The following is a 144,179-nucleotide window of genomic DNA, read 5'->3' as shown; positions in this document are numbered from 1 at the left end:
GAGCTGGAGGGGCGTTCCCAAACATCGTGTTCAGGGGGTTGTCCAATACTAATATTAAACGGCTGCTGATCTAAGTGTTTATTATGGGCCAGGCACTGTGCCTGGGGCTTCAAAGACATTCTCTCCTCTAATCTTCACAACCACCGGAAAAGATGGGGACTGTTATTGCCCCATTGTAGTGATGAAGAAACTAAGACTTAGATTAAGAATTCTTCAGAAGGTCCTGCAGTAAGTTAGTGGTGGAACTAGAGCTCGAACCCCAACTGTCTGGCTCTCAGACATCAATTTACCTCTACCATGTGCTGTCCTCCCCAGCACCTCTGCAGGGCTTGTGGGCAAGGGTCTTGGAGCAAAGTGGATTTTAGGCCCCAAAAGAGTGGAAGGAAAACATGCACATTGGGTTGTATTTGTTTTTAAATACTTTCAACTCAAAACACATCTCTTTTAATTGTTTAAGGCAGTTCGAATTGTGTGTTCTAACTGAATGAATCCTTATTGAAGTAGAATTTACATAACAAAAACTATTTGACCTTTTTAAAGTATGCAGTTCAGTTTTTAGTATATTCACAATGTTGTGCAGCCATTACCAGAACATTTTCATCACCCCCAAAAGAAACCCCTTACCCCTTAAGCAGACACTCCTCATCTCCCTCTCTCCCTTCCCCCAGGCAACCACTAATCTACTTTCTGTCTCTATGGATTTGCCTATTCTGGACATTTCATATAAATGGAATCATACAATATGTGACCTTTTGTGTCGGACACCTTTCACTTAGGGTTATGTTTGCAAGGTTTATCCATGTTGTAGCAGGTATCAATACTTCTTTCCTTTTTATGGCTGAATAATATTCCACTATATGGATATACCGCATTTTACTTATCCATTCATCAGCTGATGGACATTTGGGTTGTTTCCATGTTTTGGCTATTGTGAGTAGTACTGAACTATTCCTGTACAAGTTTTTGTTTGAACACCTCTTTTTAATTCTCTGGAATTGGAGTGGAATTGCTGGGTCATATGGTAACTCTCTGTTTAACTTTTTAAAGTTAATGACTCATCATTTTATGTTCAGTCAGCAGTGTATGAGTGTTCCAATCAAAATAATGTACATAGTTTTAAAAAAATAGTGCTACAAGGCTTATGGCAAAATAAAACTGTCCTTTACCCATACCTCTGTCCCATTCCCAAGAGGCAACTACTTTCAACTCTTTTAACTGTTTTTTCACTTGCTTTTCTCCATACTTCTAAGTAATATGCATTTGCTACAATTTCATAGTTTATCAATTTTAGGCATTCTTCTGACTTCCAGTACTCTAATTATGTTTTCTTTCTTGTACAAATTTTTGGTTTTCCTGAAATTATCAGTTGTCATATTTTCATTGGCTTAGTATTCCATGGCCTGTCTCTATTTCACTACCTTTTCCCATATGCTCCAAAAGATCTGTCACATGACTTTCAATAGTTTTTCCATACACTCAAACACAGTTTGAACCCTTTGTTGGTTCCATTTGCATTTTTGAATCTGGAGGCATCCCCCTCCTCCTGCCCCAGTTTGAACTAGCTGCACCCACCTGGGGCCTGTGCACACATGGGTTCTGCTGGGCCTGCCCTCACAAGTGCCCTGGATTGATCTCCTGTTTCCAGTATCTATGAGTTCCTCTTTAATGTTGCACGTCTTCAACTTGCTAAAATACATCCTTCAGGAGTATTCTAAGATTGAGTGCTTGGAAAATTAAATATTTGGAGCATTTGTATGTCTCAGTCCATTTCCATTCTACCATCACACATAAAATAATTTTAGATATACAAATCATTTTTCCTCATTATTTTGAAAGCAAAGCTTCATGGTCTTCTAATATCCAATGACTCTTGTAGGAACCCAAATGTCACCTGATTCTTAAGGCTTTGTCTTTGACCTGTTTTTCCTTTTTTCTCTTTGGAAGCTCTTTAGGATCTTCTCTTTATTCTTGGAGTTCTGAAATATGATGACAAATATCTGCATTTCTTGTTTGTTTGTTTGTTGTGCTAGCCTTTTGGTGATGTCTTTCAATCTGGAACACTCAGGCCCTTCAGATCTGGGAAGTTTTCCTGTAGTATTTCCTTTGATCATTTAAAGAGATTTTTGTTTTCAGGGCTGGTAGAATAACCTAAACCAGCTCCTTTAAAAATAGTCAGCAAACACTTCTGGATGTTTCTGTCTTTTATTGTGTTTTTCTGATCATAAAGATAATGCTCACTTATGTAGAAAACTCAAACAAAACTGGAAACTGTAAAATTGAACATGCTTTTTAAAGATTCCGTGAAAGTGGAGATGCAATAATAAAGACATAAAGTCATTTTTAATAGTTGTATAGCATTCCATTGGAAAGATGTACCATAATGAATTTGACCAGGTCTCTACCAGCAGGCAGCCATTTTCAGTTTCTCTTTACTGTAAACAGTAGTGGGATGCACATCTGGTACACACAGATGCTACCATTTAAGTGGTCTTATCCCTGCTGCCCTGGGGTACAATGGAAGTAGGGGAAGGGTCATGAGAAGATGGGATTCAACTCATTCTTCATGGAGGAGCTGTTGGGAGAGTATCTGAACTTGCCTGGAGATGACCTTGGCTTAACCTCCCTGATGGTGGTGCTTAGAGCAACAGCTCTCAAACCTCAATGTGCACATCGAGCACCAGGTGAACTTGTTAAACAGTAGGTTCCTGAGCTGAACCCCAGAAAGTCTGCTTCAGTATGAGGAAGGGTCTGAGGATCTGCTTTTTTTTTCATTTTTTAAAAATTTTATTTTAATTTTTAAATTTTTATTGGGGTATAAAATACCCCAAGGTTGTAAATCGTAGTTGATTTACAATGTTGTGTTAGTTTCAGGTGTACAACAATGTGAATCAGTCATACATATATCCACTCTTTTTTAGATTCTGAGAATCTGCATTTTTAACAAGCACCCCAGCTGATTCTGATGTAGGTGGCTGGTGGACCACTAGGAGAAATACTGACTTGAAGAATTACTGACTTCGAGAGTGGAGGAGAAAGTGGAGGGAGGTAAATAGTGTTCACTTGAGAAACAGGAGAGGCTGTGGGGGGCAGATAGAGAAGGAAATTAATTAGGCATCTTTTGTCACCCCAGGGGACCAGGCTCCAGTGTGCTTGGGTTCGGATAGAACTAACAAATCTACCTGCTGACCTTCATTCTCCAAAAGGATCCAGTGATTCTGATGTTCACACAGACTCCCCTAAGACGTCTAGTCTATCCCTAAACTGTTATTTCCTCTCTTGTACTCGATGTTACTCAGTTAGGAATATAGGGATACATAGAAACATCTCACCACATTCATTAAGGCATTAAAAGACCATGGGCTTGGGCTGGGAAAGATGGGAGCCGCCCCAGGGTTACCAGCAGAGATAACCGAGGTTAGGGATGGTGCTGGAATGTGGGAGAACAACACCAAGTCTTGGTGAGGATGTAGTGCAACAGGAGCTCTAGTGAGTGAAATGTAAATTGTTCTAACCACTCAGAAAAAATATTTGACCCAATAATTCCACTCCAGGGTGTATGCTCCAGAGAAAGTTGTATACTTGTATACAACTGTTGTATACTGGGCTCCAGGAAACATAAACATCCAGGATGTTCTTAGCATTTTCAAAACAGCAAAAAATAGAAAGAATCCAAATGCCCTTGGACAAAAGATTGGATGAATTAATTGTGGTATATTCACACAATGGAACACTATGCATATTACAAATGAGTGAACTATACACACATCAGCATGGATGAATCTTAGAAACATAATGAGTGAAAAAAGTAATCCTAGAAAAAATACATTCTTGTTAAATTAAAAAATAAGCAAAACTAAACAATTTATTGTTTGCACATTTATATGTAGGAAAATATAAAGAAAAACAAAAGATTGTGGGACAAGTTCAGAATAGTGGTCCCCTCTGGGTAAGGCAGGGGATGAGAGCTTTGAGCAATGGTAGTGTTTTCTAGTTCTTAAGTTGGGCCATGAGTTCATAGGTGTTTGTTTTATTATTATGCATATGACCATATATACATAACATATATTCTTTTGGTTATATCAAACATCTCAAAATTTAAAAAATAAGAGAGAAAGATGAAATCCTCTAGCCACTACTGTGTTCTCTCAAGGTTATTTAATCCTTGGGTACCCCATCTCTCCTCCAACAGGCACTATGGACCAGGAAGCAAGACATCAGGCCTAAAGAGACCAATGGAAGCTTGTTAAAATCCACCTCCATCTCACCATTCAGAGACTGGGTTCTTCCCAATCTGTTTCTCATAGACTGTATCTGTCACTAAGTAATGGCCTCTTTTAGACCTAGCCAAGCTGATTGCATGTTTAGCTAATATGGCATTTTTCTCTGCTGACAACAAGACTATACTTGGGACATTGTTTTCTGAACAAGCAAGCCATCCTACCACCTACTTTTTCTTATCCGATAGCCCCCCTAGCACCCACTCTATTCTGTCTGCTGGTCTCACATCTGACTGGGTCTCCAGGCTTCCTTTCGAATCCCTGATGATGAGCTTTTTCTGCTCCCTTCCTCACTGCCCATGAACTCAGCAGGTCTGGAGTTCTGGGCCTTGAATGTTCTCCCTCTGCCATATTTCCTAATTCAAAGACCACCCAACCTTTGGAAGAGGGCAGAGCTCCTGAGGTGAGGTTTTGCCTTGACCAATAGAGTTGAATGGGTTAGGTGGGTTTCAATGCCCCCTCTTTCTCCTACCTGACTGTGTGGCTTGGGGTAGGCCCCTTATCTTCACAGACCCTATTGGCTTGCCTGTAAGATAGAGAGTATTGTCTTTGGGGATGTTAATAATGTGTAAGGACATTAAAAGATGGAAAGGATATTAAAGTTCATCTAGTTTCACCCACTTGTCTTAAAGATGGAAAAACTAAGACGAGGATGAGGTGGAGACTTGGATGGACCAGGGATGCTTTATTAGCAGATATTGGGCTAGAACTCAGGTCTCCTGTTTCTCCATCATCTTGCCTCCCTGATGCTGCTGAGGCATAGAGGTGTGGGAGGAGGAACCTGCAGCCACTCAGCCCTGCCGAGCTCCATCCAAGGCCAAGGCATTCAACCTTAGAAGATGTTGTTTTTCAAACTGCTGACATTACCTGGGGGCGGGAAGAGGCTGCCTCACCTTTCAGCTGGTCCATTGCACAATCTGGCAAGCTGAGGCCTGAGACTCTTCTTCCCATACCAGGCTCGGCTATAGAAGGGAAGGGTCAGGGTGTAGGGAATAACAAAAAAGTTGGACACTAGCTCTACCTTTCCCTCAGACCCTACTCCCCCTCCCCGCAGGGGTTGGGGTGCATTGAGGGTAAGAGAGGCCTGAGGAGAGGAAACAGGGGTGGAAAAACAAGCTTTCTGCACGAGCTGAAGGGGCAGGGCTGGTCCTCCTCACCCCTAAAGGAGTCTTCTATTTGGGGGAGGGAATTTGTGGACAAGGTAGAAAGAAACAGGAAGAAGCTTTTGGCCTGGTCCTGCTTTCAGTCCATGAGTTGATAATTTATTTTTGAAATGGAGAAATGGGAAGAGGTAAGAGAGAGAGAGCTGAGTTGGTCCGTGAGGCTGCCAGTGTAGACTCTGATGGAGGCAGTGGAGACTGGGCTCAGTGCAAAGATGTCCGGGGTCCCAGTTTGATCCCCTGACCTGTGAGGCAGCAAACAGAGAGGCCAGGGCTATACACGGCTTCTCCCAGCTCTGGACTCATGCATGCTGCCATACTTCAGCTCCTATCTGAAACAGAGCCCCTATTCAGGAATTCCATCAAAGGCCCTCAGCAATCCAATTAGAGGTTGTTTTTTCTTTCTTTCTTTCTTCCTTCCTTCCTTCCTTCTTTCCTTCCTTTCTTTCTTTCTTTCTTTCTTTCTTTCTTCCTTTTTTAAAAAATTATTCAACTGTCATATATGAGACCAAATGACTATAACACAAAAGGGAGTTCTTTTTTCATTTAACATTACAATATACACAGCAAACCTGGGCTAGATCTTACAATCTGAATGCAGGCATTTAACCTTTTCCGGGCTGTTTGTGTTTACAGTGCATAGAAGTCTTGTAATTGAAGCCATGCCTTTCAGTCACTAGAGAAACCTTTGTAGCTGTCACATACTTCAGCTCCCAAACTCAGTTTTATAAGAACTAGAGTTTGGTTTTTTGGGGGTCCCCCATTCCCACAGGTTATGTACAGTTTGGGGGGGGTTTTTTGGGGGGGTCCATCAGGCCCTCAGGCATTGGTCCCCGCAGGTTGCAGTGGCTCTGTCAACTGTTTGCATTCCAATCTGGCGACCTGGGATTCTGTCCCTAGATGCAGTGAGTGGCTGTACCCTCCCCAAGGACCCAGCCTTCCTGCTCTCAGTATCACAGCCCTCTCTGCTCTTTCCTTCTTTCCTTCCACCAGCCTGAGGGGAAATACTGATGCACGATTGTTAAAATATTTTAAAAACCAGACATATGATAAAGTAACGCATGGGTTTTCTAAAAAAGCACATTAAATACCGAGATCTAATACCGATGGTCTAATAACTTCATACTTTTGAGGTAGTGATATATGTAAACAATATTTCAACATATTGCAACAACCATAAAAGGATATGAAAATAGCTAATTTCTGCTGATGACAAAGGCACAGATACTGTTCATAAACAACAATTTGTTGCCTACACTCAAAATTGAAGGAAATGTTATTTTTCAGATACAGGTTAGAGAAAAGAAAAAAAAAATGTAATTTTTTCCCATCCAAGTTCAAGGGCCCCAGGTCATAAGAAACCCTGATCAGAAGAAATTCATCTCTTCTCAATCCCTATTTCTTCAGCAGGAGCCACAAATTCTTCCTGAGACTAGTAGCACAAGATCTATTATCTGCTTGAATGAAGGGGGAGGAAGTACGTGCATAGGTTAATATCTCAGTAAAACTTTTCCATCTTAGTTTCATCGGGGTTTATTTACTCCTAGTTTACACACAATCCTAACATACCTGATAGTCTCTTTTCTTAGCTCACAGAAAAATAGGAGCACATTTGAAAAAGGGAAATGTTCCTGCTAAGAAAACACATATATAATTCCCAAGGTGACTGCAAACAGCCTGAAATGTAGGAAGAAGATTTTTTTTTAAGGCAGACAAGAATTCAAAAATCACAGAAGATTGGAAAGATTTAGTTGGTATAGAATCAAATAACTATATGTATTTTAATTTACCTGATTGCTTCTCTGAGATTACAATATCTAATATTCATCACTATGACCCTATATTCTGAAGAAAAAGCTAAAGAATGTATACTTGTTCATCTATACTTAGGAAAGAAAGGATGGATAAAATATATTTAGCATAATGTCCAATCAAGATGGTTAAAATAGAGTTTTAATGCTTAAAGGGTGTATATGAAGATTCTGGCTAACTGAGGTTTTGAAATTAATATTACACCCACGACCTTCTGCCCGCTTCATCCTGTGGTTCTTCTTACAGGACACTATTCATCTTCCTATGCTTCCCTGGGAGTAAAGGACAGTGGTGGGGATTATGGGACCACTGGAGGGGAACCTATCTCAGTTCAGATGGCAACATCCATACCACATTATAGAGCATGGAGAACAGGGCCCAGGTGACTTCCATTCACCCAATGCTGGTCAGCGCGTACTATAAAGCAGAATTCTGAAATCTTTTCCCACCAAAGACAAATGTCCTCAACTTCACCTTTGGACGGGGGTCTCCCAGAAGGGGCACCAAGAGAGATATCAAGGGCAGACACTGGAAGACACTTTTTTTTTTTTTTTTTTGGAAGACACTTTTGAGCTTGGCTAGTCCAACCTGCTTTTTACTGGTGAGGAAACTGAGGCTCATGTGGGCTTCCCTGGTGGCGCAGTGGTTGCGAGTCCGCCTGCCGATGCAGGGGACACGGCTTCGTGCCCCGGTCCAGGAGGATCCCACATGCCGCAGAGTGGCTGGGCCCGTGAGCCATGGCTGCTGGGCCTGCGCGCCCGGATCCTGTGCTCCGCTAACGGGAGAGGCCACAACGGTGAGAGGCCCGCGTACCGCAAAAAAAAAAAAAAAAAAAAAGAAATGAAGTTAATGTAAAATTATCATGATTTCTTCCTTTAATATTTTGGCAGGATTCAATGACAAAGCCACCTGGGCCTGGAATGATTTTGTGGAATGTTTTTAAGTATTGATTTAATTTTATTCATAAGTATAGAACTATTCAGATTTTTCCATTTCTTCTTGTGTTCTTCTTGTTGTTTAATTTTTCTCTTAATTTGCCCATTTCACCAAAGTGTAGAAATTATTGGAATAAAACTGTTTGTAATATCATTTTTTAAATATTGGTAGACTCTCTAGTGATATATTTTTTTCATTCCTGATAATAGTTATTTAAACCTTTTCTCCTCTTTTTTTTATCAGTTTTGCCAAGGTTTTAACAATTAGTCTTTTAAAAATATCAACATTTGTCTTTATTAATAGTCTCCACTTTATGTTTGCATTCTACTTCATTGAAGTATGTTCTTATCTTAATTATTTCTTCTTTCATTATCTTTGGGTTTAATCTGTCATTTAAAAATATTTCTTGACATGGATCCTTTGAACGTTCTCAGTCTTTCTTCCTTTCTAATATATGCATTTAAGGCTGTAAACTTTCCTTTAGCCCAGGTACATTCCATAAGCTTTGATATGTCATATTTGTATTATCATTTAATTCCAGATACTTTCTTATGTCCATTGGGAGTTCTTCTTTGACCTGTAGATCATACAGAAGTATATCAAAAATGTTGCAAGCGGGCTTCCCTGGTGGCGCAGTGGTTGAGAGTCCGCCTGATGATGCAGGGGACGCGGGTTCGTGCCCCGGTCTGGGAAGATCCCACATGCCGCGGAGTGGCTGGGCCCGTGAGCCATGGCCGCTGAGCCTGCGCGTCCGGAGCCTGTGCTCTGCAGCGGGAGAGGCCACAACAGTGAGAGACCCGCTTACCACAAAAAAAAAAAAAAAAAAAAAAATGTTGCAAGCATACAGAGATTTTCTAGCTAACCTTTCTGTTGTTCATTTTGAGTTCAATTCCATCGTGGTCAGTGAAAATACTCTATGATTTAAACACTCTAAGATTCATGAAGACTCACAAATATTGTCACTATACTCAATTTTGGTAAATGTTTCATCTGCCTAATAAATGCTAGTTTGTATTCTGCAATTGTTGAGTGTTCTATACATGTTAAATAAATCAGGTTTCTTAGTTGGTTGCTGAAATCTTTTATATCATTACTGATTTTTTTGTTAAAATCTTTTATATCTTTACTAATTTTTTTGTTTGCTTTAATATTTTTTTCATTTTTGTTGAAATCTTTTATATTTTTATCACAACGGGAGGGTATTAAGACCTCCCATTGTGAGTGTAGATTTGGCTATTTTCACTTTCAGTTGCATTAATTTTTGCTTGCTCAATTTTGAGACTGTGTTATTAAGAGCATAGAAATTTAGAATTTTTACATTGTTCAGATTGTTGAATATTTTATTATTATGAAATGTCCTTATTTATTTCTAGTGATGCGTTTTCCTTAAAGTCTACCTTGTATGATATTAAGAGAGCTACGCCAGGGCTTCCCTGGTGGCACAGTGGTTGAGAGTCCACCTGCAGATGCAGGGGATGTGGGTTCGTGCTCCAGTCCGGGAAGATCCCACATGCCGCGGAGCGGCTGGGCCCATGAGCCATGGCCGCTGAGCCTGCGCGTCTGGAGCCTGTGCTCCGCAACGGGAGAGGCCCCAACAGTGAGAGGCCCGCGTACCGCAAAAAAAAAAAAAAAGAGATAGCTACGCCAGGTTTTTTGTTGTTATTGTTAGCATATGCATGGTGAAGCCCTCCTTTTTATTGGAAAATCAGTCAACTCTCACAATACACCAATACTTATTTTCTGTTTGTTGTTGTTGCTTGTTTTTTTTTTTTTTTTTTAAGTAGTAACCATCCTAATGAGAGTGAGAGGGTATCTCCCTGTGGTTGTGATTTGCATTTCACTAGTGATTATGATGTTGAGCATATTTTCAATGAGCTTGTTGGTCATTTGTATATTTTATTCGGAAAAATGTCTATTCAAGTCATTTGCCCATTTTTAATTGGGTTGTTTGGGGGTTTTATTGTTGTTTTTGAGTGCATGGTATACCTTTTCGGATTATTTTACAACCATCCTTTCTGCATCCTTATATTTAATATGTGCCTATTATAGGAAGCATATGCTTCCTTTTTAATCCAGTTTGAGAATCTCTCTTTTAATTGAAGTATTTAGTCTTATTGTAACTACTGATTGTTACCTATTGCTGCACAAAAAATTACCCCAAATCTTAACAGCTTAAACTACAACAAACATTTATTGTCTCACACAGCTTCTGTAGGTTAGGAATTTGGGAGGAGCTTAGCTGGGTGGCCCCCTTAAAGGAAGTCTCAGGGATATTTCATGACATTGAAAGCTCAAAGGATAAAATGTGGGAAGCTGCTCCGAACTTAGAAAGGGATATAACAATTGGCCAAGTCATAGAAAAGGTGCTTGCTCTGTATCATAAATTATATGAGAAGGTAAGCACTAATAACTTTTACAAAGAAATAAAATATTTTAATTTTCAATGTTTCTAGTGTTTTAAATAACAGTGTACTAAGTAAATGTTAACTTTCTTTTCTTTTTTTCATTTTCCTAAACACGTATAACTGACAGTAGAGCTTTTAATGTTTTGACCAAACTATTTAAAAGTCACAGAACAATCATACTTTTTCTCATTGATTTTTTTTCTCATTGATTATTAAGATTGCTATGCATGGGTTTCAGCTTGCACAGTATTTTTCTTTAATTTTTAATTTTTTAAATTTATTTTTGGCTGCGTTGGGTCTTTGTTGTTGCATGGGCTTTCTCTAGCTGCGGTGAGCGGGGGCTACTCTTCCTTGCAGTGCACAGGCTTCTCACTGCAGTGGCTTCTCTTGTTGCAGAGCACAGGTTCTAGGCGCGCAGGCTTCAGTAGTTGTGGCTTGAGGGCTCTACAGCACAGACTCAGCAGTTGTGGCGCACGGGCTTAGTTGCTCCACAACATGTGGGATCTTCCTGGACCAGGGCTCGAACCCATGTCCCCTGCATTGGCAGGTGGATTCTTAACCACTGCTCGACCAGGGAAGTCCCAGGATATACATTTTTATACCCTACTTTTTCACTTAACATCATATCATAAACATCTTTTTTTTTCATAAACACCTTTATATTATTGTACAGTATTTGTCAACATTAAATGATTGCATAACACTGCAATTGTTCCCTTTTTATTGGATACTCCAGGTTTTGCAATTTTTCACTATTGTAAAAAAAGGAGGTTCAAATTTCACAGTTGCATGACCTCAAGTGCAGAAAAATATAACTTTTTATTTTCCTATAATTGAACTAAATTTCTTTCTTAATCCCCAGGTTTCTAGAACAAAAAACATAATCAGTAATCACTTCTAGGTAAACTCACTCATAATTAGAATCTTTCTGCTCTTTCTAGCTCTTCACCTCTCTGTTTCTGAGGGAGTTATACAAATGTCACCAAGGAATAAATGGGGAAGGGACAACCTCTCCTTGACCTTCATCTGCTTTGTCCCATGGTGGCCTCCTATTCCAGTGTAACAGGTGAGCCATCCCTGTCTAGCTCATAGAAAGGGGGCAGAGGTGGTGGTGTGTCAGTGGGAGTTGGGAAGGGTTCCCCCTCTATCCTGACAACCTGTTGATGTGTAGCCACATCCTATCTTTCCATGTGGCCTCTCCGAACCCAGACAGGAGTCCCCATCCACTACCCCTACCAGGAGTAGGGTGTAGAAGCTGGGAGAAACTGTTTCTGGTCCCAAGCCTAGATATGCAAAGCTGTCATTTCTACTCCATAGTGTCTTCACATAATGATGGGAGATTTGCCTATAAAGCTTATTTGTTGCCTGCCTAAGCCTTGCCTAGGAATCAATAAAGGGGGTTTACTGAACTTCAGATGGGGTCAGATACACAGTTCCTGCTGTTTTGTTTCCTCTTCAAACTCTCCACCTGTCCTCCCTCTCTAATAAGGTCTTTTTTAAAATAATAAATTTATTTATTTATCTATTTATTTTTGGCTGTGTTGGGTCTTCATTGCTGCGTGCGGGCTTTCTCTAGTTGTGGCCAGTGGGGGCTACCCTTCCTTGTGGTGTGTGGGCTTCTTATTGTGGTGGCTTCTCTTGTTGTGGAGCACAGGCTCTAGGCATACAGCCTTCAGTAGTTGTGGCACACGGGCTCTGTAGTTGTGGCTCACAGGCTCTGTAGTTGTGGTGCACAGGCTTAGTTGCTCTGTGGCATGTGGGACCAGGGCTCGAACCTGTGTCCCCTGCATGGGCAGGTGGATTCTTAATCTCTGTGCCACCAGAGAAGTCCCTAAAAGCCTAATTTTTTTTTTTTTTTTTGCTGCACCACATGGCATGAAGGATCTTAGTTCCCGGACCAGGGATTGAACCTGGGCCCATGGCAGTGAAAGTGCTGAGTCCTAACCACTGGACAGCCAGGGAATTCCCAAAAGCCGACATTTTGTTGACTCTTTTTCTCTAGGTGCACTCAAGTCTCACAACCCCAAAGGAGGGATGGTGGTCTTAGACTAAACGGGATTTTGAGGAAGGGAAAGAACATACCAGTTATCATCTTAGATTATCATCCTGCCTCATGATAATGCTGCAAAAATACTTGGGTACATATCACTGGTGACCTTTGACAGACGGGGTGGGGCAGGTGTGTATAAACCAAGGCCTGATGTCATTAAGGAAGGTGAGGGGAGGTTCTGGAGGCTGAGGGTAGAGAGAGCGGTATAAGCAGGTGGTCCACCCTTGGCACAGTGGTGGCACCATCAGAGGAACGAGGAGTAATTGCCTGCCCCTCCTCCCTCAGTGAGCAAAGATGGGGAGAAGGCTTTGACACACTTCAGGTTGCCCTTTCCAGTACACAGGGACAGTGATGATTGCCCCAAACAACGACTTTATTCAGACAGCCCCTGCTCAGAAGTGAAATTTTCTCAGAAGTGAAATCATGGGGTCAAAGGATAAAACTTGTATAATTCTGATGTTAAAGAATTCATGGTCTTAATACAAAAAGTGCAAAGCTGTTAACTCAAAGGTGATCAAGCATGGGGACTTCCCTGGTGGTCCAGTGGTTAAGACTCCGTGCTCCCAAAGCAGGGGGCCCAGGTTCGATCCCTGGTCGGGGACCTAGATCCCACATGCCACAACTAAAAGAGCCTACATGCCGCAACTAAAAGAGCCCGCGTGCCGCAACTAAAGATCCCGCACGAGGCAACGAAGATTCCGAGTGCCACAGCGGGTCGTGCAGCCAAATAAATAAATAAATCCTGGCCCTCCCAAAAAAAGGTGATCAAGCAACGGACACTGGTGGTAAAGAAATTTGTCAACATGTCAATATGTGTAGCACACTTTGACCTAGCACCTCCACTTTTGGGAATTTACCTGAAGGAAATAATTGGACAGATATGCAAGGATGTATGTGCCAGGAGGTTCAAAGAAGTATGTGTATAATAGTTAAAAATAGACATGATTTAGGGGCCTCCCTGGTGGCGCAGTGGTTGAGAGTCCGCCTGCCGATGCAGGGGATACGGGTTCGTGCCCCGGTCTGGGAGGATCCCATATGCCGCGGAGCGGCTGGGCCCGTGAGCCATGGCTGCTGAGCCTGCGCATCCGGAGCCTGTGCTCCGCAACGGGAGAGGCCACAACAGTGAGAGGCCCGCATACCACAAAAAAAAAAAAAAAAAAAAAAAAAAAAAAATAGACATGATTTAAATATCTAATGATAAAGGATTGTTAAGTAAAAAGTAGTACATCTGTATGATCAAGCGTCATGCAGTCATTAAAAATGATGGTAAGAATCAGTATTGACTGAGAAGAAATAAATTCATGATATGGTGCCCAGTGAAAAAAGCAGATTAGAAAAAATCTTATATAGTATCATCCCTTTAAAATTTATATTGTGTACATACACATAAAAGACCAGAAGGAAACACACCAACATATTAATAGTGGTTATCACTAGGTGGTGAGATTATTTTCTTTTCTTGGTTACTCTTTTCTGTATTTTTTACCTTTAATTACATTACTTTTAAAATCAGGGGAAACAAACAGTGAAAGGTAGTGTATGTAATTAGGCTACTTGGAATGCTATTTTACACATTTTAATCTGTTATTCACATAAAGATCTACCTGCACTGGAATCGATTTCTGGGACTTCTTTTCACTTCACTTAGCCCAAGCCCTGCTCTTCCTCTGGCGTTAAATCCAGAATTCCCCACCCTTGTTCCCCCTCCCTTGTAGCCTCTGCTTCCTCCCCCAGGCCTCTGTTCTGTTCCCACCAGGCTTCCTTACTCCATGTTCTTTTCAGAAGTGGTCCTTGCCCCTGTGATACCTCCCTGAAGTGGCTCAGCCTGGAAAATCTCCAAGGATGGTTGCCCTTTACTGACCTTCACTGCAGCCAGACTTGGAGGTCACAAATCCCCTGTGGTGTGGGGCCTGGCAGGTGCCAGCCAAAGTGGCATTTCTGGGGCACTTAATAGATCAACCAAAGTTCACTGCCAAGTAGCCACTTGGGCTGGGCCACTAATGGGCCCTGATAAGTGGCTGAGAAAGTCTGGTCTTCAACCCTTGGACTCGAGCCATGGGACGACTCAGCAGAACTCAAGGTCCTGCTCATTTAGCTGGCTTCAGGACTCAGATGTGCCAGATCCGCCCTTAAATCTGGACATTGGGAGTGAGGCAGGGACAAACAGCAGGGAAGCCTCCCATGTATGCAGGAGGCTGTCAGGCCTCTTCCCCCAGCTGAGGGCATTCACTTTCCCTTCTGATTTACTTCTCAGTGAAACATTAAAGCCGATACCTTCTTGATGACTTTTGGATCGTGGGCTCATATAGGACCTCAGAGCTATAAAGGCCATTAGATACCACCTGCTCCAAGCCTCTCCCTTTACAGCACAGAGGAGCCCGGCGACTTGCCCAGTGATACTCAGTTTATGATGCAGCCCAGGTTTCCTGACTCCTAACTCAGAGCTCTTGCTTTTCTCTAATACTATTTGTCTTCTTTACAAATGGGGTATTTCTAAAGCAAACTGTCATGGCTTGTGTGATCTTACCCTCAAATCAAACACTGACTCAATATGTGACTGTAAACCATCAAAATGAGAAAATAAATGCGTCCAACCTATTCATTTTATAAGTGAGAAACAGAGACCCACAGAGATTACCCAGGGTCCCTTGGCTGTGCAGGTTTGGAGCCAGACCTCTGGTGTCATTCACAGCTGTTTCCACTACAGACTGCCCAGGCCCTCAGCCAAACAGGACTGGACCCCATGGAAAGCAGGTTTGTGTCTCCAGGTACACATAGTGACCAGGAACTTCTTAAACAGATCACTCTTCTCTGCCTCTCCTTCCTCCTTTTAGTTTCATGTCCTTGTGTTTAATTCCTGGAAAGATAAGTGACCCAGCTTGTGTGGATGTTGGTGCTGAGGAATGCAGATCCCAACCTAGGAAGAATGAAGTAAGAGAAAGTGAGAGGTAGAGCTAGAATAAGTGTGTGTGTGTGTGTGTGTGTGTGTGTGTTTGTGTTGGGGGGAAAATTAGGCTGAGTCTGAAGGTGTTATGGGGGCAACATTTTTCAAATATTATTGAGGTTGTGATCTAATGCTTCATTTAATTAAAGGGCAGAATATTTGAAATCAGGATTGTTTTCTTTGTAGATAGTTTGAAACTCTGAAAGATATCTGTGAAGCATTTGCTCATCTATATCACCCAGATCAGACAATTGCCAGATCGTACAGCAGAAAGTGACAGTGAGTCAATATTCTGCTCCCAGCTTCTAGGCTGGTAAATGTCTCAACAGTCCAACATAAATGACTGTCCTTTCTCTTTCTGATGTCTCCAGGGATATGATATCACACCCCTTCAAATATTCTCTGAGTGATTACGTGCTGAACAAGAGCAGGAGATGGAGTACACTAGTTGCCCAGGGCTAGTACATGTACCTCTCCTGGGACTGGGGTCTGGGATCAGCCTCACCCAGCCACAGGGATTGCAAGTGGGAGAGGTGATTCTCCCAAGGAAATCTGAAGTACTATTATTAGAATGGGACATGGACCCCAGGGAGGGCAAAAATAGCTCGGCCCATAACAGAGACGATGATTTCTTGAGGTGACATACTGGAATCTCTATGCTGGATGTGGTTGATGGGCCCGCAGCATTTACACCAGTGGTCCTTCCTCTGCTACAGACGCTGAGAAAATAGAGCTACACTTACTTCCCAGATTGCACGCAGCTAGGATTCTGGGTACAAATTAGGTCCTGCCACTTACATGCATTTCTACGAGATTTGAAAAGTGGAAGTGAGGTGGAGGACATGCCATATTCTTGTTGCTTTGGGCTGTTTGCTTCTGGCAAACAAAGCCATGAGATGCCAACATCCAGTCTCCAGGTTCAAGGATGTTGAGAGGAAATTGTAGAGGCAACAATGGCAGAATTCTGCATTCCAGTGTCCAGGTTAGTGTGGTGGCAGCCGCCCTGTGGTCCCAGCTTTCTGGCCCCTTGCTACCTGGATTGTAGCAAGACAAGTATGTCCTAGAACTCAGCCTTCTTAAGGGTGGCAGAGGGAATGGCCCCCCTTGAGCCTGCTCCTCCCACCCACCCAGGGATTTGGTTATCGCTCGCAAATTTTTGTACTGAATCCGTTCTGATCTAAACACTGGAAGTGGTTGTGTTTCCTCACCCAATCCCTGACTGATACACCTGTGTGGCTTGAAGAAGCACCTGTTTGGTTTGATTCTGATATGACCTCTCCCCTCGTTGAGAATTACTGAGATAAAAGAATAATGACATGGTTCAGGATACACTGAGATAAAAGGAAATTACAAAGTTGCCAATACTATAGTCTGATTTTCTGCTCTCCTTCCTTAATGTGCATGAGTCTATAACCCAAAAGTCTGCCTCAAGAGATGGCCACTATTTCCAGCCTTAGAGAGTCATGCTTTCCTGATTATTCGAATAGAATGACTCTAGCCTCTATTCCACATTCTCTGGTGACCACCCTCAAAAAAGCTCCTAAGATTTTTCAAGGGGCTCATCGGTCCTCTGGACACTTAAAAAAATTTCTGTGTTCACTCTGTTTTCACCACTTTTTTTTTTTTTTTTTTTTTTTTTGCGGAACGCAGGCCTCTCACTGTTGTGGCCTCTCCTGTTGCGGAGCACAGGTTCCGGACGTGCAGGCTCAGCGGCCATGGCTCACGGGGCCCAGCCGCTCCGCGGCATGTGGGATCTTCCCGGACCGGGGCACGAACCCGTGTCCCCTGCATCGGCAGGCGGACTCTCAACCACTGCGCCACCAGGGAAGCCCCCTCACCACTATTTTTGTTCCTTGCTGGACCACCTCATTCCTTCATTTCTCAAAAAATGCTGCACCGTTAACCTCAAACTCTGTGTGCAGCAGATTTTACTAAAGATGTGAGGCTCAGAATCACCACACTCTACAGTCTGGGCTATAGCTCCAAATTGAACATGACATATCAGTGTCCCAGATAACCACTTGCATTCTCCCTCCTAAAGACATTTCTTGATGCCCATGTGTTTGCTACCTCCCCCAGGGTGGCCCACTAGCCTACCCCATCTCTTTGTGCAAATAAGAGGAAAATGCCTGCTCTGAGTGCAGCTGATGTAAAATATGCCCCAAAAGAACACGTGGGCACCTGGAGATTTGTGCTCCACCTTAACTGGGCAACTGCTACTCCATTCCAGCCAACTGCAGCATTGCAAGAATTCCAGCCAGGGTTACTAGGCATTACAAAAGAAAAAACAAAAACAAAAACAAAAACCAGAGACCTAGATTTTTACTTAGAAATCCTCAACTTCATTTGTTAGTAACTAACAGGCAAATCAAAGTATTTATTAAGTATGTACTATATGTCAGGTACTTTCCTAAGCATATTATAGATATTAAGTATTTGGTCTTTATAACAACCTATTAGGTAGTTACTATTATCTCCACTTTACAGATGAGTAAACTGAGGCACAGAGATTAAGTTATCCGAAGTCATATGGATAGTAAATTGCAGAGCAGGATTTGAACTCAGGCATCTGACTCTAGAAACTGCCTTCTTAACTATCATGCTTTACTTCTATGAACTAAATTTGGCCCATGCATTGCAAGTTTTTGATCTTTGTTAGAGACCAGGGCAATCCAACAGAGTTTTCTTTCTTCTTTTTTTAAGAGATGGAGGGAAGGATGAGGGCTCTTTTTTTTTTTTTTAATGAATTTATTTATTTATTTATTTATGGCTGCGTTGGGTCTTCGTTGCTGCGCGCGGGCTTTCTCTAGTTACGGTGAGCGGGGGCTACTCTTCGTTGCGGTGTGTGGGTTTCTCATTGTGGTGGCTTCTCTTGTTGAGGAGCACGGGCTCTAGGCACGCGGGCTTCAGTAGTTGTAGCACGCGTGGCTCGGGGGCTCTAGAGCACAGGCTCAGTAGTTGTGGCACGTGGGCCTAGTTGCTCTGTGGCATGTGGGATCTTCCCAGACCAGGGACTGAACCTGTGTCCCCTGCATTGGCAGGCGGATTCTTAACCACTGTGCCACCAGGGAAGTCCCCCCGATAGTTTTCTGCAATGATGGAAATATTCTACTCTGTGCTGTCCAATATGGTAGCCACTAGCCATGTGTCTGTTGAGTACCTGAAATGCGGCCGGTGCAACTGAGGAACTGAATTTTTAATTTTATTAAATTTAAATAGCCTTGTGTGACTGGTTCCTACTGTATTGGACAATGTGGCTCTTAACCCTTTTCCTCTCTCAAGCTGTCAGCTTTTTCAATACATTAATTTTTTCAATTTAATTTTTCAGTGTCTTACTTCCTACCATTTCCTCCTGGCAGAGCACTTTATTGCTCTCGCTTTTTTTTCAATTAACTTTTATTGGAGTATAGTTGATTTAGAACGTTGTGTTAGTTTCTGCTGTACAGCAAAGTGACTCAGTTATACATATACATATATCCACTCTTTTAGATTTCCTGCCCATTTAGGTCATCACAAATCGGTGAATAGGGTTCCCTGGGCTAAGCAGTAGGTTCTCATTAGTTATCTATTTTATACATAGTAGTGTAGATATGTCAATCCCAATCTCCCAATTCGTTCTCTTTGTTTTTGGTTTTTTTTCTTTTTTGGGGGGTGAAGTTGAAAAAAATAGTTCTACTGCTTTGCCAAGCAAAGGGGGCCACAGAGGCTAATGCTCTCAAAACTGAGTGTCCTGGGGCTTCCCTGGTGGCGCAGTGGTTGAGAGTCCACCTGCCGATGCAGCGGACACGGGTTCGTGCCCCGGTCTGGGAAAATCCCACATGCCGTGGAGCGGCTGGGCCCGTGAGCCATGGCCGCTGAGCCTGCGCGTCCGGAGCCTGTGCCCCGCAACGGGAGAGGCCACAACAGTGAGAGGCCCGCGTACCGGAAAAACAAAACAAAACAAAACACTGTCCCGACCTGGAGGGGATAGTGAGGAGTTTTATAGTAATGGTTCAAAGAGGAGGGCGTGGTCAGCTCATGGGCCTTCTTCTGATTGGTTGGTGGTGAGGAAAGTAGGAATCAGCATCATCAACCTTCTGGTTCCAATCAGTCCGTGGTCTACGTGCTTGCGGCAGCAGACAGTTAACTTCTCCCACCTGGTGGGGGTTTCAGGACTTAATGAAGCTCAAGTTCGTGATGTCTCATCGCAGAAAGAATTCAGTGAGAGACAAAGTGATAGGTAAGAAGTGGATTTATTTAGAGAGAAACACACTCCACAGACAGAGTGTGGGCCATCTCAGAAGGTGAGAGTGGCCTCTTTGGTTTTTTAAAAAGATTTTGTCCTCTTCCTTTTTTTAACCATGCTCTGGTGGGGCTGGGGGAGGTGATACTTAAAAAAATATATTTATCTGTCTATTTGGCTGCGCCGGGTCTTAGTTGCAGTGTGTGGGATCTTAGTTGTGGCATGTGGGATCTAGTTCCCTGACCAGGGGTCAAACCCGGGCCCCCTGCACTGGGAGCGCAGACCCTTAGCCACTGGACCACCAGGGAAGTCCCAAGGTGGCATTTTTTATGTTCGTAGATTCATGGGATCCAACGAGCTATTTTCCTCTGTGGAAAAATTACTGCTCAGATAGGAATCATGCTACTCTCCCAGGGGTAGACATGCAGCAGCCGTGGGTTTTATTTTCTAGACAGCATTTTCCCCTCTTTGATGTATACTGATAAATATAAAAAAGATTATAAAGACATACACCAAAATGTTAATGGTTATGTTTAGGTAGAAGAATATATTATCTATATTTTCTTTCTTGTGCCTTCAAAAAGTTTCTACAACAAACAAGTAGGCCTTTTGAAATAACTTAAAAATAGTTATAAAACAATTGTCTTTGGAATTCCCAGGTGGTCAGCAAAGGAAAGCCTCAGGAAGGGAGCCTCACAGAGGCCCAGAGAGCAACCAGTCCAGGTGGGGGAGGGGCTGCAAGATGTGGGGGAGGGGTGGGGAGAGGGGATTGGAATTTAATCATCAAGACATGAGGTATGGCTTTAACCAAAATTAGGTTAAAAGACATTGAGGAGGGAGAGGAAGAGGAGAAGTAAAAGTTAAATCCTCCAAGTCCATAACAGGAAGCCCATGGGTAATACCTGCAAATGAAATTTCAAGAAACACCAGTATAAGCTTGTTATTACATATATGGGGGTAAATACTAGAAGAAACAGCTAAAAATGAGTTAAAAGTGGTGAATCTGAGGAGCTAGACTTGGGGTGGGAGTGTGGGAGCAGAGGGCTGCTGTTTTACCTTTAGGCCTTTTTCTTTCATTTGACTTTTTAGCTTTTTAGCTCTTATTTTATCAAAGATAAAAATGTTATTTTATTTTATTTTTTAAATCTTTTTTTTTTTTTTTTTTTTTGCGGTATGCGGGCCTTTCATTGTTGTGGCCTCTCCCGTTGCGGAGCACAGGCTCCGGACGCGCAGGCTCAGCGGCCATGGCTCACGGAGCCCAGCCGCTCCGCGGCATGTGGGATTTTCCCAGACCGGGGCACGAACCCGTGTCCGCTGCATCGGCAGGTGGACTCTCAACCACTGCGCCACCAGGGAAGCCCTAAAATCTTTTTTAAACTTATTTTTTGGCCATGCCCTGCAGCATATGGGATCTTAGTTTCCCCAGCCAGGGATCAAACCTGCACCCTCTGCGGTGGAAGCACGGAGTCTTAACCACTGGACTGCCAGGGAAGTCCCTCAAAGATAAAAATTTTAATGGAATTAAAAAAAAATTCCCTTCAATGATCAGAAAACAGGTGTGGCACTGCCTTGGCTCTCTCTCCTCCCAGTGATGTCAGGTGGATCCCTGCTTCCTCCTCTCATCCTGGTTGGGCCACATTTTTGTTGGGCACAGTGACCAAGATGGGACATCTCACCCACGCAGGCTGAATGACTAAGAGGTTGGGAAAGGACTCCCCCGCACATCCCTGTGGCTCTGACAGCCACATGGCAAAGGCCTTTTCCACAAAAAAAATCAAAGGGCTGAGGCTGACACAGCAGCAAGACAGTCACTCTTGAGAGGAACCATAAGGCCAGAGGACAGTGCCAGGAGAGGAGAGGAGGGAAAGAGCCCAGGGTGTGGTTCTGTCAATTAATTACTTTGACCCTGCACGTCCCACTGGGGCCCAGTGGTGAGCGAGCTGCAGCTGGAGGTGGGAGAGCTTCAGGTGTTCAGATAGGACTTAGTGTTCGCTGGGCTTTCCGCTAAAGAACCCAGGGACCAGGACAAATTAACCACATCCATCCAGCCCTTCTCCCCCGCCCCCTGCCCCACCCCCACTGGAAGCAGACCACCTAAGGAAGACAGGACCAGGTGCTTAGGCAAAGCTCCCCTTCTGCTTCTCCAGTTTCTTCCCTCTAGAAGCCCAGCCCAGGAGTTCTACTGGGAAACACTGATTTTGTGTGTGTGTATTAAAATATACATAACATAAAGTTTACCATTTTAACCATTTTTAAGTGTGCAGTTCAATGGCATTAAGTACATTGATAGTGTTGTACAACTATCACACAATCTATATCCAGAGCTTCTTCATCTTCCCCAACTGAAGTTCTGTGTCCATTAAACACTAACTCCCATTCTCTGGTAACCATCATTCTACTTTCTGTCTCTATGAATTTGACTATTCTAGGAGCCTCATATAAGTGGACTCATACAATATTTGTCCTTTTGTGACTGGCTTCTTTCATTTAGCATAATGTCCTCAATGTTCATCCATGTTTTAGCATATTGCATAATTTCCTTCCTTTTTAATACTGAATGATATTCCATTGTACATATATACCACATTCAGTTTATCCATTCATCTGTCAACAGACCCTTGGGTTGCTTCCACCTTTTAGCTACTGTGAATACTGCTGCTATGAACATTGATGTGCAAATATCTGTTCCAGTTCCACTTTCACTTTTTTTGAGTATACACCAGAAATGGAATTGCTAGATGATATGGTAATTCTATGTTTAATTTTTTGAGGAATTGCCACACCATTTTCCATACCAGGTACATCATTTTCCATTCCTACCAGCAATAACAAAAGAGTCCCAATTTCTCCACACCTATCCAATGCATGTTATTTCTTATTTCTCTCTCTCTTTTATTTTTTTTTTTAACTAATAGCCATTCCAATGGGTGTGAGCACTGACTTTTCCCCCTCTTCTCTCCTAGTCTTTCTCCATATGGCAGTGGATTAGTTATAATGGAATACTATGTGTTGAATTAGGCTGAGCTGGCCAGAGATGCCAAGGCTGCAATGGGAGATACTGAGCTAGCCTGTGACTGGTAGGCAGGACTAAGGGAGACGGGGTTTACTACCTTGCAGCCTGAAACAGACTTGAGGGATAGTTAATGGCACTGACATCAGAGCCAGAGCCTGGTTCAAGTCCTCACCCTGATTCTTCCCAGCCATGTGACCTTGAGCAAAACATTAGCCTCTCTAAATCACAGCTTCTTCCTCCAAACAAATGGAATAACACTGAAACCTCCCTTCTAGGGCAGTTCTGAGGATTAAGTGACAATGTCCAGAATATAGTAGGTACTCAATAAATGTTATCTATTTTTATTTACTCTTGCCAGGAAATTTTATAGCTTTTAGGCCCACCCTAATGGCACCAGGGCCTCTGCTATGGACTTAGGGATGGTGTCCCCCCACCCCAAATTCATATGTTGAATCCTAACGGCCCCAATGTGATGGTATTAGGAGGTGGGGCCTTTGGGCCTTTGGGAGGTGACTGGATCATGAGGGTGGAGCCCTCATGAATGAAACTAGTGCCCTGATAAGAATAGACTCCAGAGAGATACCTCACCGTGTGGTTAAAGTGAGAAGATGGCTATCTCTGAACCAGGAAGCATGTTCTCACCAGACACTGGATCTGCTGGTGACTTGATCTTGGATTTCTCAGCCTCCAGAACTGTGAGAAATAAATTTCTGTTGTTTATAAGCCACCCAGTTTATGATATTTTGTTATAGCAGCCCAGGCTAAGACAGCCTCCTTTCCACATTTGGTTTACAAATATTTATGGAATGACTGCTGTGCACCAAGCACCATGCTAGGCACAGAGAATACAATGATAAACAAGAGCAGACAAGGCCCAGCTGTTATGGAGTTTATAATCTAGTGAAGGAGAAAGACTTTAGTTAAATAATCACCTTATTGCTAAATAAATTTATTATAAATAAATAAGCGAATGTATGGTTACAAAATAAGATAAGTGCTGTTGTGGCAGAGTCTAGTGGTCCCTCAATGCCCATTCTCTCCTCCTTTATGAGTAACAGAATCCTCCACTTCCAAGTGAATATACACTTACCTAGAATAAACATTATATTTACCATTCTTGCAACTAGAAGTTGTCATGTGGCTAAATTCTGCCCAATGGGATGTAAGCAGAAGTGGTATGCACAACTTCCAGGAAATGTCTTTAAAGGGAGGAGAATTGCCTGTTCCTCCTCTTTCTTCTTTCCACTTGAGGGACTGTGGACAAGATGGCTGGAGCTCCAGCTGCTCTTTTGGACCATGAGGTAACTTTGGGAATGAAAGTGGAACAATAAGATAAGCCTGTATCCCTGGTACCATGGACCCAGGACTTCAGAACACAAGAGAGAAATGAGCTTTGATTTTGTTTAAGTCACTGTTATTTGGAGTTTTCCTGTGATCTGCAGCTATAACAGGAAGATATGTAGTTCTGGAAACATATATAACATGGAATCTGACCCATACTGGGGGGCTTCCTTGAGGAAGAGATGCTTGGATTGCGTTAGCCAAGAATAGAGTGGGATGGAAAAGATTTTCAATCAAAGGTAAAATCCCATGCAAAGGCCCTAAAGTGGAAACGAACTTGGTATGTTGAAAAGAAGAGAAGGAAGGTCAGGGTGGCTGGGACAGAAAAAGCAAGGAGGGAAGTGGCACAAAATGAGGTCAGAAAGATGACCACCAAGTGCCTCATAAGCCTGTTAAGGCTTTTGGTCTTTATCTCAAGAGTAATAAGGAGCCATTGAAGGGGTTTCAGTGAGAGGTTATCAGATTAGATTTGCTCTCCCCATGGCTGGTAGTTCCATCCACTTGGAACATAGTTACCATCCCCGCAACCCTAGAATATCCTTGAGGCCGGAACCGAATATTGTTTACTTGTAGATAAGCTTAGGGTTTTTTGTTTTATTTTGTTTTGTTTTACTATTTTATTGTTGTGGGAAAATATATAACATAAAATTTGCCATTTTAACTATTTTTAGGTATGCAATTCAGTAACTTTACTTACATTCACAAAGTTGTGCAACCATTACCACTATATAATTCCTTTTTTTTTTTGAGGATGAACTTTTGCACTTATTAATCATTTAACAACCGAGTGTTGGATTGCACTGCATCATTGCAGCAGTCACTGTGGGTGAATTCCTAGAAAGTGGGCTGTGGTCTGTGAGGAGGGGTTGACCAAGTCTGAGACAGCTGGGGCCAGCCTGAGGAATCTCACATCTAGGCCAGCAGGTTTGCCAATCTGTCAGCTGTCACCAGACAGGTCATCTGGTGTGTCTTTACTTATGAGGAAGAATTTATGCCCTGAACTAGGTAGAGTCCAGAGTTAACTGATGTTTGATCACTTCCAGGATTTTAGGAAAACATTCTGCTCTCATTGATCTACCAGAGAGTGCCAGAGACACAGAGAACCGATTTTGTCCATGTTTATCAACCTGGGGCAAACAGTTCTCTCAATGTACACAGTAGGGTGTCCAGGACACATGAAGCCCCAGGACAGACAAGGGGCATCTGCCTGGAGCATCTACTTGACTTGATGGGAAATAATTTGTATGCTTTTATTATTTATTTATTTATTGGGGCTCCGCCGGGTCTTATTTGCGGCACATGGGATTTCGTTGCAGCACACGGGGATCTTTAGTTGCAGCATGCAGGCTCATAGTTGCAGCATGCATGCGGGATCTAGTTCCCCAATCAGGGATAGAACCCTGGCTCCCTGCATTGGGAGCGCAGAGTCTCACCCACTGGACCACCAGGGAAGTCCCTGTATGCTTTTATTTTTAAATAAATTTCATGTATTATGAGACAGAAAGTAACTTATGATGAAGTTTAAGGGTAAAATGGGAAGCTTTGAAGAAATCATACTTGCTGCTTTGGACCTTACTCTCCAATTTCCAGGAATGTTTGTCCCTTTCCCTGCTGATACTGGTATTTTTGGTATAGCACAGTACTTATGAATAGACTCTCAAGCCAAACAGCCCAGAGTCAGACTCTTCTCTGATACTTCTTAGGTATTTCATCTTGGGGAAATTATGAGTCTCTGTTTCCTAATCCATAAAACAAGAAGTATGATTGTACCTAATTCACAGAGTTATTTATATGTTTAATACTTGTAAAATGCTTAGCACATACCAATGACTCATTTAAAGCATTATTATTGGTATTAATAGTAGTATCAGTTGGAAATGTTTCAGACCTTTGGCTTTTTTCAAAGTTTTTAAAATTAGATGGGAATTCCCTGGTGATCCAGTGGTTAGGACTCTGCACTTCCACTGCTAGGGGCCGAGGTTTGATCCCTGGCTGGGGAACTAAGATCCCTCAAGCCATGAGGTGCGGCCAAAAAAAAAATTTTTTTTTAACTTGGAGTACTAGAGTACTAGTAGAGTACTCTCTGCTGATTGTAAAATATTCAAATATAGAAGCAAATATAGGAAATCATGAAATTTCCTGTTCCCCCTAAATTCCAGTGACTAGACCAGAGGTAAACACAGATAACTCTTAGGTATATATTCCTCCTCTGAACATTTTTTTTAAATTATACAATCATTTACTGAGCACCAGCCAGGTACTTTATACCACTGTTACATTTTCAGCCTCATTCTTCTGTTGTGCTTTAGGGCATCTTGGCTGTGTTGCTGATGGTGCGTTTTTTTAAAAAAAATTGTTTATTTTCTTTATTATTAGTTGTTTCTTTTTAGCTGCGTCAGGACTTTGTTGCAGCTCAGGGGCTTCTCTCTAGTTGTGGCATGCAGGCTTAGTTGCTCCGAGGCATGTGGGATCTTAGTTCCCCGACCAGGGATCAAACCCAAGTCCCTTGCATTGGAAGGCAGATTCTTTACCACTAGACCACCAGGGAAGTCCCTGATGGTGCCTTCTCCCAGAAACTTGTGACAGGTGGCATCGCTGAGAATGAGCGGCAAAGACTGTCTCCAGACCCAAAGCTGTAAGCAGCGGCCACTCTGCCTACAATGCGGTCTAGGAAAGTCACCTTGACAAAGGATCTTTTATGGAGAATGTAATCTGATGAAACTTTGAGAGACTAGGGTGCTCCAGGAAAAAATGGTCTCAGTGTACTTCTTTGGTTCTGCTTGACTTCAGGCTTCCGCCTTCATTTCATGATTTCATACTTATGTGCAAAAGTAGGATGATTGAAGGTTGAAGGCTGACTGAAGCTGCTAGTTCATTTTTTAATTTATTTTTTATTGAAGTATAGTTGATTTTCAGTGTTGTCTTAATTTCTGCTGTACAGCAAAGTGACTCAGTTATACACATACATACATTCTTTTTTATATTCTTTTCCATTATGGTTTATCCCAGGATATTGAATATAGTTCCTTGTACTATCGTGTAAGACTCCTAGTTCTTTAACTTCATTTCCCCATTCCATCCCCTCTCTCTCTACTTACTGAGAAGGCAAAGTAGACAGGGTCTCCAGACTCTCCTCACCAGTCACTTTTTCCAGGCAGCCTTCCTATGCCTTCCACCCAGGGTGAATCATGTGGCCTCCCACCTACTTGCATGGTATCCTCTAAACTTTGTTGTGACTCCAGATTATGATGCTGGTTTGTCTGTGTTCTTCACTAAATCACATCTTCTTGAGGACAGAAAATATTCCTGTTTTCTTTTTATACATGGGTCCTAGCATATGGCGCATAATATTTACTAAATGAAAATATATTGAATAGGTGGTAGGAGTGGTCATTTGTTTACAAAGATGGCTGCAATAATTTTTCTCATCCCTATATGCAAGTCCCTTTGCAAAGTGACTTTGTACCTCCCATCAAGGAATGGGAATTATTCCTTCACTCCTTGAATCTGGGCTTGGTCAAAGAGACATTAGAAAATACCATGTAAGCAGAAACCTGCAAAGTGCTTGTGCAAAAGGGCTTACCCCATTTTGGCTGTGGCTGTAACCCTGAGGCCAAGATGTGAACAAGCCTGAGCTGTCTCAATGGAGAGGCCATATGTAGGAGAACTGAAGACGCCCAGCCAGCAGCCTGCCTATGTCCCACTGGCCAACTGCCAGACATGTGAGTGAGGCCATCTTAGACCATTCAGTCCCAGTTAAGACCCCAGATGACTACAAATAGATGAATGACTCCAGGCAAGGTCAGCAGAAGAACCAAGCATCTGAATGTTCATCACATAGAATCCCCGTGAAAACATCCCTGGATGAAGCATTCCAGCAACAACAGCAAATACCTCTAGCAGCTTTGAGATACATGGGAAGTAAGGTGACTTAAAACTTAGGTTTGATGATAGTAATGTTTTCACAGATATATACATATGTCAAAGCTTATAAATTTTTATACTTTAAATATGTGCATCTTATCATACGTCAATTATACCTCAATAAAACTGTCAAAAATTTGATAGAGAAAGTAAATATAAACTTGGACTTTACTAATTTAGGGATAGTGGTGTGCTGGAACTGGCTCACGCAGCTTGTGAGAGCTGATGGTTATACTTTCAGTGAGCCAGTTGTTAAACACAGACATCATTAACAATTAATTTATATATACTTATTATTATATTATATTTAAAAAAAGTAAAAACTGCTAAAACTCATTTTACTATTATCTATGTTTGTGAGGTTATTTATATCTATTTTATTTTATTATTATTTTTTTTTAAATTTATTTATTTATTTATTTTGGGGGCTGTGTTGGGTCTTCGTTGCCACGTGCGGGCTTTCTCTAGTTGTGGAGAGCGGGGGCTACTCTTTGTTGTGGTGCATGGTCTTCTCATTGCGGTGGCTTCTCTTGTTGTGGAGCATGGGCTCTAGGTGCACAGGCTCAGTAGTTGTGGCTCTCGGGCTCTAGAGCACAGGCCCAGCAGTTGTGGCGCAAGGGCTTAGCTGCTCCGCGGCATATGGGATCTTCCCGGCCCAGGGCTCGAACCCGTGTCCCCTGCATTGGCAGGCGGATTCTTAACCACTGCGCCACCAGGGAAGTCCCTACATCTATTTTATATGCATGGTAAAAATATTATATAATGGTGTGCTGTTGCCCCTCTCTTGCCTACTCCATGTCCAGTGATGTCATGTTGGAAGCTTCGAACTGGCCATGATGGAAGTATTTACACCACGGAAATTGTAGAACACTACAAATAAGGGCCTTTTTTTCTCCTCAGAGAACCAGTTGTTAAACATTTATCAGCACTGAGTTATTTAGGGATAACCCAAAGGAGAATAAAAATAGATGTATCTTTTAAATCAACAATAGAGAATTTATATATCAACATATATAGAACAGAGTTAAATAAATAATTAGAGGAAAATGTGTAGCTTTGTAATAAGATAATAAATTTGGTTGCTTCAAGCCACGAAATTTGTGGTAATTTGTTATAGCAGTAATAGGAAACTAATACACAACGGAAGAGACAAAATTATTATTATTTATAGATGGTATAATCATCTATATATAAACCCAGCAGAATCAAGTTCTTAGAGATAAACAGAATTTAGCAATAAGGCCAGATAGAAGATCAACATATGAAACTCAATAATAAGGACTTCTCTGGTGGTCCAGTGGTTAAGACTCTGTGCTCCCAATGCAGGGGCACGGATTTGATCCCTGGTTGGGGAACTAAGATCCCGCATGCCTCATGGTGCAGCCAATAAATAAATAAATTTTTTTAAAAGACAATAATAATAAACAGATGACTGGATAAACAAAATGTGGTGCTTACATCCAATGGAATATTAATTAGCCTTTAAGAGGAGTGAAATACTTTTTTAAAAAATTTTATTGAAGTATAGTTGATTTACAATGTTGTGTTAATCTCTGCTGTACAGCAAAGTGACTCAGTTATACATACATATATTCTTTTTCATATTCTTTTCCATTATGGTTTATCACAGGATATTGAATATAGTTCCCTGTGCTATACAGTAGGACCTTGTTGTTTATCCATTCTATATGTAGTAGTTGGTATCTGCTAATCCCAAACTCCCAATCCATCCCTGCCCACCCACCCCCTTGGCAACCACAAGTTTGTTCTCTGTCTGTGAGTCTGTTTCCTTACAGAGTTTCTAATGACCTTTTGTCTGCCTCACTCTTAGAAATAAATGGATAGATAAGAATCAGACATTTGATGGAGCTCAGGTGAAATAGAGACAATGCAGAGAAGATACTTTACAAAAAAACCCAACTATGATTAATATTCCCAGAGTGCTTGGAGAGACATTGCATTTATGAAATAAGAACAGGATGATTTTTTAAAGGAACATTTAGCAAGTAAGAAGTTTTTCTTTAAAAGTTTAAAAGTTTTAGGGCTTCCCTGGTGGTGCAGTGGTTGAGAGTCTGCCTGCCGATGCAGGGGACACGGGTTCGTGCCCCGGTCCAGGAAGATCCCACATGCCGCGGAGCGGCTGGGCCCCGTGAGCCATGGCCGCTGAGCCTGCGCGTCCGGAGCCTGTGCTCTGCAAGGGGAGAGGCCACAAGAGTGAGAGGCCCGTGTACCGCAAAAAGAAAAAAAAAAATTTAAAAGTTTTTCTTTAAAGCAAAAATATGTAAACAAAATGCATTGGAAGGTAAGGCTAAAGAAATTTAAAATGGAGAGAGAGGGTGGGGAGAGTGGAGAGGAGAGAGACAAGATTACTTATTTAGAGAGTCCAACAACTAAATAATAGGAGTTTCAGGAAGTAAGAGAACAGAGAAATCTAATTGGGAGGAAATATTAAAGCACAAGATAATTTCCCAGAATTAAAGGATGAGTTTTCAAATGGCAAGGACTGACCAATTACCCGGCATGATTATTGAGGAAAGACCCCCACCCAAGCCAATCTTCATGAAATTTCAGAGCACTGGAGACAATGGAACTGTTAAGAGAAATAAAGCAGGTCTCACACAAAGTGTCAGGAATCAGAATGATACTGAATATATCATCATAAATATTGGCAGCTAGAAGACAATGGAGAAATGTCTTCAAAATTCTGAGGAAGAGTTTATTTCCAACCTAAAAGTCTAGTCAAACCATAATTCAAATGTGAAAGGTTAATAAATACGTATTTGAACATGTGTGGTCTCCAAAAATGTATCTCCCATGCAAGTAAATTTCTCAGGAAGCTCCAGGAGGATATCTCCACCACAATGAGGATACCATGGGCCCATGTAACAGGGGCTCCAACATAAAGTAGAGACCAAGGATGTACATGTAAGGAAGTCCAGTTTTTCAGTGGATGCTAGGAGTCACTAATATATTTTGGAGCAGGAGGATAGAAAGCTTCCGAGGCAATATCACCAAGACAGCTGTGTTTGACTGTGCTGAGAGCAGTTTTAGAGCTGCTGCAGACTTTGAGCATGTGATAGGCACGTAGAAAACCAACCAGCAGAACAAAGCAAGGTCATTTTAATGTCAGGGAAACAGAAAGTTGTTGTTAAAGAAAGGATATTTAAACATGGCATATTACTATATGACTCAGCTGTAAACGATGTTGCACGGTTATAACAAGTTAAGGACTTGAGTATCAGTTTTTTTAAATTGTAAAACTATATTGGGAGGATGAGGAAGGATGTGTTTATGTGTCTACATCTGCTGTAAAATAGAGCAAAATCCTATTTCTATGGTAAAAAGTCAGCAGATAATATATAAAATAGGAACATTTTAAAATGACCGAGTAAATATCTTAATATCCAGAAGAAAGAGCTAAGAGGGTGCAAGTGGTGGCTTGTGGGGAGTGCGGCTTGAGGTCAGAGAAGGATAGAGCAAGGGATTGATGAACCTTATTATAAACCTTATAGTTTTATTTTAAGATTTATGCACTTATATTACTTTAAAAAGTCAATTCTCCCTAAAACCTATCCATAAATTAAATGCAATTCCAGCCAAAATGCCATCAGGATTTTTTGAGAAACTGCACTAACTTACTCTTTTTAGAATAACTAAATTTATTTTGGAAACAGAGCAACAGAGGGGACTAGCTCAATCAGATTTTACACTATAATATAAAGCCATAGGCATAAAATCAGAATGGTGATGCTGTGGGAATAGATACATGAGTCAGAGGAACAGAATAGAGCTCAGAAATAGACCCACAAACCTATGGGAATTTGATATAAGGTGAAAATGACACCACAAGTCAATATGGAAAGGCCGAATTATTCCATAGATGATGTCAGGGAAACTGTCTCACTATCTGGAGAAAAATAAAGTATGATTCCTATCACCTACACTAATCTGCACTCCAGGGGAATTAAATACCTATACGTGAAAGATGAAAAACCAGAGGGAAAAAAAAAGAGAAGGAAATGAACTAGAAAAATGGGCAAATGCTGTCAATAGGTAATTCACAGAAGCGGAAATGCAGATGACTCACAAGCGTAAGAAGAGATGTTCAAACTCACTGGTATCAATGAAATACAAATTAATCAATGAGATATCGTTTGGTATCTACAGAGGGACAAAATGAGAGTTAGAAAATCTCAGGTGATTAGGAGAATCAGAGAAATGAAAATCCTTCTGTCATTCTGGGAGTGCAAACTGGTACAGATGTTCTGGAAAGAAATCTGGCAGAATTGGGGACCTCAAAGATGCAAAGACTCAACAGCCAGCAATCCCAACCTGGGGTATGTACTCCAGAGAGCTTTCAGGTCCATAAAGAACCAGGTACAAGGATGTTCACTTCACCTCTGTTGTGAAAATGAGTTGGGAACATCCGTGGTGCCATCACTCGTGGAATATTTGGGTGCATCCTGTGTAAAGTTCTTCAGTAGGAGGATCTATGAGCTAGATGTACATGCAGCAGCATGTGTTGAGTACAGAAACAAAGGAAACCAAAAGAGATCCTTAGACCAATACAATTATGTAAATTTAAGACACATGCACAGAGCAGCAGTATGTGCTTTATAAGAATACATACATATCCAAGGGTACATTTCAAACACGTAATGGTGGGTGTTTCTGTGGAAGGGGATGGAGAATGTATACCAAGGATAAGGGAAGGGTTAAAATAAGCAAAGGGCCTTAGTGACAGAGCCATGTTCTCTCTGAACTGAGGAAGCTGATGAACTCAACTCAGCATGCAAGGCATCCCTAGCCCCCAACATTTTCAGCAAAAGTCTCAGTGGAAAGTCTTGAGGATTTTGCAACATAATTCTAAAGTTTTTCTGGAAGGAGAAATAATGAAGAAAAGTTAAGAAAACTTTGAAAAAGAAGAACATCTAGGGATGACTTGGCCTACCAGATAATAGAATGTATAAATAATGCAGCAGTCACTAGAACAGTATGTTACTGGCACAGGAATAGACAGAAGAATCAGTAGAACAGAAAAGAAAGGGCAGAAATAGACCGAAGAACTTAGCAAAATCTACTAGGTGGTTAGAGTGGCATTTCAATCAGTGAGGGAAATGCTGGATTTTACAACAAATGGCTAATGATTTTTAGAGGAAATGAGAAAATATACACAGTAATAATTAAGTAGATACACAGGGTTTGAATGCCAGTTTTGCCACTGATTAGCTGTGTAATTGCAGGCGAGACGCTTAACCTCCTTAAGCCTCATTTCTCCCATATTTAAAAATGGGGTAATAAAAGTGACAACCTCATGTGATTATGAGGATTAAAAGAGATAATGGGTGTTGAAAAATAAAAACATGGTGCCTATCACACAAAACGTGCTTCATAAATGTTAGCTATTATTATTTCTACCCTATACCACATGCAAAGTAATGTACAAAATGAGACGATAAACATTCCAGGAAGAAAATAAATGAGCATTATTATAAATTTGGGGAGCAGAAGGACTTTCTAAATATTACCCTAAGGGTGGAAAACATGAAGGAAAAGATAACAATTCTGACTACCAAAAAAAACAACACAAACTTCTTTATGCCAAATCCCAGCACAAAGTTAAAACACAAATGGCAAACTGGGGGAAATATCTGCAATATGTACAGTAGACAAATGGTTAATATTCTTACGAATCAACAAGGGAAAGATGGGAACAGCAATAGAAAAATACACTAAGAACATTAAAGTTAAACAAGCAAAAAGAGATTACAAATACATAAATAGAGGGGGAAATGTTCAATCTTCCTAATAAAAAATGCAAATTAAAGTGGAATCATTTTTCATATATCAAATTAATGTGATAGATTTCTATGATAATATTCACTTCTACTAATCAAGAAGTGTGAAGGACTGAAGCTGATTGGTCAAGGAAAAAATACCTTATCTGAAGGGAGCCAATCCACCAACAGGTGAGCTATTTGTGGTTTATGTGGCCAAGTTAGAAAAGATGAGCTTGACCTAACATAGTCCTCTCGGGAAATAACACAGAGGGAAGTTGTTCATCAAAGGTAGCCAATGGGATGGAAGCACCATGTGTAATCAAGGATGGTGCAGCATGTTTGCAGGCACGTGTGAGCCAGAGTTGGGAAGAAATAAGATCAGGGGAAGACAGTTCCAAGGGAGCTAGGAGAAGGCTGAGCAGATGTCCCTATTGCAGCAGATAAACCATCACAGAGGGATTGAGAGGATCACTGGTCCCAAAATGACTGGCTCCTGCCCTTCTTTGAGGCTGCTGGCTCATTTTTGCTTTTCTCCAAGCTATTTTTACACTAAACTTTCATTTACCTTGAGCTATTTCAGTGTGAGGTTTTGTTTGTTTGTTTTTTGGCTGCTCTGCGTGGCTTGTGGGATCCTAGTTCCCTGACCAGGGTTCGAACCCAGGCCCTTGGCAGTAAGAGCGTGGAATCCTAACCACTGGACTGCCAGGGAACTCACAACCTGGAGCTATTTCTTTTTCTTACAACCAGAGGACCTCTGACTAGAACACAACACTGCTGAGACAGAGACAAAATGGTTGCTTTCATAGATGTGGAGTCCAATATCAGACACCTTAAAAAACAGATCCAGTAATTCCACATCTTGCTCTTGATCCTCAGGATAAAATCATGGATGAACTGTAACACTTTCTTTAAGAAGTGAAGATATAATCAACATATAATATTGTGTAAGTTTAAGGTGTACAACATATTGATTTCATACATTTGTATTGCAATACAATTGCCATTGTTAGCTAACAACTCTATTGCATCACATAATTATCATTTCTTCTAGTGACGTGAACAATTAAGATCTACTCTCTCAGCAAGTTTACGTTTACAGTACAGTTTTGTTGCCTATAGTCCCTATACTGTGTATTAGTTCTCCAGGACTTATTTATCTACTAGTTACAGGTATGTACCTTTAAACAACATCTCTCCCATTCCCCCATCTCCCAGCCTTTGGTAACTATCATTCCACTCTGTGTTTTTTCAAGTTTGTTTTTGTTTTTTTAAGATTCCACATATAAGGGATATTATACAGTATTTGCCTTTCACTGTCTGACTTATCTCACTTAGCATAACATTCTCAAGGTCCATCCTTGTTTCACAAATAGCAGGAATTCCTTTTTTCTCATGACTGCATATTATTCTGTTTTATATATATATACACACATATATGTATCACATCTTCTTTATCCATCCATTTCTTGATGGAAACTTAGGTTGTTTCCTTATCTTGGTTACTGTGAATAATGCAGCAAGAAACATGGGACTGCAGATGTCTCTTCAATAACTTGTTTTCATTTCCTTTGGATGTATACCCAGAAATGGGATTGCTGGATCATATGGTAGTTCTATTTTTAATTTTTGGAAACATAACACTTTATTGAGCATTCGCTATGTGTACTAAGTGCTTTACTTACATCATACCATTTTACCCACACAACAACCTGAGATTAGAAAATTCCTATGCTTGTTTTATAGATGAAGAAATTGAATCATGGAGAAGTATGGCAGAGACAATGTTGCTCCCCCAACATTCCACCTGCTCCCCACATTTCCCAGCCCCTTGCAGTTGGGTGGGGCTGGATATGCAGGAAGAATAAAGCCTGTGCATGACTCTCCAGGTCTACTCTCCCCCTGCATGATGCCCAGACGGACAGTGTCCAGATGGGCTGGTGGAGCCAGCATCAACCAGGTACTTTGTTGTTGTTGTTGTTGTTGTTGCGGTACGCGGGCCTCTCACTGTGTGGCCTCTCCCTTTGCAGAGCACAGGCTCCAGACGCACAGGCTCAGCGGCCATGGCTCACGTGCCCAGCCGCTCCGTGGCATGTGGGATCTTCCCGGACCGGGGCACGAACCCGTGTCCCCTGCATCGGCAGGCGGACTCTCAACCACTGCGCCACCAGGGAAGCCCCTGTCAATGTATTTTTATTTTAGCTATTCTGGTAGGTATGTGGTATGGTATCTCATTATAGTTTTCTTTTTAATTAATTAATTAATTAATTGATTGATTAATTATGGCTGCATTGGGTCTTAACCACTGCACCACCAGGGAAGTCCCCACAAAGTACTTTTGATTATATACTCTCTCTGACCCACAATCGACCCTGAGAGGTAGGAATAAATATATTATTACTCCTGTTTTACAGAAGGGACCTGGAGAAGCTAAGCATTCGGCCAAGATGACAAAGCTTTCGGTGGTATTTTCAATACATTATCGACCTTCAGTAAACACTGAGCTGCCTTTTCCAAGATCCAAGTTATTCCCATAAATCTGCCCAGCACTCAGGAGCACTGGAAGCAAAAGTCAATACTCACTACTTAACTTGGAGCTACTGGTCTTTGAAAACTGGAAAAGTTAAGAGATTTGGTGCAACTGGGATCCAGGAGGACTGCCATTTGCACTACCCATGAGAAGTGGTCATGTGTCTCAACCCTGCTATGTGAACTGGCCATGGTCATGAAAACTTCATTGTATAAAAATGTAATTAGAGGGGGCTTCCCTGGTGGTGCCGTGGTTAAGAATCCGCCTGCCAATGCAGGGGACACGGATTCGAGCCCTGGTCCAGGAAGATCCCACATGCTGCGGAGCAACTAAGCCCGTGCGCCACAACTACTCAGCCTGCGCTCTAGAGCCCTTGAGCCACAACTACTGAGCCTGCGTGCCTAGAGCCCATGCTCTGCAACAAGAGAAGCCACCGCCATGAGAAGCCCGCACACCGCAACGAAGAGTAGGCTCCGCTCGCCGCAACTAGAGAAAGCCCACGCGCCACAATGAAGACCCAATGCAGCCAAAAATAAATAAACAAAAAATAAATAAATTTATTTTAAAAAATGTAATTAGAAATATTTTTAGAAGGATATTCCTGAGCTTCAACAAGAAAAAATAATCTGTTAATAAATAATTCAGTATCAAAGCAATAAATGGATGCGGCTTAGGTTTTCAGTCATTTCTTCAGCCCACTAGCCACCCCTTTTCCCTGGGAAGCACACCCACATATCACATCATTGGAGTGGGCCCTTAGGAACTGTTTTGCTACCACCTGACTCCGCCTCCTTAGCCCTGGCTGTTTGTGCCAGAGGGGGACAAGCCACCCTTGTTGATGATTAGATTTCTTCTTTGGGGAATTCAGGATTGGACTGAAACAGATAATCATTCTGCAGTTGGCTGGAATTTTAACATGTGAACTGGGAGCTATATAGCAGCTACATTCTGCATGTCAATTGGATCAGAGGAGAAAGAAAAGCAGACATGCAGAGAGAAAAGGAATAAAGCAGGGAGGGAAAAGGTAGGGGCTCAAGACTGCTTAACTGTTCCTGGTTCCAGACCCTTTCAGAGGCCTCTCTGCCTACCTGTCCTTTGGTGCTATGAAAGCACCTCTCTATCCTTTAAAAGTTGCCCCCCCCTTTTTTTTTCCTTAAGCTAGCTCAGAAGGGTTTCTGTTACTTACAACCAAAGAGTCCTAACTAATACAATGGAGGTAAATTGAGTTATCATGGAGTAGAAAGACATGGTCTTGAACTGGCTTATGGTAATTTAAAAAGAGAGCTGACTTTTTGGGCAATGGGTGCTATAACCGGGAGACAAAAATTTCTCCCCTTTTATTCTTTTTTTTTTTTTTTTTTTTTGCGGTATGTGGGCCTCGCACTGTTGTGGCCTCTCCCGTTGAGGAGCACACGCTCCGGATGCGCAGGCTCAACGGCCATGGCTCACGGGCCCAGCCGCTCCGCGGCATGTGGGATCCTCTTGGACCGGGGCACGAACCCATGTCCCCTGCATCGGCAGGCAGACTCTCAACCACTGCGCCACCAGGGAAACCCTCTCCCCTTTTATTCTTTATAAAATAAATTGCATGAAAGGGTTAGGCCAGCTGAGTGAACATCAGCTTGTACAATGAGAACAAGAGAGAGTATTACCCAGGTTAAACTATCATTTGTTTACAACTGGGATGGAACAGGGAGGAGGAGTGAGGAGAGAAACTGGGGTAGAAGGGAAGCCAGTGGAGGAGGAAAGGAAAAGTCTGACGTGGTGTGGTGCCCAGAACACCTTTATACATTCACATTTGGAAACACCTCCACCTCTGGATGAAAAATGCTGGTCAACTGCCAAGTATTATTTTGTAAATTAGATACTCTCCGTGAAATTAGCCTTTTGACACATTTCCAGCTATTTCTCTGAAGCAGAGTGAAATCCTGACTCTCTCTTTACAAGCAGAATTAAATACTGGGGTCTCGTGTTCTCCTCTTTGCCCGGAGTCTGGGTTTCTTTGCCGTGTTCCTGCTTTTGCCATTAGCTGTGATGAACAGAATGAATGATGCACAGAGGCGGGTGGGACAATGGGGCTGATTCATGGTTTGGGAAAACAGGGAATTGTCACAGAGCAAACAGTGGCCCTCCTTTTTGCTGGGGCCATTGCAATGTTGAGCTGAAAGCATCTTGTTTGGATTCTTCCAACCAAGGGATAAGTTTCTAAATGACAGGCGCAATGTGGGGTCCCCAGGGGTACTTAGAACAATCCTGAGATACGCTGGCAGACCTTGTGTTCTTTGTAAACAAACAGAGGTCATTCAAACAGCTGTTAATTTCATTAAGAGGCCTCATTTTCAGGTCCCAGAACAGACATTTCTTTTTATGTCAGGATTATCTCTGAGTTTTATATTTACATCCACTCCTGGTACCTTAACTGGGATGTCAGGAAGCTCAGCTTACATTTGGACTGGTGTTTTGGCCTGGGCTTCAAAACGAATTTACCTTTAGAGCAGATTACATTTGACCAAAATTAATTTGATGGATAATACAGTACTATATGTATACATGTTTATTGGCATCATATTGTACGTGTTGTTTTGTGATGTTTTTCATTGAGCACTACAACATGAAAATATTAATTTGTCAACATATTTTAATCTACAATATCACTTCTAATGGGTGTGTCGTGTGTGACCATATGAACAAACCATCATTTATTTAACTTGTCTCTTTGTTGGACATTTAGGTTTTTTTCAGTTTTTCATAGCTATAAACCATGTGTCAGTAAAAATTATTGTAGCTAAATCTTTGCACATTTCCTTATTTCCCTAGGGAAAAAAATCCTGGATTTTGATTACTGGATCAGAAGAGATGCATATTTTTAATATTTTTTACTCATGCTGAGATATTACCGTCCAGAGTACAATTCATACTTCCTCCAGGTATGAAGTGCTTTCCTTCACACATACCCGGCTCTCTAGTCTAAACTTTGTTTAGTTTATTTTCTTGGTTTTTCCAGGAAAATGACCATATAATCTACAAATAATGACTTTAGGGGGGATTTCATTTACCAGATGGGCAAAGTGGCAAGAATTATAATATTTCATTATTGGTGGAAATATGGATAAGTGGACGTTCTCAAACGCTCTGCCTGTAACTTGTTTAGTATTTCTGAAGGATAATTTGAGAGTTTCTGTGAAAAATTTTAAATTGTGTATCCTTTGACCTAGCAATTTCAATTCTAAAAGACTATCCTGCACAAGTGAACAAAGATATATGCATACAGCTATTCATCAAAGCATTTTTTTAATAGAAAAAATTTTTCAAACAACTTACAGTTTGTCAGTAGGGTATGGTTAAATAAATTATAGTACATTTATGTTATGAAATACTGATGAAGCCATTAAAGAGAATAAGGTAAATCTCTAGTACCAACCTGGAAATCAGTCCATGCTATTTTGTTATGTTTAAAAAATATTTAGCAAGGTATTGATATATTATTTTTTTTAATAAATTAATTTTTTTATTTTTTGGCTGCGTTGGGTCTTTGTTGCTGTGTGTGGGCTTTCTCTAGTTGCCATGAGTGGGGGGCCACTCTTCGTTGCAGTGCACCGGCTCCTCACTGCGGTGGCTTCTCGTTGCAGAGCATGATCTCTAGGCACATGGGCTTCAGTAGTTGTGGCACGTGGGCTCAGTAGTTGTGGCTTGTGGGCCTGGAGCACAGGCTCAGTAGTTGTGGTGCACGGGCTTAGTTGCTCTGTGTCATGTGGAATCTTCCTGGACCAGGGCTCGAACCCGTGTCCCCTGCATTGGCAGGCAGATTCTTAACCACTGCACTACCAGGGAAGTCCTAAGATATTAATAGATCATGATCCCAATTTTATTTTTCAAAATCCAAGTATATAGCTCAGAAATATACATAGAAAAGGGTCTATTGAAGGTGATTACCTCTAAATAACAGAATTGACAGAATAATGAGTAACGTTTACTTTTTTACCTTACACGTTGTTTAAATATTTTAATGAGCATTTGTTCCTCTAAAAAAGGGGGAAATTAATTTGTCTCCTCTTTCTCTGTTTGTGTACATCTTTTCTTATCTTATTAAATTAGCTTATTTTTAAATTATTTATTTATTTATTTATTTTGGAACTTTAATTTTTATTTATTTTTTTTTTGGCTGCACTGCGTGGCATATGGGATCTTAGTTCCCCAACCAGGGATTGAACCCACGCCCCCTGCAGTGGAAATACAGAGTCTTAACCACTGGGCTGCCAGGGAAGTCCCTGCATTAGCTTAGAATTTTAAGAACAATTGTAACTAAAGTAGTAACAAATGATATCCTTGTCTTGTTCCTGACTTTAATAGTAATTTTTTTTTTTTTTTGCGGTACGCGGGCCTCTCACTGCTGTGGCCTCTCCTGTTGCGGAGCACAGGCTCCGGACGCACAGGCTCAGCGGCCATGGCTCACGGGCCCAGCCGCTCCGCGGCATGCGGGATCTTCCCAGACCGGGGCACGAACCCATGTCCCCTGCATCGGCAGGCGGACTCTCAACCACTGCGCCACCAGGGAAGCCCTAATAGTAATTTCTTTAATATTTTTCAATTAATATTGGCTGTTGTTTTCTGACATTCTTATTCAATTGGATATTTTTATTGTGTTTGTTGAATTTTATTAAAGGCACCCACTGGGATGATCATATAGTTTTTCGTTTTAGTTCAATTAGTGTGATGAATTATATTAATACATTTTCAAATGTCAAGTCTAACATCCCTAGAATAAATCATTCTTGGTCATAGTGTTATTATTTTAATGAGCTTTCTAGATTTGATATGCTAATGTTTTTATTGTGGTAAAAAACATATAACAAAATTTCCATGTTAACCATTTTTAAGTATATAGTTCAAAAGTGTTAAGTATATTCACATTGTTGTGAAACAGACCTTCAGAACTTTTTTATTTTGCAAAACTTAAACTCTATATACCCATTAAGTTACTATTCTCCTTTTCTCCTTCCCCCAGACCCTGGTAAACGCCATTCTACTTTCTGTTTTTATGAATTTGACTGTTTTAGGATGTTTGACAGTATTTGTGTTCTTGTGATTGGCTTATTTTACTTAGCACAGTGTCCTCATGCTTCATCCATATTGTAGCATGTGACAGTATTTCCTTCCTTTATTAAGCCTGAATAATACATCATTGTATATATATATCACATATTCTTTATTCATTCACCCTGCCATAGACATCTTGGTTGCTTCCACCTCTTGGCTATTGTGAATAGTGCTGCTGTGAACATGGGTGTGCAAATATCTCTTTGAGACCCTGTTTTCAATTTTTTCGGATACCCAGAAGTGGGATTTCTGGATCATATGGAACTTCTATTTTTAATTTTTTGAGGAACCACTATACTGTTTTCTATAGTGGTTGCACCATACAATCCCACCAACAGTGCACAATTTCCAGGTTCCAATTTTCCACAGCCTTGACAACACTTATTATTTCCTATTTTTTTTTTGTTTTTGATAGCAGCCATTCTAATAGGTGTGAGATGATATCTCATTGTGGTTTTGATTTGCATTTCTCTGATGATTAGTGATGTTGCCCATTTTTTTGTATGCTTCTTGGCCATTTGTATATCATCTTTGGAGAATGTCTATGGAAGTCCTTTGTCCATTTTTATTTTTATTTTTATTTTTGCTGCGGTATGCGGGCCTCTCACTGTTGTGGCCTCTCCCGTTGCGGAGCACAGGCTCCGGACGCGCAGGTTCAGCGGCCATGGCTCACGGGCCCAGCCGCTCCGCGGCATGTGGGATCTTCCCGGACCGGGGCACGAACCCGTGTCCCCTGCATCGGCAGGCGGACTCTCAACCACTGCGCCACCAGGGAAGCCCCCCCTTTGTCCATTTTTAAATCAAGTTATCTGATTTTGTATTGCTGAGTTGTAGGAGTTCTTTATATATTTTGGATGTCAAAGCCTTATCAAATATATGATTTGTAGATATTTTCTCCCATTTCATAGGTTAACTTTTCACTTTATATTTACAATTTTTAACTATATGGTATTGGCCTGTTTTTTTTTTTAATGTTATTTTTGACAAGCTTATTTGCTACTGTGGTTATACAAATATCATTGATATCTTTCCTTACTCCCACTTGCAATTCTTTCAATTGCAAGTCAAATTCAAACTAATTTAAGAAAAAATGGGGTGGGGAGGATTTAGTGGCTCACACTTCTAAATCTTAAAAAGGGAAAGGATAGAAGTGCCCTCAAGCATGACTGGACCCAGGGTGTAGAACCCATCAGGTTCTTTCTTCTCTTTATTTCTTGGCTCTGCCATTTTTCCTGTGTGAGGCTCATTGTCTAATATTGGCATTTGTCATGGACTGGAGCCACAGGCAGCTCTGGCCCCAGTCAGCACAGAGAGCACAAGAATACATTCTCCTATAACAAAATTCAGATAACATAGAAACTCAAAAGTAACTATTGTAAATCTGCTTTCCACAGCAGCTGAATTGCACAAATCCAGGGGGTGCCATTTCATCATAGTTTATGTGAAAGGCTATGCACTCCCCAGAGAAAAGTGTGTATTTGTATACCAAAGAGATCATCTTGTTTTTGCCTGTACAAATAGCCCTCGAATTTTACCATCCATATTAGATATAGTCTCTTGGGTTGTCAGCCAAAGGGTGGGCATGTGCATGACCCCAAGCTAGGCCGATCAAAACTCTCTTTCCCTGTAATTTGAATATTGGTTTGGAAAATGAAAACATTATATGAGTGTGTTCATTCTAAGGGTGGTAACATGAGGAGCCTACCACAGGTTTGCTTCTTGCCGGCTCTCTAGGGCTGTTTCTGTTTTTTCTGAGACCTGATTCTTCACATTTTCCTTAAGTCTCTGGGGGATCCCTAATTACTCAATAAACTCTTCCTGTTGTTGTTTTCTTAAATTAGCCAATCAGTTTGTGTTGCTTGCCAGCAAAGAACCCTGACACACAAAACTGTATATTTATATACAGTATTTTTTGTGTGTTTGTTTTGCCATAAATGGGATTATACTATATGTACTGTCCTGCAACTTGATTTTTTTTTCACATAATCATATGGCTTGTAGATTTCTCCATGTCAATATTTCTATTTATCTACCTCAATCTTCTAGATCTCTTTCTTGGTGTGTGTGTGTATGTGTTTAAAAACTGGGGTCACTCTACACATATGGTTTGTTACCTTCTTTTTAAATTGGTAAGCTATCTTAATCATATTTCTATGCTCATATATGGACATAAGTTATGAGTTTTAATGGCCAACTACTATGCCATTGCCTGAGTACAAATTAATCTATTTACCACTTCCTTAATGGTGACTATTTGGGTTGTTTATAATTTTTTTGATAGTATTTAAAAAAAGGCAACAATGAACATCCTTGAATAGACACATGCTTGTGCATTTGTCCTGTTTTTCCTTAGGGTAAATGCCCAGAACTAGCCCTGCTCATTTACAGTTGTATACGTTAAAAATTTTTTAAGTGATTAATTTTTAATAAATATATATGCACATGGTAAAAAGTTCAAACAAAACAAAATATTTAGAGTACCAAGTGGAGCTCATACTAGGAATGCAACACTGGTTTAACATTTTAAAAAGTAATCAATGTAATTCACGTCATTAGCAAAATAAAGGAGAAAATATGATCAAATCAATAGATTAAAGAAAAGCATTGACGGGGCTTCCCTGGTGGCGCAGTGGTTGAGAGTCCGGCTGCCTATGCAGGGGACACAGGTTCGTGCCCCGGTCCGGGAAGATCCCACATGCTGTGGAGCGGCTGGGCCCGTGAGCCATGGCCACTGAGCCTGCGCGTCCGGAGCCTGTGCTCCGCAACGGGAGAGGCCACAGCAGTGAGAGGCCCGCATACCGCAAAAAAAAAAAAAAAAAAAAAAAGCATTGACAAAATTTGAAACTATATATTTATAATTTTGAAAAACCTCAGCAAATCAGAAATGGGAGGGAACTTTTTCAATCTGCTACAGAGCGTCTAAAACAAACCTCAGTTGGGACTTCCCTGGTGCCACAGTGGTTAAGAATTCACCTGCCAATGCAGGGGACACGGGTTCGAGCCCTGGACTGTGAAGATCCCACATGCCGTGAAGCAGCTAAGCCCGTGCGCCACAACTACTGAGCCTGTGCTCTAGAGCCCGCGAGCCACAACTACTGAAGCCTGTACACCTAGAAGCCTGTGCTCTACAACAAGAGAAGCCACTGCAATGAGAAGCCCATGCGCTACAACTAGAGAAAGCCTGTGTGCAGCAATGAAGACCCAATGCAGCCATAAATAAATAAATAAATAAATAAATAAATAAATAAATAAATAAATATAAAGCAAACTTCAGCTGACATTGTACTTAATGGTGAACTATTTTCTCCTAATAGTGGAAACAAGGCATAATGATTAGACAGAAGAAGTAAAACTGTTATTATTTGCAGATGACATGATTGTGCATGTAGAAAACACTATGGAATCTACCCAAAAAAGCCCTATTAGAGCTAATACATGAATTAGCTAAATGAATGAACTAATAAATGAAGATCATAAAATACAAGGTCAATATACACAAATCAATTCTATTTCTGTATACTCACATTAAGCAATTGCAAAACAAAAACAGCCTTTACAACAGCGTCAAAAACACCATATGGAGGAAGAAATCTAATGAAAGATATGTAATTTCTTCTAACTGAAAACTACTGAGAGAAGTTAAAGAAGATACAAATATATAGAGAGATATGTACCATTTTAAATAGATTGGAAGGCTAAAATTAAGATATCAATTCTTCCAAATTTTAGGTATACATTTGATGAAATCCCAATCAAAATCCCAGCTAAGATTTATTTTATTTTTTTAAATTAATTTATTTTATTTTTGGCTGCGTTGGGTTTTCGTTGCTGTGCGTGGGCTTTCTCTAGTTGCGGCGAGCGGGGGCCACCCTTCGTTGCGGTGTGCCGGCTTCTCATTGTGGTGGCTCCTCTTGTTGCGGAGCATGGGCTCTAGGTGCACGGGCTTCAGTAGTTGCAGCACACAGGCTCGGTAGCTATGGCTCACAGGCTCTAGGGTGCAGGCTCAGCAGCTGTGGCACACAGGCCCAGTTGTTCCACGGCATGTGGGATCCTTCTGGACCAGGGCTCGAACCTGTGTCCCCCGCATTGGCAGGCAGATTCCCAACCACTGTACCACCAGGGAAGTCCCTAAGATTTATTTAAAATATGAGTCTACTCTATATAATTCTATGTCAAAATTTTGAAAATCTGATGAAGAGAGAAAAATATTATTTACCAAAAGAAAAAGAGACTCTAGGAAAAGATGAAAACCTAAAATACTGGGAATTCCCTGATGGTCCAGTGGTTAGGACTTAATGTTTTCATTGCCAAGGGCACAGGTTCAATCCCTGGTCAGGGAACTAAGATCCCACAAGCCATGCAGCACAACCAAAAAACAAAACAAAACAAAACAAAATCAAAAAAACCTAAAACACCAATGATCACAGGAGAAATTGAGGTCCTTGTCAAAGAACTACTCAAAAAAGTGCTATGTACAGATAGCTTCATGAAAAAATTCTTTCTAACTTTCAAGGAATCAATCATTCCTGTGCTATGTTTAAATTTTTTCAAGTATAAAAATGTATGAGTTGGGTTGTCTCTTTATTGTTGGTTTGTAGAAGTTCTTAATATATTACTAGATACCCATGTATTAAAGTACAATCATGGGCTTCCCTGGTGGTGCAGTGGTTAAGAATCTGCTTGCCAATTCAGGGGACACGGGTTCGAGCCCTGGTCCAGGAAGATCGCACATGCGGTGGAGCAGCTAAACCCGTGTGCCACTACTGAGCCTGCACTCAAGAGCCTGCAGGCCACAGCTACTGAAGCCTGTGCACCTAGAGTCCATGCTCCACAACAAGAGAAGCCACTGCAATGAGAAGCCCACGCACCACAATGAAGAGTAGCCCCGGCTCGCCGCGACTAGAGAAAGCCTGTGTGTAGCAACAAAGACCCTACACAGCCAAAAATAAAATAAATTATTAAAAAAAGGACAATCATGTAGTGGAACGTTTACGATGGGTGTGAGCATAGGCACAATGGGTTGCCATTTCTCCAAATGTTTTGAAGGAGCCAATCTGAGAGAATGGATTGGACACACAGAAATAGGCACTGACAAGAGGCTGAAGAGTGAATTCTGGAAAAACTCACATCTATCGTTCTAGTCCTTCATTCCTACCTTTTCTATGGTTGGTTATGCAAGCCAATACGTCCCTCTTTTTGCCTCAGTTATTTCAATTTGTATTTGTCCCTTGCAACCAGAAGAGTACTAGTACAACAGTTATTTGAAACGGTGCTGTATGGCCCCAGCTGACATTTTGATTGCAGCCTTTTGAGAGACCCCAAGCCAGAACTGCCCAGACAACCTGCTTTCAAATTCCTGATTCACAGGAACTATAAGATAGTAATGTTTGTTTTAAAAAGATAATGTTGGGGCTTCCCTGGTGGCGCAGTGGTTGAGGGTCCGCCTGCCGATGCAGGGGACATGGGTTCGTGCCCCGGTCCGGGAGGATCCCGCATGCCGAGGAGCGGCTGGGCCCGTGAGCCATGGCCACTGGGCCTGCGTGTCCGGAGCCTGTGCTCCGCAACGGGAGAGGCCACAACAGTGAGAGGCCCGCATACCACAAAAAAACAAAAAACAAACAAACAAAAAAGATAATGTTGGAAGAAAAAAAAAAGAAAGAAAGATAATGTTGGGAGTTTCCTGGTGGCCTAGTGGTTAGGATTCCAGGCTTTTACTGCCGTGGCCTGGGTTCAATCCCTGGTCCTGGAACTGAGATCCCACAAGCTATGCAGCACAGCCAAAAAATATATATATATATTGTAGAAATTTGTCTATTGACATAGAAAGATAGTTATGATATATTGCTGAATTGAAAAAGCAGGCTACAAAACAGCATATGTGGTATGATTAAATTTTTTAAAAAATAAAATATATATGCAAATGTAACTATATAACTACAATGAAAAGCTCATGGGTGGCACAGTGGTTAAGAATATGCCTGCCAATGCAGGGGTCACGGGTATGATCCCTGGTCCAGGAAGATCCCACATGCCACAGAGCAACTAAGTCCGTGCGCCACAACTACCTAGCCCACGTGCTGCAGGTACTGAAGCCCGCGCGCCTAGAGCCTGTGCTCTGCAACAAGAGAAGCCACCGCAATGAGAAGCCCGCGCACCACAATGAAGAGTAGCCCCCACTCGCCACAACTAGAGAAAGCCCGTGCGCAGCAACGAAGACCCAACACAGCCAAAAATAAAAACAAACAAACAAACAAAAAAGTTTATGGAAAGATAGATACCAAGACAGAAAAAGGTGTTGTCCCTGTGTGAGAGGATTTATTTTCATGTTGCTTGTCTTTTTATTTGTTTACATGTTTGTTTCCTGATTATTCTGTAATGAATGAAAGAGAATCTTTTTTTCAGAAAGAAATTGATAATGCTCAGTGTTTTAAGGGGGAGTGAAGCCACTGGCACTGCCTTTCTAAAAAGTAACTTTACATGTGCATTAAGAGTCTTAAAAAAAATATGCACTTTTTGGCCTAGTAATCCTAATCTTTGGATTAGAATAAGATATTTCCTGTCTTAAGGAAATAACTAGTGCAATGCAGCAAAGATTTATGTTCAAGAATTTTCATCATATTTTATGTTTTAATGAAATATTAGAAATAACCTTAATGCACAGTGAAAGAATAATTGTAATTCCAATCAGAGCATCTTGAGCTACAGTGACTGAGGAGTACTGGGCATTAATGCCCAGGGACCAGGGACATGACACATCCTTCATAAAAAGGGATTGTCCCAACTTTCATTTCTGGAAAAATGGAGTAAGCGTACTTTTCCCTGTTGTTCTTTCTAAGTACAACTGGAAACACTGAACATTGTGAACAAACATAAGAAACACTTCCAGGGCTTCTCTGGTGGCACAGTGCTTGAGAGTCCACCTGCCGATGCAGAGGACACGGGTTTGTGCCCCGGTCCGGGAGGATCCCACATGCTGCGGGGCAGCTGGGCCTGTGAGCCATGGTTGCAGGGCCTGCACGTCTGGAGCCTGTGCTCTGCAACGGGAGAGGCCACAAAAGTGAGAGGCCTGTGTACTGCAAAAAAAAAAAAAAAAAAAGAAACACTTCCAAACTCATTGTATGTAGTCAGCATTACTCTGATAACAAAGCCAAAGACATTACAATAGATATTAAACTACTAATATCCCTTATGAATATTGATGTAAAAATCCTTGATAAGATACTAGCAAATAAAATTAAGCAGCATATTTACAAGATTATACACCATAACCAACTGAGATTTATTCCTGGAAGGCAAGGATGATTCAACATATAAAAATCAGTTAATGTAATACACCATTTTTTTTAAATGAAGGGAAAAAAACCCCTACCTGATCACCTCAATTGTTGCAGAAAAAAGCACTTGACAGGGCTTCCCTGGTGGCGCAGTGATTGAGAGTCCGCCTGCCGATGCAGGGGACGCGGGTTCGTGCCCCGGTCAGGGAGGATCCTACATGCCGCGGGGTGGCTGGGCCTGTGAGCCATGGCTGCTGGGCCTGCGCATCCGGAGCCTATGCTCCGTGGCGGGAGAGGCCACGGCAGTGAGAGGCCCATGTACCGCAAAAAAAAAAAAAGCACTTGACAAAATTCAATATCCTTTCATGAGAAAACACTCAACAAATTATGAATGAAAAGAAACTTCCTCAACATGGTAATGACCATAATGTAAAACCCACAGCTGACATCATACTCAGTGGTGAAAGACTAAAAGCTTTTCCCTTAAGATAAGGAAAAAGACAAGGATGCCTGCTTTCACTACTTCTATTTCAACTTAGGACCCGAAGTCTTAGCCAGAACAATTAGATAAGAAAAAGAAATAGAAAGCATTGAAATTGGACAGGAAAAAGTAAAAATATCTCTATTTGCAGATGATATGGTCTTAAATGTAGAAAACTCTAAAGATTATACATGCATGCATGTGCATGCACACACACACACACACACACACACACATGCAAACCTGTTAGAGCTAATAAGCTCAGCAAAGTTGCAGAAGAAAAAAATCAGTGCATTAAAATCAGTTGCATTCTATACACTAAAAGTTAACAACCAGAAAAGGAAATTAAGAAAACAATTCCAGGGCTTCCCTGGTGGCGCAGTGGTTAAGAATCTGCCTGCTAATGCAGGGGACACGGGTTCGAGCCCTGGTCCGGGAAGATCCCACATGCCTTGGAGCAACTAAACCCATGCGCCACAACTACTGAGGCTGCGCTCTAGAGCCTGTGAGCCACAACTACTGAGCCCATGAGCCTCAATTACTGAAGCCTGCGTGCCTAGAGCAGGTGCTCTGCAACAAGAGAAGCCAGTGCAATGAGGAGCCTGCGCACCTCAACGAAGAGTAGCCCCCGCTCGCCTCAACTAGAGAAAGCCCATGCACAACAACGAAGACACAACGCAGCCAAAAATAAATAAATTTAAAAAAAGAAAACAGTTCCATTTACAATAACATCAAAAAGAATAAAATACTTAGGAATAAATTTAACCAAGGTGATGAAAGATTATAAGGAAAATTACAAAACATTGCTGAAAGAAATTAAACAAGACCTAAGTAAATGGAGAGACATCCCATATTCATGGATGGGAAGATTTAACATTGTTAAGATGACAATATTACCCAAAGTAATCTATAGATTCAATACAATCCTTATCAAAATTTCAATGGCATTTTCTGCAGATATAGAAAAACCTACCTAAAATTCATGTGGAATCTTAAAGAAACCCAAGTAGCCAAAAAAGAACAAAGTTGGAGGACTTGCTCTTCCTAATTTCAACACTTAGTACAAAGCCACTGTAATTAAAACTGTGGCACTAGTATAAGGACAGACATATAGACCAGTGGAATAGAAGAAAGAGTCCAGAAATAAACCCTTGCATACATGGTTAACTGATTTTCATTGTGGGTGCCAAGATCATTCAATGGGGAAAGGACAGTCTTCAACAAATGGTGCTGGGAAAAACGGATATCCACCTGCAGAAGAATTAAGTTGGACCCTTACTTTACACCATATACAAAAATCAACTCAAGGGCTTCCCTGGTGGCGCAGTGGTTGGGAGTCCACCTGCCGATGCAGGGGACACGGTTTCATGCCCTGGTCCGGGAGGATCCCACGTGCCACGGAGTGGCTGGGCCTATGAGCCATGGCCGCTGAGCCTGCGCGTCCGGAGCCTGTGCTCTGCAACAGGAGAGGCCACAATGGTGAAAGGCCCGCGTACCGCAAAAAAAAAAAAAAAAAAAAATCAACTCAAAATAGATCAAAGACTGTTTTGGATTGGGTGTTTTAAAATTTGAACTCAATATCCTTAATAGTTACAGGGCTATTAGAATTATTTCATATTGGGTGAACTGGAGTAGTTTGTGGTTTTTGAGGAACGGGTTCATTTCATCTATAAACTGTCGAATTTATGTGCATAGTATATTTCATAATGCTCCTTTATTATCTTTTTTATGTCTGCATTGTCTGTAGTTATATCCCCTTTTTCATTCCTAATATTGGTAAACTGTGTCTTCTCTCTTTTTTATAATTTAAAAACTTCCAAAAAAAATATTTCCAGGCCCAGATGGAAATCAAACATTTAAAGAAAAATTAACACCAATTCTAGATAATCTCTTCCCTCAAATCCAAGAGGAGAAAACACTTACCAATTAGTTTTGAAGCTAGTATTATCCTGATACCAAAACCAGAAAAGACAGTATAAAAAAGAAAACTATAGACCAATATCCCTCATGAATATATACACAAAAGTCCTTAACAAAATATTAGCAAATAGAATTCAGCAATATATAAAAATACTTATAGGTCATGACCCAGTGGAATTTATTCCAGGCATGCAAGGCTGATTCAATATGTGAAAATCAATCAATGTAATCTACCATATTAACAGGTTAAAGAAGAAAAATCACATGATCATAACAATTGCTACAGAAAATCAATGAAGAAATACTCTACTCTGTCATGATAAAAACTCACAAAAATAGGAATAGAGGAGAACTTCTTCAACCTGAAAAAGTATCTGCGAAAACTCTACAGCTAACATTGAAAGTCTAAATGGGGAATTGCCTGGCGGTCCAGTGGTTAGGACATAGTGCTTTCACTGCCAGGTCCCAGGTTCAATCTCTGGTCAGGGAACTAAGATCCTGCAAGCCACATGGTGCAGCCAAGACAGACAGAAAGCAAGCAAGCAAGCAGGCAAGTCTGAATGTTTTCCTCCAAATACTGGGAACAAATTAAGAATGTCTGCTCTTATCACTCTTACTCAACATAGGGCTGGAAGGGCAACAGGCAAGAAGAAGAAATAAAAGGCACATAGATTGTAAAAGAAGAAATAAAAACGTCCTGATTTCAGATGACATGATTGTCTGCACAGAAAATACCAAGGATTCTCCAAAGAAAACCTCCTGGAATTGATCAGTGACTTCAGCAAATTTCAGGATAAATGATAAACATACAAAAATCAATTGTATTTCCATATACTAACAATGAACATGTGGTAACCAAAATAAAAAGTACAGTGCATGTATAATCACTCAAAAAACATGAACTACTTAGATGTAAATCTAACAAAATGTGTACAGAACTTAGGTACTGAAAACTACAAATGTTGATAGAAGAAAGACCTAAAGAGGAGAGACATATGGTATTCATTAATTGGAAGATTCAGTGTAGTAAAGATGTCTGTTCTCTTCAACTGATATACAGGCTTGATGCAACTATTGATACTATTAAATTCCATCAAGTTTTTGTGTAGTTATACACAAGATTTTTCTATAAGTTATATGGAAAGGCAGAGGAGCTAGAAGAGCTAAAACAATCTTGAAAAAGTAGAATCAAGTAGGAGGAATCACTCTTCTCAATGCTATGTTTTATCATATAACTGCAGTAATCAAGACTGTATACTGTTGATGGATTGGTGAAGAGATAGACACATAGATCAATGGGGTAGAATAAAGAACCCAGAAATAGACTCACACAAATATGCCCAACTGATTACTGACAAAGGTGGAAAAAACAATTCAGTGGAGGAAAGATAGCCTTTTCAATAAATGGTACTGGAGAAATTGGACATCCATAGTTAAAAAAAAAAAAAGATTCTCAACCTAAGTCTCACACAAAAATTAACTTGAAATGGATCGCAGATTTAAATGTAAAACTAGTAATTTCAGAAAAGAAAAAACCAGGGGGAAATCTTTGAGATCTAGGGGTAAGCAGAGGTCTTGGATTTGACACCAAATATGACACCAAGTTTATAAAAGGGAACATTGATAAATTGAACTTCATCAGAATTAAAAACTTTTTTTTCTGTGAAAGATCCTGTTAAGAGCATGAAAATATAAGCTATGGACTGTGAGAAAATATTTGCAAACCACATGTCCGACAAAGGACTAGTATCTAGAATATAGGAAGAAATCTTAACACTCAACAATAAAAAACAAACAAACCAATTAGAAAGTAGGCAAAAGACACAAGGAACCATTTTACTAAAAAGGATATACAGATGGCAAATAAGCCCATGAAAAGATGTTCAACATCATTAGCCATTAGGTAATTGCAAATTATAACCACAATGAGATATCACAAAAACTTATAAAAATGAGCTTCCCTGGTGGCACAGTGGTTGAGAATCTGCCTGCCAATGCAGGGGACACGGGTTTGAGCCCTGGTCTGGGAAGATCCCACATGCCGCGGAGCAGCTGGGCCCGTGAGCCACGACTACTGAGCCTGCGCTCTGGAGCCTGTGCTCCGCAACAAGAGAGGCCGCAATAGTGAGAGGCCCGCGCACCGCGATGAAGAGTGGTCCCCGCTCGCCGCAACTAGAGAAAGCCCTCGCACAGAAATGAAGACCCAACACAGCCAAAAATAAATTAAAAAAAAAAAACTTATAAAATGGCTAAAATAAAAACTAGTGACAACACAAAATGCTGGCAAGGATTTGGAAAAATGGATTGCTCATACATTGCTAGTAGGAATATAAAATAGTAGAGCCACTCTGGAAAGCAGTCTGGCAGTTTTTTTTGAAACTAAACATGCACTACAGCAATTGCACTCCTGGGCAGTTATCCCAGCGAAATGAAAACAATGAAAATTAAGAGAAATGAAAACATGTTCACAGGAATACATAGATACAAATGTTCATAGCAGCTTAATTAGTAATCACACCAAACTGGAAACAACCAGATGCCCTTTAACAGGTGAATAGTTCAACTATGTTACCTCCATACCATGGAGTAGTACTCAGAAATAAAAAAGAATGAATTATTGAATACACACAACAATTTAGATCAATCTCCAGAGAATTATTCTGAGTGAGAAAAAACCCCAATCTCAAAAGGACTGGATTATATACTACTTGATTCCATTTATGTAACATTCTTAAATTGACAGTTAAGGGAAGTAGCTGTGGCTAAAAAAGAGCAACGTGGAGGATCCTCCCATTGATGGAAATGTATCAATGTCAATATCCTAGTTGTGACATTGTACTGTAGTTTTGCAAGATGTTACCATTGGGGTAGGGGGTAATGGTGTAAGGGATCTCTCTATTATTTCTTACAACTGTATGTCAAGCTACAGTTATCTCAAGATTAAAAGTTTAATAAAACTTTTTTAAAAAAAGAATTGTTTCATCCAAAATGCCAAGTGTGGCCTTGGGAGAAACACTAAAACAATAGGCTATTTAGCAACCATTAAAAATTGTGTTTCTGAAGAGTACTTAATGACACGGGAAATTGTTGATTTTTAACCTTCAACTAAAAACTATTAAGATTCAAAACTTCATTTAAACTAAGATCTTGATTTTGTGAAAAATATTGACTTAACATCTGCAAAAAAAATGAAAGGTACATGTGATTTTTTCCACTGTGGTTATATCTGAATTATGGGATTACTTGAGACTTTTCATTTTCTTTTCATGGTTTCTGAATTTTCCAAAATTTTTGCTATGGCACGAGTCATAAATAAATGAAATAAGGAAATAAACATATATCTAGTGAGACGGAAAAGCCATTCTCTAAAATAAGCAGGTGGTAGTTTGTGGGCCAAACGGGCCTTCTGTCCTATATTAATTTCCTATCTCACCTGTCAGAGCGCTCCCACTAAACTGTTTGCAGTCCTAGAAGATGCATAGGTGTTTAAAATGAGCTCCAATTTTATAAAGAAGAAGTTTGGAACAAAATTTTATATACTTTTATATATACATGTATCAAAAGTGATTGTAGGGAAAAGAATATTATTTTGTTTATCTAAGCACTGTGCCCTGTAGTCCAGGAAGAAATAGAAAATTTTAGATATGCAGCCATAATCTATTCACCTTTAAAGAAGGAAAGAGTTAGTGTACTAAATTTTTTTAAAATGAAGAAATGAATCTGTTGTGAGTTCTGAATGCTGTCAGAGATGCACAGTGAGATGCTGGTATAGTATGGCAGAGGGGGTGTCAGTTTGTGCCCCAAAACTCTATTTCAAACAGGGAAGTTCTGTGTTTGTTTGTTTATATGCACATGGGCATTCTGTACAGTATATTGTCTGAAAAAAAAAAGGGTTTGGAAAAAACGAAAGTACAAAAGCCATGATTTAGGTTATGTCTTGATGTAACCTAGCATTTAGTGGTTTTTTCTGGACCATCATTTGGAGACCTGGAATTCAGTCCTTCCTTTCTCTGAACAGTCAATAGGGGAAGAAGGGACAGTAGAAACAGCAACTGGGAGGGGGAAAGAGGACACTACTGAAGAGAGTCAGAAAAGTTCTCTTTGGAAGATGGTTTATGGTCTTGCACAAAGACAAATATAAGCAGCCCTTTAGCAAACAGGACAGACTAGTGATCAAGATACTCAAAACCTTCCAGTCCAGATTATCTTTCCAGTCTTAGAGCCCATACATTTCTCCCTTCTTCCCTCTCCAACCCTTCACTCTCCCCACATCCCTCTCTCACATACATATACACTCCTTTTCATCTACCCGGGAATCACTTTTTTTTTTGTGGTACGCGGGTCTCTCACTGTTGTGGCCTCTCCCGTTGCGGAGCACAGGCTCCAGACGCGCAGGCTCAGTGGCCATAGCTCACGGGCCCAGCCTCTCCGCGGCATGTGGGATCCTCCCGGACCGGGGCACAAACCCGTGTCCCCTGCATCGGCAGGCGGACTCTCAACCACTGTGCCAGCAGGGAATCCCCTGGAATCACTTCTTGTTTCCAGAACTTGCCTTCCACACTTACAATGTTATGCCTTTGCTTAAACCACTCTTTCCACTTGGATCACCTTTCTTCTAGGCCTGTACTGTCCAGTAGGATAGCCACTAAGCCACATGGGCTACTAGAAATAGGGTTAGTGTGGATTGAGATACACTGTAAATGTAAGATACACACTGGATTTCAAAGAGTACAAAGAAAAGATAGAAATTAATTTCATCTCTTTTAACTTTTTAAAATGTGGCCACCACAAAATTAAAAAAATGTATATATTGATATATATAAATGTATAAGGACGTTACCTCAGCATTTGTGAGTCCTAGTGTTTTAATCATAATTATACCAACTTCAGTGAATTTTTAGAGCAAATGTGTTTATTAGAACAGACTCTAGTCAAATCAATTATTTGATCAATTCTCTATTTTGCAGAGTAAAACTACTTCCAATTTTTCTATTTTCATTTTTATTTTAATGAAATTATTTTCACTGGGGAAACGTTCTTTCCTCTAATACTTTTACAAAGGAAGTTTGATTTACTTATCAGGGTTTTTCTTTCAGTCTGTCTTTTATTTTTTCTATTGCTGTGAGAACCCTTTCATGGTCACGATTTTAACCACATGCAATTTTCCTCGGTCAAATTTCACTGTGTGCAGTTTTAGCCATTGCTGCTTATATGCTATGCAAATCATTTCTACCAGTAATGTTCATTTTAATTGGATAAAAAACCAATTGTTTATATTAATTTTTAAACTTATTCATGAGAAAATAGTGAGGAGATCTCAAATAACCCAGGATAGTTCTATTGTCCAAGCTTGCTTAACTGCATTGCTTATCCAATTTCTCCAGAACTTCTGATCACTCCATGTCTTTGGTGAGGCGAAAATCAAAGGGCAGGGTCAAAATATCCTAAGGAATTATTGTTATTCTTTTAGGTGTAGTAATGGTATTGTGGTTATGTTTTTTAGAAAAGGCTTTTTTTTTCTTTTAGAGATACATACTAAACTGTTAATGAATGAAATAGTGTGATATTTAGAACGTGCTTCAAAATAAGAAGGGGGAAATGAGTGAGAATATAAACGAAACAAGATTAGCCATAAGTTTATAATTGTCAAACCTGGTGATGGGTATATAAGCGTTCATTATATCACTCTGTCTTTTATATATTTGAAATTTTACACATTAAAAAGGTAAGATAATAGCATAATTATCTGTTTAAAGTCCTTAAGATCAAAAGACATAGTCAAAATGTGCTCTTTTTTTGGTCCTTACCTTTATCCACAGCTACTAAAATGAAGTCCAACTCCCTACTATGGTCTCAAGGACCTGTACTATCTGATTCCAGCCTGTCTCTCTCATCTTCTCTCCTGCTTTCTTCTCTGGGCTATTCAGGGAATAAAATGTGAAGGGTGTCCCCTGGGCCAGTGCAGTCAAGAGGCCTCCTTTCTCACCATCATTGCATTACACCTGCCTGGACTTTCTTTAATTTCCTGGGACACAGCAATCATTTTCCTGCCTCAGGGTCTTTGCACTTGTTCCTTAATCTAGAATCTCTTGGCTACTCAAGTCTCAGCTTAAATGTCACTCATTCCTCAGAAATGTCTTCTTTTACCACACTCACTCATGTGGTCCTTCCTATTTTTCTCCATCTCAAAACCGTTTATTGCCTTCATAGCTTTGTCCCCTTTTTTCTGTCTTTCACCAGAATATAAACTCTATGAGCTCAGGGATTCTGTTTGTTTTATTCATTGTGTATACTGAGCACTCAGCACAGGGTCTGGTACCTAGAAGATACTCAATTAAATATTTGTTGAATGAATGAATGAAAACTCTAAACATTTTTTGTTTGTTTGTTTGTTTTGTGTGGTACGCGGGCCTCTCACTGTTGTGGCCTCTCCCGTTGCGGAGCACAGGCCCCGGACGCGCAGGCTCAGCGGCCATGGCTCATGGGCCTAGCCACTCTGTGGCATGTGGGATCTTCCTGGACCGGGGCACAAATTCGTGTCCCCTGCATCGGCAGGCGGACTCTCAACCACTGCGCCACCAGGGAAGCCCTCTAGCTGTTTTTAAAAGTCTGCTTTAAATCACCTCCTTCATAAAGCTTTGAAGTCCTCTAGGTGAGAATTAATCTTTTACTTTACTGGGCATACAAACAGGCATAAAGGGGACGAAAGCTTGTTTTACCCTTTGCCTGGTCTACTGAGGTAACATCTAGAATGAATCTGATACATCCTTTTGTATTGTTTCTTTATGTTAGCACTTTAAAAAATTATTTTCTATGTGTGTGTATATATATATATATGTATGTATGTATATATGTATTTTTTTTTAAGGTTTCAGATTACAAGATGCTGCTTCTAAATATTTCTTCTATGCCCAGGCTGAGTTTCACCTCCTTTAATAGTCTGTAATTTGTTTCTATGGCCTCCCAATGTTCATGACACATGAGGGTGTCATGATGTTGAGATGAAGAATGACTGGTTTAGTTGGACTTGCCCTCACTGACATGTCCATGCTTTGGGGAAATGCAGGTACACAAATTATTTAGCCAAAATCTCCTAGAGTGAGTCTTGCTAGTTGGTTCATGGTTTTCTTTCAAATGGGACATTGATACACATAACTTGTATGCCTGAAAGCTACCTTCTCATCATTTGCTAATTGCTTTCTATCAGGTACACACGTACAATGATGTATGTTTGCCTATAAACAGAGGACAGTTTCATTCTCAAAATAATATGTTAACATTTGTGCTCATTGTTAACAGATTTTTGCTCTGGAGCTACTTTTAGAAGATATTTTGTCCACTCCCCAATAGCAATATTTTTAGAGTGCTTCTTCCAGTCAGCTTATTTGCAGAATTGTTTAAACTAACACTAATTTTACTGCAGCAACTGAAACAAATGTTTCCATTTTGAAAATGTCTGCTGGAAAAATAAAGATTTGCAATTCAAATGAATGGGGAGATTGTTAGATTGTGTTAAGTAAAATCGATGTTTATACTTACTTTTTTTCAAGAAACATCACCCAAAATATTCATCATTAAATGTTTCCTGGGTGGATGTAGTAGGTTCTGTATAAGTCCTTATGAATTATGATTAATAGCATAGATGTCCTAATTCTCCATTCTCAATAGACAAGTGTTTATTAAGATGGATCTTTCATTTTAGCAATTGAAAAGAAAGTGCACAGAACCAGAACACATCGCTCCATATCAAGTTAAGCACACAACACAGTTTTATTTCTTTTCAGAAAAATTATAATCCAGGGCGAAAGCTTTTATGCATTCCTCCCAAGGGAGTCTGTTGTTTTTTGAAGGATTGCTATAGAAATAAAACCTGATCTCAGTTTAATTCATAATTACCTAATACACATTTTAAAGTATTCTGAATACTTGAGTCTATGAGCTCAAGGTTTAGGGGGGTTAGTGCTGTTTGTATTAAATCAGTGCTTATCAATGTGATTTTGATTTCTGGGCAATTTTGTTGGCTTTTAGAACATTGATTTAAGAAATAAGAACTGATATACTCAGCTGATTAAGTCTTAATAGTGTGATGTCAGGCAATAATAAATATTTTAAAAGGTAAAAATGAACCAACTCTTAGAACAGGGGATGTTAATTTATTTCATGTTTACTGACTGTTATGGACGTGGCACAGACCAAACTTCTGTGCCTCTCTTTCTGTCCTAACCCAGCTAGAGAATCCCAGAACTGTAAACCTGGAAAAAACATTCCAGAGACCTTCTGATTTCCTTCCCTGCCTTCATAAAGGAGAGAACCCAAACCCTCCAGGCAATTCACTCATATTCTTCTTGAACACCTGCAGGGTTAGAGACTTACAATCTTTCTTGATAAAAGGAAACTTGTTTTGGTATCAAGTAACAGTAATTGCTACATGAGTTACCTGTGAGTTACCAGTATATGGTAACCATGAATTACCATATACTGTACACATGCAGCATCTCCTCTCTAATTCTCACAAAAGCCTTACAAGTTACTTATTAGGTCTATTTTATAGAGAAACTGGGGCCAGAGAGAGTAATTTACCCAAGGTCATAGTTACACATACCCAAGTTCTCTCTCTCATTAACCCAGCTGCTTCTCAAAGGCAGTGTATGTATTTACCTACATAAAGGAAAGCAATAAAATCAATAAACACAAGCCTAAACCTATGTTTTAGGAAAAGAGTTTCCTTGGACAATACAAATTAGTGATGAGATAATCACACTAAACAACTCTTACTAAAAGGATATTCCACATTGGATAATTCAGAGCCTCAAATCTGGCCGCTTTTAAATCAAATGTCTGTGTGCAAAACACTGACTACAAATCCCCAAGACCTGTCCTCAGTATTTCAACCCATAAATTAGCAAACACACACACACGCGCGCGCGCGCGAGCGCGCTCAAGCCTTGTAGGGATAAAGTTCCAGGTCTTTCTTTGGGCATCAGTTTCGAGACTTCCAGAGTCGCAGATGTGTGTGTGCGTGCGTGTGTGTGACTAAGGAAAAGAATAGCCGAATCACATCTAAAAGCGAATCCTCCCAATTAGAAATCTATAATACAAATGATGATAATTAGGCATTCCACTAGCCTTTCAACCTCAACAGCTCTTCTCCCCAAGCCAAGGCAACCTTCTCCCCTCTCCTCCCCCCGCCCCCGGCCCCCGGGAAATAACCCCAAAGGCCGGAGGTAGAAGGGGCGACATCCTGGCCCGGGCTCCGCTTTCTGAAGCCTATCGGGGCCCGGAATCCACCGGGGCCAGCTGGTCTCTTCTGTTGGCCGGGGGAAGAGGGGAGAGCGCCGTTCGTGGCCAAGAGCAGGGCGGGGACGTGAAGAGAGCCGGAGTTCGTGAGGGGCCGCAGCAGTCAGACGAGGGTCTAGGAAAAGGGAGCCGAGAGCCTTTTTCCAGGTTACAGAGGCGTGCGGAGGGCGAGAAGAAGCGCCTCGCGCGCAAACTAGTCCGTCTACCCCTCGGTACCGCCAAGCCGCACCGGCAACCCGCCGCCTAAGCGGAAAGCAGCGCGGCTCAGAGCCCGGCCCAGGCCGGCGCATGCGCCGCAGCCCCTCCTCCGCTCCGGGACCCCTCCCCTCCCCTCCCCTCCCTCTTCCCCGCGGGTCTGGGGCGGCGGCGGCGGCGGCGGCGCGGTGACGTCAGGGCGTTGGGGCAGCTCCTGTGACAGACGGAGCTGGAGCGGCGGGGCGGCGGCGGAGTCTGGCGGCCGAGATAGCGAGTGAGCGAGCGAACGAGCAGCGACCCCGGGGTCCGGGGAGCGAGAAGGAGAAGGAGGGGAGCGCTCGGGTGCGAGCGAGAGAAACCGCGAGCGCCAGGCTTGGGCTCGAGCACCGGAACGGCTGAGGAGCCCGCCCGCTCCCCTCCCCTCCCCCTCCCCGGGACAGGGCCCAGCGCGCCATCCTCCCCCTCCCTCCTTCCCTCCCTCCCTCCTTCCTCCCTTCCCTCTCCCTCTCCCCCTCCCCCGCTGGTGGATGGGAGTGAAGGACGGAAGAGGCCCTGCGGAGGCGGCGGTGCAGCGCTCCGGTAAGGCGGCAAGGGTCTGCGCCCTCCCCTCTGTCTTCTCCACCGCGCTCCGGCGGCTGCGGGCCGGGCCCGGCGGCCTGACGATGTGGCTGCGCCGGTCCCCTCCCTCCCATACTCCCCTCCCCCTGCCGCCGCCTCCTCCTTCTTCTTCTCTTCTCGCTCTCAAAATGGCGGCCGCGACGGCCGTTGAGTGAGAGACACGGGAGGAGGGGGGACAGGCCGGGGAGGGCGCTGCCCTCGCTCCCCTCCTCCCTGGCTCGGGTTCGGGGGCTGCCAGGGCCGCCGCGGCTCCACCCGCGGCCCTCCCTGGGAAGGGATCGCCCTCCTCCCTTGGTGACTTAGCAAGAAAAGTATTCTTGGGTAGGAAGGGCGTGGAGAGCAGGTCTCTCTCTGATCTTGGGGAAAGGGTTCGGCCCTCCTCTCCCCCGCCGCGGAAGGCGAGCTCCGCAGTCCCCACCCCACCCGCGGCTGGCGCTCAGGGACCGGGCTCAGCCCCAAGCCGCCTCGGCACCCACAGGCCTTAAGGCGTTCCGTCCCCCACCTGTCCTTAGGATGGGGTTGACCTGAGAATGATGGTCCAGCCCTTCCCTGGTCCCCCTGTGCAATGGTCCAGCCTCTGCACCCACTGAGGAGGAGCGGCCCGACCCACCGAACCATCCGCAGCACCCACCCACCAAATCAGGCAGGATTTTCTTTTCTGCCACCGGCTCTTTCAACGGGAGTTGCCTTTTGACGTTATAGCACTGAGCTTCGAGGCCCTCAGCCATTCTCCTTCTAATCTAATCTCCCCACTCATTTAGGAAACGCAGTGCCTTCCGTAGCCTCCCAGGTGAGAAAATGCCTTTGAGGTGGTGGGCAAATTTTCACGCTATCTCTCTAGACAGAAGAGTGGAGAGGAGGAGGAGGTTTTCAATGTCTGAGACAAGACAGAAAGGTGCCTTGGCTTTATTTGTGATTCTGCCTTTCTTCGGTGACTTAGCAAGAAACTCCTTGGGAGCAGGGCAGGAGATTTTCTTTTGGGGTTGGGGTTTGGGTCCAATTTATATCAGTCCTTTGGTAAAGAAATTGTGCTTTGGAAGCGAAGAACCAGATTTGTGGTTTCGTTCTCAATGGGCGATGTCATGCCAAGGTCCCCCCCTCCCCCTTTCCTTAAGAGGCAGTCGGGAGAGAATAAAGATATTCCTGATGTTCCGACCTTTACTTTAACACACAGTCCTTGAGATTTATAACGTTTTAAAGGCTAAACAAAAAATTTGTGCCATTTTTGGTGATTCTGTTTTTGTTGGGAGGTGGGATTGTTTTGTGTGAATTTCATTTTGAGGCTAGGGCGGAGGAGACTGTGCTTGGGCCTTTCATACCAGTAATGTCATCCCTCCTCTTTTGCCACAGTAGTATTTGCTTGAATTTTTTTTTTCTTCTGCAGCAGTCTTGATTGCTGCAGGGTCCAGTCTTTTAATCGGGAAAATTTCCTGGTTGGGTATGTCGGTAGTGATACAATGTTGAATATATTAAAAGCTGTTACTTAAATTCTGATTTGGGTCTAAGGCATTAGCTAGCTTTTAATCTCTCATGGGTATCTTTCAGGACACAGTTTTGCAAAATAATTGGCAGTTGCAAATTGCAGTTTTTATTAAAGCAGAAGAGTAATCAGTGTTTAGGGTGATTTATTCTTTCACGTTCTATTATAAATGATCATTGTTTGGATTGTTCACAAGGAGAGGATCTCCTAAATGAAACAAAGCTGTTATTTTTATAAATCAGAATGGAACTTAATTTTTCACAAAATATTTCTGTATATCTTGATTTTGTTGGAGTTAGCCCTATTTCGGTGCCTCTCCCACACCTTTTTTAAAAATGGGCTAATATTTGTGGTTGCTGTGAACAGCCATTGAGCCGAGGAGACTGGGTGGAGTAAGAGAGCAGAAGCTGTGAAATGCTAGATTGCCCTTTCATAGCATTTTTCTCTTGCTTATGTTTTGTAAGGTTATTTGATGCTAATTGGTACTACAACAAAGGCGTTTCTCTGTAGTAAATCTTAAAATCTCGTGTTTTTAGTTTCCACCTTTTTTGCAAGTTGGGTATTGAATGATTGGGGTAAAAAGCAATGTCCCTGCTCTAAAGCAAATACTTATTGTCTCTATGTATCTGTACATATACATACATACACACATATATATACACACTTCTTAATGTTTTTTATTGTTTTAGTTAAGTAAGTGTAGATTAACGAATGCCAGAAATATTTGGCAAAAAATAGTAGGAATATTGCAAAAATCTAATGAGAACATTGCAGATGTTTTCTTTAACTTTAGTTTGCATTAAAACAGTAAATCTGTGATTTTTAAATAATGAACATCAAAGTGAGTAAGAAAGGATAAGATAATTTGTGTTAAATGCTCTTTATATAGACCCTTTCTCTTGTGTTGTCCTTTGGAAGAGACCTTTCAGTAAGGTACTACCGTAAGAGAGGGTAGGTCATTTTAATGTCTTGTATCAAGCATTGATGTGAATAGATGTTCTCAGAAGAATGTCAAATTCATGTTGTAAATGTGATTTTCATGGGCCTTATGACTTTGTCAGTGTATGATATATTTTTACATTTTTGTTATTTTTAATGTGATTAGAAAGTAGAAGGGTTCATGTGGTGAGGAATGAGGTTAGTATGATAATTCACTGTGTTATGTGTCTAACATATCCCCACCCCTAGTATTTGTAGCTTATAAAAGCATACTAAGAGATAAGATTTTTCAGTAGATTATTAGTTGATTAGGAGTTTAAAATAATTTGACTTAAATAAGAGAGCTTTTACTTCCAAATGTATATCTATGTGTGTTTCTGGTACATGTGGCAGAATCTTTTGCTTAATTTGGAGAGCAGTTTTTAAAATTCTTCATAATTCTATACTTATAAAACTTCTAATGAGATTGGGATGGGTTAATTTTTTAGTAGACTTACTTGGTATCTTTTTTTCCAGATACAATTACTCTCGTATATAAAAGATTTAGAGATGTTTTCTGGAAGGGAAAAATAAGTATCTGATAATTTTTGGTTTTCCAGCTAGAATATTCATGTTTCATTGTCTGTATTTTTTCAGTGTAAATGTTGCTCCCTCTTATGCAATAAATAATACTGTATATATGACTTTACCTTATGGCTCATATTTTCAACGTCCAAGAAAAAATAGGACCTTACTTTTCGTTTATCTGTGGTTCATATTATTCAGAATTTTTCATCTTAATCTCAATAGGTAAGCCAGAGAAACTGTGGCAGTTGTCAGCATTAGGATGGAGATATCTTAAAAAACAAATCCAAAGCAAAATCTTAGGGCAATCAGAGTGAATTTTCCAATTTTTCCCATTGAGTTCTAAAGCAGTGAGTCATGCACTCTTTTGCCAAAGGGACTTGAGGCTCAGTTGGTTTTAAACCACGCCTGTCATGTCCGCTGTGGTCCTAAAAGAGATTTTTTTACTTGGTTGTAAGTTTCTGTTGTGAAAATATTTCGTTATGATGGGTAATCTGTTTTTATGCACTTTAGAGAGAGAGAAATAGCTAAAGTGGGAATTCTTTGCCATTTTTACTATACAACTTTTTTTTACTTTAAAAGTTGCTCTATTTAAAATAAAACTAAACAAAAACAAACAAAAAAACTGATGATAAAGGGACTTCTGAAAAGAAAAAGTAAACCTGTTCTCCTGAAGATGCTTAGCTGTAGAGTGAATCTTAGTTGCTGAAGTCCAAATGTTTTGAGAAATCTGTATTTCATGAAGAAAGATGCCATATTACATAAGCCTAACAGGTAACTGCAGTGAAGGCTTTTTGAGTTGTTTTAGCTTTGTTGCTGGTTTGATATGGCATGTTGGCTAGTCATTTAAGTGGAAACTTAGTTTAACTTCTGCTGTGTGTATAATTTTTAACCTTGCCATGGCAGTTACAAATTTTAATTGATATTGGTGAAATGCTTTATAGTCATTGGATGCAGGTATCATAAGGGCTTATTATTTTGATTTATTGTTTTCTCTTTAAAAGTTGGTGGCTTTTAGTTGAAACTTACCTAGTTAGGATTGATTTGTGGATTTGTCAAGCATACTTCTGGAAAAGTATCCTCTAAAGTTATTGTCATCTAACATTGTTGTAAACGTTTTCCTAGAACTTTGTAAATATGTTGAACATGGCATTTCATTTGTTCTGTCAGCTACTTTTTGAGATAGAATAGTATTTTTTATGGATGAGAGAACTAAAATTCAGAGAATTTCTTTTCCCAAGGTCACATGTTGGGTTAGTAGCTAGAATGAGGTAAATATTGTAGTCAGTGAATCACTTGGGTATTGCCTTTCATGATGAAACAGACATTCCTTTTTCTTTTGACAAAATGGACTCTTTTCATAACTATTTTTATGTTTGTTAATTTCTTTTCTAAAATGGTGAAAACTGGTGGCATTTATTGCCTGCATCATTTAAATTGACATTTATTAACATGGTCTTATATTGTAACTATTTTGCTTGCATAAGGCATTTGAATAGGGACTTGCAGAAAATGCCTAATACTGCTTTATAGTAATATTAATAAGTAAATAAATACTTGCTGCGTACATACAAGTAGTAGTAATAATAACAGTAAATCAGTATTAAATCTATTTAAATACATACAAGTGGTACTAATAAGTAAATAAATACTTTTTGCATTTGATTGAATATGGGGTTATGTGAAAGGAAATGAGATATCCTATAGTTCTTTGTAGTGGCTAACTTCCAGTGATCTCTCTGGAATTAAGGTGAAGGAGGGAAAAGTGTTCATACTTCCTTTACAGAGATTTTATGTTGTCCCAGGAACAGGGTCATACTTATGACATAGTTGTTTCAGGGCCACAAAACTCTCACCTATAAGAAATGAATAACTGGATAAATTTCATTTGCGCTTCTGTTCTTTGCATTTTGATTAGCTGGTCCTTGAGCGCTTATGTGCTGACAAGAATTACTGACAGTTAACTGAGGCTGTTAAGAAATTTTCTGAGAGACTGTCTTTTGATAACAGTGAAATTAAGAATCTGGGAAATTTTTTTTTTTTTTTTGCGGTACGCAGGCCTCTCACTGTTGTGGCCTCTCCCGCTGCGGAGCACAGGCTCCGGACGCGCAGGCTCGGCGGCCATGGCTCACGGGCTCAGCTGCTCTGCGGTATGTGGGATCCTCCCGGACCGGGGTACGAACCCGTGTCCCCTGCATCGGCAGGCGGACTCTCAACCACTGCGCCACCAGGGAAGCCCCAAGAATCTGGGAAATTTTTAAGGAATTTAATTGAAAGCTTATGTTATTAAGGATTTGCATGCTGTGGATTAATTCACTTTTAATCTGCGGCAAAGATAAAAGGATATGTTTTATGGTTTTAGTATTTGGTATGCATAAGGCATATATTTTATCTTTTCATCTTCCCTTCCATAGTTGTTTTTATTTTATCAAAAATATGCTGACTGCAGAAGAAGGGAAAGTGAAGATAAAAGAGTCAATTGTACTGGGAATTCCTTGGCGGTCCAGTGGTTAGGACTCTGTGCTTTCACTACTGAGGACCGACCTGGGTTTGATCCCTGGTGGGGGAACTAAGATCCAACAAGCCATGTGATGTGGCAAAAAAAAAAAAAGAGTCAATTGTATTGATTATTATTATTATTTTTGGTTAACTTATTTTTTAAGGGTGGGAAAAAGCTATACATTTAACATTATCAGAGAAAATTAAATAAAGCTGTTGACTAAAACCAAAAATGAGTATTTTAGATTCCAATCCTAACTCCACAATTTATCAGCTGTGAGCCTTGAGCAATAAGCCTCAGTTTCCTAATCTATAAATGGATAACGTTGACAGTATGTAACTCATAGGGCGGTTGCTATTATTGGATAAAAGGCCCTTCAGTAGATATTTTTTTATTGTTAGAGACTTTTTTTTTTTTTTTTGCTGTACGCGGGCCTCTCACTGTTGTGGCCTCTCCCGTTGCCGGAGCACAGGCTCCGAATGTGCAGGCTCAGTGGCCATGGCTCACGGGCCCAGCCGCTCTGTGGCATGTGGGATTTTCCCGGACTGGGGCACGAACCCTTGTCCCCTGCATCGGCAGGCGGACTCTCAACCACTGCGCCACCAGGGAAGCCCGAGACTTTTTTTAAGGAAGAGAATTAACATACAATTTAATCATAAATAAGCAGTTATTAATACATTAATATAGCTCTTATAGTTTTAAATGTATTTCTTAAGAATTAGTATTAGGTATTCTTTCCCCTTTATCCATTATGTGTATCTGAAACCAGAGATGGCTTCAGAGTTTCTTAGTAGGGCAAGAAGTGCTATGTAAATCAATGCCAAATGGACTAATTCCTTTTTTTAATATAAAATTATATTGCTCATAAGCATGTTATTTAAACTGCAAAGTACATTTATATCTTTATTTTAACAAAAATTTTGTTTGTACTTTTAAATATTAATTTAAATAATCCCCAACAGGTTTTCCTGTTTTTCTTTCTAAAAAAACCTTTTTATTTTGGAATAATTTTAGATTTGTAGTCAAGTTGTAAAGATAGTGCAGAGAGTTCTTGTGTATACCCTGCACCCAATTTCCTCCATTGTTAACATCTTACATTTCTGTGCTACATTTGTGAATCTTGGTATTTACTATTAGCTAAACTCCAGACTTTATTTGGATTTCACTGTTTTTCCATTAATGGCCTCTTTCTGTTGCAGATTTAATCCAGGGTACCACGTTGCATTTGGTTGTCTTTTATCCTCACTCTCCTCTGGTCTGTGATAGTTTCTCAGCCTTTCCTTGTTTTTCATGACTTTTACAGTCTTGAGGAGTCCTGGTCAGTTATTCTGTAAAATGTCCTCCACACTGGGTTTGTCTGGTGTTTTTTCATGATTAGATGTGTTATGGGTTTTTGGAAAAAATACCACAGAGGTGAAGTGCATTTCTCATCACATCATGTCAGAGGCTACATGATATTTCATCACTTGGTTAATGTAGTGTTTGCCAGTTTTCTCATAAAGTTATTATTTTACCTTTCTCTTACTTTATCCTTTGGAAGTGACTCCAGTTCCATGTCGGTGGTGGGGGTGTGTGTGGGGGAGTGTCTGTTTACATATATTATTTGGAATTCTTCTGTAAGGCGGATTCACCTCCTCTTCCCCATTTATTAAAACAATTTACATCTTTATTTTAACTATCAGGAAAATTTTGTTTAGAATTTTAAATATTATTAATTTAAATAACCCCCAATTTTTTCTAGCTTTTTAAAAAAATAAAATATTTTAACAGTGGTTTGGAGAATAAAGATCCGAGAAAGCCTTTGAAGGAGCTATGTTTAAGTGAATTATATATCCGTGTAGAAATTACTCTGAGAGTAAAGTTCAGTGTTGGGATTTTAGAGAAGAGCTCCACATTTGGAGGCTTGTTTGGAGGGAGACTGCTGTAATCTGAGAAGCAAAGCAAATAGGGTATCTTATTCATTGGTGCTGTGCTAGTATTTGAATCCTCCTCGTCTTCCCTTTCCCTCAAAAGGCTTGTAAATACTGCAGCAGAAAAGAAAGTATTTTTGACCGATTGGACTCTTATTTTAAAAACAGAACTGGTAGATCTATGTCCTGAAAGATATTCATTTTACACTAAGGAGAATTTATAACTTGAGTGCAACGTAATTCTTGAGAATTGCAGTTATTACAGTTCTTTCAGTTGTTTTTATATCTTGCCCTTCCATTGTATCACTTGTACAGAAAATATCATTGGGCTTCTTTTTTTTTTTTTTTTTTTAGATGTTGGGGGTAGGAGTTTTTATTAATTAATTTATTTTTGCTGTGTTGGGTCTTTGTTTCTGTGCGAGGGCTTTCTCTAGTTGTGGCAAGCGGGGCCACTCTTCATCGTGGTGCGCAGGCCTCTCACTATCACGGCCTCTCTTGTTGTGGAGCACAGGCTCCAGACGCGCAGGCTCAGTACTTGTGGCTCACGGGCCTAGTTGCTCTGCGGCATGTGGGATCTTCCCAGACCAGGGCTCGAACCCGTGTCCCCTGCATTAGCAGGCAGATTCTCAACCACTGTGCCACCAGGGAAGCCCTGGGCTTCTACTTTTAAAAAAACTTATTCAGTACCATTACATATTTTTGTTTCTCTTTTTAAATTTTCATCAATTTTTCTGTCCAGCAAACATTTATTTAGATATATTATATTCTAAGCATTGGGGATACAAACATGATTGTCAGCCCTTGCCCTCAGAGATCTTAAAATTTATGAACACATATTTAACATGCAAAGGTAGCATAATAGTGCTATAATCAAAATATGTACTTGGTGAGATGAGGGCCCAAAGTTTTCTCTTTTTTAAAAATATTTATTTATTTATTTTGGTTGCACCAGGTCTTAGTTGCAGCACGCAGGATCTTTAGTTGCGTTGTGCGGACTTCTTAGTTGCGGCATGCATGCGAGATCTAGTTCCCCAACAGGGATCGAGCCCCAGCCCTCTGCATTGGGAGTGAGGAGTCTTACCCATTGGACCACCAGGGAAGTCCTGAGGGCCCAGAGTTTTCAAGGAGGTCTTCACAAAGATGTTGGTTAAACATTTTTGAAGAAATCTTGTCATGTTGTTTGGGGAGTAATTTGTACCTAGTCTCATAAGTACACCTTGGTTAGTGAGGGAAGTTACATGTAGCTGTAGTTCAGTATGGCTGGAGTGATTGGTGAGTACAGAAGAGTGAGAACATTACCCTGATCTGGCCTGTAAAGTGGGTTGGCACATGGACCATCTTCGTTTGCAGACTTCATCTTAGACTCATGCAATAAAAAGCAATAAAAATTTCGTGGTGGGGGGCACCAGGGATATCTGCATTGTCAGTAAACTTCCTAGTTGAGAAGCTTACTGAAACCAGTTTTTATCCTTGAGGTGCCAGAGGATGATTTTAAGTTATGATAAGTGACATCATTAGATTTCCCTGTTAAAAAGGCAGCTGTCAGCATTGTGGAAGATGCAGCTGTGGAGTGGATGGAGGTAGATAGACTTGTGGAGACTATTTAAGAGGCAGTGCAGGTTGAAAGAATGGATTCGAAAGGGATTGAGTATGTATAAATTAGTAACCAGTTTGATATGGGAAATAAGAGAAACCAGGAATAAGGAAGGTGAAGAATTCAGGTGTTTTTTGTTTTGGGCTGTTGAGCAGATATGGGTGTTTGGAAGGAGCAAGAAAGAGTTGAGGAGAACCAAGGTTGAGGGAAGTTTTTTTGGTTGTTGTTTGTGTGTGTTTTAACAGGATAACCGTTAGGTGTATTGGAGACTTGAATTCTAAGATATTTGGTGTTTTCATGTTTTATATGTCTACCAGTGTAATTAATAGTAGAACATTTTTGTTTATTATTTCTTATGACGCATTAAAAATTCATTCTTTCCTCAGAGTGTGTTCAGTGCACTCTGTTATAAGAACTGTGCTGAGGTGCTAGAAAGTACTCCAGACAGGGGACAGCAGTAGTAAAATCATAAAGGTCACAAAATGAGGAGAGGGAAGGCATGCATTACAAGGTGCTCAGTGTTACTGGAGTTTGAGCAAAGTGGGGCTTGGTTAGAAATAAGACTTGAAATGTGGGAAGGGACCAGATACTAATCAAAGACCTTATAAACTGTGTTAAAGCATGTGGACTTCAGGAAATAGGGAGGCAGCATAGTGCAGTGAATAAGGGCCCCAATTGTGGAGCCCAGATGCCTGTGTGTTCAACTCTGCTGCTTACGTAGCTGTGTTACATTACACACACACACACACACACACACACACACACAATATAAAAGCTCGTTATTTAAATTCTCATAGGTAGTTGTGAGGAGTAAATGAACACTTCTAAAACATTTAAAGCAGTGACTAGCATATAGTAAGTGCTATTTAAATATTTGTTAAATAGAAAGTAGGGAGCCAATGAAGGGTTGTTTTTAAGTAAGGAAGAGATATGGTCGGATTGTATTTTAAATAGATGATTCTGGGGCTGAGTAGAAGATAGATGTTAATAGGCCAAGGCTAGGTTTAAGAAGACCTGTTGAAATTGGTCCAGTCCAGGTGAGAGATGATGGTGTGAACTGTGGTAGTACCGTTAAGGGTAGACAGAGAATAATTCAATAAATATTGAGGCGGTAAACTTGGCAGATCCAGGTAATTGATTGAATATAGAAGAAGAAAGAAAACAGTCAAGGTTGATTCCCACATAAGATATTATTTCTAACATTTTTAAAGCAGTATTCATTTAAAGTACTTTGGACCTTAGATGTCCTCTATGCTAGTTATATTTGAGGCTTTGGTGTATATTATGATGCTTCCATAAAAATGAGAACTAATGGCCTGAGATAGTTTTTAATTTCTCTAAATATATAGGCCTTTGCTGTTTTTTTCAGTAGGTGGAGAGAAATTTCTCTTTAAAGATCCACTGTTATGTGGAAAACTCTCATTTAGCCCACGTCCAAAGAGCTAGAAAGCTTAAATATTAATTTTTTATGTTGTTTTTATATTATAACTTTATATTAAGATTTGTGATTATAAAAATATAGCACCATAGTAATGCTGTAAAAATTTGAAGTGACTGCTGAATCACTAAAGAGGTTAAAATTTGTTAGTTCTATTATATCTAATTTTTTCATTGTTTATTCATATATGGTAAATAACTTTGATAGGCAGAATACTCATCACCTGTTCATTCCTTTGATAAATCTTAACTCCCCAAATCTAGATTTGTCAAATTTTAAGAATATTTTTTCTTGCCATTCAGTTTTATAAAAAGGGGAAAACTTGGTTGAAGTTAGAACTTTCTTTTTTTTTTTTTTTTTTTTTTTTTTGCTGTACGTGGGCCTCTCACTGTTGTGGCCTCTCCCGTTGCGGAGCGCAGGCTCCGGACGCGCAGGCTCAGCGGCCATGGCTCACGGGCCCAGGCGCTCCGCGCCATGCGGGATCTTCCCAGACTGGGGCACGAACCCATGTCCCCTGCATCGGCAGGCAGACTCCCAACCACTGCGCCACCAGGGAAGCCCTAGAACTTTCTTGAATTTGAATTTTCTCTAGATTCTTCATGAAATAATTAAATGGATAGGAAATTCAGTGTCCTTATATAGTATTTTAAATCTGGGTCCTGGGTTGTAGTGGTGTACATAGTGTATGATTATTACGCTATTCAATTACTCTATTGCACGGCTCATCAAATCTCCCCACTAAAGACAGTTGAGAGGGATGATATTTAAAATGAATCTTGAATGAATAATTGGAGTGGACATGGGAGAAGGTCATTTGAGGTAGAGGGAAGAGCAACATATACAGGTACAAAAGCATGAAAAACTATTATGTGTATGCTGGAAAGTAGTTTGCAGAGGGCATTGTAGGGTACATGTGAATATGAGGCTGGAAAGGTACATATGAGCCAGATTGATAGAATTTACAAATTCTGTGTGGTTTGTAGGCAATTTGGAAGACACAATTTTAAGCAAAGGTGAGCATTATGATCAGATGTGTATTTAGGTAGTTTATGTAGGTGGCAGTGAGGAATACAGATTGGAGCTTGAAGGTCACTTAGGAGGCTTTTTCAGGAAAGAATGATTAGTGCTTGAAATAAGACAGTGACAATGAAGGTTGCTGATTGGAGAAAGGTTTAGGAGGTAGAATTGTGAATGAATAGTGTGTGATGAGGAGAGGGAAGTATTAGAAGACATCTCAGATTTGTGGCTTGGGTGTCTGGGTGGAATTGAGAAACTGGGCATCATTAGCCATCCATAGTAGAGATTAAGAGGAGGAATTATGTGTGGGATATTACATAAAGTGCCAGATTAATTTTCCTGAACCACGGTTCTCAAGTCACTTTCTTGCCAAAAACCCATTGCCAGGTTTTTACTATATTTAATCAGCTTTGTATATGAATAAATGCAAAGGGTACCTTACTAGAAACATGGTATTTAATAGATGTTTGTTTAATCCTAAATGGACACTCAAGGTCTTTTCTTTGGTGTCCTACCTCACTTGCTTATGCTTTTTCTTCTTGCCTGTCATGTATCCGATGATTCAGGCTTATGAAGATACTTTCTGTTCTTTATGGCGTTTTCACTCTTTACCACTCCCTCCCTTCTCTTTTTCTCTGTGTATCTTCTGACCTGTGTATCCTTCAAACCTGCATACTAGGTTCTCCTTTTCCAGGCAACCTTCCCTAATTTTTTTTTTTTAGCTGAAAGGAATTTTCTTTGAATTCATAATCTTAAGGTATCTACTGTTTTTGTCTCTTGTTATAGCTTATATAAAACTTTATCTGATATATCAAGTGAGTTAATGTATTTAAAGAGCCTAGAACAGTACTTTGCACATAGTACTCAGTAAATGGTGGTTGTTATTATGGTGATGTTAAGATGATTGAAACAAATTGATGTAATAGTAATAGGGCAGTCTGCCTTTACCTTCTGCCTTCTTGTGATGGCAAAACTGATTCGTTCTCTGTCCTTGGACACTAGGAAAGCAGTGTCTCTTTTACATTGATAATGTATGTAGACGTGGAAAAGGTACTGTGCCATATCATCTTCAAAGTGAAGTTATTCTCTTTGTACATCTTTACTATTCTAGAACTCTACTAAGGGAAGTAAAATGGTAGACAAGCCCTTAACACTGATTATCTCGTTAAGCTTCACCACAGTTGCTTGAGTAGGTGGTGGTGTTAGCTCCAGTTATATGTGGGCAAACAGGCTTAGGAAGTTTGAAGATTGCCCAAGGTCAGTTTGTAGGTGGCCGAGTTGATATTTGAACTTCCACTATTTGACTCCAAAATTCTACACAGTAGGACCTCAAAAGTGTAGGATTTATTCCTTCATTGCTTTCATATCATTTACATATTCAGCTTGTTTTAAGAGGGCCTATCATGGGACCTATACATAGGAAAGTGCTTTTTGTTTTTTCTTCTAAATTTTATTTTACATATTTATAGTTTGTTTATTTTTGTTATGGAATATGTCAACCATGCAGGAGAAGTACCTGCAGTAATATAACAAAATATCCACATAACTACTACCTGAATTAACAGATGTTAATATTTTATCATATTTGCTTTAGAGTTTTTGTGGGGTTTTTATTTGTTTGTTTGTTTGTTTGTTTGCGGTTCGCGGGCCCCTCACTGTTGTGGCCTCTCCCGTTGCGGAGCACAGGCTCCGGACGCGCGGGCTCAGCGGCCATGGCTCACGGGCCCAGCCGCTCCGCGGCATGTGGGATCCTCCCGGACCGGGGCACGAACCCGTGTCCCCTGCATCGGCAGGCGGACTCTCAACCACTGTGCCACCAGGGAAGCCCTATTTGTTTGTTTTTTAAAGAAATATGGCATTACAGTTAGAGTTGATATCCTCTTTCTAATCCTACCCCCCTCCCTGTTCCCAGTGGTAAAGTTCCTCCTAAAGTTTGTATATATTCTTTTGTTCTGTTTTTATACTTTTACTATACATATATGTATCTATAAACAATGTACAATAATGCTTAGAGTTTACATGAATGTTATACTGTATACTATTCTACAACTTGTTTTTTTCACCTAAAAAATGTTTTCTAGATGTATTGGTATATGTAGATCTAGTTTATTATGTTAAAGAATTTCTTATATATGATCATACTACAGTTTATACCTACAGTACAGAAATAGGCCTTTAGATTGTTTTCAGATTTTCACTATTACAGACAGTGCTGCAGTGAACATGGGAAAGGTATCTGCAGATAAGATGATAAAATTTGTTTTTTGTTTTTCATTGCAGAGTTTATCTTAAGGTTAATTAAATATTTGTTCTTTAGTAATTTTTATGCTTTGAATTGAATAAATAGAATGAATAATATTGTTGACATCGATTTTAGACCATAAATTCCTAAATTTTGTTCCACTTTCCTCAGTCTGTTCAACTGTTCAAAAACCGGTGTTTAACTCAGTATTGAGCCAGGAGTTGCACACTGGAGGCCTGTAGGACAAACTAAGTGTAAATGCTTGGCCTTGTATCGTTAAAATTTTTTTGAGTCAATATTTTAGAGTTAGGTATTTTGTGTAAAGTCTCTATTTTTGGATTATCCTGAAAAATTAGAAGCGTTGGCAACAGTGGGGCCCACATTTTCCCATGGCAACCGTTGGCCTAAGCTGAGTCACAGCTGCCCTCCTTTATTTATTTTATTTATTAAAAAAAATATTTATTTATTTGTTTGGTTGTGCTGGGTCTTAGTTGCAGCAGGAGGGCTCCTTAGTTGTGGCGTGTGAACACTCAGTTGCGGCATGCATGTGGCATCTAGTTCCCTGACCAGGGATCGAATCTGGGCCGCCTGCATTGGGAGTGTGGAGTCTTAACTACTGCTCCACCAGGGAACTCCCACAGCTGCCCTCCTTTAGATGGGCATAAGCTCTCCAGGAAAACAGGTTTCTACCACTTCCTGTTACTGTTTATTATTGCCCTTGCACTGTTGTTTATAGTGAAGAAAGACTTTTCTATTGATGTTTTTATTAAAAATGGGGGGAAAGTGTAGCTAGACAACTGCAATATTCAAGAAAAGTAGAACAGCATATTTTTCTGGAAGTGAAAAATATTGTAATATGATTAGTATGCAAACAAAATGAGTCTTGTATGGAAAGAGCACAGCCTTTCCTGCTTCACTGGTTTATATTACCTGCATTGTTTTGAGTTTGTGATCTCTGCATTTTGTGCACATAGCTGTGAGGGCTGCCACATAGTGAAGTTGAAGATGAAAAGGATATGAAGATGGTTTGTAAATCGTGAAGTTTTGTGCGAATGCAAGATATTTACCTGTTCTTTTAGCTGTTACATACACCCTTGTTCAAGAAAGATTTTAAGCAGAGGGGTTGAAACTGGTTTAATCTTCTCAACCATCCTACCTTTCAGCACTGTATTTATTAAGTACCTTTTTCAGAGGCTACAAATGGATGGTCGAGGATTTGGATCAAAAATGTGTTGGGCTTCCCTGGTGGCTCAGTGGTTGAGAGTCCGCCTGCCGATGCAGGGGACACGGGTTCGTGCTCCGGTCCGGGAAGATCCCACATGCCGCGGAGCGGCTGGGCCCGTGAGTCATGGCCGTTGAGCCTGCGCGTCCGGAGCCTGTGCTCCGCAACGGGAGAGGCCACCACAGTGAGAGGCCCGCATACCGCAAAAAAAAAAAAAATGTGTTTTGTCTGCTCAGTGTTTTTGTTTTTAATTCGACTTACTTTAAAAACCCAGTTCTAGGGCTTCCCTGGTGGCGCAGTGGTTGAGAGTCCGCCTGCCGATGCAGGGGACGCGGGTTCGTGCCCCGGTCTGGGAGGATCCCACATGCCGCGGAGCGGCTGGGCCCGTGAGCCATGGCTGCTGGGCCTGCGCGTCCGGAGCCTGTGCTCCGCAACGGGAGAGGCCACAGCAGTGAGAAGCCCACGTAATGCAAAAAAAAAAAAAAAAAAAAAAAAAAAACCCAGTTCTACCACTGTTGCCTTATTTCTAGCTGATTCACACTTTTACCTGCCTAGTCTCTGTAAGTATTTGATTTGTAACCTATTTAAGGCAATTTATAAAGATGTATAAACTAGAAAATACCACAAATTAAAAACAAAGAGAAAGAAGAAACGAAAACAAAGGGTAAGGATAAAATGGAATGAGAATCTAGGCCAAAAAGGTCTATCACAATGGTCTTGTTGCAGGCAGAGAGCACAGATTTGACTCTGAGCTTTTCTATGAGGTGGCATTTTTCATAAAGTCCTTAAGATAAAAATAAACAGTTCAGAAAGGTAACTAACTTGATACTGTCAGACTATAATTTCTCATAGGGGTCCTCATAAAGAGGATTATGTGTAATTATCATTTCCCTCATCAACATCTGTAAGGTAGATGGATGTCTAGTATTTAACAGCACTCAATATGGGAAGACCAACCACATCACATGAGGGTCAGTCTGAATGAGTGGGTAGATTGTCCTTTGGTGTCTGACCAATGGATATAGTTTCCCTCAATCCAGTTGCTGATATTTATTGAGATTAAGCTCCTTGACAAGTACCTAAAGTGCAGGTGTTCCATATATCAAACACAGACCATTCATATGTAGGATTTAAATATTTTTGTGAAAACTTAGTTTTACCCAAATAAAACTGTGGGAGTGCTTGTAGGTTAAGATTCTTCTTAGCATCTGCTACATTCCTGTCTTGTTTGAAGGTGGACAGAGCAGTATTCTTCCAGAGTGTACAAAACTGGTAAAGTCATTAAGAAATAGATTTGAAGAAAAAGGGGGTCAGTACACAACTCTGTTTTATGCTGCTGGAAATTAATTGCTTCAGCAGACCATTCCTGTGAAAATGGACTCCTGGTGGTTTTCAGCACAGATTAAATGTAAGGCGGTATTGTCTTTATTTCTGTTTGTAATAGATACGGGCTCTTCCATCAAGAAACATACTAATACGTGGCTCTGCCCCTACTCTCTTTACATGTGCTCGATTCCCCAAGTAAGATGTTTTTGTTCAACCCTACTGGAACTCAGTTGTTTATGTTGTTACCTTCGCTACTGAATCTCTTGAATTCAGTGTTTATACCACTCTGTTTTCTTACTGATGACTGCCCTTTGTATTTCTCAGTTTGCTATATGTAGCCTCAACTTTTTAGCAATACTGTATTTTTCAGCTGCTCAAAATAATTTTGCATGTGGTTATTTTGTATTCATGTTACATTCAACATATTATTTTCCCTTCCTCTAAAACCTGCCTCAAAAAACTGCCAGTCAGGGCTTCCCTGGTGGCGCAGTGGTTGAGAGTCCGCCTGCTGATGCAGGGGACGCGGGTTCATGCCCCGGTCCAGGAAGATCCCACATGCCGCGGAGCAGCTGGGCCCGTGAGCCATGACTGCTGAGCCTGCGCGTCCAGAACCTGTGCTCCGCAATGGGAGAGGCCACAAGAGTGAGAGGCCCGCGTACCGCAAAAAAAAAAAACAACAAAAAGAAACTGCCAGTCATTTCCATCTTTAGCCTTTCAGTTTATAAAGCTGACTCAGTCAGTCCTGGGCTCATGTTATATACTTTATCACCTCCTTTCCTTTCTCCACTCTCCCATTTTACTCTAACTAGATTGTACATTCTCTTAGGGGGGTGGATTGCATTTTATTCACCTTTATTTATAGTAAAACCTCATATCCCAGAGCCTAGCAGAATAGTCAATGAATGAATTAAAGGATATGTATATATAGCTCACATCTTCAACTATATTGTAAGTTTCTTATGGACAGGGACTATCTCTCAGCAGTGCTTTTAAGTCACATGTAGTTTTCCATAGATGAGACACTTAAGTTACATGGGACACAGATATGTGTTGTTTGATTTGAATACTTGGCACTTGGTAGATCCTTGGTAAATAAATTGAATAACTGACACTGAGAATGTAGTTATTTCTCATTATTTGTTTCAGTGAAGGCAAGCATTGGTGTGGATAGTAGTAAACTAGAAATCAGTTCATTTGAGAGACAATGGAAGTTTTCCAGTTGGATTGTCACAACACCTGGGCAGTGTCTTTGGTTGTAAACAGGGGATCCACTGTTAGGGCCAAGATCATATCCTTGAGAACGCCATCTTTAAGACCAAGAGCAAGTAGTAGTAGACCAGGTCAAAAAAAAATTGCACTCTTGCATAATCGCCGTTTGACTCTAAAGCTCTTTTTTTCCCAAATCATTCTCACTGCTTCCATCCTAGTCCAGGCCTCTTTTATCTTCTAATTGTAGCCTTCCCTTGCTCTAGTATCTCCTGTACATCTCCAAAAAAATCACCACGAAACATCAATTTTAGAACATTGCTCCCTTGCTTAAGAATTGCAGTGATTTCTGCATTGTCATAATTCCTTTGGGCTCTCTGCATTAATATTCACCACAACTTGTACTTTAAAAAAAAAAGGTACACAGAACAGTATGTTTTCTGTTATTGTTTGTACGCTTAGAAGTATTAGTAAGCATTTTTCCTCTGATTTTTTTTTTTTTCTTTGCGGTATGCGGGCCTCTCACTGTTGTGGCCTCTCCCGTTGCAGAGCACAGGCTCCAGACGCGCAGGCTCAGTGGCCATGGCTCACGGGCCCAGCTGCTTCGTGGCACGTGGGATCCTCCCGGACCGGGGCACGAACCCACGTCCCCTGCATCGGCAGGCGGACTCCCAACCACTGTGCCACCAGGGAAGCCCTTCCTCTGATTTTTAAGGCAGTGGATTTGTGTGTGTGTGACTTAGTTTTGATTAAAAAAAAAAAAGATATACAGGCTGTAGCTATGTTTGTCTAATTGTCACTTGAAAATGTAGCCTTTGTAAGCAAAAACCAAAAGAGTAATATGCATGGTAGAAGGTTAAAAGGCCTTTAAGCTTTAAAGTTTTAGTATTAAGTTTGAGACAGTCAGTTGATTTTCTACAGGATTTTTAAATTGGTATACTTTCTCTGACATATATTAATTAGTGTTAAATCTTTTAAAAGAAAAAAATTACATCGAAACCAGCTCCAAGCAGCTGGACTTTGAATGTATTTTATTGCCCATGTTTCAGAATTTGATTTTTGGGAATTTTAAAAAAGAAAGCTGAGAATAAAGTGATATAGTGCATCTTTAGTTCTGAGAACATGGTAAATCTTTATCTCAGTTTTACTGTGATTCCTGTAGCAGACATTTAGAAACACTTACTCCGTACCTACTGTGTGTTAATTACCATGCTATTTGGTAGAGATATAATGAGGAATATGTCAGGGTTGCAGCTTTGGAGGAGTGTTGTTGAGGAGACATCAAGGCAGATAATTACTGTGTGCCGTGAGAAGTGTTAAATATATGTATGTACAAAGAACTATAAAATCACAGAGGAGCGAGTTACTCTGCCTAATTTTTTTGTCAAAACTATGTAAATAAATACCGCAAGTTCTGTTTTTGCTAGCTGCTGAGAGTTTGCTAATGGTGTTTAAACACCATTGATAAGCATTAGGTTGAACCTGTGTAATTGCCATTATTGGCAATTTTATATGGTTTAACTCTAATAGTATTTCAGTATGGCGATTAAAACAAGAAAATGAAACATGCTTAATGTCTTTTGCCAATACTGTTTGACAGTTGTTAGATAATTGATATTTTATTAAAATAAAGCTTTGAATATTGAATAAATGTGCCATTTTGGGAAAACATTTTTTAAAGCTCATTTGGTTTCTCTTTTTTAAAAGATAATATATGAAAGAATTTTAGTAACTATAAATTGCTGTGTAGTTATTTTATAATTGCTTGTAACCATGGAAATATAGTTATTTGATTTGGAAAGTTTTGCTTTCATAGCTTGACTCCATACAAACATCTGTTGGGTGCTAGATACTGTACCCGGCACTAGAGAGGCAAAGAAATTCAGTTCAGTGTTTGCCCCAAGGAGATCAGTCTGGTACTAGAGACAGCATGTATATAGTTACAAAGATTGTGGGAGGCAGCACAGGGTAGAATCAGTGATTTTTCAAATTTATTTTAACAGTGGAAACTTTTCCAAAGAGCTTTTATGCAGAAACCCAATATATAAACAGATAAAAAACAGAATCCTGCCTATTTGGCCTCCTCTCTGTCCTCATTCCTACTGTTTGAAACCATTGGTGTGGAAGTCAGAGAGAAATCGGGTTTGCATCCTGGCCCTGCCACTGTTTAGCTGTTTGACCTTGAATACATGCTCTAACCTTAGTGAACTTGTTTCCTCAACTGTTAAATAAGTATATTAGTTTTTTTGCTGGGTGTTGTAAGAATTAAACATTGCAGGAAAAGAGCCCAGCATATAAAGTCATTCAGTAAATGGTAGCTATTAGGATTATATGTACATGACACAGTGAGATTAAAGAAGAGTAGGGAGTAGGCTAGCCAAGGAGGGCTTCACAGAGGTGGTGATGCGCTGCCTTCAGGCTGAATCTTTTTTTAAGTATTTATTTATTTTGGCTGCGCCAGGTCTTAGTTGAGGCATGTGGATTTCTTAGTTGCGGTATGGGTGTGTGGGATCTACTTCCCCTACCAGAGATTGAACCCGGGCCCCCTGCATTGGGAGCGTGGAGTCTCACGCACTGGACCACTAGGGAAGTCCCCTCCAGGCTGACTCTTGAAGGGAAATGGAAAATTGCAAAACATATGGGTGAGAGGCATGCACCCAAAATGAAGTATTTCCATAATGAAGACTTCGGTATGTGGAATGCTGCCTCATTATCCCTTTCTGGAGCTAAATGGCCTCACCTGAGTTCTACATAGCTTTTCCTTACATTCTTTTACTCACACTTTAGTATTAGGCTAGGTTAAGCCAGGGTGAGAGTCGCTGACTTTCCTTGGTTAATTAAGTTGACTACTTAACTAAAGGAAAAAGCACTCTAAACCTGAATTTGTAAGCCATGTCTTGGTTATAATGTAATGATGCATTTATAGACAAAGTCCTTCCTAACTGCAGTTGCGTTAGTGTACTGAAAATTAGGATCCCTGTGTCCTCCTTTGAGGTCTTAATATAGTTCTTTGTAAATGTTTACTTCAGTAGGTAGGTAAGGGTTTGTTTGTTTTTTTGCCTGAGATTCAGATATATGAGACTACTGCTGTGGATAAATTGCAGGTGGATGTATTTATTTTGGATTTTTGAGAAAGAGAACTAGCAAATTAGTTTCTAGAAAAAGCTGATGAAACATCACTGGATGCGTTTTCTACCTCAACAATGATTTTTTTTAATTTTAAAATTTTATTATTTTTTAAAATGTTTATTTTATTTCTTTATTTTTTGGCTGCGTATTTTTTGGTCTTAGTTGTGGCACGTGGGCTTCTCTCTAGTTGTGGTGCACAGGCTCTCTAGTTGAGGCACACGGGCTCAGTAGTTGTAGCACATGGGCTTAGTTGCCCCGTGGCACATGGGATCTTAGTTTCCTGACCAGGGATTGGTCCCCTTCATTGGAAGGTGGATTCTTAACCACTGGACCACCAGGGAAATCCCCTGATTTTTCTTTTTTCTTTTCTTTTTTTTTTTTTTTTTTTTGTGGTACGCGGGCCTCTCACTGTTGTGGCCTCTCCCGTTGCGGAGCACAGGCTCCGGATGCCCAGGCTCAGCGGCCATGGCTCACGGGCCCAGCCACTCTGCGGCATGTGGGATCTTCCCAGACCGGGGCACGAACCCTTGTCCCCTGCATCGGCAGGCGGACTCTCAACCACTGCGCCACCAGGGAAGCCCTGATTTTTCTTTTTTATAACAATCAGATTTTAGGCAAAACATTTCAGTGTGATAGGCTAACAAATGGAGGTGTATTAAACAAAATAGCAAAGATATGGAAATATCTATCTTAGTGTCTTTCTGTATCTCCTTTGTGTGTGGGGTGTGTGTGTGTGTGTGTGTAAAATCATACAGCACTTACTGTTCTAAATGTATCAACTCATTTAATCTGCCTGACAACCCTATGAAAGAGATATTACTGTTATTAAAAATAGACTGTATCAGATAACTTCATTTGTCTAGATAAGGGGGCTTGCCATACTATGGCTGGCAAGCCAAATTCTGCCTCCTTCCTTTTTTTTTTTAATGATGAGAGATTACATCTATTTATTTATTATTTTTGGCTGCATTGGGTCTTCGTTTCTGCGCGTGGGCTTTATCTAGTTGCAGCGAGCGGAAGCTACTCTTCGTTGTGGTGCGCGGGCTTCTCATTGCAGTGGCTTCTCTTGTTGCGGAGCATGGGCTGTAAGCACACGGGCTTCAGTAGTTGTGGCACGCAGCCTCAGTAGTAGCACGCAGGCTCTAGAGCGCAGGCTCAGTAGTTGTGGCACACGGGCTAAGTTGCTCTGCGGCATGTAGGATCTTCCCAGACCAGGCAGGGCTTGAATCCGTGTCCCCTGCATTGGCAAGTGGATTCTTAACCACTGTGCCTTTGTGCTAAGAGTGATTTTAGTGGTTGGAAAGAAGCAAAATAATATTTTGTAAAAATTTTTATACAATTTATTTTCTAAAATAATTTCAATTTTTAATTTTATAAATCAATAATAATTTATTTAAAAGTTACATGAAATTGAAATTTCATTGTCCATAAAGTTTTATTGAAACAGAGACCCACATATTCCACATACATTATTTATTGTTAATTTCTTGCTACAGAAACCATAAGGTCCGAAAGTTTGCTGACCCCTGGTGTAGATACAAAGGAAAGGAGATAGAATCCAGACAAAAAGCGACAAAATAATATAGTTACAAAAGAATGTGTCTTTATTAGAACATACCAGGAATATGAGGACTACACAGAGTTGTATAATGAACAAGCCAGCAGTATTTTCTTGAAGAATTAAAAAAAAATCTTTAATAACAGCTTAACTATAATGAAAAATGCTTAGTTATTTCAAAGTGTTCTATTGACCTCTTTTTCCTATTAATATAAAATTTCTCCTCTAGATATATCTGAAGGGCTTTGTAAATATTTCTTTGAATTTGGGTGACAGTTGTTGCAGTTACCATTGAAATCTGAGTACCTTGGCCTCCTGATTTGATTTTTGCCCTTGGAACACAGATGAGTTCTGACACTTAATTTCTCGATTTCCCCTTCTTTATAATTTTGCTTTTGGCCCTTTAGGACTGGCTGTAGTCTGTAGTGTTGAGTATACAGTTCTCTGCTGAGGATGTGCATCAAAATCATCTGCAGAAAATTTTAAAATTTAGATGGCGTCTCAGAATCTCCGAGGATAAGGTCTAGCCAAGATTATTTTCAGGATGTTTCTCAGGGGGTTCTAACATACACTCCTGGTTAAAATCCATAGTTACTTCCTTCAACTATTTTAGTAAATCCTATTGGAAAAAAATACATATGTGGCATTTTTTATTCTGTGTCCCAGAGGTGTTTTTCAACCTAAAGAATCATTGCCTAAATTTATGTATACTCACAGAGGTCATCAGCATTAGTTTGGTAAATTCATTTTCTCTTTTGATGTCACTCAATAGAATAGTAGAATACAAGTTGGAATTCACATTAGAGAGCAAGTAGTATAATTTAGTATTCTTTATTTTTATGAGATATTTATTTGGCATCATAGAATCCCAGTGAATCTGGAAATAATGGATTTAATGAGGTAGAACACAATTTATATGAGACTCAATATTTTTAGGAGGAATAGTTCATTTTGTTTTGTCAGTACTATCAGGCTGTATGTCTGTAAAACAACTGTTTAAATAGTAGATCTTTTCCTCTTGTTTTCATTTAAGTGTATTTTGACACCAGAGTGAATTTAAAAGAAAAAAGTGACCTGCAACCTCTAAAAGCATACTAAAACAACATATGTTTGTCTTTTTTCACATTCTATTTCACTGTTTATAGGCATACACAGTTGTATCACACAGAAAACTGATTTGAGATAAAAAGCACTAGAAAGCGATATACAATAAAATCTAAGCAGGTCAGTCAGAATTCCATTTCTTAGGAACCATCAGGTGTTCCAAAAGGCTTCATGCCTTAAGTCAAAGAGAGGGATTTTAATCAACAGAGAAACGATCTTTGGAACTTCCCTGGCGGTGCAGTGGTTAAGAGTCCACCTGCCAGTGCAGGGGACACGGGTTCGATCCCTGGTCCGGGTGGATCCCACATGCCGTGGAGCAGCTGAGTCTGTGTGCCACAACTACTGAGCCTGTGCTCTAGAGCCCACAAGCCACAACCACTGAGCCCACGCGCCACAACTACTGAAGCCTGTGCGCCTGGAGCCCATGCTCCACAATAGGAAAAGCTACTTAAATGAGAAACCCATGCACCACAACGAAGAGTAGCCCCCGCTTGCCGCAACCAGAGAAAGCCCACATGCAGCAACGAAGACCCAATGCAGCCAAAAAATAAAGAAGAAAAAAAAAGTGATCTTTGAACACCCATCAACAGGTGAACACTGCTGGAGTGAAGATTGTATCTAGCATGAGTTTGATGGGTGTGCTGTGAGAATGAGGAGGCATCCTGATTAATGTCCATAAAGGGAAAGCCAAGAATGATGAGGTAGACTGGCCAAGAAGAAAGAAACAAGGAGAGGAAAGAGAAGAGCTGAAAGGTCAACAGTAATGAGATGGCGCTTGTAAGTTGCAATGGCAGTGAATATCAAAAACTTAGTGGAGAGAGTGATGAAGAAACAGAGGATAGGAGAGTTCTCAGTTATCTGTTTTGTACCTCAGTAGTAGCCCTTTGTTCAGCACATCTCTCTTGTCAGTTTTAAGTGGGACTCAGTATTTTGCATTTGATAACCCTTGAAGGCATTGATTTACCTAGAGAGTATCCAGGGAGTAGGGTTTAAGCAGTATGAGGGGTGAAGAGTATTCATTCCAATAGAGTTTAGTGATAGGCTAAGGCTATAATAATAAAGGCTGCTGTATTATTATAACAGAACTGAGGGTTTGGGGGCGTATTATTAGGGTTCTCCAGCAAAACAGAACCAATAGGATTTACGTATAAATTTAAAAGGAAAAAGTGACCACAGTCAATTGCCGGGAGAGGGAGAGAAAGGGGAGGGAGAGATTTTAAGAAATTGGCTCATGTGGTTGTGAAGGTTGGTAGGACCAAAATTTGCAGGGTAGGCTGGCTGGCTGGTGAGCTAGGGAAGAGTTGATGTTGCAGCTCTACGTCCAAAGGCATCTCGGGGGATGTGTAAGTCTTTCTCTTAAGGCCTTCAACAGATTGGATGAGGCCCACCCACATTATGGAGGGTCGTCTGCTTTACTCAGAGTCTACTGATTGAAATGTTAATCTCATCTTAAAAATGCTTTATCTCCTTTTTTCAGATTTATAATCTAAAGCTGTAGAGCATCTATTTGCAACACTTGCCTTTAATATTAAGAGTTACTAGACTTGAGATTGGTAGGAGTAATTCTCAGTAGAAAAGGTGATATCTTAATCATTGGTCCAAGGCTAATTGAAAAATGCAAAGTATTTTGGATGAGTGACTTAAATCTTGCAAAATGAGATATGGTAGTCAATTGTAACTAATAGGAAAGTGAGGAAATGGTGCAGCTGTTGGAAGAATTTTACTTTTTCAAAAAGTGAACTATGCCTGAGCTTAGTCTGTCCCTCAATTATGAACCAACCTGGTCTTTTTTTGCTTTAGTTTTTGTTACTGCCTGCCAATAGCAGGTCCTAGTGAATCATGGACCTCCAAGCTGAAGGAGAATAAGAACAAGTAGACATTAAAGCCTAGGTATTTGAGGGACTTCCCTGGTGGTCCAGTGGCTAAGACTCTGTGCTCCAAGTGCAGGCGGCCTGGGTTCGACCCCTGGTCAGCAAACTAGATCCCGCATGCCGCAACTAAGACCCAGTGCAGCCAAATAAATAACTAAATAAATAAAAACAAACCAAAAAAACCCCTAGGTATTTGATTAAAAACTTTCAGTGATCTAACATTTTCAAATTCTGAGGATAGGGGAAATCTAACTTCTTCATGTTAATTGTTCACACAGACCACAAGATACTGCAAGGACAATTAATGTTTTAGTTACTTTTGCCATCTTATTTTTTATTAGAAAACAATTTCAGGACTCTAGAAGCTTATCTCTGTTGGTGGGAGAGTGAGGAAATGACAAAAATTGATTTAAGGAAATGAAGTTACTTTCGGGGATACTTTGTTGTCTGATGTAATCTTACAGAATTAAACTGTAAATTTAAAAATTTAAATTTGACTGGGGTATTTTTCAGAATATGCAATGCATTGATTTCATAGGTAAGTGTACCTATTTTTTTTTCATTATTTGACTGCATTGCAGTATGGCACTAATGACGTAGTTTTAAACATTGTTTTTACCTAGAGTAATAGTCAAAGTCAAATATTGAGAATTTAGAGAAACCTGTAACCTCATGTCTGATGCCATGATAAGGAGCATCATCTGAAGTGATGAAGAATTTGCTGGCACACCCAAAATACCCACCACTATTTACACGGATGAGTCCGTACAGTGAGGACTGTGCAAATCAAAACACATATGTGTATGTTCTGTTGGGTTAGTTGTATGGAAATCAGAATGATTTGGATGTTGCAGACAATTTGGGGATGGTGAGAGGAAGAGAAGACAGCACAAGTGAAAAAACATTTCTCATCCAGGGGCCAGGACCATGTTTTGGGAGATGACTGCTTCAGTTTTCATTTCTCATGAAGCGCACAGTTTATAAAGAAACGGGAGATTCTATTTAACTCTAGAAAACTAGTATGAAAAGGTACTCAATAATTCTTCTGCCTTGCCTCATTGCTGTATCTGGAATATATTATTTGGATTAGGGTTATGAGCTATAATATAATATGTGCTATTCAAGGAAGGTAGATAATTTGCTGACCCTCTATTTTATTTTTTTTAAAAATATACCTTGTTCACTTAGCTGTCATCATTTATTCATTCATTTATGGCTGCGTTGAATCTTCGTTGCTGTGCAAGGGCATTCTCTAGTTGCAGTGAGCGGGGGCTACTCTTGGTTGCGGTGCGTGGGCTTCTCATTGTGGTGGCTTTTCTTGTTGCAGAGCATGGGCTCTAGACGTGCAGGCTTCATTAGTGGCACGTGGGCTTAGCTGCTCCACGGCATGTGGGATCTTTCTGGACCAGGTCTCAAACCCGTGTCCCCTGCATTGGCAGGCAGATTCTTAACCACTGCACCACAAGGGAAGCCATGCTGACCCTCTTTAAATAAGGCATTGTTGAGTGACAATTTCATGAGAGCAGGAACCATTGGCAATCACTTAATGTACATCTAATAATAAGTAAATCTGACAGTTTCCATTTTTTATGTCAGTACACCTCTACTATTACTATATAATTGCTGTTTATGTTTTCCCTCAGACACATCCTTTATTTTCTGTATTGTTTTCCTCTATTTCATAAACTCCTGGTTCGCAAAGAACAATGTAGATTATTAGTGAAATAATAGTTTATAAAGGTGTTTGTGTGTGTGTGTGTGTGTGTGTGTGTGTGTGTGTGTTGAAATAGGATTTATTTAAAATAGTTTTTCGTTTGGGCTCCCTGGTGGCACAGTGGTTAAGAATCCGCCTGCCAATGCAGGGGACCCGGGTTTGAGCCCTGGTCCGGGAAGATCCCACACGCCGGGGAGCAACTAAGCCCGCAAGCCACAACTGCTGAGCCTGCGCTCTAGAGCCCGTGAGCCACAGCTGCTGAGCCCACGTGCCACAACTGCTGAAGCCTGCGCGCCTAGAGCCTGTGCTGTGCAACAAGAGAAGCCACTGCAATGAGAAGCCCGTGCACCACAACGAAGAGTAACCCCCGCTCGCCGCAACTAAAGAAAGCCTGCGCGCAGCAACGAACACCCAACACAGCCAAAAACAAAAAAAAAAAAGTTCTTTGTTTAAAAGTTTGGCTTTCAGGGCTTCCCTGGTGGTGCAGTGGTTGAGAGTCCGCCCGCCGATGCAGGGGACACGGGTTCGTGTCCTGGTCTGGGAGGATCCCACGTGCCACGGAGCGGCTGGGCCCGTGAGCCATGGCCGCTGAGCCTGCGCGTCCGGAGCCTGTGCTCCGCAACGGGAGAAGCCACAACAGTGAGAGGCCCGCGTACCGCAAAAAAAAAAAAAAAAAAAAAAGTTTGGCTTTCAGCACATATCCAAGTCACTGTAATGGCCTTCAGAAATATTAAAATCATAAACATCAGTGAACACTCTAAGTCTTCCTTAAACATAATATGACAAGTTCCAGTCTAGTACTCTTTAAGGCAAAGTTGTGTCAGTCCTCATAATTTTGACATTTTGTAGTGTTCATAATTTGAGATCAATGTAACATTCCCCCAAAATGCTGTTGTGTAAGCATCATTACTTCAAAACTGTATGTAATACTGTGTTACCAGGAAGAGAGAGAAGAATACAGAAGAATTCTGGAGAAGAATTCTGCATTGCATAGAAATAAAACTCTGCTAAAATAAAACTGTAAAAAACTCTACTAAAAGCCTTTCATTAAAAAATGTAACAACCTTCTGCTTTAGTTTCCTTGAAGCTGGAAACTGATCTCAAAATTTGAAGCCTTGGGCTTCCCTGGTGGCGCAGTGATTGAGAGTCCGCCTGCCGATGCAGGGGACACGGGTTCGTGCCCCGGTCCGGGAAGATCCCACACGCCGTGGAATGGCTGGGCCCGTGAGCCATGGCCGCTGAGCCTGTGCGTCCGGAGCCTGTGCTCCGAAACGGGAGAGGCCAGCATACCGCAAAAAAAAATTGAAGCCTTAACATCACAGTGCCTCAAATTCTAGGGTATTCTTTTGATTTACACCAATTTTACGTGAGGCTGATTGTCCTATTTTAAGAATGGTCTAAGTATTGTGATTTTCTTCTTTTTAATAAATATTCACTTGGAAAATCCCTGGGTAAGACCTTACCAATCAATATTTTAATATTGAAGGCTTTAGCGTTTAAAACAATATTGTTTGAGCAGAAAATTCCCATTAGCCTTGAAGCTTTAAGTCCCTAACTTTCGGACCAAAAGCTCTCATTGCAATGGGGTGAAATTGAGAGCTGTGTGGTGGACTTTATTTCCCACCTTGGTAAAACCAGACTTCTGCAGATCTTGTAGCTCTGTCCTGTCCGTGTAGTCTCTTTCAGTGTGTTACCACTTTCTATTGTAGTTTTCCAGGTAATTTTTAACATAACTAACTATTGATACACAGCCTAATACAAAAGAAGTTGACAGGAGAAAAATTTCAAATCGTTTGCTCAGAGATTATAGGATGGTATTATTGTTGTTGAAATGTCTGTCTCAAGTGTGAATCCGTTAGCAGTGAGCCTTGGTGTCCTTGGGAAGTCCATGGGAGATAAAAGAACTTGCAAACTTGGCTAAGTGTGAAACCTTAGCCAGTGTTTTTAACACATTGAAACAAAATGAGAGGAACTTTAATAATTCACTCACCATCCTGATTTGTAAGATTATTTTTTAATATTCTCTTACTTTTCTTTTTTACTTTTCTCCTTTCTCTTTCTGTGGTGAGGTACTTATCCAAATCATAAACATTGTTGTCTAGGAGAGCTGCACTGGTGTAGCAGAAAAGTGGATATAGTGTTAGAATACAGAATACTTAAGAATTCTGCATTCCAGAAAGCATACTGAAGAAGCCTCTGTTTCTAGTGCTCAGGCAACACAGATCTGATCTCTTAAGAACGTCTGGATATTGACATGCAAATGAAGAAATCAAACTCTTCTTTGAAATGTGTTTGTGATATATACAAGTAGCTTAGAGGGGATTATTGAAGTACTGCCAAAATACATTTCAAAAATGATAAGTCTTTTCATTCATTATGTTGACTTTGGAAGGATTTGTGAACCCCCTTAAAATGCATGTATGTAATATTTTGTTTATCTTCATATGTCCTTTTTTGAGGCAAGAGGTCTTGGCTTTCATCACATTCTCAAAGGAGTCCAGTGACCCCCAAAAAGATTTAGAACTCCTCCACTAGGTGGTATGAAAATACTGCCTGGTTTATTTGTATTGTTGGTTATAAATATAGATTGTTCATTGCAAAGTACTCTAAACTCTGTCTTTTGCTCCATTTGAGAACCATTTATTTTTGTTGTTATGGGATATTTTGCAATTATATATTAAAATATTAAGCTAAAAGGTAACTGGAAAGGTAAATCTGAGAAATACTGTACCTTGTCTATATTAAGTTCTTAAGTATGATACTTGGGCTTTCTGGTAACCAATATGTATGTTAAATAAAGGGAAGAAAGTTTAAAGCTAGGAAATTAATAGAGGATAAAATAATCTGAGTTAAAAGGAACCTTAGATATTATCTTCTTTCCAGAAAAGTTAGATGAATTACTCAGATTTATAGAGTTGATGACTGGCTCGAACCCACATCTTCTTTCTTAATCTGCATTTAGGGCTCATCATACCTATTGTCTCTCTCTACCATTTGTCATCAATACTTAGCTAGTTGTAATAAAAACATTATTAACCTATAGTAGTAAATAATATCATAATTAATTATAATTAGCAAATTGAGACATTTTAAATTTAATCATCCCACTCTCTTACTACAGCCTTTCAAGTGTTCGTCTCCCATGTTATCACTTTCTGCACAATGTAGTTTAGGCTCTTTGATCCATTGTTTCAACTCCCTTCATTATGCATTCATCTCACATATCCTGTAAACCCTCAACCCAATCCTAGATCTCTAATTGTATGACTTTTCTGTTTCTGTAGCCAGACGACTATACATACTTGCTACAGAAAAATCACATCTTTGTAGATTGGCACCAGCAAACATTCATGGTCTCCAATCTTAAAAATGTCCTTCCTGTACTTCCTGTTGTGTTCCTTTGCCCTCATTCTTCATAGCAGCTCTTTCAAGCCTCTTATTGCCTTCTTCCTTTCTCCCCCAGCCAGCAAATGACCTTACTTCCTGTTTTCCCGGAATATAAAAATTTTTGCATCCTTTTCTCCTTTCTAATACAGTAGAAGAGGTAAGCCAACTTTATATCTGGATCTCTCATTCCTTTTTCTTCCTCCTCCTTCCATTGAGTACTTCCCTATTCTGATTTTTTAAAAAGACTTTTTATTATGGAAAACATCAGATTCATAAACATAAGTAGAGAATAATAACCATTCATGTACCCATTATCCCTCTTCAACAGTTATCAACTCAAAGCTAATATTGTTTCATATATGTCCCTCCATCCACACTTCCAAATTTTTTTGAAGCAAATCCCAGACACGTTATTCCACTGATAAAATTTTCATTGTATATTTCTAAACGACTTTAAAAAATAATCACGATACCATTATCCCTTGAAAAACTCAGTTATTCTTTAATATCATCAGACATCCAGTCAATGTTCACATTTCCCCAAATGTTTGTTAATTGGTTTGTTTTACAATAATTATTTATTTTACACTTTCTAAAAGTTCAGATCTAAGTAAGGTCAATGAAGTCCAATGGTTATATCACTTATCTCTTTTAATCTATAGGTTTCCCTTTCCAACTCTTTTTTTAATTTCCTTGGAATTTATTTGAAGAAACTGGGTCATTTATTTTATAGGGCTTTTCACAATCTGGATTTTGCTGGTTATATCCCTGTGGTGTCTTTAACATATTCTTCTGCCCTCTATACTTCTTGCAAATTGATAGTTGGAGCCAGAGACTTGAACAGATTCAGATTCGATTTTGTGGCAAGAATACTTTATAGGTGGCGTGTTGTTATTCTCTCAGGGGATACATCATGTCTGGTTGTTTCATTGTTTGCCTTTGGTTAATTAGGGGGTGAAAATGGTCATATTAAAATTATTCATTCCTTTATTTCTCTTGAGTCTTTTTTTTCTCCACCATTAGCATTTAAGCATCTCGCTTGGTTGAGAAAAACAACAACCCAGAAAAACTGCTTTTTAACATTTCCATCTGTTTCTAAGATTTTTATTCATGGTACCATCTTTACTTCATCTTCTTGTACTCATCAGCCCATTTGGATGTGGGTTTTGTGGTGTTGAACCATGCCCTTACCATTTTACTGAAACCATTCTCATCAAGGTTATCAGTGGGAGCTCTATACTGAATGGAACAGACCCATTTCAGACCTTATTTTACTTGACAGTTGGGTAACTTTGGGTATTGTTGGTTGCCTCTCCTTGAAATACTTCCTTGACTTGTGACATATTCTCTCTTCTTTTTACTTTTACCTCTTTAATTGCTTCCTCTCAGCCTCTGTTGTAGACTCTTAAGTGTTGGTATTGCTCTGCCTGGCTCTAGCCTAGGGCTTCTGCTCATCGTACTGTACACATTCTCCATAGGTCATGTCATCCTTTGTCATGGCTTCAGTTATACCATCTCTTAGCTGGTAAGTACCAGACCTTTTTTTTTCCCCCCATAGGTTGGTTCTTTTCAGAACTGACTCGGTTGTACAGCTTCTGACTAGAAATCTCACAGGCACCTTGGATTCAGTGTATCTAAAGATGGAATGAGTCACACTTACTTCTTCATCCCCTTACACATAGTTCTACTTCGTTCAACTTATTTCTAATCTAGAAATCTAGAAGTTTTTTGAGTCGACTCCTTGACTGACCTTTTACTCTCACCTTTCTAGTTCTCTTTATTGACTACTGCTATTCTAGTGTAGATCTCCATCATCTATCACCTTCATTACTGCAAACCTTCTATCTGGTTTCTTCCTTTCCCGTCCTCATGGTCCATTCTTCACTATATAAATGAGAATGATTTTTCTAAAAAACTTATCTAATGGTTTACCATTGTCCCTAGGATAAATTATAAAGACCAGTGCTTGTTTTGTGACTTAGCCTGTGCTTACCTCTTCAGCTTTATCTTTTTAAAAATTTATTTATTCATTCATTCATTCATTCATTTAGTCTGTGTTGGGTCTTCGTTGCTGTGCGTGGGCTTTCGGTAGCTGCTGCGAGTGGGGGTTACTCTTCGTTGTGGTGCACGGGCTTCTCGTTGCGGTGGCTTCTCTTGTTGCGGAGCACGGGCTCTAGGTGCGTGGGCTTCAATAGTTGTGGCACGCAGGCTCAGTAGCTGTGGCTCGCGGGCTCTAGAGCGCAGGCTCAGTAGTTGTGGCGCAAGGACTCCGTTGCTCCGCGGCATGTGGGATCTTCCCGGGCCAGGGCTCGAACCCGTGTCCCCTGCATTAACAGGCGGACCCTCAACCACTGTGCCACCAGGGAGGTCCCCTTCAGCTTTATCTTGAATCATCACCCGCTATGTGGAAGTACTTGTCACACTTTTCACGCAGTTTTAATTGCCTGTTTCTTGGCTGACTCTTCCAGTAGACTGCAACTTCTTCAGTGTAAAGACCAAGTCTTTTCTTTTCCCTCATTAAACCTGATGCCTGGCTCATAGTAACTGTTTTGTGTATGTTTGTTGAATGAATAAATTTGTGCATTACACTACTATACATTCAGTGATTTATGCATGCCTTGGTTTTATCGTTATTAGATCATGCTAGTATTCCAGTACTATTGTAATTCTCGTACATTAATTTGCTTTTTTGTCTAGAGGCAGTCTCTCCATAATTAAATTGGACCCTGTAATGTACCTAATACAGTAGAGTTATTTCCTGATTAAAACAGGGATTTTTGCTATGTTTCTTTTTTACTCTGATTTATATGATTAATTCTCTGTCAGTGGATTACCATTGTCCCAGATAATGGAAATCTGTAGACAGTTCACATAGTCACCAACATCAGATAATCCTTACCCTACTGTAACCTTCATTAGAGTGTATGAGTTCCAAGATAGTTTGGCATGGCATGACTAGTGAGATTTAGAAAAGTGAGGCTTAAATAATTAAGAGATGTTAAATACCAAAGATGGTTGGTTTTCTGAGTTGTCCATTGTGCTTGGTTCTCAATCCACAATTTATTACTCACATTAGTCATATTTCTCTGGATTTAGACATAGTGGTAGTGGTGGCTTTCAGCTATTATTTTGAGGTAACTGGGCTACAGGTCAGAAAAATCATTCAAGATTATAAAGTAAATCCCTGATTATATTTACTAGTATTGCTCAGTGGAGAAGGATCTCCATTGAAATCAGCAGCTGCCATTGGGAACATATGAGTACTCACTCTTTGACTCAGGGCTCCTATTTAAAAGCAGGGTCTGCTCTCTCATTTTTCCTCCTTGACTGGCTTATTCACCACTCTCTATCCCCAGTGCCTGGAATCGTGCCTGACATGGCATGGAAAGGGTACTCAAGAAATGGTCTTTGACAGCATAGTGGTTACCAGAGGGGAAGGGATGGGTAAAGGGAATCAACTGTATGGTGACAGATGGAACCTAAACTTTTGGTGGTAAGCACGCTGTGGGGTACATAGAAGTAGAAATACAATGCTGTATACATGAAACTAAAATAATGTTATAAACCAGTGTTACTGCAATAAAAAATAAAAATTGAAAAAAAGGTACAAACTTGCAATGAGTAGTGAAGAAGTCCTAGAAATCTAAGGCACAGTATAGTGAGTGTAGACAACAGTAATGTATTATAATCATCAAACTTGCTCAACAAAAGACTAGAACTTAATTATTCCAACCACTTTTTTTTTTTTTTTTTTTTTTTTTTTTTGCATTACGTGGGCTTCTCACTGCTGTGGCCTCTCCCGTTGCGGAGCACAGGCTCTGGACGCGCAGGCCCAGCAGCCATGGCTCACGGGCCTAGCCGCTCCGCGGCATGTGGGATCTTCCCAGACCGGGGCACGAACCCGTGTCCCCTGCATCGGCAGGCGGACTCTCAACCACTGCGCCACCAGGGAAGCCCTCCAACCACTTTTTAAAAAATTATGTAATATGATAGAGGTACTAATTATCACTACAAAGGCAATGATAATATTATAATCTATAAATGTATCAAATTAACATATACCTTAAATTTACACAATGTTATATGTCAAATATATTTCAGTTTTTAAAAAGATATCATATATTTATTTTTTTAAAGGGTTATTTTTTTTTAAGTCTTTATTGAATTTGTTATGATATGGCTTCTTTTTTTTTTAATTATTTTATTTTATTTTTTTGCGGTACGCGGGCCTCTCACTGTTGTGGCCTCTCCCGTTGTGGAGCACAGGCTGCGGACACGCAGGCTCAGCAGCCATGGCTCACGGGCCTAGCCGCTCTGCGGCATGTGGGATCTTCCCGGACCGGGGCACGAACCCGTGTCCCCTGCATGGGCAGGCAGGCTCTCAACCACTGTGCCACCAGGGAAGTCCATGGCTTCTGTTTTTTAAGTTTTGGTTTTTTGGCTGTGAGGCACGTGGGATCTTAGCTCCCTGACCAGGGATCGAACCCGCACCCCCTGCATTGGAAGGCAAAGTCTTAACCATGGGCTGCCAGGGAAGTCCAAGATGTGATGTATTTAAAACAAAAAGAAATAGTCTTTGTCTCCTCTGTCCGTGATGTGTCTCTTAGTAGGTGGTTCTACATGCCCTTCATTAGACGTTAATTTCATTTGGAAGATGATTTCCTATTTCTTTGAAGTGTCCCTTCCAATTGAATTTTGTAGGTACCAATAGTCTGCATTTTAAGTAAGACTTACTCAGATATATAGTTTACCCTTGAACAGTGTGGGGCTAGGAGCGTCAAACTTCCGCACAGTCAAAAATCTGCATATAATTTTACAGTTGGCTGACTCTTCATATCCACAGTTTCAGATTGTGTAGTCCCATAGTACATATTTATTGAAAAAAAATTCACTTATAAGTGGACCCATGCAGTTCAAACCTGTGTTGTTCAAGGGTCAACTGTATTTCCTAATTACAGTGGACGTTCTGTCTAGCTATTTTTATACAGTGTGATAAGACATGCTAATATTAAACTTTTGTAAGTTTATACAGGAGATTTGGAGAATAATTTTTTTTTTTTTTGTTACGCGGGCCTCTCACTGTTTTGGCCTCTCCCCTTGCGGAGCACAGGCTCTGGATGCACAGGCTCAACGGCCGTGGCTCACGGGCCCAGCCGCTCCGCGGCATGTGGGATCTTCCCAGACCGGGGCACGAACCCGTGTCCCCTGCATCGGCAGGCAGACTCTCAACCACTGCGCCACCAGGGAAGCCCTTGGAGAATAATTTTTTAAAAAAATATTTATTTATTTGGCTGTGCTGGGTCTTAGTTGTGGCACGTGGGATCTTCGCTGCGGCATGTGGGATCTAGTTCCCCAACAAGGGATCGAACCCGGGCCCCCTGCATTGGGAGCTCGGAGTCTTAACCACTGGACCACCGGGGAAGTCCCTGAATAATAATTCTTTAAGAAACAATTCTTGATTTTTCTTTTACCTACATTTACTCTCATTGAGCTGATCACAGTACTTTTTAGATACTGTATAGAAATTGGCTTTATAGTGTTGCAAGTGTAGAGAAAGGGCTCTGAAATATTAGGTAATGGGGTTACAGAATTGGATTACTGTGTGAGCACAAAGAAGATGTACTTCATTCAGTTTTTAATTTTTTTTTAAACACATACTTCTTAAGTACACAATAAATTGAAACAATGCTAAATTACCTCTTCTTTTAAAAAATTTACTTTATCTTTGGCTGCGTCGGGTCTTTGTTTCTGCACACGGGCTTTCTCTAATTGCAGTGAGTGGGGGCTACTCTTCGTTGCGGTGCGCAGGCTTCTCATTGCTGTGGCTTCTCTTGTTGCGGAGCATGGGCTCTAGGTACGTGGGCTTCAGTAGTTGTGGCACGTGGGCTCAGTAGTTGTGGCTCCCAGGCTCTAGAGCGCAGGCTCAGTAGTTGTGGCGCACGGGCTTAGTTGCTCTGCGGCATGTGGGATCTTCCCGGACCAGGGATCGAACCCGTGTCCCCTGCATTGGCAGGTGGATTCTTAACCACTGTGCCGCTGGGGAAGTTCCTAAATTATTTCTTGATTAAATGCATTGGTTAAGAGGGCATGAGATTGCTAAATGGCTTGTTTACATTATAAGTAATATCAGCTATTCTAAGATCACTAGTAACTAATATTCAATCTTGAAGGTTACTTCGGTTATGGTTGGAACCTTTGGCTTGTGGACAGTTTCTGAAGTACTTATCTTTGTTACTTTTTTCAGGTAATGCTTCTTTTTGTAAATTAGAAAATTTGTTCTTTTATCATTAAGGGAAAATTATTGTCTTCTCTAGAAGTTGTATGTTAATATTCAAAATTTAATAAAATTGATATCAATATATCTAGCAGGTGTCATGGTTGTGAGTGGGTAAATTTTAAAATAGTGTTCTTTTTGCTCAGTAAACTATTAAAGATAATTTAAAATTCGTAAAATGACTATTTTAGCATTGATTTTCACAGTAGGTTAAAAAACATCATCTGATATTCATATTACCATCATAGTAAACCTCACCTTTGAAAGTGTATACTGCAAATAATAATTTAGAAATAATTTAAGTTCTAAGTGAAAGAAATAATCTTTCTCTTTTTCTTCTTAGGTGGAATGAACCTTACTTGTTGAATATCTCCTGGTTACTTGTTGGATTCACTTGTGGAAGAATCATTTTCCCCTGCGTGGAAGCCACTTAGTGGCATATTTAATTATAAATCCAGGGATTGCAAAGTTTTTTGATTTCCCAAAGGAGGGACATACCACTATATCAAATAAGCTTGACATTACAGCCAAAATGGTGCTGTCCCAGAGACAACGAGATGAACTGTAAGTTTCTCTGTTTTGTGATTTTTTAAAAATCCTCTCATAAAGGACAAAGTAGTAAATTAAAATACAGCTTTGGGAGACATATTCTAAATTAAAACTTATTGTTGTGAGAGTTCAAATATTGGTTTGGGCTATTTGGTATGATTTTAAAACTGGGTCTTATTTTGACATAGTATTATTTACCCGTTTGACATAAACGTGTGTATGTTTAAAGCAGAGCGAACAAGTAAGTTAGTTGGGTTAAATTCTATCCTAAGCGTGTCTTAACTGTCTTATGTTCAATAGGAAGGTAGGTGCTTCAAAGCTCTTCAAAATTTTTTTGTCTGGAATCCATGTATTAGAAAAATGAAAGCTTTTTTGTTGTTTTTACTGCTAATGCCTTTCCTTTTTGTCTTACTGTGTTATCTTTTATCATCCAATTGCTATTGTATTTGAACTTTATGAGGTGGCTAGTATAGTTAATGCAAGTGCATTAATGAAAGAAGCATGAAATGATTTGACTACTGCTATTTTATAGTATCTTATAGCATCTGATATTTTATAATATTCTATTTTTGTAGGTGAGGAATATAGGGGGAACATTTAACTTCATGTTCTAGGTATTTAAAAGATTTTCTGTGGGTTTTAAAAAACTTCATTTGGAAATAATTTCAAATTTATAGAGAAGTTGTAAGATTAGTACAAAGAATACTCATACATTTTATCCAAATTCACCTATTGTTATTTTTTACCACTTGCTCTATCTTTTGCACTCTAGCTGTGTGTGTACAGTATTTTTTTTTCCCTGCGGCACGCGGGCCTCTCACTGCTGTGGCCCCCCACCCCCGCCGTGGAGCACAGGCTCCGGACGCGCAGGCTTAGCGGCCATGGCCCCCGGGCCCAGCCGCTCCGCGGCATGTGGGATCTTCCCAGACCGGGGCACGAACCCACATCCCCTGCATCGGCAGGCGGACTCTCAACCACTGCGCCACCAGGGAAGCCCCAGTATTTTTTTTTTAATTGGAGTATAATTGCTTTAAAATGTTGTGTTAGTTTCTGCTGTACAATGAAGTGAATAAGCTATATGTATACCTCCATCTCCTCCCTCTTGGACCTCCCTCCCACGCCCTGCCCATTCCACCCATCTGGGTCATCACAGAGCACCGAGCTGAGCTCCCTGTGCTATACACAGCAGGTTCCCACTAGCTAGCTATTTTATACATGGTGGTGTATATATGTCAATCCTAATCTCCCAAGTCGTCCCACCCTCCCCTTCCCCCAACCCGTGTCCACATGTCCGTTCTCTACGTCTGCATCTCTATTCCTTCCCTGGATATAGGTTCATCTGTACCATTTTTCTAGCTTCCACATATATGAGTTAATATACGATATTTGTTTTTCTCTTTCTGACTTACTTCACTCCACAGTATTTTTTTTAAAGCCATTTGAGAGTAAGTTGCATGCATGAACGACCTTTCCCCCAGGTACTTCATTGTGCGGTTCCTAAGAATAACTATATTCTTTTATAAAACCACAGTACAGTTAGCAATTTCAGTAGAATTTAACACTGTCACAATACTTTTTATTTAATCTACATCAGTCTTGTTAATTGGGCCAATAAAGTCCTTTATAGCATTTTTTCCCCCTCTCTGGTACAGCATCCAGTCTAGGATTTGGTATATTTAGTTGTCATGTCACTTTAGTCTCATTTAACCTGGAACACTTCCTCAACATTTCTTTGTCTTTTATGACATTAATATTTTTGAATAGTCTTGAAAAAAAATCTTTTTATTGAATGAAAGATTCTTTAAATTCTATAGTGCTTTACAATTTTCAGAAGCTTCACACATGATTTCATATAATCCCATAATAACTCCTTTTTCCTCCCTACCCCTATGTTGCCCCTTCCCCACTTCCGTCACCCCACTGGTAACTAACCACTGGCCTGTTCTCTGTATCTGTGAGTCTGCTTCTTTTTTGTTTTATCCACTAGTTGTATTTTTTTTAGATTCCACATATAAGTGATATCATACAGTATTTGTCTTTCTCTATCTGACTTAGGTCACTTAGCATAATGCCCTCCAAGTCCATCCACGTTGCTGCAAATGGCAAGATTTTCTTTCTTATTTTTGGCTGAGTAGTATTCCATTGTATATATATCACATCTTCTTTACCCATTCATCTGTTGGCAGACACTTAGGTTGCTTCCATACTTTGGCAATTGTAAGTAATGCTGCTATGAACATTGGGGTGCATGTATCTTTTCAAAGTAGTGTTTTTGTTTCTTTCGATATGTACACAGGAGTAGAATTGCTGGGTCATAAGGTAGCTCTATTTTTAGTTTTTTGAGAAACCTCCATACCTTTTTCCACAGTGGCTGCACCAATTTACATTCCCACCAACAGTGTATGAGGGTTCCCTTTTCTTGCCAGCATTTGTTATTTGTGAGTCTTTTTTTTTTTTTTTAGTAGAGTATTTCTCATTTTATGTTTGTCTGTTTCCTCATGATTAGATCCAGTTTATGCATTCTTGGACAGAATACTACATAAATAATTTTATATTCTTTTCAGGATATCATATCTAGGGACACAGAATGTCCATTTGTCCCTCAATGATGATGTTAATTTTGATCACTCAGTCTAAATGTCTCCACTATATAGTTTCTTTTATTTCCTTTTCAGCAGGTAAGTGGGGAGATACTTTAAGATCATGCAAACATTTTTCTTTCCTGTCGATAATTTCTCCCCTAGATTTAACATCCATTGATGATTCTTGCTTGAATGATTCTATACTACAGTGGTGGCAAAGTGATGATTTTCTAACCCCACTACTCATTCTGTATTTGTTAGCACTCAGCATTTTACTGTAATCAGTGGACCTTCTTTTTCTCCTTTTTATATACTTCTCTTTTCATTATTGGTATTAACTCATGGGTTCTTATATTTTCAGTTATCATTCATTACTATTGTACTGTTTTGGTGCTTGAATTGTCCCAGATTGTCCCACAGGAGCCTCTTCAGTTGGCTCTTATCTATGCCCCTGTCATTTTTTGTGAGCACCTCCTTACTTTCTAGGATAACAGGATATTCCAAGCTTATTGTTTACCTCTCCTGTCTTAACCTTAGAATCAGCCGTTGCTCTAGAAAGCCCTGGTTCCTCTTAGTGGGGAATGGTATTTGAGACCAAGATATGGGCACTAAGTGTACTCGTTACTACTGGGATGTCTTTGCTTCTGGGCCCTTTAAGTAGACGGAACTAGGACATACATGTATGTATTAACACATATACAGACCCCCTAGCTCATATGTATACTAAGGTTTCTCAGTCTTTGCACAGTTGACGTTTTGCGCTGAATAATTATTTGCTGTGGGGGCTGTCCTGTACACTCTTGGTTGTTTAGCAACATCCCTAGCTTCTACCCACTAGGTGCCACAACCAAAAATATCTCCAGATGTTGCCACTGTCCTCTAGGAGGGCTGTCATACTTCCAAAATAGTTTTAGCATTATTACGCGCATACCACTACAAAAAACAAATCTCCTGGAAAGGGTCCAGAGTTTGTATGCAGTTCTCCCCCCATCCATCCTGCCCAAGACTGAGAGTATATAATCAAATACTGTGTTTGTAACTTACGTGGATTTGTTTTGTACTGTTTTTTTCTCTCACTCTTCATGTAGTTATATCATTCATTTGAAATACAGTTGGGTTCATGTGTTCTAGTGTTTCAGTTTCTGTGTTTTGCATCACATCCCCTTCCTATCTTCTCTAGTTGTGGCGAGCCAGGGCTACTCTTCGTTGCGGTACACGGACTTATTGCGATGGCTTCTCTTGTTGCAGAGCACGGGCTTTAGGTGCGCAGGCTTAGTAGTTGTGGCTCACGGGCTCTAGAGCACAGGCTCAGTAGTTGTGGCACATGGGCTTAGTTGCTCCGCGGCATGTGGGATCTTCCTAGACCAGGGCTTGGACCCGGGTTTCCTGCGTTGGCAGGAAGATTCTTAACCACTGCACCACCAGGGAAGCCTGCAAATGTACTTTTAGAAGCCTGCAAATGTACTTTTATATTATTGAAGGCATGTCTGGTTTTTAATGTCTTAATTCTAAGTCACTTCAGATCCTTTTCTTCTGGATACCTTGTGTGAGCTGACTGCAAGTCATGCTTATTACCCTCATAATCAGGATGAATATTTAAACATTATGGCCAAGAATAGAGCTTTTATATATATGTGTGTGTGTGTGTGTGTGTGTGTGTGTATGTGTATATATATATAAAATTTATTTATTTTTGGCTGTGTTGGGTCTCTGTTGCTGTACACGGGCTTTCTCTAGTTGCCGCGAGCGGGGGCTACTCTTTGTTGCAGTGTGTGGGCTTTTCATTGTGGTGGCTTCTCTTGTGGTAGGCACGCTGGCTTCAGTAGTTGTGGCTCACAGGCTCTAGAGCACAGGCTCAGTAGTTGTGGCGCATGGGCTTAGTTGCTCCGCGGCATGTGGGATCTTCCCAGACCAGGGCTCGAACCCATGTCCCCTGCATTGGCAGGTGAATTCTTAACCACTGCGCCACCGGGGAAGGCCCAAGAATAGAGCTTTTAATTTGACTAAAAATCAGTTGAGAAGGGGAGAACCTGATTTCAGGTGGCCAAGTTTTTATAGAATTTGAGATAAGAATTGACTTAAAAGTGCTCATCAAGCAAAAAAAAATTGTCTTACAGATCTAAATGTAAATTTGGGAAGTAGATTTAGTGTCTTCCAATTTTTAGTAAGGAAATAAAATGAAGGGATTTGCTTTTTCTCCTGATGTGAACATATATTTACTATGATAGCAAGAAACAAATGTTTATGTACCTCTTACAAGTAAGATATTTTTTGGCACCTCTTTTAGCCTTTGTAACATTTTAGCATTTCTGAAGGTTGGATAGCAGTTAGTCTATAAAATTCTTTGAGGTAGTTTTGAAAAAGAAATGAAATAAATTTTAACAAATTTGAAACAGGTAATTTGTGATTCAGCTCAGCAAATGTGTATTGCCTGCCTTCTGTGTTCTTGCTACTCTAGGGCATATAAACATGAATAATAACATGAAAACATTTTTGTGGATATGACAGACGTCTTTATTTTATAGATAAATCGAGGATAGGAGAGATTAAAATTATCCAATTTTATGACACTAATAGAGGCAGTTTTCTGACTTTAAGTTCACTATTCATTAAACAAAATTCCATTACCAAAATTAATATAGGTCAAAAGTAAACATAACCCCCTACTTTCTCGGTCCGACTTTCCAGAAGTGGCCACCATCACCTCTGTATATTATAATTTTTTCACATATTTTCATGTTTTTACAAAACTTACATGAACATCTTTTTTTCCTTAAGATTTATAAGATAGAATTATACTTTACAACCTGTTTTTAATATTTTTTGTCACCCTTTCTTTGAGTTTGGAAATGGTACTATTGGTTGTTAGTTCATCTAATAGCTACTTATAGCAAAATAAACTTATACCTCTATTTTTTTTTTTTTTTTTTTTGCGGTACGCGGGCCTCTCACCGTTGTGGCCTCTCCCGTTGCGGAGCACAGGCTCCGGATGCGCAGGCTCAGCGGCCATGGCTCACGGGCCCAGCCGCTCCGCGGCATGTGGGATCTTCCCGGACCGGGGCACGAACCCGTGTCCCCTGCATCGGCAGGCAGACTCCCAACCACTGCGCCACCAGGGAAGCCCCCTTCTATTTTTTTAAATCAAATTTTACACATTGATTTCCCCCCATGAAAGATGAAGGGAGTCTGTTACTTTTATGTTGTCCTGGTTGATAATATTTGTACTGTTTGATTTGATGTTCACCCCTAGTTCCTTTGTGCCACACTTTCCCATTCTTGTATTTTTTAACAGCTGTAATGAAGTATAGTTGATATACAAATAACTGTACATATTTAATGTGTACAATTTGATGAGTTTGGACCATTCTTGTATTCTTATTTTGATTCCTCTATTGTTGGGTAGATTTTGTCATTATGTACCTTTTTGAAGATGGACTCATGAATAGACCTCTGTGGGTCTTTGCATGCTAGAGACTAATTTTTTCTTGCTCCCAAAATGAATGACAACTGAAAAGTGAACAATTTTTATATTACACATTTTTCCCAATCAGAGTTATAAATATTAAGGAAAAAAATTGCCATGCATTAGACTGCAAAGAAAATCTCAAATCCCAAAAAAGCAGAAATCACGTAGGCCCCATTTGCTGACCATAATGCAATAAAAATACAAATTAATAGCAAAAGGAGAGAAAAGAGAAACCTATTCATGTGAACATTTAAAAATATACTTCTATTTTTTTTTTTTTTTTTTTTTTTGTGGTACGCGGGCCTCTCACCGTTGTGGCCTCTCCCGCTGCGGAGCACAGGCTCCGGATGCGCAGGCTCAGCAGCCATGGCTCACGGGCCCAGCCGCTCCGCGGCATATGGGATCCTCCCAGACCGGGGCACGAACCCGTATCCCCTGCATCGGCAGGCGGACTCCCAACCACTGCGCCACCAGGGAGGCCCAAAAATATACTTCTAAATAACTGTGGAATAAAGAGAGCAAAATAAAACTTATGAAGTGAAGAAATCAGTAATAGTGAGGGTACTCACCTCTGGGATATAGCCCACATAGCATACAGAAAATTAGATCGTCTTTACTCTTTTAAGAAAAAAAAAACAAAGATGAGAAATGAACATTCAATTCAAGAAAAAAGGAAAATAAGGTTAAAGGAAGCAGAGGGAAGGAATTAATAATAAGAGCAGAAATTAATGAAATAGAAAATATAACTTGGTAACTTGATTGGTAAAATTAAAAACTAGCTTTAAAAATAGACAAAACTGGGCTTCCCTGGTGGCACAGTGGTTGAGAGTCCACCTGCCGATGCAGGGGACACGGGTTCGTGCCCCGGTCCAGGAAGATCCCACATGCAGTGGAGCAGCTGGGCCCATGAGCCATGGCCGCTGAGCCTGCGCATCCGGAGCCTGTGCTCCACAATGGGAGAGGCCACAACAGTGAGAGGCCCACGTACCGCAAAAAAAAAAAAAAAAAAAAAGAATCCACTTGCCAATGCAGGGGACACGGGTTCGAGCCCTGGTCCAGAAAGTATCCCACATGCTGCAGAGCAACTAAGCCCGTGCGCCACAACTACTGAAGCCCACATGCCTAGAGCCTGTGCTCTGCAACAAGAGAAACCACCGCAATGAGAAGCCTGCGTGCCGCAACGAAGAGTAGCCCCCACTCACCACAACTAAAGAATGCCTGCGCGTAGCAACAAAGACCCAATGCAGCCAAAAATTAATTAATTAATTAATTAAAAAATTGATAGTAGGGGAAATTGCAGTGGGTCTGGGAGAATATGGGAATGCTGCACTACCTACTCAATTTGTTTCTGTAAATCTAAAACTGTTCTAAAAAAATAAAGTCTAAAAAAAGGATGTTACAGAGTATGTAAATATGAAAAGATTTTTTAAAAAATAGACAAAACTGAAAGAAAAAAGACACAAATGAACAATATAGTAATGAAAAAGGCAGCATAAAATGAACTCAGGTGATTTTCAAAATTATGAGAATGTTCTGTCCTATTAGATTTGAAAATCTAAATGACCCGAGTGATTTTCTAGGAAAATATATATGATAAAATTTGTTCAGGAAGAGGTGGAAAACTTGAATAGATAATTGACTGTAGAGGAAATGGTAAAAATAGTTACAGATTTCAAGTCCAGATGATTTTCAAGCCTAGACTTTCTGTCAAGTCTTTAAGGACCAGAAACTTCCCAGATTATGTTGTCTCTTCCAGAACATAGAAAAAGGTGGAAAACTTAGGAGCTCATTTTATAAGGGTAGAATAACCCTGATAGCGAGACTAGGCAAAAGGAAAATAACAACGAACATTACACACTAATTTTTTACATGAACTCAGATATAAAGCTACTAAATAATATAACAACTGAATCCAGTAGCATATGAGAAAAGTTAATAATGGCCAAGTATGATTTATCCCAGGAATGCAAAGGTTTTTCAATATTTAGAAACCTGTTAGTGTAATTACTATATTAATAGGAGAAAAAAATGTGATCAATCCAGGAAATACAGAAATAGTATTTTTAATAATCCTGATTGTTAGAAGTTTCTGAGAAAATAAGGAATAGGATATTTTCTTAACTTGATTAAGGCTCGTTGCCAGAAATTTACAGCAAACATTAGAAATATCAAGTGCATTTCCATTAAAGTCTAGAAGAAGTTCAGAATTCCTACGTTCCTGCTACCATTTAAACTTATATTTGAGATTCTAGCCAATGCAGTGAGGCAACAAAAAGAATTAGATAAAACTATAGGAAAGGAAGAGACCAAATATATTTGTAGGTGATAGCATCTACGTAGGAAATCCAACAGAATCAACTATAGAATGATTGGGTTTAGTATGGTGGCCATAAACAAGATGGCATTCAGAAATAAATTGTTTTTGTTATCAGGTAATATAGTAGAAAAGATTACTTTGCCTTGTTTCTAATGAAAAACGTGAATAATGGGAAGGTGTCAGAACTTTCATATTATTAATAAAATTAAATAGAATCCCAATCAAAATTCAAACAGAATTTTTCATGAATTTGACCAGCTTGATTTGAAAAGTCATCTGGAAGAGAAAAATGGTTATGAAAAAATTATAAAGGATTAATGAGAAAGCAACTAATTGTACCAGATATCCAAACATTACTACAAAGGTAGTAAGTAAAATATTTGTGGACTAGGCACATAGGTTAAGGGGACAGATAAAGTTCAGAGACAGGCCCATTTATCCATAGAAATTCAGCATATGGTAAAAGTGGCTTTTCACATCAATAGAGAAAAGATGTACTGTTCAGCAAATAGTGTTAGTACAGCACATTGTTAAGATAAACTTGAATTCAGATGAAGTAAAAGCCCAAATGTTGTTAAACACATAAAAATTACAGTGTAGAGGACTTGCCTGGTGGCACAGTGGTTGAGAATCCGCCTGCCAGTGCAGGGGACACGGGTTCAAACCCTGGTCTGGGAAGATCCCACGTGCCATGGAGCAGCTAAGGCTGTGTGCCACAACTACTAAGCCTGCACTCTAGAGCCTGTGAGCCACAACTACTGAGCCTGCATGCCACAACTACTGAAGCCCGTGCGCCTAGAGCCCGTGCTGCACAAGAGAAGCCACTGCAATGAGAAGTCCGTGCACCGCAACGAAGAGTAGTCCCAGCTTGCCGCAACTAGAGAAAGTCTGTGTGCAGCAACGAAGACCCAACGCAGCCATAAATAAATAAGTAAGTAAGTAAGTAAGTAAGTAAGTAAGTAAGGTATAGAAATGGTAGAAGAAAATACAGTCTTTTGGTAGGAAAAGACTTCCTAAAGATACCAAATGTGGAAAACAAAAGAAGTGGTAAATCTGACTATATTGAATTATAAAATTTTTGTAAGAAGAAAGACCTAAAACAAAATTAAAATACAAGCGACCTGCTGTGGAAAATATTTGCAACATGTATAACAATGGAATGGCATCTAGAGTATATAAAGAAGTCCTAAAAATTGATAAACAATTATCACAAACAACCAGTAGAAAAAAGAAAAAAATATTACTAAGGCCATTCACAAACAAAACAAATTTTAAAATTGGCCAGTAAACATGTGACATAGTGTTTAACATCTGTAAACAAAACAAGATACATTTTGTTCTTTAAACAATTGTCCAAAATGAAAATGATGATAACCTTGGCTAGCAAGGGTGTAGGGAAATGGGTTCTCTCAGGTACTGGATGGATGTACACATTGTTATAATTTCTTTAAAGGTCAGTTTGACAGTATCTTTTAAAATATGTTCTTTGATCTAATAGTTTTCTTTATAAAGAGCTCTTTTTAGCACATATGCAAATATTTCTGTATGGATAGCTGTGTAAAATTATGTATGTTTATTGCATTGTTTTCAGTGGTAAGAAACTGGTAACAACCTAAGACGGTCTATCATTAGGGTCATGTTAAATATGGTACATCCATTCTATGGGATACTGTATATCAGCTTAAAAATGTGGTATATTTATGTGTATGTACACGTAAAGAGGTGTAAAATCTATTGTTCAGTCAAATAATGTGGTTGTTAAATAAGATGGTATGATACGTTTCTGTTAAACACCCACACACACAACTAAGCATTTCTTTTGTGCCTTTATCTGTGTAGATGCACAGATAAAGGCCTGAAAGGATATGCACTAAACTGTTAACAGTGGTTACCTCTGAAGAGAAAAGTGAAATTGGATAAAGGTAGAACGAAGATTTCTGACAGTATTGTTTCAGTATTTTAGAAAGCAAATATATTTATTTTTTGTGTAAATAAAATAAAAATTTAATGAATTTTCTTTTAAACAAAAAAACTATAGATAATTAATCTTCTCTGGCATTATAGGTTGCAATGGAGAAGCTTTAGGTCAGCCTGTTTCTCCTTGCTTTTCTGCCTAGGGTATCCATAGTATTTGTTCACTTATCTTCATGTTCACCAAGATAGGTTTTGGATAGTCTTTATTTTAAGAACATTTGCTCTTATTATATCAGTATTTGGTTATATTGTATTATGTCTTTTTGGATTCCTTTTGTTTTGATTTTGTTTTTAGTTTTATGTTACCTTAGATTTTTTTGAAAGTATAGAGTGTTCATCTATAATTTTCTGCTGCTTCCAGGGGTTATTCTTCCTCTCTAAAGCATGCTTTTCTCTCTATTTTACTTGCTTTGATACTTTTCCTCTTCTCCTCTTAAAAAAGTTTGCACGGGTCCTTTGTAGCATTTTTTTTTTTAACTTTTTTTTTTTTTTTTTTTTCTGTGGTACGCGGGCCTCTCACTGCTGTGGCCTCTCCCGTTGCAGAGCACAGGCTCTGGACACGCAGGCTCAGCGGCCATGGCTCACGGGCCCAGCCGCTCCACGGCATGTGGGATCTTCCCAGACCGGGGCACGAACCTGTGTCCCCTGCATCGGCAGGCGGACTCTCAACCACTGCGCCACCAGGGAAGCCCCTTTGTAGCATTTTTGAGGGCAGTTCTGTTCGTGGGAAAAAGTGAGACAAAGCTGGCATAGCTTAAAATTGAGTGTGGTGTCTTAGTACACCTTTCTACCATATTAGTACAGTCCTTTGCCCTTGGGGCATTTTACGTCAGCTTTCCATGACCTTCCCAGGTGAGCTAATCTTCCTCAGGTGATCTCAAGGCTTTTTTGGATAATTTATTGTTTGTCTCTGGTAGCTAATTCTCGATGGCTCGTGTAAAGCTAATTCTCTTTACTCTTCTCTTAAATCCTGCTTTACCTGTAGACAGCTTCACTGCCCTAAAAATCCCCTTTGCTTGCATATTTGTCCATCATCCCTCCTTCCTCTCTCCAAAACCCCTGGCAACCACTGATCTTTTTACTCTCTCTGTAGTTTTGCCATTTCCAAAAGTTGAAATCACGTGGTATGAGGCTTTTCAGAATGACTTCTTTCACTTAGCAGTGTGCATTTAAGGTTCCTTCATGTCTTTTTGTTACTCTAATATATTTTTAAGCTGTGTTTTGCTTTAAAAAACTAACCTCTTCAGTTAGTTGAGGTGTTCAAGTTTCTCTTCTGCATACATTTGAACATTGTATATATTTAGTATCTATTAAAGAGTGGTTCTGTCCTGGCCTTTAAAAAAAAATGAAGATCTGTACTTCCCTACACACTTAAAGTTGTACATGGGAGTACACTACTACCTCTGTGAATTAGAATCTTCTTAATACTGGGCAAGAAAAGTAAAATACATGAATTGGGTGCTGGGACTGAAATGAGACTGTAACTAATTCATATCCTCTCGGTTTCAAATTTTTATTTTAAAAAGCTATGTATTTTCTTTGACTATAAAAATAAGTATATATTTAAACATAAACTTCTTAATATATTGCTTTCATCTGGCTTATGTTTTGAGGTTCTGCTGCTTTTTAAACTTTAAAAGGTTGATAATAATGAAACCTGTAACCATATTTCCTTGGGGTGAAAGAGTATGAGGCCTTCTTGAGTCTTCAAAGGAAGATTAAAGTATTCTCAGTTTGTGTTATATTTAATCTTTTTATTCTTTGTAAGTTTTTAATTGAAATATTTCATTCAGTAGAATGCATCATATTCTGATAATTCCAGATAACAAATAATGACTTACTATAATTTAGGAGTACTGGTATTTTCTCCTGTTGTTAATGTTAGATTTATCAAAACAATAACCTAGTAAACAAAAACACATACTTCATTTGTGAAATTAAACCAAAATTATAAAATTGCTGAATGTTTCAAAAACTGTATTTCGACATTTGTAGAGAAGAGTGAAATGTAGGCATCTCTAAAGATAATAAAGATGTGGTCATCAATTTCTAAATTGTTGATTTTTCTATAGAACTCATGCAAAGCTTTTATTGTGTCATATGACATTTCATTTCACTGAAATTTTTTATTGTATTTTAGAGGATTGTATTAGAAGTGAAGTCATACTGTAAAAGAGAGGAAGGCAGTGCCACGAATACTATTAAGGAAGTTGAGAAAGTTATATGCTGAGTGGCTCCTATTGTCTATGTGAGATTGAAGGTCAACTGAAAGGTGGGATGCAGTTAGGTATTTGAGTGTGCGAAAAGGAGACCAGGGACAAGTGAATGATTCATCAGGCAGCACTGGAATGACAACCACTTGACCCATACCAGTTCTAAAAATATAAATCCATTATTAGCTGTATTGTAGATCATTGACTATCTTGCTGTTCAGTGCAGAATTAAAATTATGCTCCGTCAGCAAATGGAACTTGTATTTAGCCAGGTAATTCTGAGGATGCTTGTTGTGACTATGACTTGATTTTAAGGGACCTTTTACTTTTTACTTTTATGCTTTAGGGCTTGGCTTACTTATGATGCTCTTCCTTTATTTAGTTGGTATCCCATCTAATCTTCTTATATGCTTCTGATAAGTAAGTCTTAAAAATATCACTTAAATTAAACTACCTTTTCTTTTTTTTTTTTTTTTTTTTTTTTTTTTTGCGGTACGCGGGTCTCTCACTGTTGTGGCCTCTCCCCTTGCGGAGCACAGGCTCCGGATGCGCAGGCTCAGCGGCCACGGCTCACGGGCCCAGCCGCTCCGCGGCATGTGGGATCTTCCCGGACCGGGTCACGAACCCGCGTCCCCTGCATCGGCAGGCGGACTCTCAACCACTGCACCACCAGGGAAACCCAAACTACCTTTTCTTGCCTTGCATGTCCTTCATAATCTGTTTCTGTCCTGTCTTTCAGCCATTTCTCTCATATCTTAATCTCATTTCCAATATTTACATCTATTATTTAGATAGATCACTTCTGAGCAATTTTAAGTAAAAGTGATTGATTATAGGCATTCTTTTCTTGTTCTCAACTTTAATGCAAATATTTCTAGTGCTTTACCATTAACTATAACATTTGTTGGTTGAAGGTTTGAGGGGTTTCTTTTTAAAATATATTTTTAAAAATATTTATTTATTTGGCTGGGCCAGGTCTTTAGTTGAGGCATGCGGGATCTTTAGTTGCAGCATGTGGACTCTTAGTTGTGGCAGGCAAGCATGATCTAGTTCCCTGACCAGGGATCAAACCCAGGCCCCCTGCATTGGGAGCGTGGAGTCTTAACTGCTTGACCACCAGGGAAATCCCTAAAATATTAATAAGAGATGTCTTTTTTTTTTTTTTTTGTTTGAGCTTTTTTTTTTTTTAACATCTTTATTGGAGTATAGTTGCTTTGCAATGGTGTGTTAGTTTCTGCTTTATAACAAAGTGAATCAGCTGTACATATACATATATCCCCATATCTCCTCCCTCTTGCGTCTCCCTATCCAACCCCTCTAGGTGGTCACAAAGCACCAAGCTGATCTCCCTCTGCTATGCAGCTACTTCCCAGTAGCTATCTATTTTACATTTGGTAGTATATATAAGTCCATGCCACTCTCTCACTTCGTCCCAGCTTACCCTTCCCCCTCCCCGTGTCCTCAAGTCCATTCTCTATGTCTGTGTCTTTATTCCTGTCCTGCCCCTAGGTTCTTCATAACCTTTTTTTTTTTTAGATTCCATACATATGTGTTAGCATACAGTATTTGTTTTTCTCTTTCTGACTTACTTCACTCTGTGTGACAGACTCTAGGTCCATTCACCTCACTACAAATAACTCAATTTTGTTTCTTTTTATGGCTGAGTAATATTCCATTGTATATATGTGCCACATCTTCTTTATCCATTCATCTGTCAATGGACGCTTAGGTTGCTTCCATGTCCTGGCTATTGTAAATAGAGTTTCAATGAATATTGTGGTACATGACTTTTTGAATTATGGTTTTCTCAGGATATATGCCCAGTAGTGGGACTGCTGGGTCATATGGTACTTCTATTTTTAGTTTTTAAAGGAACCTCCATACTGTTCTCCACAGTGGCTGTGTCAATTTACATTCCCACCAACAGCAAGAGGGTTCCCTTTTCTCCACACCCACTCCAGCATTTATTGTTTGTAGATTTTTTGATGATGGCTGTTCTGACCAGTGTGAGGTTTTTGTAGTTTTGATTTGCATTTCTCTAGAAATGATTAGTGATGTTGAGTATTCTTTCATGTGTTTGTTGGCAGTCTGTATATCTTCTTTGGAGGAATGTCTGTTTAGGTCTTCTGCCCATTTTTGGATTGGGTTGTTTGTTTTTTTTGATATGGAGCTGCATGAGCTGCTTGTAAATTTTGGAGATTAATTAATCCTTTGTCAGTTGCTTCATTTGCAAATATTTTCTCCCATTCTGAGGGTTGTCTTTTCATCTTATGGTTTCCTTTGCTGTGCAAAAGCTTTTAAGTTTCATTAGGTCCCATTTGTTTATTTTTGTTTTTTTTTTTTTTTTTTTTTTTTTTTTTTTTTTTTTTTTTTGGTACGCGGGCCTCTCACTGTTGTGGCCTCTCCCGTTGCGGAGCACAGGCTCCCGACGCGCAAGCTGAGCGGCCATGGCTCACGGGCCCAGCCGCTCCGCGGCATGTGGGAATCTTCCCGGACCGGGGCACGAACCCGTGTCCCCTGCATCAGCAGGCGGACTCTCAACCACTGCGCCACCAGGGAAGCCCCTATTTTTGTTTTTATTTCCATTTCTCTAGGAGGTGGGTCAAAAAGGATCTTGCTGTGATTTATGTCATAGAGTGTTCTGCCTATGTTTTCCTCTAAGAGTTTTGTAGTGTCTGGCCTTACATTTAGGTCTTTAATCCATTTTGAGTTTATTTTTGTGTATGGTGTTAGGCAGTGTTCTAATTTCATTTTTTCACACGTAGCTGTCCAGTTTTCCCAGCACCATTTGTAGAAGAGGCTGTATTTCTCCATTGTATATTCTTGCCTCCTTTATCAAAGATAAGGTGACCATATGTGCATGGGTTTATCTCTGGGCTTTCTATCCTGCTCCATTGATCTATATTTCTGTTTTTGTGCCAGTACCATACTGTTTTGATTACTGTAGCTTTGTAGTAGTGTCTGAAGTCCAGGAGCCTGATTCCTCCAGCTCTGTTTTTCTTTCTCAAGATTGCTTTGGCTATTCGGGGTCTTTTGTGTTTTCATACAAATTGTGAAATTTTTTGTTCTAGTTCTGTGAAAAATGCCATTGGTAGTTTAATAGGGATTGCATTGAATCTGTAGATTGCTTTGGGTAGTATAGTCATTTTTACAATGTTGATTCTTCCAATCCAAGAACATGGTATATCTCTCCATCTGTTTGTATCATCTTTAATTTCTTTCATCAGTATCTTATAGTTTTCTGCATACAGGTCTTTTGTCTCCTTAGGTAGGTTTATTCCTAGGTATTTTATCTTTTTGTTGCAGTGGTAAATGGGAGTGTTTCCTTAATTTCTCTTTCAGATTTTTCATCACTAGTGTATAGGAATGCAAGAGATTTCTGTGCATTAATTTTGTATCCTGCTACTTTACCAAATTCATTAGCTCTAGTTTAGAGCTAATAGATTAGCTCTAGTAGTTTTCTGGTAGCATCTTTAGGATTCTCTGTGTATGGTATCATGTCATCTGTAAACAGTGACAGCTTTACTTCTTCTTTTCCAATTTGGATTCCTTTTATTTCTTTTTCTTCTCTGATTGCTGTGGCTAAAACTTCCAAAACTATGTTGAGTAATAGTGGTAAGAGTGGGCAACCTTGTCTTGTTCCTGATCTTAGTGGAAATGGTTTCAGTTTTTCACCATTGAGAACGATGTTGGCTGTGGGTTTGTCATATATGGCCTTTATTATGTTGAGGTAAGTTCTCTCTATGCCTGCTTTCTGAAGGGTTTTTATCATAAATGGGTGTTGAATTTTGTCAAAAGAATAAGAGATATCTTTTGTAATGTTAATGAAGACCTTTCCATTTTTAAGGAATGTTTTAAAATCAAGAATGTTGAAGAATTTGGTCAGATATACATTGAGATCTTCATCATGTACCATTCTCATTCCCTTTCTCCTCCTCAGTCCCCTGCCTATAATGCTTATTCCTTTAAGGCCCAACTCATATCTTGCCTTTATAAAAAGATTCGTCTATTCAGTCTCATTTGTCTCTTTTTTGAATTAGTTTTCACACCCTTTGGTAACTTTGGTTTTGCTCCTCAGATAGATTTATAAGTCCCTGGAAGGCAAGGAACCACAATAATCCTCTTTTATATTCCCTAGTATGAAGCTGGGAATATAACAGACACTCATCTCTTCCTGCATTCCCTTTTTTTATTTCCTCCCTTGTTTTATAGTGAAATTTTGCTTTACATTTAAAAATGTAAACATTTCAAACTTTTCAACATATGACAGTTATATTGGCTATTCTTATCGTACAGCCCGACTTCTCCATATGGGTTTCTTAAGTATGCAAAATAATTTTTTACAGTAATGGATCTAAATGGATCTCACAGTTAAATAAAATAAATATCTACAATTACTATAGACTTTAAAGTTAGAGGAAAAGGGAGAAGATGTTTTTAAAGTTGTGAGTTGTATCGAAGAACTGAGGCAAAATATCCCCCCTGTGGAGACATTGCTGACCTCTTTTATACTAGGCCATGCAACTTATTTTTTTTTAAAATAAATTTATTTATTTTATTTACTTTTGGCTGTGTTGGGTGTTCGTTGCTGCACACGGGCTCAGTAGTTGTGGTTCACGGGCTCTAGAGTGCAGGTTCAGTAGTTGTGGCGCATGGGCTTTGTTGCTCTGCAGCATGTGGGATCTTCCCAGACCAGGGATCGAACCCGTGTCCCCTGCATTGGTAGGCAGATTCTCAACCACTGCACCACCAGGGAAGCCCGCAACTTCTTTTTAATGTCAGTCAGTAATACACATGTGTATCACTAATTTGAAACAACATAATTGGGAGGCTGGCCCAGTTAGTGTGAAGTGATGTCATAATCACACCTTCATTTACGTTATTGTAAGGTTACTTTTTTTAACAGATTAAAAGAGTAAAGAAGAAGACATAAACAAGGGGGAGGATCAAAACTGAACTGTTCAGTGGTGCCTTCTGCTTTGTCGTTCCATTACTCAAAAAATTTCGTCTAAATATGAGAATGAAAAGTAATAATGCTTTTTTGTGTGTTCATGTTTTTGGTTTTGCCTTTTTAAAAGAAATCCAACATGGTATACTTATATACCATTTTATTGCTGCTGTGGTATGGAGAGTGAGGGGTGGATGTTACCTCAGACCCAGATCTCTGCTGAAGAGAAATGGTAACTGACAGGCTAGTATACCAGGTGCATATTTTTTTGCTTAATGATGAAGATAAAGGTCCACTCACCCTGGCTCACCCAAATTTTATTTTCCTTTACTTCATCACTGCCAGAATAAGGTCTCATTGTAACCTCTTGCTGTGCTTATACTTGTCCCAAGACTGGTAGTAGTTGAATCCTGGACTACCCTTTTGGAGTAAGTATCTTCAAGTGTGGTGACGAAGGATGATCATTGTAACCCTTTGTCAGGGCCCATAAGGTTGGATAGGTGTAAGACCTATGGCCAGGAGCTCATCATATCAGTGCTCCCCTTTACCCAGAGATTCAGTGGGTGGCTGTAGCATATTTAAGAAGTCATGTTACCGGGCTTCCCTGGTGGCACAGTGGTTGAGAGTCCGCCTGCTGATGCAGGGGACACGGGTTCGTGCCCCGGTCTGGGAGGATCCCACATGCCGCAGAGCGGCTGGGCCCGTGAGCCATGGCTGCTGAGCCTGCGCGTCTGGAGCCCGTGCTCCGCAACGGGAGAGACCACAAAAGTGAGAGGCCCGCGTACCGCAAAAAAAAAAGAAGTCATGTTACCTACCTGTCTAAGACTTGGTTAATATCCTATGGCAGCAGCTTATGGAATGACCTGCAGTAGTGTCTCTGCACTTGAAATGAACTTTATTCACATCTTCCCCAGGACTATGTAGTTCATCTTGGTGTTTGTCTAAAATGGCATAGCCTGGGGTGTTGTGAGGGTTGTCTTCTGGAACAGGGCTAAAGATGATAATGTACTTCTGGGGGTGTGAACTTGTATGCTTGATCCTGCTGGGTCTTCTCATTATCTTAGTGGTGTGCCCTCCTAACCCTGCAGACATCCCAGTCATTGAGCCACTGCAGACTTTTAGAACAGTGCACATTAACTCCATTGCTTTCCTTATTCTTGAATATGTGAGATCACTGCATCTTTTCTAATGAGCCTGGTGAGAAAACATCTGTTTGTCAGCTACTGACTTAACCTTGTTTCTCCTCATATAAACAATAAAATTTAACTATTTATAGAATTCCTAGAACATTTTTATTCAACCTTAGAATGCTAGAGTACACAGTTTGAAGAAATACTGTTATTGTCATTTTGGTTTCAAAAGGCCAAATTTTTTATTCTCAGCTTCACCATTTATTAGCCAAAAAAATCAGTTAAGCTCTGTGAGCCTCAGTTTCTTTACCTGTGAAAAACAGCTTCCATCTCAGTCTCCTGTAACGCATGCTCTGTAATTCCCTCTGCTTCAATTTATATTCGTAAGAGATGCAGGGGACCCCAAAGTATTCTGCTTTTATTGTTGGTGCTATCCAATCTTTTTAGAGTTGTTTTTGTTTAACTAGCAGTTCATAGCATTTAGAAAAACTTTTGAAACTCTTACCTCCCTTTATAAGAGTGTGAGGGTGTGTATGGATTGGTAGTGTGGCGTATTATGTTATGACTGATACCACAGCTACAAAAATTATCCTAGAGATATAAGAACAATGAAGAGAGTGTAAGAAGTCAGCTAAAATGCTTAGAATATAATCCTTGCATTTTAATAAACTTGAAATAGTTTAGAAAAACAAACACAATCTCATTTGTTACTGTAATAGTTTCAAAGGACAGCAGTAGAATATGTCCAGTGTGGTACTATTCCATATGTAAGCCTAAACTCTGTCTAACCAATTCTGTTTGTTCATACATAAAAGTCCTTCATCTCAGTTCGTTCTTTTGATTTTAACCATTTTCTCTGATTCTGCATGGGGTTATTGGTTTTGGTTCTACTCAGAATGACCTGTTGCACTTCTGCATGAATTTTTCTTTGATCCTAGTGATAGTTGTTTTTCTTCATCTCCTAAGGCTTAGTAGATTTATTTAACTCATGTGTATGAAGTTTCTTTGAGAGATTATTATAAACTTGTGCTTTGATGTCCACTTGTTTCCAAGGGGATAAATCTTCCATCCTAATAAAACTGATGAAAATCAACTCTAGGTCAACAACTGAAATTAGTAGCAAACTCTAGAAGCACCTTTTAGGCTCTTAGAACCAAGAGATTCTTCAGTCTTATTTATTCTTACTTTAAGTGATGGTGGTACACCTTGCCTGAGTTAGAGGTTCCACATTCTCTGGATCAGATAGTTAGCTTAGATATTGAGTGATGAAGTAACAGGGGCAGTAGTGCCAATCTGGCCATGGGAACCTGACTTAAGTTTTTTGACTCTGTCAACACCACTCACCTGACATTGTGGTTAGAAGTGTGACTAAGAGGTCTGACTAAATTGTACTTGATGCCGAAATAAAATTGACTAGACTCTTCTGGGACCGGGTTGTAGACTTTGTACATCATCAGTATGTTGTACTACCCTAATGGTATCATACTCGCTTAAACTTCAGTTTTAATTTGCCATATTTCTGTATATATCCCTTGCTCTTTGGTAGTTCAGTATTATATTTTAATGCTATGTAATAGCTCTTTTTCTAAATTCTTAACAAGTAATACTGTTAACATTTAACCTTCATTAGATAGAAAGAGAATGCATCCCTGATATTCTCAAATCTCACTGCTCCTCCCCAACTCCAGTATTTTACAGTGCTCATGTGAAGCCTGACTGTGGAGTGGAATACTGAGGCTACTTTAAGTTCTGGAACTGCACGTGCTAAAGTCAGCAGGGGCCTCTTGGTAGCCAGATTATTTGGACACTTTTTAGACTTTACTGGACCTCTCTCAGATCTTTGTCATTGATAGCCATTTCCATTTCTTTGAAACTCCCTTCTCCATTGGCTTGCTGACATCTCTTAATTCTCATACTAGGCTTCTTCACTCCCTAATGGCTTCTTAATTATTGGTATCTGTCAAGGTTCCATCATTTACTTTCTAGTCTCCTTTTTTCTTCCCATTATATACCTTCGTCCAAAGTGTCTTTCATGTCTTTACATGGTTTGAATCACTACTACCTGTTTACTAATTTCCTAAATCCTTTCCTTACGTCAGATCGATCTTTTAAGCTTCTGACCTGTATATTCAATTACCTCCTATATCATATATCTTTACTTAAATATCTTATAGCTACTTCAAGTCAAAAGGTTTAAAACTGAACTAATTATATTCTTGCCCACCCCCTTTTTTCCTTCCTCCTCTTCTCCTGTTTCCTGTCCAAGTAAATGTTATTACCATCTACCAGAAACTTGTAAATCAACTATTTTCTCCCATCTCCCAGATCTAGTCAGTTACCCAAACAAAAGCTTAGTGGTTAAAAGTATGAGTCATTCTTGGTTTCAAGAATTTGTGTGTAGGCTGGTCAGAATGCCCATCATTAAAAGCTCTGCAAATAACAAATGCTGGAGAGGGTGTGGCGAAAAGGGAACCTTCCTACACTGTTGGTGGGAATGTAAGATGGTGCAGCCACTATGGAAAACAGTATAGAGGTTCCTTAAAAAACTAAAAATAGAATTACCATATGATCCAGCAATCCTACTCTTGGGCATATACCTGGACAAAACTATAATTCAAAAAGATACATGCACCTCTGTGTTCATAGCAGCACTCTTCACAAAAGCCAAGACATGGAAACAACCTAAATGTCCGTCAACAGATGAATGGATAAAGAAGATGTACATATATACAATGGAATACTACTCAGCCATAAAAAAGAATGAAATAGTGCCATTTGCAGCAACATGGATGCAACTAGAGATTATCAAACTAAGTGAAATAAGTCAGAAAGAGAAAGACAAATACCATATGATATCACTTATATGTGGAATCTAAAATATGGCACAAATGAACCTATCTACAAAACAGAAACAGACTCACAGACATAGAGATCAAGCTTGTAGTTGCCATGGGCGGGGGGGAGGGAAAGGGATGGATTGGGAGTCTGGGGTTGGTAGATGCAAACTATTATGTTTAGAACGGATAAACAGGGCTTCCCTGGTGGCTCAGTGGTTAAGAATCTGCCTGTCAGTGCAGGGGACATGGGTTCGAGCCCTGGTCTGGGAAGATCCCACATGCTGCGGAGCAACTAAGCCTGTGTGCCACAACTCCTGAAGCCCGCATGCCTAGAGCCTGTGTTCCGCAACAAGAGAAGCCACTGCAGTGAGAAACACGTGCACCGCAGTGAAGAGTAGCCCCCACTCGCTGCAGTAACGAAAACCCAACACAGCCAGAAAATAAATAAAGAAAGAAATTTTTAAAAAATAGAATGGATAAACAACAAAGTTCTATATAGCACAGGGAACTATATCCAATCTCCTGGGATAAACCATAATGGAAAAGAATATTTAAAAAAAGAATGTGTGTGTATATGTGTGTGTGTGTGTGTGTGTGTGTGTGTGTAACTGAGTCACTTTGCTGTATGGCAGAGATTGGCACAGCATTGTAAACCAGCTCTACTTCAATAAAAAAATTTTGAGTGTCAGGCTTTTTGAATTGCAGTATAGATCCACTTTTAAAACACTTATGAAGAAATACAATATATGGAAGTATATGAAAATGAAACAATTCTAGTTAAAGGAGGAAGGTTTTGCATTCCACCTACTTAGCCAGTTTCTTCCCCACCTACCTAATGAATGTTGATTGGAATTATTCTAAATTATTTCACTTCATCTTAGTTTTGTGACCTTGGATAAATCAGTCTGTCAGTTATATAGTATAGGGGTAATATACTTTTCTACAGGATGGTTTTAGGATCAAAAGAGACAGTGAATATTGTTTTTTAAATTAGATTTAACATTTTATAAAAAGTATAAATGTAACATACAACTCTTTTGAGGTGCTGTTTTATGCACATTTGGAATTACCTATATCTTTCTAATTAATCGCATTTACCACACAGCATCTTTTTAAAAATATAGATGTTGGGTTAGGCCACATAGAATTTGGAAATATTGCAGAATCTTACAAATTTAACATCTACACTTTCATAAAAGCTATATAAGCAGAATCAAAGGGCATCAACTGTTTGTTTTAAGTCAGTAAATGCTAACCCAAATGTTTGAAAAGTAAAGGTGGTAAAGGGATGACATTCGCAACTGCTGGTAGGAGTATAAACTGGTTACAACTCTCAGAAGCAACAGCTATTAGAATGTCCTAAAAAATGTATATCTTTTTTGTCTTAGTCTGTTCTTAGACTGCTCTAACAAAATATCGTAAACTGGGTGGCTTATAAACAACAAAGATTTATTTCTCACAGTTTAGAGGCTAGGAAGTCCAAGACCAAGGAACTGGCAGATTCGGTGTCTGGTGAGGGTTCACTTCCTGGTTCCTAGTCTCTCCATAAGGACATTAACCCCATCTGTGACCTCCTCACATAGGCCCCACTTCCAAATACCATCACTTGGGGGATTAGGCCCCTCCACTAGTTATTGTACTTTTTTAAAAAAATAAATAAATTTATCTATTTATTTATTTGGTTTTGGCTCTGTTAGGTCTTCGTTGCTGTGCGGGGTCTACTCTTCATTGCGGTGCGCGGGCTTCTCCTTGCAGTGGCTTCTCTTGTTGTGGAGCATGGGCTCTAGGCGCGCGTGCTTCAGTAGTTGTGGCACGTGGCTTCAGTAGTTGTGGCTCACGGGCTCTAGAGCACAGGCTCAGGAGTTGTGGCGCACAGGCTTAGTTGCTCCGCGGCACGTGGGATCTTCCTGGACCAGTGCTTGAACCCGTCTCCCCTGCATTGGCAAGTGGATTCTTAACCACTGAGCCACTAGGGAAGTCCCTAGTTATTGTACTTTAATCTTTGGTATGCTAATAATTACCTGGAACATGAAGTGTTTGCTCGAATTCCATATTATCTTTCTCCATTGTTTGTTTTTAACATGCCATTGAATTAAAACTTAGTCCCACCAATTCTACAGTACTGCTAGAGTGTTTTATTTCCTAAAGCATTAGATGGGCAGTAGCATTGACATTTATACAAAGATAGTCGTAGCAGCATTGTTTGTAGTAGTAAAAGCATATGTCTCTCTGTAATGGAATACAATATTTTTTTTTAAAGAGGCAGATTTACATGTGATAAAGAATGATTGCTGAGATTAAATGAGTTTATGTGACATTGTGTGTAAGACATTATCTGTAGCGTACTGCAGTTTGTTTTGAAGACACGTATTAATTATCTCTAGAAGACTATGCAAGGATATGTAGTTATAGGTAGATTATCACTGGAAGAATACACAAAACACTGGTAAAGTGGTTGCCTCTGGGATGGAATATTGGAGGTCAGTGGTGGAAACCACACTTTATTGTGTACTTATATATTTAAAGTTTGTTTAACCTTGTGTATGTATAAACTTTTAAATTATTTAAATTAATTTGAAATATTTTAAAGGCAATACCAAGGAAACAAACTATTTCTATCACAGTGGGACTTAGGCTCAAAAAAATTGAGAGACATTGGAATAGGTTGCCTTAGGAGACAGGTAGCTGATTTTTGCCTTCAAAGAATATAAGGAGAGCATGAAATTCATTTGCTAATTCAGCTTCTCTAACCTTTGAGTTCTTTCTAAATTAATTTCTCATTCTATGATAATATACTAAGTTTGTAGCTTATGCCTTTTTTTCACCCACTCTCATGGTTTAAAGTTGTCTCTAAAATTAAAATACTTATTAATTGTAATTTTATCAGAACAATTCTCCCGACAAAACTAAATTTCATTACTGTCACAAGTGATAACTAATTATATAAGTCACATCTTGATCTTACAGCTTGTGAGGCAAGCAACACATTAGAAACATAACTAAAAGCTCAAAAACAGTGTTATAATCTTAAGGATGTACTATGACAGGGTTAGCTGTTTTAGAGGCTTTTGGGAGGGGTTCCTTTTCTTGTGAAATACTTGTATGATTTGGAAGGTAATACTCTTAAAAGAGTGTCTTAAGATTTATGAGATTTTAAATAAAATATTCTTTCTTCAAAATAGAAATGAGAGTTTATTAGGAGTCATTTGAATTTGTTTTCTTTCAGAAATCGAGCTATAGCAGATTATCTTCGTTCAAATGGCTATGAAGAAGCATATTCAGTTTTTAAAAAGGAAGCTGAATTAGATATGGTATGTTTGACTTTTTACAATTATTCATAGTATATATGAGTGGACTTTACTTAGGTATCCCTAGTTAACAGTCACCTCAGTTATTCACACATCTTGTCATTTGTTATTGTGGTTTACTTGGCACTAAACCTAGTATTCACCCTCCCCCCGCCTTTTTTGGTATAATCAGATGGCTTTATTTATTTATTTATTTATTTAATCAGAATACTTTTCGTAACGTTTGAACCTAGTGAATGGTTTGTATGGCTTGAACTATTGTATTTTTGCCTTTTTTTTTTTAATGTTCTCATTTTTTTTTCTCTAGAATGAAGAATTAGATAAGAAATACGCTGGTCTTTTGGAAAAAAAATGGACATCTGTTATTAGATTACAAAAGAAGGTAACTAAGTCTTTTTTCTTTTAAGTTAGTTGTATTCAAAGTATTATATAAACTGAAAATATCAACATAACATAAATTATTCTTTTACATTAATTAATAATTATATTTAACCTTGAAAAGGCAAATAAAAATACATTTCTATGCATTATTATTTCTATGCATTATGACCTATACAGATCATTGCTGGTAAATGGTAATTTATGCAACCAGGGCTACTGGCTGAGTTGAATCTAACACAACCCTGACTTCAAGGAATTGGTACTGAAGAACCCATTTATGCACTTAGATGGGAAGAACACATGGAGCCGATATGATGCTGGGGAAAGAGCACTAAAGTGTGCTCTTAGACAAGTCATTTTCATCTCTGACCTTTTATTTTTATCTATAAAGTGAAGGCAATAGGTAATATTCTGGTCCTAAAATTTATACTTTTAGTAGGCAAAATTAGAATAAATAATATTGTTATAACGTGAGTTAATCCATTAAAAGCCCTTAGAAAAGTGTCTAGCCACACGGATGCTTAGTAATGTTAGCTTTTAATATGAATATTCTGATTAGCATGTACAATGTAAACTATGGTTTGGAAAGAATTTACTAAGAGTGGCAGAATTAGAAAGGATCAAGATAGGTTCCCTACTCTTCTTCTAATTTGTGTCCTGGCACCTTCCAAATTTTTCTTTGAGTTAAGGAGGTAAGACACAATTGTATTGCATTTTTCTCAATTTTTAGTTTTGTCACACTAAGATTTTAGTGATATATTTAATATAGATCATTTTCAATTAAATCTGACAAATGCTTTGTAAATTACTGAAATTTTATTCTGTGTATATGGATGCAAAATAAAGGCAGGTTTGTAAAAATATACAATTTTTATCAGAATTTATCTGTACATAACTATGTGTTCCTTCTTAAGGTTATGGAATTAGAATCAAAGCTAAATGAAGCAAAAGAAGAATTTACGTCGGGTGGACCTCTTGGTCAAAAAAGAGACCCAAAAGAATGGATTCCCCGTCCACCAGAAAAATATGCATTGAGTGGTCATAGGAGTCCAGTCACTCGAGTCATTTTCCATCCTGTGTTCAGTGTTATGGTCTCTGCTTCAGAGGATGCTACAATTAAGGTAGTAATTTCAAAATTGAAAGACATACAATAGGATAATTGTTAGAAGCAACTTTAATGTTAATTGAGTGAAAGAAATGAAAAGATCCTGAAATGAGGGCCTACGCAGAGGAACAGGAGGGCCTCTTGGAAACTGTGTGATTGATTCTAAACCTTAAAAGACAGAATAAAATTTCATTGTAGCTCCTGAGAGACAAGCTGCCAAATAAGTTCACTGATGAGTTTGAGAAAATTGGGTGTCACTAATGTAACACTGGACAAATACAGGTCACCCAGTGCTCGAATAACTTTTGTTCTTGAAGAATTAAAGTATAAGTATGTGCCTTACTTAATAGCAGAGGTGATAGATGAAAATACAGGATTACAAAACTAGTAATTCCGGGGGTGAATATGTTCCACAAAAAAATTCAATGGAGGATTTATTTAAATTGCACTCTCCTTGACGGTTTTTATTCCAAACCAAACAGTAATTCTCTCTAGGGGTATGGAAATATAGCAGCTTTCCATTTTATAAGTTATTTATTTCTCTCATTTTTAAAAATTTTCATGATAAGCAATACATTTTAATATTTTTTAATCAGGAAAATTGTTTTTATAATTTCCTTTGATTCAGACACAATACAGTGATAGTTGTATAAACCACGTACAGAAAGATAAGTAAAATGTAGTTTTAAAAATTTAAGTAGGTTTCTCCATCTAAAGCTTATTTCAGATTAAGTTCTAGATTTTAAGTTTCATTTGTAGAGGTATAAATTAAAAAATGTGAGTAGATTGCTAAGATTGTATTTATCACATAGCAGCAGTCAGCATAAAACGCAGGCATGACTTAAATGTATATACTTAACCTGTTCTTTAAACATGATTGTATGTTTTCCTTTTGTGGATTCTTTAGTTTCTAAATCAGTGGCTTACTTTCATCCTGTGGGTTGGTGATCCATGGGTCGGGCTGCAAAGTAATTGGAAGAGAGTCTTAAATTCTATTTGCATTACATATTTCTGTAGGCTGAGATGATTGCCTAATACACTAATATATTGCTGTCTTTCATATTATGTAGACGTATTTAGTTTATTAATTTCATGATGGTCTTGTCTACTAAAAACTGCACTGCTGTCATGAAGCATGGGGGTAAAGATAGATTTATCAAATGGAAAACTCAGTCTTAACTACTGATTTTGCAGCAGTGGTCTAAAAGCGTAAATAAAACTGCTAATATGCCATCTTAAAATTAGCTATTGGTTCAACTTTAAAATATTACAAATGGAAGTTTTAAAAGTTTTATCTGTAACCATACCACGTATGTCAACAACTAGTAAAAGTTCTCCCTTCCATTTAGTCTTTAATGTGCACACATACGAAAAGCATTTGTATTTAGTTTTGCTTCCTTCTTTGATTAAACTTACTTTAGAAATACTTTTCTTTGTTTCTAATGAATCATCATTTTTAATGATTTTAAAGTGATCTTTTTACTTATATGAGGAGACTTTATAGAGTAGTTAATGGTCAAGAGCACAAGCTCTGGGTTCAAGTTCTGACCCCCCCACTTAATGATTTATGTGATATGAGCAAATTAACTTTTTGTACTTCTCTTTTCTCATCTGTAAAATGAAGATAATTAGTACCTGTGTCACAGGACTTTGGGGAAGATTAAATAATACATGGAAGCTGCTTAAAATACTGAAGGAGTACTCACTGTCAGCAGTGTCTCAACACCATTAACAAATCTTCCATTGGATTTTTATTTCCGGTCATCTACTATCTTAAGTAATACTGTTCTATTTTATACATAAGTCTTTCTCATTTCGTTGGGTATTTTGTGGAATGAAAAGAAACTTGTTTCTACCAGTAGTTTTCATTCTTCAATTACGGTAAAGCTAGGGGATTCCTAAATGATGATTGTGACAGAACTACCTTCCAAAAAACTCAAAGGAGCACAGAGAGACAGAATTTTCTGTAATTTTGTGACTATCTTGGGCAAAGTGCTTGATATGTTTAAGGCTCAAATTTCTCATTTGTTGGAAGGGGGATTAAAAATATCTATAAGATTCTTTGGCTTAAAATGAAGTAATGTATACATAATGTATATAACAGTACAGTGTTTGGTGGATGGATGGTAAGTCCCCAATAAACTGTAGATAATATTATAGTTATAACAAAATTTTATTATATAATTTCTCTTGTGCAGCTAGTAAATATAACACGTTCCTTTTAGAGTCATTCATTTACATTATCAACATTTGAACTACAATAATTTAAGAAAAATGATAGAGGATGGATATTTGGAATAGCTCATGACCTTTTAATTGCGTCATTTAAATTTTTGAAACATTATTTCTGGTTGTCATTTAGAATTAGTTCTTAAATGTTAAGAAAAATGAACAGCAAACAAAACTGAAAAATATGTTCAACTAATAAAGCAGATCAAGGATTGCCAACTTTAATATTTAGAGTTCAAACAAATATGGAAAACAGTAACACCTCAACAGAAAAATGGACTATAGGACATGAACAGACAATTCAGAGGAAGAAAAAGTGGCTAACCAACAACAATAGAGCTTTGGCGTCACTACTAATAGAAGAAGAAATGCAGGTTAAAATATATATCAAATCTGCCAAGATTTTTACTTTTTAAATGAGAATTCCCAGAGATGATAAGAATTTGATGAAGCAAGCATTCTCATTACATTTGATATAATCTTACCGGAGAACAATTTAGCAGAATATATGAAGGGCTAAAAAGCTTACACTTTCTGACTCAAAATTCTTCTTCACCATCACTGTCTGACCTAACTATTGCAGAATGAGGACAGATATTTTTCACTATTCAGAGGTTTTCACTATAATGTTTTCTATAATAATGTTTTTCCTTTTGTTTAGAAAATATTAGGAATTAGTATTAAAAGAATGTTTGCTAATAAGTTTTTAATGGCATGGAGAAATTCTTATGATGAGATGCAAAGGGAAAACAGGATAATGAAGTATATGCGGTCACCATACTTTTTTAAAAGGAGCATAGAAAAAATGGAAAAACCATGCCATTGGTAGGATAATGGATATTTTTTATTGCCTTTATATCAGTACGTTATATTTTTTATCAGCATTTATTTTATAATCATACAAAAGGTAAATATCAAGTAAAGAAAAAATTCTCATTAATTCCTGACATTTATAAACACTAAAATGCTCTGTTTGTTTACCATTTATGAGGAGACACAGTTCATATTCTGGATATATTTATTTTAGAGGAGGATGCTTCAGTGTTCTTTAATGAATGCATGGAAAGAAAATTAACTTAAATGGAAGTGAACTTCAAGGTCACACCTTATTTATTTTCAGTATGTAAAGTATTCATCTGAACTCTTGGTGTTGAAATGAAACAAAGAGATATCAAAATGAGTAAAGATATTACCAAAAAAAAGAAAACTATAGACTGATATAATACCATTTATGAACATAAATGCAAAATCCTTAATAAATTATAAGCAAATTGAATCCAGCAGTTCATAAAAAGGACAGTTAATATGTCATAAGCAAATAGGGTTTATTCCAGAATGCAAGATTGGTTCCACATTTGAAAATCAATCAGTGTGATATACCATATCAACCAAAAAAACATAGTAGGTTCAGAAGCATTTGACAAAATTCCAACATCCATGCATGATAAAAACTCTCAACAAGCTGGGAAGGGAGCTTCCTCAGCCTGATAAAAGGTAAAGGTATCTGGAAAACCTAGAGTGGACATAATACTTAATGGTGGAAAGCAGTGCTTCCCCCCTGAGTTCAGGAATCAGGGCCAGGATGACCAGTCTCAACCACTTAAATTCACCTTTGTATTAGAGTGCCTAGCCAGTGCAGTAAAGAAGAAATAAAAGGCATATAGATTGGAAAGGAAAGAATGGAACTTGCCTTTATTTGCAGACAACATGATCTTCTATATAGAAAATCCCAAAGAATCTACAAAAACCTGGAATTATGACAGTGTAACAGAATGATGAGATACAAGGTCAATATATAAAAAATAATTGTATTTCTATAAACTAGAATAATTGAAAATCGAAATTTAAAAATGCCACAGTAGCATCAAAAAACTCCAGAATACTTCAAGATACATCTAACAAAATATGAACAAAACTAAACATAAAGTAATCACTTCCATGTAGAAATACTTGAACATTTAAATGGTAAAATTTTAATATGTTTATTTTGGGAAGGCTACGTAAGTTTACTGTAAAAGAAATGTTTTTAGAGGATAGTTTATTTTTCTTATGTGCATTTTTTAATGTAGTTGTAATCGTGTGTAATTTTGTGTTCTTTTTATATAACATTATTGTATACATGCCATAAATTCCTTACAGTAGCAAATTTTATATCTGCGTAGCCATTTCCCTAATATTGGATGTTTAGATTGTTTCCATATTTTCAAAATACATTTTCTAAGTTTGTCTAAATTGGGTGAAATACACCCTACATTTGAACTTACTATGGAAAGAATGAAATCAGTCACTTGATTTTAGAGCATGTAATTAGTGTTGGTTAAAGACTTAACTTCAAACTGGTATTTGGCCACCAGGATAGAAGTTTAGTATGTTCTTGAGATCTGTTTCTAATAGTAATTATTCTTGATAGATTATTATTTTTATTTTTTTAGAAAAATTATCTTTAAGAATGTGACTGTGGCTCATGTCATAGGCCTCTGAAACCCCTTTTTTTTTTTTTTTCTGGTACTTATATTTACTTTTTAACATGTCTGTTGCCTGCTGTCAGACTGGGATGGGACTCTGTCCTGTAGCATTATATACCTAATCACTAGCATGGTTAGCTATATGGTAGATGCTTAGTAAATGTGGTTTTAGAGGTCTATTTAATAATCGATTTTCTCTATAGAGAAAAGTCCAATTATACTTGAAGGTGTACTGTTTCTAAGAGAGTTAGCCTTTGTTACTTGTTCAGTTAGTCAATATAGTGCCAGACTGGCCTGCCGAGTGCAGGTGTGAACTGAGAAAGGAGTGATGTGATGCTAACCAATTTTCTGTTCACTTGACAGGTGTGGGATTATGAGACTGGAGATTTTGAACGAACTCTTAAGGGGCATACAGACTCTGTACAGGATATTTCATTCGACCATAGTGGCAAGCTTCTGGCTTCATGTTCTGCGGATATGACCATTAAACTATGGGATTTTCAGGGCTTCGAATGCATCAGAACCATGCATGGTAAGGCGTGGAGGATAGCATTTTGATACTGGTTTCTAACATGGTATTCCAGAGAGAAGGATAATGTTTTCTAACAGTGTGCAAGTTCCCTACATTCGGGTTTTTTTTTTTTTTTTTCTCTTTACTAGGTTTTAATTTTACAGTGTAACAGTAGTCAAACACAGAAATCTTAATGGTTCTAGAACAGACTGTGTTGTTTTGTTGTTTTTTGGGGTTTTTTTTATTCACATTACTCTGTTATTGGTCAAATCAGTCATGCAATCAACTGGGTCCCTACATTCAATTCTTACTGTCTATAGTGGAGGAGCATATGATGTAGATAGTCCATGGATAATCATGGTAATTGAGAGTTGTTTTCTGTTACGAGGTTTTAAGTATCTCTTAGTGGTTATAAAGTATTTGTTTTCACAAATATTTTTGAATGAGAAAAACTGCTAGGACATCTATCTGTTCTTGAGAAGAAGAGAAAATGAATTTATTGGGGTTGTTTTGTTGTTGTTTCTCATTTTTTGCAGTTGGGAAACTGAAGTCAAAGAGAGTAGATGTAGTAAAAGCTGGAACCCATATTCCTTTGCTTACTTTTTAATATTCCACATATACTATAGTCTCACTGTTAAGTTGTTTACCCAGCCCTTGTCATGGAGACTGTTTCTGAAGCAGTTTGGCTTTATAGAAAGAGCATGGGCTTTGGAATCAGATATCTGGGTTCCGATTCCTACTTGTCTACTTAACGGCATTAGGAAATTGTAAGTTCTAATCTATAAGATGAATAATACTTAAGTATTGAATTAAGAATTGAAGTCATAGGGTTGTGAGGATAGAATGAGATTGTATACTCAAATCATCTGGTTTAGTACCTGGTCCATAGGAGGTGCTCACTAAATAAGGATTTTTGTTGTTTTTTTAAACATGATGAAATATGAATGTTTGGGTTTTATTTAAGGAACACATACTATGTTAATAAAAAAATTTTTTTAATGATTATCCAGTGATGTTAGCACTTGAGTAAGCTGTGTGACTACACAGATGGTGTAATTTGAATGGTATGCTGCCCTGCCCCACTCCCCCAAATTAAGTGCATTAGGGAAGCTTACAGATCAAGGGAATTCTATTGAATCCTTTTGTAAAATCTGTATTTGTTTCTTTAAGTAGCCTGTATCTTATTGCTCTAACTTAAAGAGTTCTTTCCAACCATTTTATGTTCCTTAAAATAATGTGATACTTATGAGGATTCTCTGAGGCTTTTTTTGCAAAGGATAGCTAACTAGCATTGTGAATAATGCATTTTATTTTTCTTACCCCTATGAATATCAACAACCACAAAAATCATTTTTAACAACTATTTTAAATATGGAACCAAATCCCCATTTTTCTTATCCATTCTGTTCATCTCTGTAAATCTTATTTCTATCTTATATCTTAGAATAACAACCATGGAAAATTTTGTGTTTTTTTAGTGTTCATAAACATTCAATGTATTAATATATTCAAATGCTGATACTGATTCCCTGTGATTTTAAAACAGTTGTACAGGTTGAAATGTAATTATAAATTGAGCTGGCTGCTTGTTTCATTGTGGATTATTTTATTAAGTTATTAATCCCTTTTTTGTGTAAATCCAGGTTTCTTATCAAATTTATATAAAACTCCATTGTATTTAAAGTTGCCGTGATATTTGAAATCCCATGATGAAATCTCATGGTGAACTGAGGTTTAATTGCTCTTGATGATATATCACTTAATATGTTACTGTGTTTTGTGTTTTAGGCCATGACCACAATGTTTCTTCAGTAGCCATCATGCCCAATGGAGATCATATAGTATCCGCCTCAAGGGATAAAACTATAAAAATGTGGGAAGTGCAAACTGGGTAAGTAGATTTAGTTGAAAAGGCGTCAGCTTAAAGAGATAATATTCAACAAAAACCCCAAAATTATATTCTGATTTTTCCAGTAAATTTGGCTGTAACCCAGAATGATCACCATGACAGTTATATTTTAAAACTTAAGTTTCAATCTCTAAATGTCTACCCAAAAGGAACAGAAATTATGAAAGAAACTATATCCTTGAGAGCCATTTTCTGTGTAATGGCTTATTTTCTCTGTGGTCTTCTTTTAGGTTATCTCTCTGGGTTGAATTAAAATGTAAATAACATTTGTGCAGGTATGCCCCTATTAGGCTTAATTTGGTTGTGCTTAGAATGACATGATTGTTATAATAAAACCTTAACCTACTGGTTTTGTCCAGATTAGTAAGAGCATGCCTTTTCCCCAACATGGCTAGAAATATTTTTGTTAGGTTTACTGTGTGTGCTTAGTTAAAAGATTTTATTTCTCTCTATTTTTTACCTTGTAGATTTTGATTTGGTTAGCTCCTTAATGATACTTCCATCAGCTTATTTTAACTGATGTTTGACTTTCCAGCCTGTCCCCATCTTTTATTAACCAGGAATGTATGGGTATTCTGTTGACTTGCATATGATGCCATTCTCTTCATTCCAGTGCATAGCTAGTTTTGTATCGCTTCTGGGAAGGGTCCCAATGATTGCCATTCATGATGCAAACTATTACTTATTTTGATAGCTACTGTGTGAAGACATTCACAGGACACAGAGAATGGGTACGTATGGTGCGGCCAAATCAAGACGGCACTCTGATAGCCAGCTGTTCCAACGACCAGACTGTGCGCGTGTGGGTCGTAGCAACAAAGGAATGCAAGGCTGAGCTTCGAGAACATGAGCATGTGGTAGAATGCATTTCCTGGGCTCCAGAAAGCTCATATTCTTGCATCTCTGAAGCAACAGGATCTGAGGTACTGTATGATATAATGTTATTTCATGATTTTGTTGCTATTATCTCAGAACTTCAAATAACCTTCCTGATTCTTCTCTATTTCATGCCATTAATGCATTTAAAAATCTGTATCCCAGAATTCTGAATCTTGAAACTCTTTACTGTTCCAACTTACAGATAGATGTGTTTATATTTTTTAACCAGTGGTTACTGCTGCTGTCAGCTGACCCTTGATGTGTGCTGGGATGGGGGTTCTCCTGAAGAGTAAAAGTGGTCATTTAAATTAGTCAGAAATGTCATTGTTATAAGAGTATACCAATGCAAAAAATAAAATTTATGGGAGGGGTTAAAGTTATCTTTTAGAAGAATAATGTTCCTTAATGAACATAATTATTTTATTTATAAATTTATGGTGAAATGCAGTTCAGCATTTAAATATTTGTTTTAAATGAAGAATATTTCATATGGAGGCCTCTGATACTCTTGATCATTTGAAACACTAGCTGAATCTGGAGTTGTATTATTTTTTTATGATTCTTAATTTGTGCTCTTCATGATTTCATTCTTTGTAATTAATACCTTAAAATTACAGAATAATTAATTCTGTGAATAAGTTGTATGAGCCAAAATTGACCACATTTCTTTTTTATAGAGACATTCCTATCATGGGTTTCTTAAAATTACATTTTAATAAATGAAGGAGGATTCCCCATCCCTCCACCCCCCAGTTATTTTTCAAAATGAAGCTTCTATTGTAATCTCTTTCTATTTGGCTGGCTGGCTGGTTGCATTTTCAGATTTTTTTTTTTTTTTACTGCCACCTGGTGGTGATTATGTACCATATGTCATAAATTCGTTGTGGCTGGACTTTGTATAAAGGATAAATTAAATAGTTTTTAAATTTTTTGTGATTACAGAAGTCTTGAGCAGTAAATTTACCATCCATTGGTGTTGTAGAACCTGAATCTTAATCTAAGTGGAAATTTTCTATTTTTATATTATCTAGGTCCTTCCTGTGTAACCTAGGTATGTCAAAAGACTTCTGTATTTCAGTAGAGAAAAACAAGATGAATAAGTCCTGGATATGTGATGTACAGCCTGGTGACTATAGTTAACAGTACTGTATTGTATACTTGAAATTTGCTAAGAGGGTAGATCTTCAGTGTTCTCATCACACACACAAAAACGTAGTTTTGTGAGGTGATGGTTACGTTAATTAGCTTGATTGTAGTAACCATTCTACACTGTATACATGTCTCAGAACATGAAGTTGTATCCCTTGAATAGATACAATTTTTATTTGCCAGAAAATAGTTTTTACAAAATTAGAAATATAGATCATTGCTAGGTAGTTGTCATTTAAAGTCCTTACCTAACTTCTTGCCTGGGAAACTTAATTTTTATATGTTTTCTATAGACTAAAAAAAGTGGCAAGCCTGGACCATTCTTACTGTCTGGATCCAGAGACAAGACTATCAAGATGTGGGACGTCAGTACTGGCATGTGCCTTATGACCCTTGTAAGTTGGCATAATCTTACTGCTGCTTTTGCATTTTTACTGTGTGCATATCTTTTTGGGTCAGATGCCTTGTGATATCTTATTAAATAATCTGAGTTATTTGAGGTTTTAAAATAACTTCTTTATAAATAGACTTCTTGTTGTCCTTAAGTCCATGGTTGCAGTGATATAGAGGTCATTCCTGTAGAATATTATGTTATACAAAGGGTCTGCAAAGCCAGTCAGTGCTAGGAGGGAGAGTCTAGCCACTGTACCTCTAAAAATTATATGACATCTCCTGCGGAGGGAAAACAGTAATATTACAGACTCATTCATTTCTTGAAGCTGTTTGCCTTTTGATTTCATTATATTTAATTTTAATATGAATCCTTTTAATTATTACCTATATATATGCATGTTGGAGTTCATTTGGTTTATTTTATTATTCTGAAATTAATGGTGTTAGCTTTATGACTTGGAAATGTTTATTTCATTTAGGAGCCGATTTCATCTAGATTTTAGTATGAGGATATATGAATGATAGTAGGGGATCTGTGGACATTAATCCAGTAGCAGTTTTTCTAATTTGGTATCCATGTTGTTTAGAGACTCTTTAAGTGCTAATCATAGCTTGAAGTGATTGTCTCTCTGTAGCATATGAGAGACACATATGGAAGTATCATCAAGAACTGATTAGAAAATTAAACTCTCCTCTTAGTATTCTGAGCTGAGTTCAGGTGTACTATGTTGCTGTTAGAAAACATGCTCTACATTTAAAATCAGAAAGCACGTGCTCTCTTCTGTAACAACACAGGTCACCATTAATTTCTCTGGAGGTTTCTGGCTCCTGTTTTTCAACTGAAGGAGGATTCTTTTTTCTGCTTTACTTTGGTGTGGCCACAAGAAATGTGATTTGATTTTTGTTGACGCTTCTACAACTCCAGTGATTGGTGGCTCTAACAGATAACAAAGTTTTGTTTTTTTGTTTTTTTGGTTTTTTTTGCGGTACGCGGGCCTCTCACTGTTGTGGCCTCTCCCGTTGCGGAGCACAGGCTCCGGACGCGCGGGCTCAGCGGCCATGGCTCACGGGCCCAGCCGCTCCGCGGCACGTGGGATCTTCCCGGACCGGGGCACGAACCCGTGTCCCCTGCATCGGCAGGCGGACTCTCAACCACTGCGCCACCAGGGAAGCCCAACAAAGTATTTTTTTAAGTAAGGGCAAAGGCAAAAGAAGTAAACCAAGGCAAAAGATATGTCACCTTGGCTGTCTCTTTTTCATTTTTTTAGTTCTTTGGGAGGGAGGTTCTTTTACAAAAGCAATATAGCTATTTACATTTTAGAAAATTTGAGAAATAGAAAAGTTAAAATAAAAATCACCCTCAGATCACTTTACCATACCTAATAATATACCTACCAAGTGTATTTTCGTAGACTAGAGCTGTCCAAGTAGAGCTTTCTGTGATGATATTCTGTGTCTGCACTATCCAGCATGGTGGCGACTAGCCACGGGCAGCTGTTGAGGTCTTGAAATGTGGCTAGTGAGACTGAAGGACTGAATTGTTGATTGTATTTAATTTTAGTTTATATTTAAATAGCCACACGTGACTAATGGCTATCCTGTTGGACTGTGCAGTTCTAAACCTTTTTCTTAAATTACTATGTAGATGAATATGGTGGGGGTTTTTCTATGTAAAAATGATATACCGTACGTACTGCTTTGCAGCAGACTTTTAATTTAGAAGGTATGTGGCACTTGCTCATATCATTAGATACACTTATTACATATAGTGCTTTGCTGAACGTCTTTGTTAACCAAGTCATCTAGACACATTCTTAATTATTTCTTAGGATAGATTGCAAGAAATGAAACTGCTGGACAGGGGATATAGATAGATGAATGGATGAATAAAGATATGCAGTAAATACCTATATATCCTTCACCTAGAGTCGCCACTTGTCAACACTTTCTTTTCTCTATGTGTGTATATGTAGATTTTGCTGAACAGTTTGAAAGTTACTTGTAGACATCATGACACTTGACCCCAGATATTTTAACATGTATCCCTAAAAACAAGGGGTATTCTATATGACAATAATAAAATTATCACACTGAAGAAACTTAACATTAATACACTATGTATTTAAATTTTCTCCATTTACCCCAGTAGTGTCCTTTATAACTTTATTTTAGCCTCTGTCCAGGAGCCAATCAAGTATTATGTGTTGCATTTACTGGTCATATATTGTTAGTTTCCACTTTCCTTTAATCTAGAGTTCCTTAGACTTTTTCCCCCTTTTGTCTTTTTTGGCACTGATGTTTTTAGTGTATGTAGTTCCAATCCACTTTGAGTAATGACTTACTGTTTTCGTAGATGCTTTTTAAACTACCTATCCCTTTATTAAATCAAATACCTTTTTGTTTTTAAGGTGGGTCATGATAACTGGGTACGTGGAGTTCTGTTCCATTCTGGGGGGAAGTTTATCTTGAGTTGCGCTGATGACAAGACCCTGCGTGTGTGGGATTACAAGAACAAGCGATGCATGAAGACCCTCAACGCGCATGAACACTTTGTTACCTCCTTGGGTATGTACAAGTTACGAGGTTTCTGAGCAGTTAGGTTTTGGGGTGCCAGACCTAACAGTTTTATGTAACCATGTGGATGTTTCCAGGTAAGAAATGAACATGTTCTTTCAGGGCAGAATAGAGAAGACAGGTTAAAAACTTTATGGATTCCTGCCGTTTGTTTTAAATTCTCCTTTCTTAACTCTCTCTTTCCATCATCAGCCTTATAATAAAAAAAAATTATTTTCTCCATTGCACAACATTGGTTTGGAAACTAGAATTATGAAGAGGATGCTTACTGAGCACTATGATGGGTAATTTTTCTTCCCTACTAGTTTGTAAGTTTCTCAAAGGAAATCTTACTCAACCTTTTTACTCTGGCAGATATGTACTATTGTAAACTCAGGGAACTGTATTTACACTTAATAAACATCCTCAGTATCATCTGGACCTGAATCTAGAATTTAAGATAGTGAATAAAGTAAAAGACAATACACTAGGGTATGATGGATCTAATGAAGGTAAAGCCTCAGTAGAATAGGGCTAATGCTTAACCTTACAGGGTCATTAGCAGGATCAAATGTGAATATAAAGCATTAGTACTAAGCCTAGAACATAGTAAGTGTTCAATAAATGGATACATTGAGGCTGTCCTTGTTGTTAGAATTCAGTGTTTATTCAGCCTCAGTTGGGATGAGGATAGTGGGGCAAGTTTTTTTTTAGGGTGTTAGTAGTATAGGATTTAATCATTAAGGCTCAGCTTCCCTTACCTAGTTGATAAGCTTGATATACCTGCTAGGGGTAGATGTGTGGCTGTATAGAGAAAAAGAATGAGTATTCCTGGCACTTGGATGTGCTTATTTTGTGGCTTATTAAAAATTGTATTTGGCTCAGTCTGATTTTAAAATTAGCCTTCTCTTTTTCTTTCAGATTTCCATAAGACGGCACCATATGTGGTTACTGGCAGTGTAGATCAAACAGTAAAGGTGTGGGAGTGCCGTTGATTGAGTTTCATTTGGCCCCTCCTCCCTTCCTCTGGATGCACTCTGATGATACCATGGTTACCCCATTGAGCTCTGTTTAAATAAATATTGTCCTTTCATGTAAATTATTCTGGATGTAGATTGAGCTTATTAAATGTTACACACAAAGTATTCATGCATGGTGAATCCAAATTGTATACTGTAAATTTACATACGTTGTCTAGAAGTACCATAGGGTTTAAAAACCTGGGCTGGCATTGGTCACACCAGGCCTAAGAAGGCAGAAGTTGAATAAATTGAACTAGGGCACTAAACTGAATAGTTGACAGTGTCATTTTATGTTGGATTATTAATTCCTGTTTTTCTTTCTGCTATCTGTTGGTGCCTGACTTGATGGCCTCATTTGGGGGAAAGTGGTGGTTATTAGGGCTTTTTCTGAAATGTGTATCTATGTAACATCACTTAAGTGTGCTTAATAAATCTTCTTTAAGGATGTTAGGTAATAAGGCTACAATTCAGAATCTTCTGAACCATCTGTGTAATTAATGGGGATCACACATTGGAATTTTTGTCATGACACATTTGCCAAATCAGTAGGATACATTTGTTTTGGCAGCCTATCAAGCAAAGGCTAGTGGTATATTTATGTAAGAAAATGACTGTAAATCTGAAATAAGAAAAATCTCAGCAGCTAATAACAAATCATTTATTTCATTTGGGTCTTAATGCTTTGTAAACAGGTTTTAAAAACACTGTAATACTCTAAGCTTCTATTTTCCACACTAGACACACTTCTAGTTGTATTCTCCATACTGTTTGTTAGACTGTATAGTGATGTGACTTCCAAGTAGAGTTTAATCTTCCCATTGAGTGTGTCATGGTACAAATCACTATTTGTTTTTGATGTTTTTTAGGGATGTGCAATGTGCATAACATAATGACAAAGAAATATTGAAAAGGTTAGGTTTGCCCATTTTAAGGGAGTGGGAGAAATACAGCAGTTTGTTTTTCAACATGAATCTGATATCGATTTGAACTGTGTTTAACTTACAAGTTTATAAAAAGACAGGGTTTAATGGAGCGTGCATAAAAATGTACTGTGTTTTCACCTTTTGTTTATGTATAAATGTTTATGAGTATATGGGCCTATCTATAAGTGGATAAGTCTGTATATGTATGTATATCACACACATACAACCTCCATGTCCTTGGGTCCTGGGTTTTTGAAGAAGTGCTAAAACATATAAATAGAATAAATCTTGCTGTGGAATACCATGCTTTAGAACAAATCCTTTTTGATCCTAACGCTTCTGAAAACCAGGTCTGACTCTGTGGGAATTTTTCCCAGCTAAAGGAAAATCACTTCCGTTATCCGCCACCTCCACCCCCAGTTTGGCTGTTGAGCATTTTACACATCCCTGATATATTGTATATTGTGGTCCAAAGTTACTACAAGTAGGTTTAAGAAAATTTTTATCTATGACTTTGGAAACAATATTCCATTGCACATTATTAATAAATAATCCCATTGCTTAGCTAACCAACATTTTTTAAAAGGTCATTTGAAAAGTTAACAGAACAATGAAATAACAAAGATAGTTTAACAAAGAAATTTATCCTGGATTGCATTTATTCATTTGTGTAATATGTGATTTTTTTAAAAAAAATACCCCTTTTAGTATTCAGTGGAAATTTGGTTCCTGAAAAAGACAAAGGGTTAGAGTTAATGTCCTGTAGATACACACACAGAGAATAGGCCATATATTTACTAGAAGCAGCTTTATGTCTAGCTTTTGTCTTTTTGTTTGTTTGCTTGTTTGTTTTTAATTAATTCCTGAGAGATGTCTCTGGAAGGAAAAGTGTTTTGAAAACTAATGGCTATTTTTGAGGACAAAAATTACAACTTAAGCTAATTTCTTAAATACAGTAAAATAACTTTCAGGACAATATTGCCTCACAACCCTGCTCACATTGAGAAGTCTTTTTTTGTTTCCCCTTAGCTGTTCTGACTGGATTTTTCTACAGAAGCTATGGAAGATATCTTTGTTCTTGTTTGCTGCTATTTCCTGTCCTATTTTAAGAAATATAAATACATAGAAATGGTGCATCTTTAACATTTGTTTGTACATGTATAAATGTCTTGTATTTTAATTCATTTTTATCATGTAGCAACACGAATTGTTTAAGGGTAAGCCACAACATCTAGAAATCACTCCTAGATACGAACAATAAAGGAAAAAAATGGTACCGATTTAGGAGGAAACAAAGCCACTGTCACTGCGTTTTCCCTGCAGCCTGCAGTGACTTCCACTGACAAGGAGAAACTATCACTCTGTAAACAAAGTCATCCTTATTGGGAGATTGCCACAGCCCGCTGCTTAGTTGAGTTACCAGACATCCTCCATTTACGAAGCAGCGAACGTTGAATCTCAGGGATGGTCCTCAACTGGATCCAAGTGTAACGAGCCCCGTTTGAATAATGAAGGGGGTGGGGAGAGTGATCCATCCACAATCCGGAAGCAGATTTGCAGAGGTTTCCTGCACTGTTGTTTGGCACTGCCCTGTTGACGCCCTTTCTTCCTGTTTCCTGCGTTTTCTCTGTCTGCTGTCTAACCCTGTGCCTTGCCTGGGATAAGTACAATGATGAGGTTACTGGTTTGGATTGTAAGTAGAGGAATTTATTGATTGGTTTAGAGGTTCACTGCTGCTTTGTCACTGTCTCAATGAAATTGGCCACTTATTTAAGAAATAAAAAGCTGATAGAATTGCATCCTCAGATGATGATTGACCTTTTGTGTGTGTGAAAACAGACATTCCATTGCCACCCTAATATAACGTGCCCAGGAAGTCCTAGCTGCACTCTTGAAAGTGCAAGCCACGGAAACTGGTTTAGACATGGCTTGGAGAATAGTTGCTTTTTGACATGGCCTCTTGCACTTTAGGAGACTGAGACTGTCCTGTTTTGTCCATTGTGGTGTGACCAATGGTGTGCCCAGAGCACTGCTCTAAAACTCACTAGTGTTAGCACGTCGTCAGGGCTGTGGGCGCTCGCTGTAGCCTTCGGAAGCTTTGGCTCTAGATCACCAAGCCCAGTCTCCTTACTGTCAGTGCCCTGCTCTGTTTGCCTCTTTCTGTTTCTATGTGAACTTCCAGATAATATCACTCATTAAATAGTTTTTTTTTTAATTTATTTAAAGAAAAACTATTTAGAAGTAAAGGATATTTTGTTTTGTTGACAGTGGTGGCTTGATAATCCTTAAGCAACTGAAGATAAAACTGTTGAAGGAAAAGGCACTTAAAATGGTTCCTCTCTGTCCAGCTGTATATAAGTCCAATGTGTTAACTAACCTAGATGATGCAAAGAAGAATCTCCTGGTAGAGAAGCAACATGTACGAAATCGGTGAAAAAGGTTTTGGTTTTTTTCAGTGGGGTAGGGGGAGGGCAAGCTGGATTTACAAGTCACAACTGGACCGAACTGGCCTTTTTATCTTTCCACTATATCATGTAAGTGGCTGCTTTCTTGTCCTGCCTATCCTTCAAGCATCCCTAAAGCTCACTCTGAAGATGGTAGAAACAAAACACACAATCTTCGAGTTAGAAGTTGATCCTGACACTGACATGAAGGCGAACGTTGATTTCATATGAACGAACAGTTACAGAGGTGGTGATTGGAGAAAACAGTTCCCCAGATTGTAAGAGTTAACTGAAGATATTGACACAATTTTAAAAAATCAGTAAAGGAATGTATATAATATTGCTCTTGTGTTTTACAGTAAGATTTGTTGCTCTCAGACTGTGTAAAACAAGATTTATTCATGTTTTCTGCATATTAAAAAAATCTTATTGTACCAATTGGTAAACTATTAAATGCCTATAAAACTAGATGTGGTTTTTTTTGTTTTTTTTTTTTTGTCTTTTTGTGCACAGATTTAAAACCTTTTAAATTGAGTCCTAATAGGAAGCAGGGTTGTGTTCAGCACCAGTCATATGGAGAGTAAGATGCAAGTTGCTAGCAGGGCCTGGATGGAAGGCCTTTCTTCAGGGCAGTGCCAGCACTGCCTTTGCTGTCTTGCTTCCTTCACCCTATTTGCAGGAGAGAACTAGGAGGACAGCTGCAGGGGTTCTTGCCTGAGGGGCTTGCACAACCCACTGGGTCAGGCAGCTCCAGACTGTTTTCCAAGGCTCCACCCTGCCCTCCAGCAGCCCTTTCTGACAGTGACTACAGCTGAGGCCAGGAAGGACCTGTTACAGCCTCAGGGCCCCAGGGAGAAGTGACCCTACTGCCTTTGTTCTGTTAATGAATGAGCCTTTTAATTCTGCCCAGTGGTCTTGGATTCTTGGAGATTATTAATACTGTTTTAAATTTTGGTTGAAATGTACCAAGAATCTTCACCCTTTTCTCAGAAGCCCCATGGCTTTCTATGTGCTTTACATGTGGCAGCCATGTTTCATCCCTGGACTACTGCCCAGCTAGCATGCGTGTTTTTAGGGCACCTGTGAGGTCTCCCGCAAAGGACAAGTTGAATGATGTGGTGGCTCTTTTCTTACAGCCCAACTGTCATCCTGCCATTTAGAAGGTAGCTTCTCTACCCAACCCCCTCTCCAAATGGGAAGCTGGGCCAAGAGCACCAAAGTAATTTGCTTGAAGTTACAGTTTCCTGCATTTTGCAGCTTTTCCATTTCTTTGCAGAGCTCCTCTTTTCCCCTAGGCTGAGATCCAGATGATGAGCCTAATCACTTTCCCTAAGAGTGGAGATTTCCAGCTTTATATCACTATCCAGAAGTGCACTTAGCTCTTCAAAACCTGTTGGTTTGTCACACGCATCAAGCTTCCTTCTAAGACTCATGGTTGCGTCTTTCCCTGGTGTAGGACAAGGACTGGAACATGGAAGACTTGGAGAAATGGTGCTGCATCCTGGGTGAGGCAGCTCTATCCTTGTTAGTCTTTGGTGGAACTTGTCTTGCCCGTAGACAGACGATTCTCCACTGCTGACATACCAGAACCCTCTAGGAAAGTGATTCTCAATGTGCTCCCCGTGCCAGCATCAGCATCACCTGGGAGCTCATTAGAAATGCAAGTCCTTGGGCTCTAGCTCAGACCTGCTGTATCTGTCACAGAGTGGGACCCAGCAAATCCATTTTAACAAACCATCCAGATGATTCTGGTTCAGGCTCAAGTTTGAGAACCACTGATCTAAATGAACTAACTTTTCACTGAAGAAAAAAATTTAGACAAGTCACTGGGCCCTGGGCCCTCCAGCTGGGGTTTGAACTCAAACCTCTCTCTTTCATAAATGGAGTTTGTTCCTTTGTGAATATTTTTCTTCCACTCACATCTCCGGTTTATTATTTCTTATGTAAACATACAGGATAGTTACATCCAGGGAAGAAGGGCAAGGATTTTTCTCTTACACCAAAGTAACTGCCTTTCCAAGATCTTTTATACATAAATCCAGTAAATGAAAAGGCTGAACTGAAACACTGCATTTTTTTCCCCATCATATCAGAAACAAACAACTAAAAGTGAATGTTATAAATGAATAAATTCAGCACTTTGCCACACCTGCATTTAAAAAAAGATTTCATTTTCCTGCAGTTGTTTAGACACATCATGCAAACACTCTCCTAGGAGTGTTTTGAGATCACTGTTTGCTTCTGAACAAGAATAAATAATAATAAATAACCATCACTTTCACAAAACACCATTTTGTCGTCATTCCCACTTGGTCACCAGCCCTCTTAAATAAAAGCGGCTGGTGCAGGGACTAAAGGAAGGAAAATACCCAACATTTGAACGCCTGTCAGGCCAACACCCTTATTCTCAACATACCGTCTTCCTCACATACATCCCCTGCTGGTGGATATTAGCACATTTTTACAGACAAGAAAACAGGCTCACTTAAGGTGAGGTCATATGCCAAGGGTATTGAGCTAATTACAGAGTGAGCTGGGACTTGAACCCAAATGCACTAGCTCTTTCCCTTACCTGGTTCTGCCTGTATTTAGCATCTAATTAGCTATTTAAGTATAAGGAGGGCCTTCTGACATCTCTGAAACAATCATTTAACCTACTTTTAGTCATACAGGAAAGACCCTCATCCCATCCCCAAGCCCCTCTCTGTTACCACACTGTCAACTCCACTGTGGGGTGACCATGAGGAATGGGGTAGAGGCTGGGAATGGATAAGAATGAACGTTGCCCACACTTGCAACATAGGAAGGCTCCTCACTCATTCTATACGAAATGACTATTCTAAGGGCAACTGTGTCCTGAATGGCCTGCATCTCAGTGTCTGAGTTCTTTTTTTTAATCAGTGGATTTTCCTGTTTAATGGGGGTATTTCTTTCCACTTGAGGAGGCCCTCCTGTCCTCTGTAAGGTGTCCTGATCATGCATGCCTTGTTTGATTGCTAGTGTAGATACTGGGAGTTGGGGGGAGGAAATACTCGGGCCACATCAGGATACCTCATTGTCACCTTTAGGATATGTAGGAATTCCTCAACTAAGTCTAACAGTTCTCTCAATATTCATGTTGAACAATGCAAATGATGCCACCGA

General features: G+C 39.3%; 1 protein-coding gene across 1 annotated transcript; it reads left to right on the top strand.

Moving 5' to 3' along the window:
• Positions 1-61,182: 61,182 nt before the first annotated feature.
• PAFAH1B1 (platelet activating factor acetylhydrolase 1b regulatory subunit 1) lies at positions 61,183-137,966 on the top strand (the record flags this gene model as incomplete). Its single annotated transcript, XM_079725573.1, has 10 exons — positions 61,183-61,424; positions 122,991-123,075; positions 123,380-123,454; positions 124,368-124,574; positions 129,616-129,784; positions 131,552-131,654; positions 132,367-132,595; positions 133,994-134,095; positions 136,502-136,658; positions 137,568-137,966. 10 exons carry the CDS (start codon positions 61,183-61,185, stop codon positions 137,639-137,641), a joined length of 1,443 nt encoding a protein of 480 aa, XP_079581699.1. The 3' UTR covers positions 137,642-137,966.
• Between the last annotated feature and the right edge of the window lie 6,213 nt (positions 137,967-144,179).

The sequence above is a fragment of the Hyperoodon ampullatus genome, assembly GCF_949752795.1.
Source record: "Hyperoodon ampullatus genome assembly, chromosome: 19".
Classification (NCBI taxonomy): Eukaryota; Metazoa; Chordata; class Mammalia; order Artiodactyla; family Ziphiidae; genus Hyperoodon; species Hyperoodon ampullatus.
Note: the sequence above shows the minus strand (reverse complement) of the source record. Positions and strands in the feature narration are given on the sequence as shown.